The sequence below is a fragment of the Rissa tridactyla genome, chromosome 3 (genome assembly GCF_028500815.1).
Source record: "Rissa tridactyla isolate bRisTri1 chromosome 3, bRisTri1.patW.cur.20221130, whole genome shotgun sequence".
NCBI lineage: Eukaryota > Metazoa > Chordata > Aves > Charadriiformes > Laridae > Rissa > Rissa tridactyla.
Window position 1 is genome coordinate 120,747,857 of NC_071468.1, and position 144,179 is coordinate 120,892,035.

Sequence of the window (144,179 nt, forward strand, 5' to 3'; positions counted from 1 at the left end):
ACCTAACAACTCTCTCCACAGGAGGAATTCAAGCATCCTCCCTTTTACAGCATCTCTAGCCTGCAAAACATTCACTCCATAGATTAACCTGATCTCTTACTCTATGTAATTACTTTAAATCTTCCAGCAGGATGAGAAAAGTGACTTCTGTGCTCAGGCCACTTATTCTTTCAAGTTCAGATTAATCCAGAGTAAAGCATCAGTCAGTAAATAGAAACTAGTAGTTTAAGAAGGAGGAAAAAAAAAAAGCAGAACAGGTTAGGTTTTGTATTAGGTTTTTATTCAGTACAAGAGAATCCTCAGAGCCAACGATACGATTTAGTAAAACTTCCACATGTCATGTTTAAAACTCAAATGCATTTTTGTTCAGTGGGCAGTTAAGACTTCCCCTTCCCTCCAGAGTCCATCTTCCCAGTTGGATCAATAAAAAAATACTCTCTGGCTAATACCAAATTGCATTGAATTTGAGCTTGTGAACAAGAAAACACGTTGCGTGTTACCACGTATCTCGGCACTCTCACTTCAAATTATCAGTTCTTAAAACCATCAAACTTGTAGGAAAAGGATTTGGTAACTGTAGCTCTCTTTTTGGCTTAGCATTTACAATTTGACCTCATGTTCTTTCCTCACTAAAAGATAAGGTGCCACTAAGGCTTTTTAAATCAAGTTTGGGTTTTTTTTTTTTTTATGGCAAGTTACTAGACATGACCATTAATAAGGAATCAAAAGTTTCAATAAAGAGAACATTAGCACTGGTCTTCACCAGACCTTTCCATCTGTACAACTTAGACAACACAGATAACAGATCTTATATCAAAAAATAAATTCTTTTTTTTTTTCCCACTTTAGATTTCCAGGGTTTAAAATAAGAGTTTGGAATCCTTGCATGATGACTGAATTTCAAACTTTCAGTTGTTGCTTTTTAGTCCATAACAGCCTTCAAAAGATAATTATGAGCTGGTACACAGGGCACAACCGCCTTTATTAAAAAAACCACCTTCAGCAGAGTTTACACCTGAAAAACTTTTCACAGAGTTCAGAAGCCGTAATTTTACTACTACAGCCCATTAAACTGAATCCAGGGATTCTCAGATTAAATTGACATCCTTGAGATAAACGACTAGTACCATCCCGACTCCCCAAACGCAGGAACTGTGGAACTAAGTCATCCACAAACACACATCTAGAGATGTCAATCTGCTGAACCACGCACTTTATTGCTCAAAGCAGAAGCTATATGCACCAATTCTTTCCTTACTGACTTCTCTTTCCTTCTCACCAGCTTCTGGTTATATGGCTGGCTGGATCTTCTCTACAGCCTCTGTCCCCAGATTTAAGAACAAAATCAGAATACACTGTCCAAACAGAACTAACTTCTAACTCTCATAAAAAACAATCTTCTTTCCAACACAGGTACAAGAACACTAAAAAAGTCAACATTAATTTAAATTTAATACAAAAAAAACAATTACCATTTACAAATGTTAAAATTCACTTACTCTATCCGGGCTAGTTCATAATTTGGAATTTCACTTCGAAAGTGTTCAAAGGCTTGAATGAAAAATTAAGCATCCTTCTTTTGTTAAGCGTTATCTTCCAGCAGAAAGCCACCTGTTCGCCATTTTGTTATGGAAATATTTTTACAGGAATACTAGTCAGGTAGCACAAACAAGTTAGCAAGATCGGGCTGTACAGTATTTTACACAGATACCGTTAAAGTGCATCAAAGAATGCCATACAGCGCAAGTTCAAACTCTCTTCCTGAAATCACTATTTAGCAAGCGAGGCGAGGCTCCCTACGCGCTATCCAATTAAAGGATCGTCATCGTCGTATTGTAACTGAAGTCGGGAAAATGGTCTCGGGGGAGTTACTCTATTCTTTGAGATTATTATAATGCAGGTGAAAGTAGTCAGTATCATAAAAGCCCCGATAACTATCCCAATAGCTTCTGGGAGATTTATGCACCACTGGTCAGCGAGCAAGCACTTGGTGTTACTGAAAGTGCCATTGTGCGGTCGTGGTGTCAGTCCCAGGATGTGGCACATCATGGGGTAAATATCAACGTTGTTCATTGTGCTCTGCTTGTAACCCCGATGAAAAGCAGGTCCGCGAGCAGCCAGGAATGGATGCATGCTCGGGAGAGCGTTGTCATAGCCATGGTCACCTACTGGAGAAATGCAAAGTTAAGAGTTAACATCACAGTTTGCGTATCAAGTATTCCCCTCCCTCTCTCCCCCCAACACCCAAAAGGCATATATTTTAACCAAAGACTAATGCAGAACATAAAAAGCAGCTGTTGGATGGAACACTTTCAGAGTTCTTCCCTTTTTCCCCAATCCCCAGAAGTCTTTTCCCATACCGGTCTTCAGCCACGGTTCCCAGCCCCCCCCTCCATTCTCTTTTTTCCTTTCGGTCATCAACACTTCCAGTTTTTCCCTTCCCGCTCCTCATGCCAAAGTTGAAAAGGATGTTGCCACTCCACAACGAGTCAGTAGCTGGAATGCAGATTTGTATTTCTCAGATTTTGTAAAGACGTTTCCCCCCTTGCAAAGCAGACACTTTAATTACTTCTTAAAAGCCAAGCACTTTCCCCTTGGTGGTGTTCAGTTCAAGCATGTTGAGTACCCTCAAATCAAGCTTATCAGATCAGGTGCTTCATGTGAAGGGATACCCAAATAGTCAAACTCCCAAAACAGCCAAAGGATCACGCTGCCTGTGACATACATGCAACAAAACGTTGCTGGCTACAAGGTCACCAGTACTTGGACATTTGGTAGGTTTTTAAGAAATACTCTGATTTTTGGTAGAATATAAACAGCTAAAAAGCAGCCATGGTCAAATTTCCTAATAACACGCCTGAAAAATCTGTCCAAGATGCCAAAAATTTCCCATAGCACACGCAGCACAGTATTTGAGTGACTGCATTTAGTTTTGAGGTAATTTCTTATTAACAGTTTAACAAGCTTCCCAAGAACTGTCTCCTTGGCTGCTTCACTCAAGTTTCTAATGCGAAACATCAAGATTCCTCTTGATTAGGTCACACTCACCACTTCAGTATACTTCCAATATTCCTTTTTTGAATGTTTTCCACCATTATGTTCGTTACCACAAAGATACTACTGCACCACATCTTGCTTGTTTGTTGTAACGCAATCCTATGTTTCTTGATTACATTTTTTTTTCCTTCTACTACTTGCTTGTTTTGAACAGAGCCGTTCCAAGTCCCCTCTCCAATGAGGTTTCCTGTCTTTAACCTCTGAGGTAGGAGGCAGGTATGCACTAACAATGCTAGATATAGTGTAGGTATTGACACCCGTGGCTGGTGTCTCCACCATAATTTTGGGTTTTGCCCCTGATGAGCAAGACTGGCAAACTGGTAACAATGGACAAGGAGAAGGCTGAGGTACTCAGCCTTTCTTGCCTCAGTCTTCACGGGCAACCTCTCTCCACACACCTCTTGAGTGTGGGGAGGGGCTGGGGGGAGCAAAAGTTCCTCCCACTGTAAGAGAAGATCAGGTCTGTGACCATCTGAGGAACCTAGACATGCAGAAGTCTATGGGACCTGATGAGATGCATCCTGGAGCCCTAAGACAACTGGCTGGTGTAGTTGCCAAGCCACTCTCCATGATATTTCAAAAGTCATGGCAGTCAGGTGAAGTCCCTGGTGACTGGAAAAAGAGAAACACTGCATCCATTTTTAACAGGGGTAGAAAGGAGGACCCTGGGAACTACCAACCTGTCAGCCTCACCTCTGTGCCTGGGGAGATCATGGAACAGAACCTCCAAGAAGCTCTGATAAGGCATATGGAGGACAGGGAGGTGATTGGAGACAACCAGCAGGGCAAGCTCTGCCTGACCAAGTTAGTGGCCTTCTATGGTGGAGTTACGACTTCAGTGGACAAGGGCAGAGCTACAGACGTCATCTATCTGGACTTCTGTAAGGTCTTTGACACAGTCCCCCACAACATCCTTCTCTCTAAATTGGAGAGATATAGATTTGATGGGCAGACTTTGGTGGATGAGGAATTGGTTGGATGGTCACACCCAGAGGGTAGTGGCCAACAACTCAACGTCCAGATGGAGATCAGTGACAAGTGGTGTCCCTCAGGGGTCCATACTGGGACCGGTACTGTTCAGTACCTTCATCAATAACACAGACAGTAGGATTGCGTGCCCCCTCAGCAAGTTTATGGACAACACCCAGATGAGTGGCGTGGATGACACACCTGGAGGACAGGATGCCATCCAGAGGGACCTGGACAAGCTCAGGAAGTGGGCCCGTGTGAACCTCATGAGGTTCAACAAGGCCAAGTGCAGGGTCCTGCACCTGGGTTGGGGCAACTCCCAATATCAATACAGGCTGGGGGATGAAGGGATTGAGAGCAGCCCTGCCAAGAAGGACTTGGGAGCAATGGTGGATGAAAAGCTGGACACAAGCCAACAACACACGCTCACAGCGCAGATACCCAACCGCACCCTGGGCTGCATCACCAGCAGTGTGGCCAGCAGGTTGAGGGAGATAATTCTGCCCCTCTACTCTGATGAGACCCATCCTGCAAGTGCTGCATCCAGCTCTGGAGCCCTCAGCACAGGAAAGATATTGACCTATTGGGGCAGGTCCAGAGGAGGCCACAAAAACGAACAGAGGGCTGGAGCACCTCTGCTATGAGGACAGGCTGAGAGAGTTGGGGTTGGAGAAGAGAAGGCTCCATGAAGACCTTACTGCAGCCTTCCCGTACCTAAAGGGGGCCTACATGAAAGATTGAGACAAACTTTTTAGCAGGACCTATAGTGATAGGACAAGGGGTAATGGCTCTAAACTAAAAGAGGGAAGATTCAGACTAGATATAAGGAAGAAGTTTTTTTACAATGGGAGTGGTGAGACCTTGGCCCAGGTTGCCCAGAGAGGTGGTAGATGCCCCATCCCTGGAGACATTCAAAGTCAGGTTGGACGGGACTCTGAGCAACCTGATCTAGTTCAAGATGTCCCTGCTTAGGGCAGGGGGGTTGGACTAGATGACCTTTAAAAGGTCCCTTTCCACCCCAACTATTTTATGACTCTATCAGCACACTTGCCAGTCATTGCGCTGCCACTTTGTCCATGATGACAAGTATAATAAATACTTAAATAGCCTTTTAGACTAAACCATCCCCTGCCTGCTTCTGGGAAGCCTTGGCTAGCAAAATTGTTTCAAGAAGTGACTCACCTCAACTCACACAATGCTGTTACTTATAAATATACTCTCATTAACTATTTTTAGCTACATGCAATTGAATCTAACCATAAACAAGAAAGAGACCTCTATTAGAGAGCACGTGTGCTAAGTGTTGTCCATTTGAAGATGATTGTAGCTAATTTCCTCAGGGATTTAAGTGTAAACATATCTTACATTAAAAGTAGTACTTTTGTACAAATATTGAGGAAATTTGAACTTAAATGTGCAAAGGGCAGACAGTAAGAACAACCAAACTGGGTGAAACCAGGAGTTTACACGACCCAGCATCCTGTCTCTGACAGCAGTCACAGCAGGGAGTCTGGGACGTACCCATCAGGGTTAGCCCTGACATCCCAACCAGCCTGGAGATGTTGGCTGCTCAGGAACTTCCTGGGAGTTGGTACCTCTGTATTTAATTTCTGTTGGTGGATTTTTCTTCCATGAATTTGTCCAATCGCTTTCTGAACACACACACATACATACACACACCCAGCCTTCGTCTGCAACCAGAATTATGGGCTGAATTCTCCTATTATGATCATAATGAAATCTATCTGGAATTTCTTCTTTGAGATATATTCTTTCACGTGACTGTTACATTTTTTCAGTAAGTTACACATGCCTCTTTTGTCTGCCAAAAAAACCCTGCATATGAAACACCTGGAAATATATATATACACACACATGTATATGTATGTATGTAATTTGACATTCACAGCATCTAACAGGAAGAAAGTGCATAGCTTAGCAATGCGCTGTGTGAGGTAACATCTGTTTTGTTTTTTATCTTTAAAACACGCTATTTCATGCCCCTACCAGGAAGAACTCTGGCTTCTTTGACCATTATTGTTGTATTCCTATTTTTTAGTATTTCCTCCCATTTATTTTTGCTTCCTAGTATATGTACTGTAACATTAAAATTTGTGTCTTGCATTCTTCAATTTATGCTCCCCTAGATATTTTTTTTATATACAAAAGCCCGCTAAACCACACTCCTGTGGAAGCTTGAGACAGACTGCTAACTTGCCTAAGATAACTCTTAAAAGTGTACCTCAGGCTATTAAGTTGAACATGACAAGGTGTTTCAGCCAACGAAATATTCCCCATCTCTTCCTCATCTGTTAAAACACTCCAGGCTCGGGCTGAGAATATTCTAGAAAATGCTGAGATGTTCCTAAAGATTTACAGTGCCAGGACTCCACTTTCTAGACTAACATCATCCTACAGATGGCTAAAATAAAAACAAGAGTTTACCAACATAAGCCACCAAAAACACAAACGAGGAAAACACACTTACATTTTGAAAGCGATTCGTTTTGTACGATTGTCCAGCCTTCGTCTGCAACCAGAATTATGGGTTGAATTCTCTTATTATGACGATAATGAAATCTGTCTGGAATTTCTTCCTTAAAATATACTTTCATGTGACTGTTGCAGGTTTTCAGTAAGTTGTACACGTCTGTCTTGTCTGCCAAGAGAAAAAACTGCATGTTAAACAGCTGAAAATTATGTCCTATTTACTGCAATGTTGCATATCTGTCATTAAACCTAAAATCCATTTTTTTTCAAAACAATTATTTTTTAAAAGTCACATAGGAAAGGATTTTTTTAATGGCCTTAATGAAATACTACATGTATTGAGTTGGATTTCACAATTCGCTCTCATTTTACATCAGGCATCTCACAACTGTGGTTTTGAGCCTACAATTCAGCTTACCCTCTGGGCTAGCGGGGGAGGAAGGCAAAATTCGAGCAGAGAAATCAAGAGAAAGAAATCACATACCAAAGTAATCAATATTTATTCCAAAGCAGTATTAAATTTTGTTACTGTATAAATGACTCTGTTCATTAGAGTTCCTTCAGTCTGGCCACAGTTACGGACACAGCAGTGTTATGACTTAAGACATGGAGTAACTACTCCAAGATACAAAAATTGAATTCACAGTACGAAAAGTGAAGTTTCATTCACAGAAACAGAACTCGTAAAGCAATCAAAGCTGGGTTTAGATTTTTACTTGGAAGTTTAGACAGTGACAATTTTTACTCTGAATAAACACGAGGGTTTATTTTATGCTCACTGCGAATTACCACCATATAGACCAAGTGAGCAACAAGAGAGCAGGAATACCAAGTACCTGTCCACTTTCTCATGAAGCTGTACCAGGACCATCTCTACCACCCACAGCAATTTGACATAAAACTCTCCTTGGCCCATTGATTACCAAAACAAAGTAATTTCTAAGTAGACAAACATTCTTTAGCTTAATCATTAAATTATGTCAAAGTTCTTCAATATGAACTACACTGGTTTTGCAAAAGATGTGAACAGTCTACCATAGGGTATACTTTTTAGTAGTAAGATAAAAGAGATTTAATTCTGTGTATGACTTAAAAAAATCCCAAAACATACTCTGCCTTGGCAGCACTGCAGCAACTGGACTCTTGTCTATCAGAGTATAATTATTGCGACCGATGCATTCATCCAGGATAATCAGCTTCTTTGCGGAACAGGAGGCCATTCCATGATCGCTTGTTATTATGATGTTAATAGTGTCCCACAAACCGACTGCCTTCAATTTATCAGTAAGGAAACCAATATGATTATCCACTTCTTCTAATACTTTGCGCATGTTCTCAGTGTCCTCTGGTCCATACTTGTGCCCACTTGCATCTGGTTCTTCCCAGTATAAAGTAGCAAAACTGACTACTGGATTAGAGCTGTTCAGCCAGGCAACAATTTTCTCCACTCTCTCCTCAAATGTTACTGAAAAGTTATACTTCATAAAGAACTGAGGGGTAGTATCGTTAATTCTTACATCGGTACCAGGCCACATTGCAGCAGCGCTTGCTCCATTTCTCTGTTGTTGATTTGTTACCCAAATTGGAATTGCCTCATTCCACCAGAAGGGATCCGAATCATTGAACTGTGAAAACTTTTTCTTGGCATCTGCATCATACATGTCATTAGCTACGATGCCATGGCTTTCTTCATATAAACCTGTCACTATGGTATAATGGTTTGGGAAAGTCTTGGTGATAAAAGCATTCGTAACTTGTTTTACAAGCACACCATCCGCAATGAACTCCTGAAGATGAGGAAGTTTATAGGTTTCCAAGTAGTCAGCCCTGAAGCCATCAAAGGACACGAGGAGTAACCTGGATACCGAATGGCCAGTAGCGTGAGCACAACAGGCAACTATTCCAGAAAAAAGTAATGTTAACATCGAGTTCATTGTTGATACTTCAAAGTATTTCCAGCAGGTAATCAGATGCACCTGGAAAATTAAAAAAGATAAGGCATGTAACAAAATAATTGTACTGGAACCAGTTTAACTAGCTATGCATTATGTACATCTTCCTTATAGAGGTTATAGAGGTGCAAAATCACCAGTCTAAACAACCACTGAAGTCAGCAGTGTATTTCCCTACTGCCTTCAGAAGTCTCTCATATATTGTCATACTTTTTCATATATTAAAACAAATAAGCAATGAGATTTTTTTTCATTCCAGACTAAACAAAAGGAAGAATTGTTTTCTCTCTTTTAAGCAATAATTCCATCCTTCTGTGTGTCTTATTACAATTCTACACTCCAAGACAGACAATCAGTATTTTTCCTCATGTTCAAGCACAAGCACCTGAACAACTCTGGGTCCACATTTAAGAGTCCTGTGCAACTCTAAAACCTGCTTACACATCACTGTTCAGGACAGAAGTTTATTTTCTACTGTAATTATAATTTTTCTTTTTGATCCCACCTTTCCTCTTGCAGAGTTTCCACCCTCTCAAGTTGCTGGACGACTTTTGAACCTTTCAGCATTCCTGTTTGCTCATTGCTTACTCTATACGTGGAACTGTAAGGAGTGACTGTCTTCTTTCTAAGCTGTTGTACATCTACCATGACAGTATTTAAACCTGTTCTTTACATACCACGTTTCTCTCTCTCTCTAGAAAGAGTTTAAAAATCATTAGTAACCTTAGCTATGAGGCAAGTATTTCTCACCAAGGAATTCATGACTATTATGAATGCAAGGTATGATTTGTAAGCTTCTCCCCCCCGCCCCCAAACTTATTATGTGTGACAGGTGCACTTTGTTCAAGAAGGTCCAGAATTATTCTATAAGCCTTTAAGAAAAAGGAAGTGAAGCTCCAGATTTCACAAAAGCTTCTGCAATGTTGTTAGAGAGCGTATTTACTTCTCAAGAATGAGAACTAAAATTCTCCCCCAACTCCAGCAAATTTCTCCTTTATCTCACTTGCATAAACTGGAGTGATTCTAGAAGGAACAGCAGGTTATTTTCCTAATTGTAGTGATAACTTCTGGCCCTTCTCAACCCTTTCCGCCAAACCCTGTAAAGCTGTGAGCGTATTATTTTAAAAGCGTAAGTAGCTTTAACATTAGCTAAAGCTATAGCAGTGAGAGGAATTCAAAGCATGGGAAATCATCCCCCACGCAACCAACAGCTGAAACTTCTTCAGAAGATGCAAGTGTTAGAAGAATGGATCGTCAAAGCCAGCATTAAGGTATCTCCTAATACAGAGGACTTGTAACACGCAGCCCCTTTAAAGAAGGGGAAAAATAAAGAAAAAGAGATGAGGAATGGAACAGAGAAACGCCCGTTTCACATTGTCAGGTGCTTCAAAAAGCAGAACCAGAGTTTTTCATAGCGTGTAAGACCTAAGACCACAATAATAGGTCTGAAATACTCCAAAGACGCCAAGCGTGTGTTTTCACACTCTGTATCGCAGCGTTACGGCTCCCGAACCCCTCCACCGGCTTCCCAAGTTGCTCGGTTCGGTCAGCCAAGGAGTTATCCCGGCCCCCAACCCTCACGGCAAGATGCCGCCTCCTCGTTACAAACTCCGTCGGTCGGGCCCGGCTCCCGCGGCGTCGGAGGGGAAACTCAGCGTGCGGAGCCCGAAGCGGCTCCCGGCTCCCCTGCTCGGCCGGGGGGGCTCCGGCAGCTGGCCCCCCCGCCCCTTTCTTCCCCTCACCTGAAAACTGTGGCGGCGGAGGCGCAACCACCCGCCGGTACGAGCCCCAAGGAGCGGGGCGGGGGGGGAAGTCCCGCGGCCCAGCCCCGCTCCCCGCCGCACCGTGAGGGCCCGCTGCTCCGCGGCGATAGAGGTGACCGGCTGCGACTCGGGGGGGGGATCGGGGGGGGGGGGGGAACAACGCGCCTGCGCACCCGCCGCCCGCGCGGCCCCAACCGCCATTCGCGACCGCAACGGCGCGAGCAGCTGCTTTTGGGGGGGGCGGAAGGGGGGGGGAGCGGCGGTAGCGGGGGGAGCTCGGTGGATGCGATTGGCTGGGGGCCCGCTGGCGGAAGCTCCGATTGGTTACACCGGAGAGGGCGGGGCGCTGTCAGATATGGAGGGGCTGGAGGGATCCGGGGTGAGGGATAGCCGAGGGGGAGCCGAGGGGTCTGAGGGGGAGCCGAGGGGAGCCATGGGGGATTGAGGAGAGCGGAGCTGAGGGGAAGTGAGGGAAACCATGGGGGACTGAGGAGAGCGGAGCTGAGGGGAGGTGGGGTGAGGGAGGGCTGTGGGGAGCTAAGGTGAGGGGAAGCTGAGGGAAACTAGGAGAGATTGAGGTGAGAAGAGGTGAGAGGGCTGAGGGGAGGGGGTAGCTGAGGGAAGCAGAGCTTAGGGGAGGCAAGGGAGGGCTGTGGGGAGCTAAGGTGAGGGGAAGCTGAAGAGAGCCATGGGGAAATGAGGGGAGAGGAGCTGAGGGAGGGCTGTGGGAACCCCAGGGGAGCCATGGGGGGCTGAAGGGAGCAGAGCTGGGGGGAGGTGAGTGGAGCTGAGGTGAGGGGGCCTGAGGTGAGGGGAGCTGTAGAGAGCCATGAGGGGCTGAGGTGGGGGGGGGGGGCTGAGGTGCAGGGGGTTGTAGGGAGCCATGGGGGGCTGAGGAGAGCGGGGCTGAGGGGAGCTGTGGGAGGCGGCTCTCACAAGCAGGGAGATGTGGTGGGTTGCAGGGGAGCATGGGTTCTTATGAGAGATGTTTTAGCCCGCTGGACTGGGATGCAGGTGGGTTGCCTTCGAGGTGGGACAGTGAGGCCTGCTGGTAAGAGGTCAGAGCTCGCTTGGGGTACAGGCTGTTTGCTGGGGTGCCCTGCAGCTGCAGAAGGGCACCGTGGTGCGAGGCGAGGCTGTGACAGAGTGTGTTACTGGGCGTTGTCCTGTGTTTCCCCGGGATGCCTGGAACCTGTCTCTGCAGATGTTGCAGCAGCCCCAGGCTGCGGCCTTTGCAAGGCAATGGTGGTTGTCAGCGTGATTACAAACCTGTTCTCCGTGACTCTGGCTCCCTTTCAGTCACATGGCTCTGAAAGTTGACTGTTCGTATTCTTTCCTGCATATGACCTTTTTGTGCTCTCTTGTGACAAGAGTTTACCCTAACACTTAGAATACATGCCCAACACATTGTATGTGTTGTTGAATGTTAAGTACTTTGAATGCCAGTGCTGCTTTTAGAAAAGCAGTATGTCGTATGATGGGTTGAGGTCTGGTGTAAGTCCTGGTGTAGGTTTGCTTCATAAATTAAGGCAAATAGTTCACATTCCCTTGGTTTTCCTTTTTATTATGGGAAGGGATTAGTAATTCTGCAAAACCTGTTAAGTTACTGGTGCTGAATAACAATGAAATCAGCTCTATATAAATAGAGAAAATACATGTCCTTTAATAGCACAGAGCAGAAAACATCACTCCATTTTCAATTTCATCATAAAAACTGAGAAAAGACATGTTTATAGCTTCATGATTGACTTAAGTAGAGGATCTGAATTTCATTCTGTGTATCTGGGTAGCATGTTTATTCTGAATGCTGCATAGATTTGAGCTTGTTTTTTTCTAATGCCTTTCACATATGTATGAGTTTGGCAGGTTGTGCTACCTCTGCATGCCAAGTGTGGAGTGGCTCTAAAGATGTGGTACAGTAGACTGAACAAAGTGACACGCCTCTGATTCACCTTGTTTTATGGAATGTAGCAGGTGTGGCAAAGGAAGCAGTTGTAAAAGAGGAAAGAAAAAATCCAGATAAAATTCTAGATAAGACTTCTTGCAGCTATTCACATGTTACATGTCAAGTTCAAGTCAAGATCTTTTTTTTTCTCTTTTCTCTTTTCTCTTTTCTCTTTTCTCTTTTCTCTTTTCTCTTTTCTCTTTTCTCTTTTTCTCTCTCTTTTTCCTTGGTTACACTAATTCAGCTTTGTAAATGTGCAAGTGACAGTTGATCCTGTGGAGGGGGGACGTGTCCTTTATGAATTACTTTATTATATTTCCTTCAACATATTTATTACACAGAGTGAATTAGATGTCAAGGGAATACATAACAGGTGCAACCTTTTAGCTAATTTCATCAAATTACGATTGAGGTCTTGTTACAAACTTTATGCAGAGATACAGACATATTGTATGCATTAAGGCTCTTTTGCTAACCTAGTTTGGCAACACACTTAACTCAGCTCTTCAGTCCAAAAAGGTGTGAGTAAGCTCTTGTTTACCTTTACCCATGTGCTTTGAAACCTATTTGCTGTATTCAACTATTCATGAGCCCAGCCTAATATGATGTGTCCAATTTGACACATCATAGAGGCAGCATACCATACCAACTCTGGACTTTGAACTGGACTAGCTGACATGTATCACGTATTTAATATAGCTCTTGGTTCCATTTACAGTGTACGTCTACAAGAAATGGGTGAGTTACATGTATACTTACATTAAGAGAAGTAAAACTGGGAACTACCAAGATATTTGCTTTTCCTCACCTTAATCTCTCTGTATTGTATTTCACCCCACAGTTGTCTGTATAGACTGCAGTTCTTCTAAGCATTAGGCTGTACTAAATCCTGCCAGCAGCTGTACAGATTTACTGCTGTAGTAGAATTGAGCATTTGCAGCTCAAAAACCATTACACGTGTGTGTTTGTGTCAGTGGAATTTAGTGAATGACAGGAAGTAAAGGGTAGGCAACTTTAAAATATTCTCAGTGTTTGGCTAGGTTTAGTAAAACACAATTTCTAGATGGAAAGCTATATCCTCCTGTTGGCAGTGTTGTCGAGGGGAAGCAACTCCTTATTTATTCGGATGAAAACTAGATGTTGCACGTGAATAGTTCAGATACTTGTCTTAAGTACTTGCTTAAGAAAAAGCAGGGCATTTTCATTACTTAAAATAACTGAATATTGAAAGAGAAACATTTTCCTGTATTTTTCCAATTTTTTTCCTCAGTTTTATCCATGTGACAGAGATCTCTCTGATTAGTTTTTTATTGTCTTTTTACTGTGTTTTGATGCATTTTTATATAGATAAGATGAATAAAAATAGGAAGACTTTTCATAAAACCATAAAAGGGCTAGGTGACTAACAGCTGTTAAGCTGTATTAGAATTCAAGCTTTTAGTGCCCATTTAATCTGAAGAAGAGACTGTATATGGAGGCTATAAACAAAACAGGGCTTTTAACCGTGCTGTTTTCTCAAACTGTCTATGGAATGATATCCCTAAGGCTGCATGACAGGGTGGTACAGACTAGTGTGGTGTCTCTGACGTCTCTATTTCGGTTACTAGAGCCTCCGCTGTAAACAAGCTTGAAGCCAGGTTGCTGGGCTTTCTAAAGGTGCTTAGTTTCAGAGGCAAACAAGGATGTTGAAATGATGCCAGATTTTAAAGGCAAATAAGAATGTTTTCCTTGGAGCAGTTGGGCGAATAAAAAGTCAATATTTTTTAGGCTGTCAGGTATTCTAATGGAGTTTCCAACCATGGAGTTGGAGAGCAAACCAAACAAAATTTTATAAAAGGAAGTGGAAGACCACAAATAAAAGGGCTTTGAAACATCCAAATCAGGAATAATTGCTTAGGCCCTGCAGCAAGTAAAGCAGGTTTTCAAACATCTGTTGACAGTGATTACTAAAAGTTGTTGATATCATGACAGTTGAGTGTCCTGTGCAAAATAATTTTCTATTGTTTGTCTAGTTCCCAGTGGAGAAGTGTCTGTCTTCTGCAGAGTCAAATTTACTGATGTGTTGGCTTTAAATATGCCATGTATGGAGTCAGTAGCAAAGCGACATCTCAGTAAAGGTGAATCTCCGTTATTACAGTGGAATCCTGAATTCATGAACCAGCCCGTCAAGACTGCAGAACCCAGGTCGGTGTTAGATCAGTAACAAATGGATTTCTGGAGGCACTGACACCTTTATGAAGTGATGTGATGATCAAAGTCTTCCACCAAACTACTGTCTTCTGAAATGGTTTTTCTGTGTGTTTTGTTTTCCTTACTACATCTTAAATGGAATACCGAAACTGCTATAGCTGCGCATGTCAGCTGTTAATATGAAACTGAGCTGAAGCATATGTTTCAGAACATGAACTAACTCCATATGCACACATACAATGCAGATAAAATTGTGAGCATCCCTCTGCAACTTCTTGTCCTTCATAAGGTAGCACTTCACAGCAGCACGGTTCCAGTGATCTTCTTGGGTGTTCAAAGGTCACCATCCAAAGGCTGGAGCAGAACAGGGCCGTACTGAACAGTCTTGTTCCTCCTTCTCGCCAAATCATTCCCATTTTGAAAAATTGTGGTGAACTGCAGATGCTCGTACCTCTAAAAAGTGCTGTTCCTGTTCCTATTATGCAGGTCTGTGAGTGTTAATGGCTGTAGGAATAACAGGGTAGAGGAACCTGAGTGTCTCTGTCTTGTAGAGAGCACAGAGGCAAAATAGAAAAGTACTCTACACGGAGACTTCCTAAAAGATCTGAATGCGGGATAAAGGTCTTCCTCATGTTGTTTAGTGCAAGATCGGCAGTGAATAGAGCATTACTGTTAATGAACTGTGAAGAGATGAGGCGCTGCTAACTCTATAAGTAAAGGCTAAGGCTGGAAACGATGCAAGAAAGTTTGTTTGCAGTTGATTGCATCCAGGTATTTAGTGCAGTCAGGCATGAAAACAGTGGTATGATTTTATCGCAACTCCCCTGTAATATGTCTGTAAACCATCAACAGTCTTTCTCCCAGAGCCCACGGTGTAGTTTTGATAATGTTGCAAAGTTTTGGAAATGTTTGAGCTTTACAAAGAAAAAAAAGTTATTTTTGTAAAACCAGCATCCTGAATGGCCAGGAACATTCATGATTTTTGTATTGAGTGCTCTTAAGTGCAAACGAAGGACCTGAGTCTATGGGATGCTAAGATCCCTCAGTTTCTACTGACGGAATAAATGTATACCAGCATTCAGTTCCAGGTTCAGCTGTTTCCAAGAACTCTGAGTGTTTTAACTATTCAATTTTGCTTCTCTTACGGCTAGAAAAAGATACTTTAGAGAGAGCAACTGAAGGACCTCAATTTGCTTAGATTATGAAGAAAAGATTTACAGGCTCTTTGCTTAAAGCATGCAAGTGTCTTCATGGAGAACAAATAAAACTGAAGGACTCTTTAATTAATTAAAGCACTAAAATCATAGCAATAACCAACCTCCTGAGAAATTCGAATAGAAACAGGTTGCTATTTCTAAACAGGGCTATTAACTACTGAAGCTTCTTGTGGCACTGATGGACGAGTTGAAGTTTCCAATACTATAGAATGGCTGGAAGACATGCAAATTGCTAGCTTTAATAAAGGAGTACCAAAGTAAAAGTCTTATTGTATTGGGAATCTGAATTAAATAGTGTAATGTGGCTTTTTGCCTTTAATTATTAATTTCTGAGAAGATACGAGGTATGCTATTTAGGTTTCTGACATTCTTGTTACTCTTCCTTCTTTCCATCCTTCCCTTCTGCTCTGGAGGTGAGGGATAACTGACTCTAGTAATGCAGGAATTTCTTTACAACCCAGTCTTCTGCTTGACATTTTAAAATAGGTCAAAGCTGGAGGTGCTAATTTCTGTTAGGGCTACAGGGTGAACAGATGCAATTTCAGTAGTAGCTTCAATGGTCTGATTTTAACATACTATTCTAAGCATTTCAGGGCCCTTACTATATTTGCTGTCCTTCACATAAAATCAAGTTGGTCTAAGCAAACACCTTAATTACCAGTAAATGTCTGTGTGTGTGTCTGGGCTACTGAACTGAGCTCTGTGTTATCTCTGTAGAGTAAACCAGGCAATTATCTAGGTTCCTAGTTTGAGTTTTGGTGCCCATTTGTAAGCTTCTAAATGTAGGTGTATTCCAACCTTGCTGTCTAAAAATACACCTGTTTTAGGGAGCTCAGGTGACTGAGTTTTGCAGTAATAAAGACCATCTCCAGAACATACTTAGTCTCCTTCTGACATAATACTTTCCACCTCTTTTTATCACGTATACTGAGATTCCCATCGCTGTCCATTGAACTGTAGAAAGAATCAGTGATTAGCATAATCTAAGTGCTGAACAATAGACAGCTAAACTTAGTGTAAACAAAGTTTCTAAAAATGAGACCTGAGAGATCTTGCTGGTTGACTGAAACTTGTCTTATGTGTACTGACTGGAGTTATGGTCATGTTAATTCTGCTATTTTTTGCTTTAAAAAGAATAAGGTTAGGGTAAAAACAGAAATTCAGTCATGAAGTAAAAAATAAAGCTTGAAAACAAGTTCTGTTGCTCACGTTCTTTGTCTTTATATGAATTTTGCTGCTTATGGTTTATGTGGTTATTTGTATTTCTGCAAAGCAAGTAACCAGTGTTACTGGATGGCTCACATGGGTGCGGGTGGTACATGCAATGGTTAATGACACAACTTGAATTACAGAACTAACGGTAGAAAGTATTGCTATTATTAACTACCGCATTAATTCAACACCTCCTAGATTTGGAAGTAGAGGAATTTAGGGAATGGATGAAGTTGGTGGTCTCTTTTTTTGTAATCTTCCGTTCTTGTGGCTGTGGGGCTGGGACTGTTACTCAGAGGGCTTCATTTTCCAATAGAGAATGGAGCGCAAAGTGGTGCCGAGACTTTTTTCTGCTCTCCTGCCTCATACAACCACTTTCCTCTCACTTCTCTGCAGGAGAGAAGTCCCATTTCACTGGATGAATGTGCACACAGCTGCTCTGCCCCGTTCCTTTGCTGGAGCAGAGCATTTTTGGCTGGAGAATAAGGAGGGAGCAGCACAGGACGCAGGGGGGCAGGCCAGGACACTGGTGTCCTATGTCACAATGTGGATGTCTCAGTTTTCATCTGTTTATCACATAACTTTTGAATTGTGGCACAAAAATTATTTCTGTCTTCCCTGAAGATGAAATGTAAGGGTTGTAAACCAGCGGTGGGTTCACATAATGTGATTTGAAACGCACCCAGTTTTCACCTGGATAAATTCTTAAGTGCAGTCAGGTTTACTCTGGGGCTTTTATCAATCTTGTCACAAGGGGAAGTCTGGATCTTGGAGCTGAATGGTACTTTTCTTGGCTCTTGGAGGAGGGCAGAGGAAAGGAGAACTTGGGTAACTCACATTTCTGACTAATGAAATCCACATCAATCCACGTTTGTTTACTGTTAAACAATACTCGTATGTTACACTCTTATTCCTTATTTTACCTGTGGTATTTTATGCCCTCCAGCAGGTGCTGCTGTATCCTGTTAATATCTTCTTCATGGAGGAAAAAAAAACCCCAGTCATTTGATTTAATATTATGCAACTGGACTTTGCTCTTTGTTTTGCATCATGAATGTGTCTGTGTGCTCTTCTCTTCCTCAAGTTATTTGCCAGCAGAGGGACTAAGGAGGGAATTTTTATGATCCCAGCATATTTAATCCTGCAAGTGCTCTTTGTAAGAAGGGGTTGAAGATCAGTGGGAGTGGGCCATGCTGAGTGCAAGCTGAACAGATGCAGGTAGAAATACATTTGTATTCCTACAAAATGTGAAGAATCACAGAATCACAGAATGGTAGAGGTTGGAAGGCACCTCTGGAGATCATCTAGTCCAACCCCCTGCCACAGCAGGGTCACCCAGAGCAGGTGGCACAGGAACGCGTCCAGGCGGGTTTGGAATGTCTCCAGAGACGGAGACTCCACCACCTCTCTGGGCAGCCTGTGCCAGGGCTCTGCCACCCTCAGGGTAAAGAGGTTCCTCCTCATGTTTAGGTGGAACTTCCTATGCTCAAGTTTGTGCCCGTTACCTCTTGTCCTGTCCCCGGGCACCACTGAGAAGAGCCTGGCCCCATCCTCCTGACACCCACCCTTTCAGTATTGATAAGCGTTGATAAGGTCCCCCCTCAGTCTTCTTTCTTCCAGACTAAGAAGACCCAACTCCCTCAGCCTTTCTTCATAAGAGAGATGTTCTAGTCCTCTAATCATGCAAGATTAAGAAATGCAAGTGTTTTCTTAAAAGTAAAAAATATTAAATAAAAAAATAAAGTTATAAACATTTCTAGTTGGCTCCCTGGTTTTCCCAAACTAAAGTTTCTTGAACTTTAGTAATTTAAGCTCGTGATTTTAAATCAGCCTTATTGTTAGCCTAATAGCTGATCTTGAATGCTGGAAGTTTGCAATAGAGGTTACACAGCACGCACTTCAGAATCGCTTATTTAGGATTTCCATGTGAAGAATTGTGGCTGAGTTACACACGGAAAATGTAAAGAGGAGATGTGCTTCCTTCTGTTTGCTGAGGGACCACTTGTACCAGGCAGGATTTTTTTGTGGGTAGTAATAGCTGAAATTAGGCCTTGATATGGGTTACGCATCCTTGAAGTCCTTGAGTTGCATCAGGCCAGAAATGCGCTCACGAGCTAAGAGATCTCATCGATCTCTGGTACTTACCTGTGTCTTTGTACTGTATTGCAGGCTGTACTGTATTGTAGGGAAATTCTGCTGTGGTGGTTTTCCCCACTGTTACAGTGATTAAACCTGGTTGTGACTATGATTTTGGCACTTCTGTGGTTATCTAGGAGCCTTAGAAGGTGAATCCAAGTTTCATAAGCTGAATTATTGGTTTGCTTTTGATATTTTAACTTTATTAGTAGTCTAAAACGTTCAGTACAAGAATAATGACAGTAAACTACAATCATAAATCTCAGGCAGGCAGCACCTGCTACTCTACCATGTGAAACATCATGTCAATCCTTCTCTCTAACCTTTCTTCTGTGTTTCTTTTAGAAACCCATCCTGGCTGTGGCGGTTAACTCTTGGGAAGCTACAAGGATGGGTCGGGAGGAAAACTCTTCCTTTTTTCCTTTTGCCTCAAACCCAAAAGCTTAGATATAATTAGATTGCAAGAATTCTGATAATAATCTACATAATCCAGATGCAGTAAACATATAGATAAAAAGTCTTTAGTCAGTAAGGTCTGAAGTTCTCATAACTTTGATAAATTAAGATTTTGATCTTTAATGAGTTGCAGCTTCGCTGATTTCTGGAATGTCTCTCTGTGCTAAAGAGGGCAGTTCATTTTATGCTAAAGCTGGAAGTATTAATCTGTTTTAGATTCTGTGTAATTTTGTGTGTGTCTCCATTCTTTAGAGAAAAGGAACTGTGTAGACAAGGTGGCTAATGAGGTTGCTGAAGTCAAGGGGCATTAACCCAAATTTGGAAAAGGGTCTATGTCTTATGACATGGAGATATGTAACCTAAATGTAATTATAAGTAATTGATATATTAAGTGTATGTAATAATAGTTAATGCTTATTCAGTGATTTCTTTTTTTAGACTCCAAGGCAGCTCACAAGACTTTTTACAGTTTTGGCCCCCGTTTATAGATGAGAGGATGAAGTTGCTAAATGTGAAGCGACTTCCTCCTAAAGAGTGTTTGCCTGTCAACATCTCACTTTAGTTGTAGTCTTTTAAGGTACCAGAAGGCAGGCAAAACTCACCAGCCAGCAGTGGCAAAACTGGGAAGTGTTCAAGTCTGATGCCTTTTTCTTGTGGATGTGTCACTTCATAACATATTTTTTTGGTAGTTTTTTATAAATGATCATCATTTGTTGATGATGTTGTAAGTAACCACAGAAACATTGCTGATTGCTTGTACTGTTGAGGCAGTTTTGCCTTGCTTTCCCTTGAAGCTAGGCTTTCGTGTGTTGAAAATATGAGTAAATGGGTGAAGTCTGCATTTCTACCTCTTTACACAAAATGTACATTAGACTTCCAGTAAAACTATTTTTTGCCTCCTAGGAAAGAATGCATATTTTTTACCACAGCTTTCTAGTACTGATAGGTGCTTCAGCTGTTTTTCACTATGCTTGGCCAGGATATATCTGGAAGAACAAAACGTGATTACAGCTCCTAAGATATGGTTACCAGCAGTCAGATCGACAAAGGGGTTAAAAGTGAGACAGCCCTATCTTTTACTTCAGTGGAAGTGTAGTTAGTGATTTAAAGCTCTCCGTAAATGATTGTTGGAGATCTGCCACGGGTAGCAGAGCATTCAGAAAGCATACCACAGACTCTGCTTCCTCCTACAGAGCGTTTGCCTGTCAACATCTCACTTTAATTGTAGTCTTTTAAGGTACCAGAAGGCAGGCAAAACTCACCAGCCAGCAGTCATGGAAGATCAGGTCTTTACCAATGGTTATCAAAATGTTAATGACACCACTGAATATGAGATTACAGACTTTGAGGAAGACAAAGGGGATAATCTTTCTGATCCTGTCCATGAAGATCCAGCATCTCCTTCTTCCATCACTGCTACCCCAGAGAGCGTGGATAGTAGTCAAGAGAGCTCAGAAGATAGCCGTAGGAATTCTGTGGCCTCTCAGCATGGGCCTGATGGGGAGGATGTTTCCCCTTTATCTCACTGTGGTGCTGAAGAAGACCACCCATACCAGGAGATGGATCCGATAAGCCTAGCTCTGGAAGATAAACACGTAGAGGACATGGTGTTTGAGAGCAACATGTATTTTCCTCCGGATATCCAATTGCATCGGAGCCAGAGCATTTCTTCCAACTCTTCAGCTTCCCTCAAGTTCCCCCCTAACAATAACTTCGGAGAAACTGACAACTTTCAGGAAGATTATGAGATTTTCATGTTTGTAAAGGTAAGAGCTTGGGCGCTTCTAAGAATACGGTGGTTTTAAACCCCAAATCAATGTATGTGTCCTCCAAATCAGTAAAATTCAGCTACCTGCTGCTTTGTTCCCAACTCTGCTGCCCGGGTGCTGCAGGAGGCCAATCCATTCACATACCTGTTACATCTTAAGGCGCAGAAAGAGAAGAGTTGTGTTGTGCGGAGATGCCTGGGATTTCTTCACTTCAAGTGGAAGTATGAGTATGGTGGAAGTATTCTGATTTTGCTGCAATTCATATATTCTGCGAATCTCCCTGCTGTTACAGCTAGACTACTACTACTTGAGCTGGTTTAGTTATGCTAGTTCAGCTATCCCTGCATTTCACTGTCTATCGAGTAGCTAACAGCTCAAAAGTTATTAATGCTATGAAGAAAACTAAATATATATTTTCAATAATGGCAATAAATTTTCCATAAATGCTCATCCCTGAAAGAGGTATTTCTTTTATTTCTTTCAATTTTTACATTAATATAGTTCTGTGACAGTTTCTGTGACAGTATTTTTCATTGATTTCAAGTTAGGTATAAATTATGGAGGGGACTTTCACATTTTCACTAACCTTATGAAATATTACTTAAATTTCTGAACCATAAACACCTGTGTTCTTAAATAAACACTATAGTTCCCTTCATGAAAGCTCCTGTATTCAACCTTTCTCAATATTTATTAGGCTGTAGCACAGACCTGACAGTTCCTCCTTTTTAACTACCTAAGAAATAAATTTTCAAGTTCTTGTTTCCCTTGAATAGGACCATACACCATGAGTGTAATACTCCGTAATTTCCACAGAAGTCTTGTGAAGTTTTTCACTTTTCAACATAAATAAGGTTATCAGAATCTGTTCCTCAGTTCCACAGGGGCTTTGAAAGCAGAAAGAGAGATTTTGTTACCACACATAGTGAGAAGTGTTTTCATGGATGTCTGTATTTGGTTAATTTAGTTTATTTGAGCAAGAACACACTATAACCTTTGCGTTGGTGTGAGACGCTGATTATCTTGTATGAGCTAGGGGAGGTCAAATGGCTTGACGGAGTCTCCTAGTACTTCATTTGGTTTCTGTTGTAAATCTTGGAAAATGGAATTAGTTAAAAAATTATCCTACATTTATTTGTAGGATAAAGGAGAACACTTCCGTAAAGGGTCAACATAATCTTGAGATTCTTTTGAATTCATTAAGAGAATTATGATTTAAATATTTTTCCCTTGTTTCATGTCTTCCTGTAGATGAAAAGTTGATGTTATTCCCCCTTCATGTCTCCTTTCTCTATGTGACAATCCTTTGGTATTTTTTGCATAAATGTAGATCGTTTATAAATTAGTGATAAATTAAAAACAAACAAACAAACCAGAAATGGCTATCAGGTTACTTAGTCTCATTCTGCATAAGACAAACCATAAAACTTCAGCTGCTTCTCTTGAATTTCAGTATAACTGCAGCCACTCTTGTAAAAAGGCGGGTATTGTTCAGGGAAGGGAGTATCTGCTAATTGCGGGGTCATGAATCGTTCCGGGTCCATGCGTACTCAGGGGTTTTTGCCATGGATTTCTGTAGAAGTGGGTTATGAGAGCCATGTGTGAGGGCACTTGGCCTTTTTGTTGTTTTCATAGGACTTAACACTGTATGACTCTTTGAAGCGGCGTCTCTCCTGTTTCTGTGACCGGATCATGGTCATTGCTAACAATATGTTAATTATATGGGCAAAGTGAGATCTATGGTGGTGTTTCCAGTTCATATCTCTGCTTGTAGTCCTGCATACATGTTTTAAAAATTGCAGCAATTGAGTATATTTTGTTTGTTAGCAACCTCATGGTGTCAGCAATGCGAGTGTTGTATTTTTGCTTTAAAATCATCTCTCTATATCCCTTATTAGTTCACTTTCCTCCTGTTTCAGAATAATGCTGTCCTCTCTTTCTGTGCATGAAAAGAGAAAATGCATGCAGATGCTCCCATTCAAGCAGAGATGAGGGGGGTAATTTGAATTTCTGAAAAGTGGGAAGAGGGGCATTTTGAAAAGAACTGTCATAGAGAAGGACTGAGGAAGTCCTTTTCCTTGTTTTTGTTGTGCAGAGTAGCCAGTATCCCATAAAGGGGCTTATCAGCTAGAGAGAAGCACAAATTTTGGACTCTATTCACTTGCCAAAACGTAAGTGCCTACTGCCTTTGAGATGTCCTTGAGCCCCAGGACATCCTAACTGGCTGGAAGATGAGAGGTGAGGCTTTCGGGTGATCCATGCTGGGATCCTTCTCCAGCAGGAGCTGGAGGCCTGATGGGCAGAGCACTGGATCCTTCTGTGTGGGTGGCTGAACTGAACTCCTGTGACCGCGTTTTATTGCTTGAGAAATTGATGACATTTCATTTTTGTTTTGTTTTGTTTTCCTTTTCTTTCTGGTATTGAGGTAATAAAGCACTAACTCCATGAAGTGCAGAGCCAGCTTTCCTATCTTTAATTATATAGATAGCAAAAGTCAGACTATAAAATCGAAGGTCATAGAGTAATATATAACAAGAATTGTGAAATACCTGAGGGCTATCACTTCTTGCGCATAGGAACCAAATCTCTCAGCTGTGTCAGTGGCTATTATTTATAGACGATTCCCCTCTCGTATGGTCTCTAGTCCACCTGAGGCCAGCGTTGCTCTGAAATTGGCTTAATCTTCTGTATTTGCTCTTTTCTGCCGGCGTTAACAGTGACAGACCTTTGCTGTGGGACAACAGTGGTAACGACAATTCTGCCACTATTTATTCCTACCTTTATTTGTAGCACTAATGAATCTCTGTCAGTGGCTGGAAACGTGAGTGTCAGACAGAGGTCGCTGCTGACTGAAAACCAGAGAAAGTGGGAAGACTAAATGGTATCTAACTTACGGTCTTAGCCAGAGTGCACAGCCTAGAACAGAAATTTAACTTCATCAGAATACTCTAAGTGCTGTCGCATTGTGACCATAGTTTCAGTCAGACTGGATAATCTTTTCTGTAGTCCATTCTGTGTTACCAGACACCAAAAAAATGTTTAAATCACGTTAACCCATCTTTCACTGATTATCAGTACGTGGTAACTAAGTCATTGTCAGCGGACTATTTGAGAACATGCTGTAAGGTAAAAAATTTCGGCTTTCATCAAGGATTTCCCTGTACCTTTAGTAGCAGAATACAGCATGTACCAACATGGAGATGTTTGTGTGAATTTAGCAAGTCCAGGCTTGTCACAGTCACCTTAATGCCCTCTCAGTCACCTTGTAATTTCTTCAAACAAAAGCCTTTGAAATTTGAACAGAAATATGACTGGCGCACAGGCTGTGTTCCTGCGTGCATGGGACAGCTTGATGTAATTGTAGCTTGTTGCTCAGAGGCCCAACCTTTTCACTTGCCTACTGTATTTCCCTGTTCAGCAGCGTGTTTGTTCTGAAGGTTGAGTTTCTTTGAAAATTTAAACTTTTTGTTTTCTGAAGCTTGAGTTGTGATTTAAAGAATAATCCCTCTATTTTCTTTTCAGAAGAAAATTATTGCCCTTCTGGTTTATTGATGACCTGAGACAGGGTACAGATTATACCCTCTCTATACTCAGTTGTGCCATAGGAACACAGTTCCCAAAAGAAGGAAGGTAATTCTTTACCCCGAGCGATAAACACCTTGTGTTGTGCAAACAATACAAATTTAACACACTGGTTTAGCGTGGTGAACACACATGTTGGATCGCTGCACTGGGGTAACAGAGTTATGGATGCTGGAGAGCACCTCTGGAGATCATCCAGTCCAAGCCCCTTACCCAGAGCGGGATCACCTATAACAGGTTGCTCAGGGCCATGTCTGGTCAGGTTTTGAATATTTCCAAAGATGAAGAATCCAGAGCTTCTCTGTTCAACAATTCCAGTGTCCTACACTCATGCTAAAAATGTGTTTTCGTACGTTTAAATCAGAATTCATATATCTCAATTTGTGCCTGTTGTCTCCTGTCCTTTCACTGGATACCAATGCTTATATTTAAGAATGCTGTTTTAAGAAAGATACTGCTTTTAACTTATCTGCACATGAGAACTTAAACTTTTAGCTGTTTCCATTGGGATTATTGCATCCTTTAGTAAAATTTCTTTAAATCAGTAGCTGGGAAATAAAGGACATTTCTGTTTTTCCTGCAAGATGCTTCCCACTCCCTTGTTTCCAAGTCAGGAAGGTCTGAGGGCTCTAACTTGGTGGCACAACCCTGTGACTCACGAAGTTGAGCTGAACTCCCATGAATGACAGACCATGTTCCTAACAGGGACAGTGAGATTAATTGCTTGTATCACTGCAAAAATCATGCTCCTTCCCATTGAGTTAGTTTTTCTGTTGCTGTATGGAGCATATTGGTATCTGTTGAGAAAGTTTTGTTTAAAAATGTGTATTAATGGTTTAGAACACGACGTTACAGGACATGGCCAATTTTTAGCATGTAGTATTTGAAAAGAGCAGAACCACATGGATGCCCAGTCTTAAATTAGTGGTTATGCCGGTGCATTGCTGAGCAAAACTGAGCATTTTGTAGAAGCAGATGAAACGTGAAAGAGCACCCAGCACAGCTAAACATTTGTAGCTTTCAGTAGGAACTCCTGCAGGGGCTTCAAATAAAGAGATGGATGTCGACGTTAATGAGATCTTAACAGCTTTTCAAATTTTCAGCCACTTATTTCTTACTGCACTCATAGTCTACAGAGTAGAACAACTGTACTTGCAATTTTGGTGGTAGATACTTGCAAGCGTAATTGGGTGTCCAGAGAGCTTTTAGCAATGCAAGCCAGGTAGTCTTTTAATGGACTCCAATCCAGCACGTAAGGCTGGTGTTAAACCCTATCTTTTCCACCGAGGTTTGCAGGTAATAAAAGGAGTTCTGGCTGAAGCCAGGTGGCAGGTGTAACTCTCTATATGTACACAAAATTACAGTAATTTGGCTTTTTATGACATTTTAGCTTTTAAAAATATTTTTTTAGAATAAATCTAATGGAAGTTCGCAAATATTATTTTGGTTTTATGAATAAGATTAGAAAAAGGTTAAATGATTCATAATCCACCTTTAAATAGTGTTAACTGAGCAACTTGAGCAGGGAAAAGATCCAAGAACTATTTTCAGAGTTCTCCGGTCATGGCAGATTTACAGACCAAGATGCAACACGCTGAAGTTAACATATGCACGTCAAGAAATGACTAATGGTCATCATAAAGTATCCTAACGTGATACTTTTTTGATAATTTAAATGTAATTAATGGATGTTTTTCACTGCAAATAGCCTTACTTAAGTTAGTTTACAAGTACGATGATGTATAGAAAGACAAGTCTGGAATATCACGTGATAAGATGTGTCCTCCTGCTCTCAGTCATATCTAGACTATCCCTAACAGGTGCTTCTTTGAAAACATTCAGCGATGTTTTCATCAAGAAGATTTTCCGATTCAGCACTGCTACCAATTTGTCTCTGTCAGTGCTTAATTACTTTCCCGAGACAAATATTTTTCTTTATTAAAACGCCGTTGCTCTGAATTATGCTATTTTTCTCTATAATAAATAGGTCCTTTATGTATTAGAAGACAGATACCAAATTTCCTTCAGTCTTTGATTCCCTAGACTTGAAGAACTTCAGTTCCTGCAGCCTGTCTTCAAGCTTGAGTCATCATTTCTAAACTTTGAGTGGTTTGGTGTGTTGTGGGTTTGGTTTGGTTTGGTTTGTTTTTTTTTTTTGTTTTAGGGGTTTTTTTTGACCTTTTCCAGTTTTTCTCTTGTTAATTTCTAGATTTCTTAAGCTCCAGTTTCCATGTACAGGTAGTGTATTTAGCAGAATACTAAGTAGCAGAATATTAAGAATTACTACAGCAAGTGCCTCTTTAATTCATCATCTGTCCAACTCTCTCGTTGGGATGCTTTATCCGCTGTATTTTTGTTTAGGATTGCAAACTTCATCCTCTAGCCCTGGTATTTTCCCGATAGATGTTCCGGTAAGGGTCTGAACCATTTATTACCCGCCTGTTTGCAAGCAGCTGTAATGCAGTTCTGTCGCACGGTTCGCGCCTGCCGTTTGACTTCAGGTGCATTAGGTTTCTCCGAGTGATGTGGTCAGACTCTGATCACCCCTTACTGAAAACAGTATGGTTTGGAAGTCAGAAAATCGCTCTGATATAAATCCGATGTGGAGCATACTAAAACCAATGCTTTTGCTCTACTAACTCAGAAAACAGAGATACGCCTGTAATATCCCCGCACCATAGTATGCAGATGCAACATGGCTTTATGGCCACCTCCTACACCCTATTATACATAGAAGACTGGTGATCTCTTAAGTCTCAACATATAAACCCAGGAGCTATACAGCCCTTATTTCTGAGGAGGAAAACTGTGTTGTGGGTCTCTTCATAGCTTGATTTATGCTTATCTGAATTACTCTGTGTGCTTGTGTGAAAAGATTAGCGAATGGCAGTTCTCTTACAGATAACATCCAGTTCCTCGACTATCAGTCATGAACAGAACATGTGCTTTAGCAGCAGGGCATAAACAGTTTGCTTAATCTTTTGGATACAAAGGGTAAAAGGTCTTGCTTCTGACCTCTGCTGAGTCTGTGCCTTGCTTGTGCACCTTTTCTGCCTCCAGAAAGGTCCATGAATCAATTTGCAGCTGACACTCCCATGCCACCTTCAGCTTCGGGCTCCAGCAGCGACTGTGGCTGGGTATAGCACAGTAGCGTAGCAACAGCTTCAAAATACGGACTCGTATTGTCTAGGAAATTGTTACTGCACAGTGATTGCGGCAATTGCAAATACAATGTAAATATGTAGGTCATACTGAGGGAAAATTAAGATGGAATTTATTTACTCGTTTCTTTTCCTTGCAATTTTCTTTTTGTGACTCCCTCTTTGATGTTCCGGAAAGAAGACTGTTATCCTAGCCTGGTTTGTTGTTTTCTTTTGAAACATATCAGTTCCTTTTGTTACATTTTAAGAGAGGAAAATGTTTGGATTTGTGGATTGATTACTCTTTTGCTGTCCCTGACAACGTATCTATGTAGCAGTACTGTCAGCTGTTAAATGGTTTCTGTCCAATATAGAGGGGTTTGTATTATTTTTAATTGTTTATTGCAGAAGTACCTAACGAGCAGCTCTGCTGAGACTGATATTTTACATCTGTCTCACAAAATACAAACACAAAGTAATAGATAGTCCCTGCAAAGGAACTGGTAATGATATATGTAAATTATTTTGGAATCTGCAAGAGGAAAGCTGCTTTTCCGCTCTGCTCTTTATTTTCTTAGATGTCAAGGGTTGGATTTGGCTCACCTGACTGTGTCTGTACGTTATTAACTACGTCTCCGCAGGCTATCATCTAGGCTACTTTTGCAGCAAAAAAGGCTATCAGAAATAGTGCAGTGGGATGCTAATTCACATGGCCAAGTGAGCCTCAGCTGCAGGGTGAGGTCAGTTCTTCTGTAGACTCCATTCGTTGAATCAAGGAGGGACCTGCTTCAGTTTTCCAACCATAGGCACCCAGTGCTGGTTTAGATGCCTTAAGTCTCCCCTCCTGGCCTCCAGCTGCCTCTGCAGAAGGCCACGGGTCTCCCATAGGTCCTTTCTCATATATGTTTAAAGATTTCCTCAGCTATCCTAGGGCCTCTCCAGTGCTGCAGGATATCTAGGTTTACGCAACGGAATCAAGCCATAAACTTTCACTGCATACAATGGCACGGTCACCTGAAGTTAAATAAACTGAATGCCACCAGTGACAGTTTAAATACAAAGCCTGGATTACTAGATTAGACTAGGAGCTAATTCTGATAATGGGTATCTGGAAGCAAACTCCAGACTGATGTGTTTTCTTCCCCAAACTATTTCATTTTCCTTTTTCTTTCAGTGTCCACACTCAGCAACAGTTGAAGTGCAACAGTGAGCAAACATTGCGATGTTGATCTGTTCCGTTGACTGGACAGTCTAATTTAATCAGATAAAATCATCCAATAAATCTTAGTATCTTTCCAAGACTGAGAACCAGCACTTTCTTTAACTTCAGTCACCCTTTATCCTTTTCTAAACCCCCACGTGTGGTTCTTTCAACTATGTTAATTTTGTAGTTACTTTTTATTTCAGACATTGTAGTATCTAAAAAGCCAACTGAATTTGCTAGGTTTGGATTCCTAGGTACCAGTTCAAACACAGATGAAGTTTTTAATTGTGGCCAACCGTAACCTAGCCAACAAGAAGCGTGGCCGGCAGGTCGAGGAAGATGATTCTGCCCCTCTACTCTGCTGTGGTGAGACCCCACCTGGAGTCCTGCGTTTAGCTCTGGAGCCCTCAGCACAAGAAGGTTGTGGACCTGTTGGAACGAGCCCAGAGGAGGCCATGAAGATGCTCAGAGGGCTGGAGCCCCTCTGCTGTGAGGACAGGCTGAGAGAGGTGGGGTTATTCAGCCTGGAGAAGAGAAGGCTCCGGGGACACCTTATAGCCACCTTTCAGTAACCTAAAGGGGGCCTACAGGAAAGCTGGAGAGGGACTTTTTACAAGGGCATGTGGTGATAGGTAATAGCTTCAAACTAGAAGAGGGGAGATTTAGATTAGATATCACGAAGAAATTTTTCACTCGGAGGGTGGTGAGCCCCTGTCCCAGGTTGCCCAGAGAAGCTGTGGCTGCCCCATCCCTGGAGGGGTTCAAGGCCAGGCTGGATGGGGCTTGGAGCAGCCTGGTCTGGTGGGAGGTGTCCCCGCCCATGGCAGGGGGGTTGGAACTGGGTGATCTTTAAGGTCCCTTCCAACTCTAACCATTCAGTGATTCTATAAAAGAAAATCTGCTTTGTTTCTTTGGGTCATAAGACCCTGTATTGGAGGGAAAATTTCTACTGTTCTGCAACTGCGTTTATTGGTCTATTAGAAATATTTTCAGCGTTCTCTCATACGCTTTGTGATTGTGGCTGAAAAGGAACACCTGAATATTTTTCCATATCAGTAGCAATTTTTAAATACTCACAACTGCTTCATGGCGAATGTTATGAACCTGTATGAAACCTCCTTCTGTGGGAAAAAAAAACGAGATGGCATAGCAATCTAAAATGAGTTATTGGTTTGTTATCTGCAAGTATGATTTTTATATTTAGACCTCTAGTTGATCCTTTTCATATCAATTAATGATACAATTATTGTTGACTTTTTACTGTTGGTACATCGGTGATAATGTTGCAAGACACCAGCGGCTTTCATGAAGTGATAATGATACAACTAGGAACAGATGAAGTGAATTGGTTAGCGCACAGGTCTGGTTGCAGTACAGGCAAGCAGTGTTTGAAACCAGGATTTGGACTTGCAAGTTAATTGATTGCAAGTTAAGTTGCAGCCTCCCTGTAGTTACCTCAAAGTAGTCTACAAGTGTTAAAGTAAAACTCGAGAACACATCTTCTGAGAGAAAAATGGTATTTTCCTGCTTATATGTTCCTAAAAAATGAGGCACAGAAAGGTAGAAATCTTTCCACACTCACCAAGATGATTTTTTTTTTTTTTTTTTTGGTTCCTGGTAATGTGAAAAAAAATTCATGAGACTGGAGGTGACCTTTTGGGACATGTCACAGATGGCCACATCATATAATACGTAATTCCTGAACTGATCAAGGTCAGTCTAAAAACTAAGTGGCCATTATTATTCATTTTGGAAATCTGCTTCAGAGCGTCACTGCTCTGATGGTTCGACGCCTTACTCTAATTTCCAAATGACATTTATTCATGTGCAGCTAATAAATCCTTGTTCTTGGGCCAGCACGTTCCATTAGCATTCATTCTTTTCATTTAGCGCTTTTTAAAATCAGTTTAGGCTTAGACATCCTCAGATGGTTTTGGGCTAAACCAGGCAATCCTTTTTGTTTCCATTTCTGCCAGTCGTCACAGTAATTCCCTTTGGCACATACCTTCTTTCCGTAAAGGTGCCTTTTTTTTTTTTTTCTTCACTGCTGTATCCTGTCTCAGGTTGGTTCTACTTTTTAGCTAGACTAAACAAGCAGCAAAAAAGATTCTTTTAATAACCTCCCGGTTGAAGATACCTAGGATTGTCTAAGTAAACACATCATTCTATTTGAGGTGAAATGTCCTGATGTAAACACGTTTGACACAGTCAGAAAAAGCCTCCTTAATTTCTTGGTGCCTTTCACAGTTTCTCACTTATCCTGACACTTGTTTTCCTTTCAGCAGCAATAACGTTTTATCTAACACCCTTGTAAGGTTCCCTAGTCTAGTCCCTAGTAAGGTTCCTGCTGTCCCATTGATGTTGAGTGCTCACGGGCACCGGTCCTGAATCTCAAATTCAACAGCTTCGAAGGGCTTCTCTCTGGATCTCAATTGACATTTAGATGGGGTTGTTCACTTGTCTACGTTACTGCCCTTTTGGGAAATTTTAGCATCTGAACCTCAATACTGTATCCCTGCAGCTTAAGGACTGGTTGAGAAGTGAATGGAAGGACTGGAAGCTTTGCATCTGAATATATAGGTATTTCATCTCTCTTCTGACCTCTGCTCACATGTATTTGTACCATTGTTGGATTTATTTTAAAATGTATTTGATTAAAAATCTGGCCAGCAGAAGTGTTTTATACTTGCCCCACATTTATACTTGCTCCATAAATATGCGCATCTTCGTCTGTAACACTGATACTTTGGTGGCCCCTCATTGCAAGAGGGTCTCTCTTAGCCAAAAATGGCATGTGGCTGGTCAGTGGGGTGGCTAAATAACACTCGTAAGTCCTCATTAAACAGGAATAAACAGGAGAAATAATTTAAACTCTTAAATTTTTTTTTTTTCTTAATGTCATTAGAAATTCTTACTAATTTGAACAGAAATTTCCACATAAGTACTAGGCAAAATGATTCAGGAATCCTGAATTTCATAGAGTAGACCTATTGACCCGAGTTTTTTTTTTACTGTCATACTATGATTCAGGCATGGAACGTAACCTTTCTTGTACGTATCATGGGCTTTTTCACAGGCCATCAAGAATGGTTACCCATTAAGAATGAAGGCCCATTAAGAATGAAGACTTCACTCATATCGCAGTTGTTTAAAAGAAAAAAGTTATCCAAGAGCTCAGTGCTGCAGCGTCCCGAATGCTCTGATGCTTAACCATAAAAAGTGTAAAATGCATCCCTAGTGTTTTAGCATATACAAACGTTAATTCATATTTTTCTCAATCATTTGAAATTAATAAAATTATGTTTCTACCTAAATACTTCAGTGGTTTGGGAAAAGGAAGAACAGAAAGTGGGACTTTTTTTAAAAAGCTGATGAACTTTTAGAGAAGAATCGTAGTGTTTAAGTAAGAGGAAGTTCAGCGGAAAACTCTAAAATGCCATCCTTTTGCTTTATGAAGGTAGAGAGCTTAACTAATTTAAATTATCATATAGAGAAATCAGGAATAAATTTAGATGTAAGGTACAAAATTATAAGAAACTAATTGCTATATTTTAATTTCATTATCTAATGTTTTGGTCTCTGTCGTTTTGGGGACTAAAGAAAATTAAACTTGTCAGTTCAGATGAATATGATAAAGGGCTATGGGGCAACTATTTTTAATCGAGCGATTTAATGTGGATGACGGTCAATATGCTGCCTGCTCAGTGGGCCTCGGTGAGATTTCAGGGATATTTCTAAGCAGTAGCATGCTCAGGCTGAAAATGTAAGCTGTGCTGAAATTAATAAGAGTATTGCACTGATTCAGTGCAGACAGGATATTACTCAAGGTACTTTGATGCATACTCTGTACATGCAGTTTGAATCACAGAATCACAGAATGACAGGAGTTGGAAGGCACCTCTGGAGATCATCTAGTCCAACCCCCTGCCAGAGCAGGGTCACCCAGAGCAGGTGGCACAGGAACGCGTCCAGGCGGGTTTGGAATGTCTCTAGAGACGGAGACTCCACCACCTCTCTGGGCAGCCTCTGCCAGTGCTCTGCCACCCTCAGGGTAAAGAGGTTCCTCCTCATGTTTAGGTGGAACTCCCTATGCTCAAGTTTGTGCCCGTTTCCTCTTGTCCTGTCACTGGGCACCACTGAAAAGATCCTGGCCCCATCCTCCTGACACCCACCCTTTAAGTATTGATAAGTGTTGATAAGATCCCCCCTCAGCCGTCTTTTTTTCAGACTGAAGAGACCCAAGTCCCTCAGCCTTTCTTCATAAGAGAGGTGTTCCAGTCCCCTCGTCATCTTTGTAGCCCTTTGCTGCACCCTCTCCAGCAGTTCCCTGTCCTTCTAGAACTGGGGAGCCCAGAACTGGACACAGCACTCCAGGTGAGGCCTCACCAAGGCAGAGTAGAGGGGGAGGATGACCTCGCTCCACCTGCTGGCCACGCAAGATTGGATTTAGGGATCCATCTGTGTAAAATTTATGAAATCTGTTTAAATGTTTGTCTGCCAGAACATTTCTTGAACATTGGTCTGAGCTGCTTGCTTTTCTCTTTTGTTTCCGTGGTGGAACAGAAGCTGAATATGGAGGAGTAATTCTTACTTTGGCTATGAATGGCGGTTCACCGACCTCAGAGACATTCTAGTTTCATTAAATCCCCCAGGACCCAAGATAGACTATCTTAAGGAATTTGCCAAGTCTAAATTTCTTGGAAGTCAGTCATTAAGTTGTAGATGAACTAATGGGGAAATCTGATCACCTGATAAATCTGAGCAGGTACCGTCTGAGAAAAAGCAGTTTTCTCAGCTGGGGCAGTGATTCAGCCACTGCAACGTGTAACAGGTCTGATGCCGTGAAAAGCAACTGCTGGAGGATGGGCAGGATACCCCAGGGCATCTAATGCGGTCCTGGAGGTCTATGTCTGAGCAGCCTAACCCCACCTCAAAGTCTAAAGTTACTACAAGGTTATATTTCTGTGAAAAGTAAATGTAAATGTAAAATGTACTGGACAAAGTTCCAGTACAAAGCATTTGTTATACACCACGTGGCCTATTTTTGAAGAGGCACCAGTCGTTCTTCCCTTTCTGTGGTGAGCACGTGGATATGGAAATAATCAGCAATAAGTAGTTTCTAGTCACATAGTGCATAGTTGCAAGGTGACATAAAAAGGAACACCTTTGTAAAACCCACACAGATTGTTTTTTTTTTTAATAGATATATATATACACATCACACAGCAGGATTGCATAGTTTATTAATCTTTACGAGGCACCTTAAATTTACATATTTTCACCAAATGTAGGCAGGGTGCTTATCTGTTGCATCAGTAACTTCATCGTGGTCTTAACTATTCACGCACTTTGCTGTGCTAGTGCCTTGCCGTGTGTTAATGAGCCCATATAACGAACAGAAGTTCAGAGCAACAAATTCACAGTCATTTGGCTCCTCCCTGTGAGATTGCGGGGAATGAAGTTTGGACCGGAGCGGAGTTTCTTGCAGGCAGCGGGCGCGGATTGGCCCTGCGCACCGCAGCTGATAACAGCTAAAAATAGCAGGGGTATAAAAGCCCAGCGAGAAGCACAGCTGCCCTGGCATTCCCTCCTCCAGCGCCAGCGAGGGAGGAGACGGTCTTCTCCGAGTCCCTGCAAATATGTGGCCAAAGAACATTCTGCTGCTTAATTCCACTTAACAATTAACTTGTCAAATAAAGACACACGCTGGACTGTGTGACTCAAGGGGAAGTAACCAAGCTGTACTTTAAAAGAGAAAAATAAAAGACACAAACTGAAGGCCAGATTTTGGAAGCAGGTTTTCCGAGCAGAGCGTGACAGGTGGACTGGTGGAATGTCTTTGGAAGCACGCCTGCGAGAATACCTGTATTTTTGTGCACAAAAATGTTCTACTTGTGTGTATACTCACCCCATCACCTGCAGAGGGAGGACGCTCTGCGATGATGGAATTCGGAACGCTTGGAAAAACAAATGTGTTTTTACTTGACAATGGTTTGACTAAGCTGGCGCTGAGCAGTTCGGGAGTCTATTCTTAGCCCTGCTGTTGGTTCTGGGCAAACCGTATCACTTCCTTGCGTTCCTGTTCCTTTTCAAGCTCTGCCTCTCCTCTGTTTTAAACTGCAGGCTTTTGGGGGAACAGTGACCTCAGTGGCTGAGTGCATTGGAAGATACGCCTTTGGATGTCTGAAGCACTGTGGATGAATAAAGAAGGCAGACACCTGTGTTGAAGAGCTCCTCTCTTAAAGTCTGGCAAAAGTTAAATTGAATTGAAAATAGGGTGTGATCAGGGAAAGCATTAGGAAGTCTTGAAAATAGGTGGCAGTATCAGCCCTATCAGTAGTAAACTATTCCCTCGTTTATTAATTCCAGTTGTTCTGAGTCCTCCTCTTTGGTTTTATGAAGCTTTGCACTATGAAATTTGTACAGCTGGATTTCCTTTCAGTTTAGCTATATTTTTTTTTCTTGTTTATAATAATGTACTGCAAGGCTTATAATATCCTGCAAGACTGCCAGATGACCTCGCTAACTTGCCTCCAGTTTTGATTCCCTATACTTAATTTTCTGCAAAGGTCACTTACAACAGCTTAGCCATTTTCCCTTTCCTAAGAACATTCAATTACCTTTCAATTTATTTTTTAATTCACACATCTCTCATGGCAAATGAGACGATTGCAGAGGATGTTGGTTTGGTAGTTCTGTAGACCAGAGTTGTCTTTTTCTGGTCAAGAGACCCAGCGTCAGCAGTGGTGGTAGAAACTCCCACGCGGTGGCTTCCACCTAGTCGAGACGCAGAGCTGAGGGGAGTCAATCCTTACAGCGCACCTCACTTCACCCTTCAGAACACTCCGCCTTTCCTCTCTGAAAGTCCACTTTCTGTGTTAACAGAGATAACCTGAGAGGCTGTTATTGACGCCATAGTCTGCAGGGAGATTTAGGCTTTCTCTCAACATCATGAGATACCTTTACATGTATTTATGACTTAGTTTGGCATCAACTCTCACTTGCTGCTTGGCTAGGAATGGGTAGAAATTGCTAATAATGAGTATCTCTGTATCTCATTAGCACTTTTCTAACTGTTGTAGGTCTCCCCGGAAAACCTAGTCCATTTTCCAGAGTTGTATCACAGTTGTCACCAAGGTCAGAGCAGCAAGATTGCAAAGACGATTCTGGGCTTTGACATTTCGGTGATCTATGAGGTTGCTTCCAGGTGTTGCAGCTGGTGACTAAGGGCCCACACCTTCCTCATAAAAGTGATGCCTGCTGCATGCTCTGTGAAAATTTTGTGTTTTCGGGATAAGATGTGAAATTTTTGGAAAATCGTCCATTTAAGAGGAAAAAAAAATCTTACATCTTTCTAGTTGGACTAGTCAGTACTCCCAATTCAGACAGACTTAAACAAGACCCCATCACCATTCAGACTGTGCTCAGAGCTGAATTTCACGCTAAGATTTACTTTCAGTCTTAAGCTAAGCTCTTCTTTAAGAATTGCCACCATCGACTTTCACTTAAGGATGTGGTATGTGGTCCCCGAAGTCCTGAAAATCTGTGCACCAGCAAAAATCTATTAACTTGAAAGTGTAGTTGCAGCAGAGGAGTTCACATCAGTGCTTAACTAACCACATTGCTCTGGTTCATCCTGGTTGTCTGCATTAACTCTACAGTGAACAGGGTCCTCAAGCAAAGAAAAACTAAAATGAGGTATCACCAGGTCAACGACAGGTGCTTCAAGATGTTGAACTCTTACGTTGGAGAAAGAAGGGAAAAAAACCCACCAAACAAGCCACCATTCATTTAATAAAAGCTTGAGGTGATGCACTAAGGAAAGCGAGCTCTTTCACTGGCAAACTTTGCGGAAACTTTATCACAGAAGTACCAAAAGGTGAAATGAAAAATGAATGAGGGCAATTTTCTAAGGAGACTTGAAGAGTTCTATAGTTCACTGTAAGGCTCGAGGTCAGCCAGCTGCGTCAGCCCAGGCGTACGGTGCTGCCATTGAGGAGGCGGACCATGATGTGTGCGGAGGTTAAACTTTGCTGCCATAAAGAGAGATGTAAAGACATCGATCCCTGCTATTTCACACTGAACAAGTGTGGGTTTATCAGGGAGCCAGAAGCCAGAGACCCTCTTCTTAAGCCAAAGAGTACGATGTACGCCACAGAGGATCCTGTAACCCGCTGTGCGGATCCATGCACGGAACCTGCTGTGCAGGTACTTTATGGCTTCATCTGGCCCAGCTAAATGTCACTGATGCCAGCATTGAAACCCAAGGGAACTAGTCTGAGTCACGAGTAATTTCAAACTGAGATGTTGAAGGCTTCATCTTCTAGAAATAATGTGCATCAGAATATAGAAGGTAATTTCTGCTTTCAGCCAAATTGTTTGCTAAACAACAGAGCGAAACACAAATGTATCCAATGAAATCAGCAGCAGCTGTGCATTCTTTGGGCCTTATTTACTGGGGGGAACTGAAACCTTGCCTGACATCTGCATGAGTTGTACCTGCCATTTTGAACACTTTCTGTAAATAATAATTCATACATTGGGACTGGAGCAGTGTGTTGTCTGCTGGTCTTTCGCTTGTGGGATTTCACCCTAGTTTGCATGCACATGCTTCAAATCATAATTAATTTAGACTTCATCTATGACAAGAAGCATACCAAGAAATGAACAGAAATAATCTAAACAGGGACTTGCGCTAAGAACACTTGTAAATTACGACAGGGATATGCGTTGTTCTGCTGCAACCTTGTAAGTAAAATCATTACGTAAAAGTAAAATTTTCGTTCTGTGACAGCAGTGAGTCAACAACGAGGGGTACCTCACGCTTACCTGGTGGTGGTGTTCTGCATAACACGTAACAGTAGGGAGGATTTATTTTGGAAAGCAAGGGCCGAGGAGATCCACATTCCTCCTTTCATCAGCTGCATTACCCACACGGCCCCCAGTTCGGGACAATCTGTAATGCTCTCCATTGTATCCCCTACAATACCACTTTCCAGAGCAGTCTCAGTCCTCTTTAGAAGTATCTATTGTTTTTAATCGAAATGACAGTTTTGGAATGATAGTAAAATATAGGAATAAACCTCTGCCCTCTAGAAGCCTGTCTACTGAATGCAGCATTAGGAGATGATTTTGTGCCTTTTGCGTGCCGCTTCCCTGTGAATGGTTAGCTGTGACTGTCTCCACGCGAGCGCCAAGGTAATTATCCATAATGAAATCCCTCTTCACACTGAACAGCAGCGGGTTTTTCTCTTGAAGTTGTTAATGCTTATTAGTGTTACAGCAAAGTTTGATATTGCGTCCATGCGAAAACATAATTAAATCTAAAAATAATGTCATGCTTTTTGGACAAGAACTTATTTTGCAAAACTCCTGTCTGGGCTGATTCTAGTGATCTACCATTCTGTTAAACAGCTGAGTTTCACCCGGAGACCTTCAGAGCCAAAATAATGCATTTTCATAATAAGGCAAAGGAGAGCTGCTGTAGCTCCTGGCTGCGTAATGGCTTACAGTGTCTGGGGGGTGGATGTAGAGCAATGTGTCTAAAATTTTCCAGTTAAGGGGAGCGCAAAGTTTTCTGACCAAGGTTTTGCCAATCCTATCCCATTTTTTGGGACGTTCAGGCTGTACACCTTGGTGTCTTCTGTTCCATGCTCTTGTGTGGGACAATTTATAAGGAACAAAATCACAGTTCCTCCATCAAACCAACAGGTTTTGAGGCACTGTACGTCTCTGGAGTCGAGGGAGAAGATCTGCTCACCCAAACTTGGCATGAGCCTCATGAGACGAGCTTTGGACATCCTTGGGTGTCTGGTACATCTGGGGAGGGAAACATGCAGTCTGACCCCAAATATCTGAGACAAATCCCTTTTGATTTTTCTGAAGATCAAACAAGAACTTGATACTGACATGTTGTAATTCAAAAGGAAATGAAAATTATTGGATTGGTGGTGGAGTCTCCAACTCTGGAGACATTCCAAACCCGCCTGGATGCGTTCCTGTGCCACCTGCTCTGGGTGACCCTGCTCTGGCAGGGGGTGGGACTAGATGATCTCCAGAGGTCCCTATGATTCTATGATTGATCCCTTGCATCTGTGGCCTTGTTAAATAAATAGCATGTTGAAGCTACTGGCATGCAATGAATGCAGTTCGCAAATTACCAGTAATTCAGAACTGTCCCTAGAAGATGTATTTTCATAACTGATTCAACCATGCTAATTTAGTACCTGGTTACTACTTAGTTGGGTTCTTTTTAGCCAACTAAGCAGTTAAATAATTCCCAGGTAAAGTTAGAGCCCTAAATACCATTTACTGCAGCTGCAGCAAGATTTTATTTCTTCTTTTCATCCATAATGGAAGCTTGTTCACAACATGAAAAACGTTACCTGTGTCGTATCAGACCCGTAATGCCCCCTCTCACAGAATGAGCTGGGTGGCAGCACCAAGTGAACGCCGGGGGACGGATGCACTCCGTGCCCTCATCCTTCTTGGTGACGTGGCGGTCTGCTGGAGAACTCCACGGTAGAATTACATTCTGGATGCTTGGCCTCTGCTTCACCCCCTCGGGACAAATCTTTGCTGGAAGCGAAGCTTGGTTGAGGCTTGTGAAAGCTGATAGTGCGTCAGAGTTCACCTACAATAGAGGTCTTCTGTGGAGATGCGGCGGTTCCTTTTCTGAAGCTGTCCTCTTCTTTTATTAATGGGATGACGTGCTCATGTTCATTTATATATCTCATAAACCTCGAACTATAATGACTTGGCTTATGAAGAGTTCATAATTCAGTGTCTAATGTCCTTGTACGTAACTCAAAGCCTCTGCTACCTCTGACTTGTGAGAAAATGATAGGCCAAAGTAGGCGACTCATTCTTTGCCGTAAAATGAGAGTGTACTAATTATTTATCAGTATCTTACCCTTAATTTGGCTGAAGAAAGAGCTGATTTCATAACACAAAACAGAGCTGTGTAGACAATAATAACCATTGTAGGCAAAAAGGTTCCACCCAGATGTAAGTGATAAGTCAGTTTTATATGACAGCAAAGCAGTAAATGCATGAATAGATTCCTGAAGTAGTGCACACACACACACACACATATATATATTTTTCCTGTTATTCACTGCCTCCTACAATGTTTATCTTAAATCCAGCTTTCAGAATCTATTTTAAACCCCATGGCATTTAAATGAACAAGGACTCTATTTCACTTGGTCTCTTCTAAGGGTTCCATAGGTAGATTGTTGAAAATGGGAGTTTTTTTGAGGCGGGCTGGGTTGTTCTCTCTGTGGATACCTACAAGCACAGCTGGAATACCAGATGTGTGGTATCCACACTACAGCTTCTGCAGCCTCTGAGCACCCTATAGCAAGTCTCGGGGCAGGAAAGAGTGCAAGGTGGTGCCTCATGGGTGAAAGCGGATGGGGAAGGGACCTTCCAGGGGCACTGCTGCCCAGAAGCATCCTGAACAAGATGGGATCTGGCCCCTTCCTACAGTAGTTTGTATCTGGGTCAGGATGGAAATGGCTTCAGGGCATCGTAGCTCCCTTCCTCTGCGTTGCACAGTTTCCCTTCTGCTTTGCTGAGCCTCGGCACAATAATCTTCGTCTTGCAAGCTAATTATAATACACCACCAAACGCAGACAGTAATCGGGAAGGAAGGATTTAAATGTTTTGACGCGTTGAGTCTCTACCGAAATGGCTACATCTAGAGTTTAACTTTCAGAAGCGCAAGGCTCCCACTCCTGAAGTGGGAGATGACACGTGCATAAAAATCAGGCGCTAAAGCCGCAGATTTCTATTACTTGATAATTACGGCAGGATTTGTCTGACCATTAAAATGTCTTTATCTGAGCTTGTTACCCTGGGCTCCCTTTATTACCAGTGGAAAAAAGTAGGCACTTCTAGGGCACATTTTTTCTTTCTAAAATAGACATCTAAATAGGTCACGTGCATCACACCTTGTAAGTACCAATTATCTCGAATGCTGATTTTATTTCAACATTTTGGTTTTGCGTTAGCGGTGGTACCTCCTTACTGTGCTCATCGCTGGCAGAATTTTCTCCTTCCAGAGCTGGTACCTACGCTCCTGCCATAGAAACGGCGCAAAGCGCTTGCCTGTATCAAAACAGCGTTTTCAACGAGGCTGGAGCAACAGGTAACTTCAGTCCAGACGACCCAACTTCCCGTTGTTTCCAGGAGCCCTCATTAAAGGGAAATTACGTCGTTGCGTGGCGTTCTCAAGCAAAACAATTTTTCAGCGAAACCAAAAGCTTACAGTCATGTAGTTGATAATGTATTATTTAGGGATGCATTTTAGAGATACGGTGACTACACTTAGGTTTTGGCCGACTTTTATAACTGTAATATATAATTACAATGCAATGATTCTTTTTCTGCATGTAAGCACGCTTAGCCCATGTCCTTGGAAGTTTGCCTGTAGGCCTAAGAATAACTACACTATAAATGTTTGGTAATTAATGTACCTAGTCCAAAAATTACATGTAAAAATTTGAAATCAAAGGAGTAATAACACTTAATTCTCTTATAGTTAACTTTCCAGTTATTTGAATGAGTGCTAATTAGATCTAAAAACCATAAGCACACTTTTACACTAATTATAATGTTGATTATGTTGTAATTACAGTTGCAACAGCATAATGAGATTTACTCGTTAACCATTTCAGTGCTTCGTGGAGTGCACGGCATCAGCCGATGAGGGAAATTCCTGTAGAGCGTACCCAAAGAGCCACGGAGGTGTTGGCTGCCGCTGCCCTGGACCTGTGTCAAATGCCTACGGGTCACGGGAGGGAATTAAAGATCATCACGAAAGCACACAGCTAAGAGCACTTTCAGGAAAGGCGAGTGTTTGATCATGTCAAAACTCTACCAGAAAGGCCTCTCCCTGTCAGAAGGGGAAGGTAAAACTGCTCGTCCCTGGCGGGGCGAGCTGCGGCGGTCCCGAAACAGGAGGAGACGGCGGGGGGGCAGAGGTGAAGGAAGGGACTTTCCAAGGGCAGGAGGGCATGAAGGTAGCCAGTCCCTCCAGGCAATGATGGCGATGAGGAGGAAGTCCCACCAGACCCCTTTGCCTTTGTCCTCTCTGGCGTCAGCACGCCCTTCCTCCATGCCTTTTAGCTGTGTCAGGCCTTTCTGTCCTGTGCCACCTCTTGCTTAGGGTTGCCTTGTGGTGACCTCTGAGTCACGCAAGGAATGCAGGGCGAAGGAGGGGAGTATAGATGACGACAGTACATCAATAGCAGGCTGAGGCCCTTGGAAGTTTTCTTCCATGCTCCACCCCAGCGTATCGTCTCTTTCTCTGGTCTGCCCTCCACAACCAGCACCCCGAGGGACACGCTGAGAAATTGTGACGGGACCCAAATATTTTATTTTCCCAGGGCCCCGAAGCTCTTGGCTCTCCTGCGTAACCCCGTTCCCCTTCCTCTGCCCCTGAACGCCATCAGGAGTGGTGGCACCATGGGTGCTTTTCTCACCTGAGAGTTTCGGTTTTGGCTTCTGTACCTCCTTGTACCACACGGAGGGGTTTTCACTGAGTAAGAACTCTGCTTTTCTGCACGCTCCTTGCGCCGATGCAACAGCCGATGCACAGGGTGAAGAAATGAGGCTCTTTTTTCCCTACCATTCTTAGCAAGAACAGTTATTAGGGTTTTGAACAGCTAGAAGCAGGACAAACACCCTTCAGAAAAGAGGGAAAAAACATCACTGTTGCTTAAAGCAATGAAACCGGCCCGACGCGGACCTTCCCTCTTCCCCTGTCAGTGATGCTCCCAGCCGTAGAATAAGGGAGGGAACAACAGGAACGCTGAAAACGGGGAAGAGCAGAATTATTTGCTCAGAGGCCGATCCTGCCGTAGGTACCAGGAGCTTGTCTCCTCCCCTGTGAGTTAACCCCACCCTCTTTTTTTATGCTCTGGGCTATTTTGGGCAGGCAGCGAGAACTGCGGCTCTGACAGATGAGGATACTGTACCAGAGCACGGCAGCACTTGTTGCTCTGAAGAACCACCCAGCCGTAACCGGGACTGCTTCTCCGCTGCCTGCCTTTATTTTTAAAAGATCATTATTTCTTTATTAAGCTGCAAACTTGTTTTCTCCGCTGGTTTCAAGCTTTATCATTACAAATGATGTTTTAAAAGCCCTGCGAGAGCTCTTCGGAAGGGAAACTTACCTGCTGTGCAGCTGAAACCACCTTTTGCCATTTAATAGCGGGAGATCGGCCGGTAGCCTTGGGGGTGAAAAATGACAGACTCCGTTCCTCCTAACGGGGAAGGAAGGGACCCTGAAATCGAGCTCTTTGTGAAGGTAAGTGGAAACTGGTGCGACTCTCGGATCAGATCAGCTTCTATTGAATAATCAAACTTTAATTTTCTGGCGCTGAGCGGAAGCGGGGCTTTGACAGCCTTTTATCTCTTGCACACACGTTCACGCTGCTTTCTTCTTCGTGACATTAGAATTAGGTAATGTTGCAGAGGGAGAGTCAGAGTTCCTGTATTTTATTGTTATTTCTCTCCTCGTGAGTTTGTCCTGTTATTCTTAGCCTGCTGCCTGCAACGTGCTGGGTCCTAACTTTAGACTGCCAGGTTTTTCACTAAGAATCCTGACTTCCTTCTCCATTTTTGGGAAGAGAGCATGAAGAGCTGCGGGGTACCATGATTTGGTACCTCAGCAGAGGCTGGCAGGTCTGAAACAGTAACGGATTATAAAACAAAAAGGATTGAGATAAGCTGACAGTCTTCTGATTATTTCCTGCAATACTTTTTTTTTTTTTTTCCTAAAAAAATGAAAACTAAATCGGTTTTTACTCTCAGTTTCCTCAGTCCGAAGCCCATTCTGATTTTATACAAGGGTAACTGAGAACAGAAACTGAAAATATAGAAAGCTAAGTACACCTGCTGTATGGTAGGATTTCAGAATGTTTCAAATTGGGTATGTCTGTTGGTCTTGGGCTGTGATAATCTTGCCATTAAAACCAGCGGCGCAGTTCAAACCCCTTACACGTATAACCTTATTAATAGCAAACTTCGTGCAAACTCTGTCCCAGTGAGGAGCTCAGATTTTTTGATGTTCAGAGCGTGTTGCAAAGCCTCTATGTACATCGGGGCTGGAATCCACTACGGCCATATAAAATGCAGGTGTTTGGTCTGTCTGAGCCTAAACCATCCCCGTAAATCAACAGGATTATTATTAACATGCGGGAGTTACATCGGGGCCTTTGCAAACACAGCACTGAATGATTGGGGAAGCAAATTCCAGCCCCTCCCTTCTGTCAAGTTGAGGGTATATAATTGCTTAGTACTCCCTGGTGGATATTTTGGGCTGTAAGCTGAAATGTCAGCCACATCCACGATGTGTACACATGGCCTCTTCACGCATCTTCCGAAACCAGTCAGTTCAGCTGCAGCCTTTCTGACGGAGCCAGCACCGAGGTCCTTCTCCGTTGCAACCTGATTTTACAAGAATTCCTGGTTCATAACTGCTCAGTAGAGCTTAATGCATTAAAAGGAACCCGTGTGGGTCCATACATCCCAATACCTTTCCTCTACAAGTTGTTTCTACCAAAGTGAGTTTAATGGAGATGTTTGTGGGCTAAAAAACAGCTTAGTGGGATTTTTTGGTGCTCTGTCATCACAAACGCATTCTGGAATGCAAACCTTTAACTACTGATATGTTGTAGTGCCCACATTATTTTAATGAGGCTGATATGGATGTTTGTGATACATGGTTCTTTGACTGCATCAGCTGCTAAAGTGAAGGTCACTGCCCAGATTCAGGGTGTGAAGTTCTGGATCCGTAAGTTACTGGAAAAAATTTGCACTGCATTCAATTGAGCCATGCCATCACCTGAAGATTTATAACTCCAGAAAGAACATTTTTAGTAATGTGACTTCCTGCATAATGCACGTTACAGAATTGTGTAGAGACTCTCACATAAAACTCATAATTTGCAGAGCCGGAGCGAAAGAATTAATCGGTATCTTCCTGGAGACTTCCCATTTAGGTTGAAAAATTACAATTCTTGATGTTTTGGCAAGGTGCCATTAATATAACTTAAAGTCTAAAAAGTCGTCCAGTAAAGCGTGTAACCAGAGTGTTAAATTACACAGCTCAGAAGTTGGAAAATAAATACGAGAAGAACATGAAAAAAGATAGGAGTTAAAAGTTGAAAAATAGGAGCATATAAGAGAAATACGACCAGGTGAAAACTTTGCTGGAGCATGACATTTAGAAGAATAGCGTATGAGTAAGGAGAGATGAAGAGAAAGGGTGATCTAGGAGAGAGTCTGCGAAGGACAAGGCACCTGTTTTGTTGTAAGACTGGAAAGGAGGACTGAAAGGTGGCACCTTCTGGTTGAGTATGAGATGCTGGGCCAAGTGGCACATCTCAATATACTGGTCTACGCTTGAGGAAGGTTCTAATAACAGGTGATGGTGGGGTCAATGAGCGCGTCATCGTTTGATTTTGGTGGCGCTAGTATTTCACCAGAGGGAGAAAGTTCTGCTCTGCATCCTTGAATGAACACAACGGCCAGAAAACGCAGAGATCAGTGAGAAAAATGTAGGGCAGTAGATGGGGCCTGGCGAAAACTGTATCTTCCACAGGCACAAATAAACCAGCAAGGGCTGTTTTTCACCAGCCATAGAGTCTCTAATAAAAGCAGTTTCTGTCTCAGGTTAAAAAAAGAAAGGTGTTACACAATTGCTCTATTTCCTTTTTCTATTTAACAACCAGGAGAGCAGGAGCCTTGGAAAGACAAGTCGAGAGATGATTGTAAACAAAAGGGCTGTGCTGTAACCCAAAGCAGGTCAGATATCTCCTGTGCTGTGCGGACGGGCTGGGCACCACCACCAGGACACAGCTCGCTCGACTGCGATGGCACGGACAGGTTAAGTGGTTATCGCACCTCCTCGTTACCGTCCCCATCGATCTTACTCTTTTTCTAACGGTGCTGTAAACTGCATCTGTGAGGTATTTTTTTTTTTTTTTTGGTGAGCGAGCGTTTGTTCTTGCAAGGTGCTTGATTGAGAGTAAACACACACACACACAGACACCCCCCTCCCCCCCCCAAAATCTGAGGCAGGACACAAGCGGACTGACGGTGAGAACGGGCAGGGATGAAGAGCGGGGAGGTCCGCCAGGGAGGTGGTGCCACCTTAATCAGATCTGCAGTTTGTGTAAGCAGGCCTTTTGTGAACGCTGAGACTCTCCGGCAGCAATTCCCTCTCCAAACTTGTTTGACAAGGAATTGGAAGAGGCTGCCGGAGAAAAAGGCTTGACACGCGGTAGCGTGAGACGCTGGCGACAGCTTCGGGGGAGCGAGCATCGGGAGGTAGCGCTTGCTCTGTGTTTAACCCAGCTTGTTGTAACTCAGGTTCGTGTTAATTCTTTGCGTCCTGGGGAAGCGAAGTGCTTCCGTATAAACGACACCCTGATGGAAGGTATATTTAGCTTTTTCTGGCAGTTTTGCACCTGTATCCTTGAACATAATGACTAAACCGAAATGGTGCTCATTTTGTGTCCAGACTATTAAAATCCATATGGGAGGATCACAGAACTTTTATGGGTTCTTTCTGTTTGCAGCGGAAACAGGTGTTTGGATGTACATTCCTTGCATTTCGACGTTAGAGTGGCGCATAATAGCTAAAAAGTTAATTTGAGGGAGATATATTGTACACATGGAAAACAAAGCATGAGACAAACAAAAACTGAGAGCGCAACTGTGTATGTGCATTGCTCAGGATAAGTGCGGTCTAGAAAGCAAGCAAACCACACAAATGCTCCAATGTATATTTGATTTAAAAAATCATCCTCCTTTAGAAATACTCTGTAACAAGATATATAATAATCCATGTTTGTGACAATCAAAAGACAGTAGTAGGTAGCAGTAGTGGAGTGGCAGTAGGAGAATTGGTGGTAGGGGAATGAGTAGCGAGCTGGCAGACTGCTATTCCTTCAAGGAGTCATTGTGCTATTGAGTGATTAATATTCTGGACTTGTTCATCAGCTCAGGCGTGCAAGAGCTTTTGCCTAAAAAGTGTAAGGCTTTTACTTCACCAGGCGTTCAACCACAGTCGCACCAAACACCCATCTAGAGGAAACGTGAAGGAGCTTGCAAATGCAAGAAGCAAGAGGGACTTCTGAAAGGCCTCGATCTTCCGCACTCACTGACCCTACCTGGCTCGTGTTCCCGTCTGCCGGCCGAAGGCATCAAGGCATAAGATGCACCGAACGCTCTCAGCCCCTTCCGTCCATTAGGAGCTGAGCGTCGTGCACGACCAGGGACAGTGAGGGTGCGTTCGCAATGTCTCAGGGATATGGTACCAGCCAAGGTGAGGTTCAAGGACTGACAGCACCGAGGTAGCTGCAGGACCCCTTGCGGTCAAGTCTCAGAGGATTATCACAAAGAAAAGAGGTTAGTCCTGGTATGCTTGGTCTCCTGGGGCAGCAAGCAAATCTGGAAGGAACCTGTGAGCCCTTTGTCAATGGTTTTATTTCAGAGAGTTTTAGGTGTCTGTTAGGAGTATGTTTAAAAGCTATGGCAAGATTTGGCACCAAACTTACTGTCCCAGAATGAATTGGTCAGTCAGAGAGCCCGGCTGTCCAGGACAAGGCAGCCATCCTGCTGATTTGGTGTGCTCCATCAAAAACCCAGGAGTCGCCACTCTCGGGAGGGTGTAGTTGCCCTTATCCTCACCTTTGGACAGAACTATCCTGGAAATTATCCCAGGGAGGTGCAGGATTTTTATGCCCTCTGGGATTTCTTTTTGTGCATTTTCTGGATTATTTTTTTTAAAAAAGTTATTTCTGCCGAAGGGTGATTTCAAACTAACCCTGGTTTGGATTTGGTGAACTGCTGCAATTCTAGCCTTAAAGGAAGATATAAATAGAAATGTTACTCTAGGTACAAACAATCATTCCCCACTATTAAAGCTTTTGTGGGAGAGTCACTCTGATAAGAAAACTGATTTCACTTTCAGAACTTTAGGGTTATCAAAACCAATAATGGCTTCACAAACCGGGAGAGAGAACTCGACAGGAACCTTTAACCCATTATAACAATACAGTCTCTGTAATTTATGTGATTCGTAGACTGCCCTCGAGAAGTACTATGATGATGAATAGAAATCACCATCAGATCTGGAAGGTACAAAGTCCATTTCTGTTTCTTGAGTCATAATAATTTTACTGGGTATCATGAACTCAGCTTTTGGTTTCCATATAAAATCACTCCTCTGTTGAGCGAAGCTTTCTAGGCAAAGAAGAAATAATAAAGAGAGAAAAGCACAAGGAAGAATAATGGTACTGAAATATCTGGTTCAACCCGTCTGGTGGTCCAAGACTCACAATGACATTTTTTTGGATCCTCGCTCATGAGGTTGGCCAAGCCGTTCACATTTCAAGAGACACTTAGACACCCTACAAAGCAGACATGTACAGTGCGTGCAGTCCCTGATACTTTTCAGCTGTCACCCTGGGCCTTGTCTTTATTATGGATCTTGCATTTTTCCATCCATGCATAGCTGTTGAGCAGATGATGGGCACCACGGTTCACGTCTCTTCCAAACTTATTTTGGTGAGGCAGTGCACGATCAGCAGCCTAAGTAAGTCTCCTCTTCTAGTGTACTGGCTTTGTGCATCGGTATGAAAGTTACCAAACTTACAAGGTTTACTGGTAGTCAGAACACCAGCATATATATACTGGGAGGAAAATAGTTTTACAAGGTTTGTTTAAACAACTATAAACCCATTTCATAAGCTCCGTGCAGGGGGACTCAGGTGTTTCATTGTCATTCTGGCTCAGTTCCTGTCTTGCTCAGTTCTTTTCAAATCAGGAGGGACTCCGTTGAACCCTATACAGTTTATATGTATATAAACTGGGCAGAAGAACGGAGTCAGGCCTCATAAATTTGAATCACACTGTTTAAATAAGAAAATTAATAGTAACCCACTACAGACGCAGTAAAATCAAGGAGATGCTACCTGGACTGACAGTTGCTTCTCTGGACTTATAAAGCATTTTCAATAAAATAATAAAAAAAATAGTTGAGGGGAAAACATCCATCTTGGTAAGATCTAATTTGCTTTAATCTTATCTTGTTAAAAGAAAAGAATTCAATAAATTAACAAATAACTGCCTAGCAAATGTTTTAAATTTACCAGTTGCTTGTTGTAACTTGCGACGAAGCGAGACCAGTGCTTCAGAAGACGCGTTAGCCTGAGTTATACAACCCGGAGTCTCCATGTCTCCAGGTCCGTTTTCTCTCTGAGCATTTGCAGATTTTGTTTTGCGTCAAGACAAGCGCCTCATTGGTGAGACTGTTAGAGATGGGCAGCGAATAGTTTAAGGCGGCCAAATGTATAAAAAGACTTGGCAGGGATATAATTACTAGCCCTGCCACCTTGCACCTAATCTGGAATGCTTTTAGGATTGATTGGGAAACTGGATCGCAAGTTAAGGAGGGATTTTTCATCTGCGTCACCTCCTACCTAAGTTCATGATCTAATCATGAGTTTGTGGCTAAAGGTGAGTGACACCCCTGTCTGCCGTGGTTTGGTTTTTTCCCCTCATATCGATGGCTGTGATTACTTCCATGTTATTGAACTCGATGGCGTCAATATATATATGTTAATTGTGATCATCAGATTAAAAGGAAACATATTCAAATGCTTTGTTGAATGTGCATAATTTTATTTCTTTAAATGCCTTTTGGATCCGAAAGACTTCAGAAACATTCAGGATGGGCCATTCCCATGGCCATAAAGGCCCGTCGGGCTTGTCCTGCTGAGTTCAGTGGCCACAGAGTTAGACTGGCTTAAGTGTATTTGAGATCTTGTTTAAACTCCACCTGCTAATTCCTTCCTTTATTCCAGCTTTTCTAAGCCATGCAGTCAAATCAGGTAAATACAGTGTTTTAATTCTACCATGAAGGACTGGCGATATTCATAATTATTATTGCTTGTACTTAGAAATAGCCGCCGCCGTGCTGTGGGTGCCCTGTGTTTAGCTGCAGATAGCTCTTTTTCCGTCTCTGGCAGCACACGTCTCGTCAGGCTCCAGGTTGTTGTGTCATGGTTCAGCGATGACAGCGAAGCTCCAGTAAGTGTCCCCGGGAAATTTTTATCAGCAATATATGGCTCTGCTGCGGCTATTCCAGAACAGCAAATGTCACGGAGATCGTTTGACACAGCATCCCAAAAATATACAGGGATCCTTTCCAAGAGGGCCAGTAGGAAGTACGTCTGCCTCTGCTCCAAAGTTAAATGTTGGTATCAGTTCACCGGGCTACGTCAGATATATTTTGATGGAAGGCTGTGTAAAGATTGTTTAGGATAACATATTGATCATTACAGCAACAATATTCCTTAGTTCTTGTGTGACACATAATTCTTCAAAATTTGGCAGATACCAGCAAAATAATCCTGGCAATGCTACGAAGGGGTAACGTAAACACTAGAATTCCCATTTTGCAGCTAAGAGCTCTGGTAGTAGATTTTTTCAAAGTACTATTTTTTTAATGTTAAAGGGCTGTGAGTTTGTGTGTTAGTTTTATACGTGAATAAAAGAAGGTCTCAATGATACTTTTATTTTTCCAGCAAAGGCTGAGCCAAAGTCATGGGGAGAGTCAATTGGCATAAGGGAAGGTTTGGTTCTGTGCTGGAATCATACTCTATTCATATCAGTAAATCTTACTCGAAGGAGGAAATCAGAGCAGGTACCTGAAGTGCTGTAGAAGGTACTTTGAAAATAGCTTCAAGTGGTTTATTTGACACAGTGAAGTTTAACGCTGACAAAGTCCAAAGTAGATCCTTATTCCCTTTCCTTCCTTGCCCTTTGCTCTCCTCATTTGCGTGCAGCTCTGTATTGCTGCCATGCAATAAAACTCATCTAGCTGCGATAACAGCGATATATGTGTTCATCTGGAGCTATTTTTGTTGGTCTGATTTTTGTAGGTCTGATGAGTTGAATCGGCATCATGTATTCCCGGTGTGATTTTTTTATATTAGACTTAGGAGTTGGAAGTTATTACAGTGGAACAAAAGTAATTCAAAATGCATTCAGCTGTGTTTTGACGATCCGAAGCCGGCAATTTTATCTGATAATACATAAGGGTAGAACTTTCTGTAACCGATGACATTGACAGCATGTCGTTGCTGTTTGCTACGCAGCTTGATTGCAAAGTTCACACACAAATGTAGAACAGGTCCACCGGATGTTTTCTCTGACTGTGTTAAATTAAATGATTTCTTGTAAATGAATATTATTCTGTCCCGCTCTATAATAATTTCATAACTTATCTTTTAGAGTGTTTATGATTTTACCCTTCTGTATATATCCTTTTTAACGGCGGTGTTTGCTGGCTGAAGTGGGACTTCCATGATGTGACACAGATCCCTCTTCAATTAGCGACCCCGGTGTACCGCAGAAATTGGGTGGCGCGGTATCTTAAGAGAAGTGGTAGAAAAGAGACTGGGAGACGAAGCACCTGAGACGCAGTTCTGTGACGCACCGTAGCAAAGTCTGTGCCACGTTAAAATGCCCCCAGGTGTCGTCAAAATCCAAATCAACATATTTTCTACTCTGCCTGCTCTCAGGTAAAGGCTGTTGGGTGCTTTATTAAGTGTCTGGAGAGGAGGCGGCTCTAGCGCAGAGTTTGTGCGGCCGTGTCGGCACCGCGCTGTGCCCAGCCAGGTAGCAGAGCAGTGGGGGACTCCGTTTGAGCTGCCTCCCACGGCCGCTGAGCCCAAATTCCTTTGTGCTTTGTGCTGTCCACTCTTTCCTTTTTCCTTCTCAGGGTCTTGCATCTTCTGTAGTGCCTTCTGTTTCAACTTCTCTGGGTTTTCTGCTTCTTCTCACAGGCCTCCAGACTCATAAATTTATACCGGTGTCCTAATCTCCATGATTTCTATGTTGGTCCCCAGGGTACCATGGTTCAGATTTTGCCTAAGAGGTATTGTATATCTGGAGCTCGGGTGCTTCTCCAGTTTTTTTCCCGTGTGTCTGATTGATTGCCAAAAGACGTTGAAATAGCTCCTTTATATATATTTCTGGCAACTCTGCAAAAAACTCAGATAAAGCCCTAATTGAAATGTTTTTCAGGAGAGTTACGTTGTGATAACTTATTTATTTATGCACCTGTGGGACAGTAGGAGTCGAACTTCTTCCTGCTATAGCGACTTTGCTTAAATGACAAATGAAGGATGAAGTTGCCCAGATAGCGATAGTTTGCTTGTCTAAATCTTCATTCTTGATAGTCACTAACTTTGTGTGCAGAGCAGATGACAGAAGCCCATGGCGTTCACCTGTATGCGCTTGACGTAAAATGTAATGTTCAAGAACATTCAAAGCCTAATATCAAAGTCAGAAGCCGATTTTCATTTACTTTAAATTCTATAAAACTTGAAATTCGCACATTTAAAACTTGAAAAGATTATATGTGAGAATATATATATTTCTTCCCTTCTTTCATAAGCCAGGCTGTAAAAAAGCCATTTCTTGACTACATTTGTTGCTTCTCTTGCGTTTGTTGGCTTCCTTTGGACTAAGAAAAAAATATGACTCAGTTCACCATTCACCAATGTTTCAGGTTCACGATACTGGGAATGGAGTTTACACACAGAGGAAGTTTGCTTGATTTATGTATGGCTTTAGTCTCCCTTTCTGTTACCCATGAAGATGCCAAAGCAGATACACAATTTTTTAACTTCTTCTGCTAATAAAGACATAGAAGTATAATGCTCTACTGTTTGGAAGCCACAAAGATGCTCTGAGGGCTGGAGCCCCTCTGCTGTGAGGACAGGCTGAGAGACCTGGGGGGGTTCAGCCTGGAGAAGAGAAGGCTCCGCGGAGACCTTAGAGACCTTTCCAGTATCTGAAGAGGGGCTACAAGAAAGCTGGCAAGGGACTTTTTACAAGGGCATGTAGTGACAAGATGAGGGGTAATGGCTTCAAACTGGAAGACAGTAGATTTAGATTAGATATCAGGAAGAAATTTTTCACTCTGAAGGTGGTGAGACACTGGAACAGGTTGCCCAGAGAAGCTGGAGGTGTTCAAGGCCAGGCTGGATGGGGCTTGGAGCAACCTGGGCTGGTGGGAGGTATCCCTCCCCAGAGCAGGGAGGTGGAACTGGGTGATCTTTAAGGTCCCTTCCAACCCGAACCGTTCTGTGATTCTGTGGTTCTATGAAAAGGGCTGGCGTATCACCTCCAAAGAGAGCGTGCTGCTGAAAGCTAGAAGAGGAGTTCAAGGTATGATGAACTAATCCATGTAGGTGTTTGCTTCATCTCAAAAAACATTTGACTGGTAAGCTCCACAACTGTCTGCAATTCAGAAAAGATAGTTTAGCGTAGCTTTTAAATGTTCAGCAGTTGCTCTTTTCTTAAAAAAAACCCACCTTAGTAATAAACCACAGAAGATTGTTACGGTTTGAAGAATCCACAACAATTTTATTGTTGTTTAGACAATTATTCTATCACCCAGTGACCCCTCCCCACCCAGGAAGGGGAATCGAAAAAACAAGGAAACTCAAGGGTTGAAATATAAACACATTTAATAGAATAAGACCAAATAATTAACATTAAGAATACTAGAGAACCAAAGTTGATCCTGATACCAATACAAAATATCCAAGGATTATACACAGCCCATTGTATCAGCAGGAAGCTGTGCACTCCCAGCAGGGGACAGCAAACGTGTCCCAGCTCGGACACCTCGAGCGCTGTGGCTTTGGGAGGAAGGGTCCAGCACCAGGGCAAGGAGTTCTCAGGATTGCAGCCATCATGAACGAGAAAGAAAAAACTCCTCGGCAAACTTTCTGATTTATATTGAATGTGACATTCATGGTATGGAATAATGCTGTTGGCCAGACGGGGTCAAGTGCCCAGGTCTCGCTCCTCCTCATCCCTGCGCCTGGCGAGCTCGAAAACACAGAGACCTTGATACTCTGGCTGTAAAGTATCCTTGATACTCTGCTGTGTACTCAGCACTGGTGAGGCCACACCTCAAGTATTGTGTCCAGTTTTGGGCACCTCAATACGAGAGAGATATCGAGGTGCTGGAGCGAGTGCAGAGGAGGGCAACGAAGCTGGTGAAGGGCCTGGAGAATAAATCTGATGAGGAGCAATTGAAGGAGCTGGGACTCTTTAGTTGGAGGAAGAGGAGGCTGAGGGGAGACCTCATCACTCTCTACAACTACTTGAAAGGACATGGCAGAGAGGTTGGTGCCGGTCTCTTCTCACAGGTAATTCGCGATAGAACAAGAGGGAATGGGTTCAAGCTGCAGCAGGGTAGGTTTAGGCTGGACAGTAGGAAAAAATTCTTCCCAGAAAGAGTCGTCAGACACTGGAATAGGCTGCCCAGGGAGGTGGTGGAGTCACCACCCCTGGATGTGTTTAAGAGTTGTTTAGCTGTGGCGTTAGGGGATATGGTGTAAGGGAGAACTTTGTAGAGTGGGGCTGATGGTTGGGCTCGATGATCCCAAGGGTCTTTTCCAACCTAAATGATTCTGTGATTCTATGATTCTAAAGTAGCTGGCTATAAAGTAAATATTTTCACAAATTCAGATACTCGAGTCTTCTAAAAATGCAGTTTTCCCTAGCATTAGAAGAGAACTTACTACAAAATAAAATTACTGAAAGAGAAATGACTCCTGTGTCGCTCAAACCAGGACAGAGCTCTCTAACGTTCCTGGATGCTGACGACTATTACGTGTCCTTAGAGCCCAGCTCTGCGCAGGAGGTGGTGCAGGCTGCTCCACGCTTTGGCAGCCCCCTACGAACACGATTCTCTTTGCAAAACCCAGTGCCTGAGATAAAAAATACAGAGGCCTTTTTAAAAACAATTCTGAAGCACTCTACAGTCATGGTCAGCACTCTACAGGTGTAGAGGCTGAGAAGCGGTGGCCTTGTGTCAGGAGGTCCAGCAAGGACACCACCCCGGTCCTGTGCTCCCTCCTTTAGGTGTAGCTCTAGTGTTTTATTTTGCTTTTTGTACAGCACTTAGCACCACTGATTCAGCGTTCATGTGCCACACCTGCTTAGTAATTCACAGTAAATATTCCAATAATTAAAACAAAAATTGCGTTAGTCACAACTTTGCTTTTTAATTTTTTTTCCTGTTGCTAGTACTAGGGAGGAGTCAAGGTTTAGATTATCTTTTGGCTGACTATTTCAAATGCACACAGAGCTAACGTGTTATGACACTGGAAAAGATAAAGAGAAGTATATTTTTAAGGCTTAAAATGTACTTAAGACTGCCAGTCTTTCTCATTTACGTAAAAGACCAAGTGTCACTTGACCGCAATATTAAATGCATCTGTAGGGGGCTTTTTAATATAGCGGTGACGAGTATAACAAGAAATATTAACAGTTAAGGTCAGATATTGTCAAGTGAGAAATAAGCTTAATAGTAAGTGTAAAGGTGATTAACCATTGGAATGAACCACCAAAGAGGTCATGCCCTTTCTTCTTCTGCTTCAGGTCACGAGTAGATACGCTTTAATGAAACACGTATAGTTAGACTCAATAAAGGAATAAACAAGCCATAAAATCTACAAAGCAGGAAGGCATTGCAACGGAGAATATCTTGGCAAACCAGAACAGGGCTTGGTTCAAGCACAGAGGAAATCCTGGATTTCCATGTCTCTCAAAGATAGCACAAATGTGATCAGAGCCAGTCTGATGGAAATTATATTCAGAGGTTTCTTGCACGTCTTAACATAGTCCTTGGTGTCCTCGGTGTGATAATGGGATGGGATTAGTTCAGGTAAAATATGTGATTGCTTATCTTTGTCTGGATATGCAAGGGCCAGACTTTGGAAGGGGCTCCAAAGGCTGAAGCAGATGGTGGCTCGGCCGTGGCTCTGAGTGCTGTGTCAGTACGGGTCAGACCTTGAGGCTGAGGTGAAGGAAGAGCTAAATTAGGAGATACAAAGAGCTGAATTCCCTTTGTGTCTGTCGTGGAACCATTGCCTAAGTCATGCCGCATCCCTGTGCCGTGTCTTCGTTTCCTGCGAAACATCTGCACCAAGGCTCATTTTCATCTCTGTGCAGCCCGGTTGCTTCTCCAGCTAAAATTGCGTTCCTTCTTTCCTCGTCACATAGACGGATGGCTGCAAAAGCTACTCAGGCATTGTGGTTTGACTCCTCACAAAATCCTGAGTTAATTCCCAGGTTGGGCAGCTGCTTCTCTGTATCAGTCGCCAGACTTGTCCTCCCTATAACATTTCAACACCCAAATAAACATCCCGAACCTCGCCGCCCGCCGCATTTGCCCGTTGTTGTTTGGGGTGCTGGTGCGTGCCTGTACCTGTGTATTGTCCGAAACGAGTGGAAATCAGAGAAACCGGCCCCGATGGATCGTCGCTATTGTGGCCGGTGTTTTTCTAGATTGTGATTCAATTTGTGTGGGTCAACAGGCACGTTGTGTTACCGCGTTCCTTTTACTTTGCGCTGCTGAATGGGCAACTTCAAACAGATACGAATGGGTATCATGGGAGGAAATGATGTTCTTTCACTGCCCCGTGTTTTGTGATGAGCTATTGCTGCTGATTCAGTGTGCAACTGCAGACCGGTTTCGTTTGTTTATTTTATTTATAGTATTTTTTAAAAAGCTGTTCCTGGATGAAGAGGGGTTGAATCACAGAATATTCTTGCAGGTTATAGGATCTCTCAGAATAGCAGTTCTAGTTGTTTTTCGGTGCCCAGTTCTTTTAAATGTTCAGGACATGCCAAGAGGATCCAGTGCTTCAAACCCCTTCATTTTTATGGCTTTTTTTTCAGACTTCCACAAACATTTGCATGATTTTAATTTTATTTTCTTCTCTGACTGTTGAGTCACACATGCAGTTTGGCAAGGAATGGTAGTTTTGCCTTGATTTACCGAGTTGCCCTTTCTCACTCTGAGATGCTCTAACTTCAGATTTTTGGTTTTGTTTTCTTTTTAATGTTCAGTAACTCTGAGTGCTCTTGTTAAGCTCTAGATTCTGTTCTACGTCTGGGTCTTGCATGAGGTTCAAAAATGATCTGTTGCTTCCTCTGCATTAAGTGCTCACCCTGCTAGAAGATGGAGCCACCAGGATCTCCTCAGAGTGCATGAATGAAATCTGTGGTGGCTTGGTTCACCTCCAAGTACATATTTCTGTAAACACCCCAGAAGTCTTACTTCTCACTGTTCGCTCTGTAAAAAAGGCAGTCGAACATGCACGCGGGAAGATTTGTTTCAGATTGGGAAGTATCTACCTGCCATCCTGGTACGCTGAAACCAGCAGCCCGGTGGTAAGTGTCTATGGTGGGAACACCATTCTCTTACTGGGCTGAGCAGGACCTCTGCCTGGTAGCCTGATAGTTCAATGTTTATCTCAAAAGAGACGATTCTGCAAGAATTCATAATAATAATAATAATTTTAAAAAGTGCTGATTGTAGCCAGCTACTCAGGTCCAACCTTGGAGAGCCTGGGAAGGATGTGACCAGGAGGGGAACTTAGAGGAAGCGTTGTCCCACTCCCCTGACAAAGAGACAAACCTTGAAACAGTGATTTTCTTCTCCGGGGGAAGGAAAAGCCTCTCCTCCCTGACCTTGGCCACCGCTCCCAGCCTTGTCCGCACATGTGGCAGCGCCTTCCAGCAGCTCCCACGGGCCAGAGGGGTTTTTTGTAATTAGCCCCTCCACAACTCTTCCACACTGGGCACCATGGATTTTGTGTTTTGTTTTTTTTTTTTTTAAATAATTTATTTAAAATTTTATTTAAATATTTTATTTATTTAAACATTTATTTAAAATTTATTTAAAGCCATACCCGGGACCTTTGAGAGTGAATGCAGTTCGTAGCAATCGTGTTGTGCCGTGCTGTCAGTCTGAGGGTTTTTGTGTTGACTGATGTTTGGCTATTCATTGGAAGTGTGAATTTATAGGATTTCTCTATATTTGTTAATTTTCAAGAGCCACCTGTGCACTTGGCACTTGACAGCAATAAAAACAATCTGTTTCACAGAACCGTAGAATCATAGAATGTGTTGGGTTGGAAGGTGCCTTTAAAGGTCATCCAGTCCAACCCCCTTTCAGAGAGAATTATAAGTAAATGTAAAAAAATAGCTAATTCTTCAGAGTTTATTCGGGTACTTGAGGGAATTTGGCCTAGCTGTACACAAATCTATATGAAATGTTCAGAAATTCTCTTGCCAAATGCTAATTTCTCAATTACCTCATTAACCTGGATGTTCCAATAAGCTTTTCTCACTGGGTGTCTGCCATATGGAGTTCCAACGGGATTCTGCAGATGGCAGTTGTTCAGGCTTGCGGCTCTCCGTCAGCCTGCAGAATGGAAACTGCTGCCTTCTCTGGGCAGGAGCACAGGGTCAAACAAAAAGCCACCAGAGAAACTCCTCGAACGAAGCAGAGTGAGATTCAGCCTTTCCCTAGATGCGATGGTTACGCCCAGTTACCCGACTAAGAGTGTAGCACCAGAAGGTGTGAATTATAATTGATTAACCGTGCTGGGAAATAGATTAACCATCCCTGTTAACACATCGCACAACAAACTGTAAATACGAAATAGAATAGAAATAATACAGCAATCATATATAATAGAAAAGATAGCAGATAATATATAATAAATATAAACATAACCCAAATATACATTATATAATAATTTAATATAAAATACAAATCTGTAAATATCAAATACATAGAAGTGGTACAGAAGACTAGACGGATTGTAGACTGATATCACGAACTCTCTGTCTAATCCATCTGGAATGAAGTCTAGGTCGGAAGCACAAGCAAAGCATAGAAAGTACGAAGTCCCACTTGCCCTGCTTTAAATATCCAGCTCTGTCAGCCCAAACCTGAGTGTCCAGGTTAAACTGGAGCAAAAAATTTTAGTGAATGTTTTGCTGTAGAACTGACAATAGGAAGAAGGCGCAGATGAGATTTTGTGCCTATTTTGTTGAGCTTGAGAGAGGAAAAAAGGTGTGAGAAAGAATTTGTTTGAAGAGTGCCAACCAGTATTTGTAAGACGTTGCAGCTCAGGAAAGGGTCGTGAAAATGAGGCAACCAGAGGAAAACAGAATAAAGAGCTGACTTACTGAGTAGGGTTGGAGACCGCCTTCAGAGGAGGAGAAGGCGGCACCGGGTTATGAACTTAGAATTAGAGAAACATGGAATGGTTTAGGTTGGAAGGGACCTTAAAGATCCTTAAAGATCACGGGCAGGGACACCTCCCACCAGCCCAGGTTGCTCCAAGCCCTGTCCAACCTGGCCTTGAACCCCTCCAGGGATGGGGCAGCCACAGCTTCTCTGGGCAACTTGTTCCAGTGTCTCACCACCCTCAGAGTGAAAAACTTAATGATAAATGGGTGAGGGGGCTTACAGGGCACGACCCCCGTGTCGCGCTCCATTTCCACCATGTCAAACGGGATTTGTTTAATTTGAATAAGGCAGCTGGGTGACAACGTCAGGGAAATAGAGGGGACAGGCAGGGGAAGGGACGGGAGGTGGCGGCGGATTTTGGAGCTGCTGTCACCAACTTGGTTGGTGAAGCCGGTGAACAGAGTATGTGGCTGAAATGGTGAGGGGCATAATACAAAAAAAAAAATAATCAAGAAAGTGATTTTTTTTGTGAAGGTAAGAAACCAAAAGAGATTTGGGGAGGAGGAGGAGGAGGTTACTGATTGCTTCTGAGACAGGCCTGATACGAAAGGACAGGGTGGAGAAGGGTTTTGATGCACAGCCACGACTGCTGGCCTTCTTGGAGAGTGGTCCCCTTGGAGCGTGAGGGGCCTGGGTGAGAGAGGGACACCGGAGTGATGAGAATGAAAAAAAAAAAAAGATGATATTGGGAATAAAGAGCATGGTCAAGGACCTGAGAAGCAAGAGGACAGTAAAAGGTGGAGAGGTGCTAGAGCACAATTAAGTAAGATTTTGTATAAAGTGAAGAACAGTAAGAATTATTTTAACAAATAGCAGTGAATTAAATAATTAATTTTTTTTTTTTTGGATGCTGGATAACAGGATAAAATGAAATTAGAGGAAATTCAGTCTGAGCATCAAGTCAAAATGTGTTTCGAGAAAATTGTCCAAAAATGTTTCCTGCGGGAAGTTTGTGAAGCGGCGTCACTGGAGCATTGCAAACTCACCCAAGCCGTGTAGACACGGAGATTTAAGAATCATCCTGCCCTGAGACGGCAAGTAGGCAAGAAGTGTGATCCAAACTCCACTCACCGATCCAAGTATTTTATTCTATTTACAACATTTATCATACGTTAGCTGCAGAAGTCTGGACTGTAAAATACTTCTAAACTGTGCTTCTACTAGTACACCCACTTACTCACACTTTCCCGGCAGTTTTTGGAAAGCATCACTGTTTTTTTTTTTTTTCTTGAGCGTTTCATATTGAAAGCAGAAATTGTTTTGCTTTTAGATGAGTCACGAGGAATGTTTGCTTGCTGTTTGCGTGTATGTCTTAGAGTCTTGCTTCTGTTGCAGGTATTTACATTTACGAACTCAGAACTTGCTCTCTGCTTCTTTAATGAAATATTCAGAGAGAGTCGCGTTCCCCTCCTTTGTAGATGGCTATCAGCAAAGACCACCTTGTAGCGTAACACCCCGTTTAAGGGCTAAATTTGACTGTATGTCCGCGTCAATGATCAGATGCACAAATACAGCAGTTTTGGCAGGTAAGAAAATATTGAAGGTGAAAAAATACCCCCTAAACTCTGTAATGATTTCTCTGTGAGTAGCTGGGAACCAGAAGATTTGTTTTTATTGCATTTATATTCGCACGGCAGTCCAAATGCTGGTAATATTCTATCAAGTAAGTAATTATTTTACCGAAGTTATTGTGGGTTACATTGGGAAGTCGTACGGAGGGGCAAAAGTCAACCCAAAGACTAGTTTGAGCTGGGGGGATGTACCGCTCCTTTGCAATGCCGCTCGATCCGCTGTCGGTGGAAGCCATAAACATTCACCGCATCCCGGGAAGAAGCATCTCCCGCAGCCTCCGCAGCGCCGTCAACTTTGGAGGCGCAAAAAGAGGTAGAAAGACCAAGTCGTGCCCACTGCAGGACCACCCCCCCTCCCCCTCTGCCCCGAGAGTTATTTTCACCTTAAATCAATAAAAGCCCCCGGTGGACAGTATTTGTGTGATGTTAAATAAGGTACAAAATGAGGCCACGGAGGGCAGATTATGGCCTGCGCGGGGGTCAGCTGGTGCGGTGGTAAATGCCCTTATCAGCAACACCCCCCCGCTCCCCCCCCCCCCCTTCAGACCTTTATTTGCAGTGCCTGCAAGTGACTCCTCTCTCTTCTAATAGTGCAAATAAAGTCATGGAATTTCAATAAATAATTCAGCCCCGGATCTGATTTCAGGTCCAGCATTAACTTTCAGCACCTGGCTGCAGTTATGATTTGTTAGTCCGATACGCTGCTTAGAGGCATGGAAATTTGGCTGTAATTCCTCAGCATTTGCAGAATATACTGTATGACCAGATTACTCTCCCTGGCTCAGAGGTTTTTAACAGACGTTCAAATTCCAGATGTGCACAGATTTAATTCTTACAAAAAAAACCAACACCTGCCTTCAGGATTCTGTAATAGGAACCGGAGCTCTGCACAGAGCTCGCTTTGGAGAAGCGACTCCTTTATTTGCACCTGATCTCTACTAGAAACAGTAATAATTTGACTGTAATTTACATTGCCCATGACACCTTTTGACAGTGATCTATCTCTCATTTTATTTTCTGCAGCTTCCCTGGGGGAATTAATTTTTTACATATCTAATCGGCTCTCAGGATATAGAATCATCAATATTTGAAGCGATTGTAATTGGTGCTTTGTGAATAGCTAAACCAGATTCGTTCCCAGATTCTTTCTCCAGAGCCCAAAAAACCACTTGTGGTTTTAATCACTTATTAGAAAGAAACCAGTGAATCCAAAATATGACGCTGCTCTCACTGAAGTCGGTGGAATATTTGTCATTAGTGGGAATATTTCATACAAATATTGACTGTTATGGAATTAGATCAAGTGTATTAGAGTATAATCCATGAATAGCTGTGGCACCAAAAGGCCAAAGCCAGAATATGACCCTACAGGCATAGGCTTCCGAAACGTAGGAGCTGCATTCTGTATGTGCAGAGCACGAACAGCCATCCAGTATGAATATGTTGCGGGACAAGTTTATTTATCTTGAAAAAGGATTTGTGGCTTTCTTGTTCAACATCTTTACCTTTTCCTATGAGGTGCACCTCTGTAGCCAAGATACCCAAGCAGCAGCTGATGCTTGAGCATCTTTATTGACTTTTACTAAAATTGTGATGATTCTCTGAGTACTGCTGTGGCCTGACTCCCCAAATCTTGCGACTAAGGTTTCTTCCAGCATTTAAATCCACGTGCAGCAATGCAACTGACAGATAAGAAAAAAAAAATAAATTACATGTGTAAGTGATGGGACAAATTAGCTACCTTTAGCAAAATCCTACAAACGGGATGTTTGTGGTCGACTTCCATGGGAGAACTTCACCCTGCAATGCAAACGCGTACCACTAGAGGGGATTTTACTACCACTCTAGCCTACGTCTCTCCTGAAAAACCTTTCAAAGCATGCGTTCTAGTTCAACCACGAGATGTTTGGCGACGGGCTGAGTGAAATCTATGGTTTGTATTATGCAAAAGGTCAGGAAAGATTATTCTAATTGTCCCTTCTGGCCATTAAACCTATAAGTGAATTCTGGTCCCGTCAAAAGTCACGGGCAAAATTCCCATTGCCTTCGCCGGGGCCAGGCTTCCTCCTGTGCAGGTCATAGGAAAGCAATCGTCTGTGCCACCGAGCGGCTAGCACTGAGGGCAAGAACGGCTTTGTTCTCAGAGTCACTAATACATACTGTTAGGAAGGATTTTAAAACATCCTCTGCAGCCTCTCCGTTCTGCAGCAGGATGAAATAAATCGAGACCAGTTTTACCAACTGTTTTTTTTTTCTTTTGATTTCTTCAAAGCCTCCACCAATGCAGATTACACAACCTCCTTAGAAAGCCTGCTTTGTGTTTCATTAGTCCTATAATTACACGGGATTTTTTTTCCCCTAAAGCTTTATTGTTGCAGATTTAGCAAAATGCTTAATCCTATCCTCTGCGGGCATGAACAACAATGGGTCATCATCCTCTTTGTAGAACAGTCTTCTACATGCTTGAGGACTGTTATGTCATGGTAGAACATCGCATGTACATCGCATTATCTTGTTGCTGTTGCTTGTAGCTGTGTATGCTGATGATTCATATTGTTTGTGATTTACGTAAAACCTCCTTCGCTTCCTCCTCGCAGCCTCACCAGCTGTTCCCCATCCTACATTTGTACATTAGATTTTGTTCTTCTTACATCTTATACCTTGAGCTTTAATTCCCTAAATTCCATTTAAGTGATTTCAGACACTTTTCTCCAACTTCTTAGCATCACTTTGGAGTCTGCTCCTCTCCTGGCAAATACCAATAATGTCTCCATGCTTGTTGCTGTCAGGAGATTTTGTAAGGTTCTGTCTATGCCTTCCTCCATTTTGCTAATGGAAACATTAAATATGACTCATCTCGTTGTAGACCTTAATGGTACCTCTACTTGTTACGTTTTTCTAGACTAACAGAAGACTTGATCATTACTACGCCCTAAGTATTTTTTCAACCACTTATACAAGCACGTTGCAGAGATTTCATACAGGTCCTTCTTTGTTTATGAATATACAGTCTGGAGTTTGTGTTGGAAACCCTACAGAAGTCAGCATCCAGATACCCACCGCTGTGATGGGTAACCTGTCAGAGAAGAAAAATTGATTGATTTAATGTCGTTTCCTCCTGATAAGTGTTTATTGTCTTTTGCTATCAACTTTACATGTCCACATGTGCTTGTGAGCTTACCGCTTAATCATTTATTCCAGTATCTTTCTATATGTTAGGTTTATATATATCTGTCATTTCTTGAGTTCTTGTCTCGTTTCTGGGAAGTCTCGTTAGTAAGGAATCATTGAAGATGGGTCCTCAAAAAGCAAAGCTTTTAAAAGCTGTTGGCTGTGGTTACATCCTGTGGCTCATGTGAGTACGCAGGATCCTGTGCCATGATGCTGGGGAGTGACGGGACCACAATTGCTTTATTAGGTTGGAAGAGGCTCAGGAAGAAGTGTAAAGGATGATTGCTAATTTGTCCATCAAGCCAAGAAAGCATCATATATATTTCCAGTCCACTGTGCCCTGAAGCACACAAGCTTCCCGCATAATCTGCTAACGAGAGCTGTGATGAGAATGGCAGTTTGGGGTTTTGAAGAATTTCAAGATTTTTGCTCTAAATTGCTCTAGAAAACACATTTTAAAACATCCACAGCATTATTGAACAGAAGCTGTGGGTTTTCTGCAAGGAGGGAAACTGAAATAAGTCTCAGTAATTTTGAAAGGAAATTTTGGCTGGTGGGTGGGCTGCCGGGCAGCCAGGAGCCCTGTGAATCCTGGTCGAGCTGCACGTTGGGACCTTGTACTGTTACGGCTTTGCGTGGTCCCAGCACCCTGCCCACCCTCCAGCTGGACTGCGGTGGGGCAGCCGAAGACCAGGACTCCAGGGGTGTTTCCCAGGTGGTATGGCCAAAGCAATTCCAGGTATTTGTCAAATTACAAGCGTGCTCCTCAAAAGAATATTGTTCCGGTGGAGATTTTTTTTTTTTTTAAAGACTTTCATATTAATTTTTAGCCTAGTTGCTCAAGAAGCTCACAGTCGGGGGTACTCCCAAAGCAGATCTAGAAAATTCTTCCTAAGACTTTTGAAAACGGCTATTTTGTCTGGGTGGCTCCTGGCCTGATTTTCCGAGTGTGGAGGGTTGATACTTGTGAAAAGTCAGACGCCTTAGAATTGTCTCACAGGATCTAAAACTGCTATCCACTTAAAAAATGTCAGCCTACGTGTACCAGCCATCCTTTAGCCGGTATTTTGCTGACAGTAAAAGAATCCTTAGAAATCAAAGTCCTGCTACGTGTGGTTTGTCTCTGCGATTCTGCTGACGTTACTTAATGACTCTCGCTCTTCTGGGGGCTTTTCCCTTACACATCATCATGTGAAAGTCAGATTTGGTTTGCAGATATTCTTCACAGCAAAACTTGCTGGAACACGGACTCCTAGAAAAAAAGTGTTTTGTTCCCATCCTTAATTCAGGAATTACTGTATATATTTTGGTGCAGAAAGTTTCATTATATTTCCTACTTCCTTTGATTATTTACTACCAATGTCTCATTAAGTTGAATGCATGCAATGATAACTAAGGGATCTACAAATATAAATGAGAACAAAATAATTTCTCGGTCCAGGGTGTTGGACCGGTCTGTGATTTTCTACTCTGTTGATATTTGTAAAGTCATGGGCCTTTGGGTCTTTAAAGGAAGCTGAAGAGGTGATGAAATAACATGAATCATTTTCACGTGCTGAGTCTATCTACCTGTGACTAGTCTGTCGTTCCCTAAATCCAGACTGTACGTGACCGACTGGAGTTCTCGGGCATCTCGAAGTTTATTTCAAAGCGAAATGTGTTTCCTGCAGAACACATGCAGGGGCCAGTGGCTCTGACAAAGCCCTTGAGGAAAACCAAGACTTATTTGTACGGGCTGATCGGTGTGCAAGTAGCTATTCTGCCACCCAGACCGCAGCTGATGTGGCAGATGAATCTGCTCTGCACCAGGGGCATGGACCAGCTTGAGTCAAGTGATCTTTAACTGGAACCAAGCCATCATGAAAGGATCCCTAGGAAGAAGCTGATCTACACGACTGATCCCTTCCTGCCCATTCTGCCATCCGTGTGAATATAAAAGTTGGAAAATAACGATTTACCAAACCTAAAGAGAAGATTTGTCATGTCTTAACTACTGATGTCAACCTGCAGTTCTGTCTCCTGAAAATCCTGGATGTCTCAAGAGCAGAAACGCATCTCTCCCCAAACTGCAGAGATCCGAGAAGCGCAACGGCAGCTCCTCGGAGCTCCTCAATGCTACTGATGTGCTGCTCAGCCGGTGTGAACCGAGTCTTACAAGCCAGCTCCCTGCAAATTGGCCGGCAGCGCAGACCAAGTTAAGCTTATGTGCATCTATTATATACGTCTGTGTGCGTGCCAAACCTGGACAACATTTTGGCTGGCTCTTGCGGAGCTGGCTAAAGAATTTCACCACTTCCTTTTTTGTTTTGTTACTGCCCTGACAGTCTTTCTAGCAAATGCTCTATTTTTATTTGACATATATGCACATGCTCCATTTCCGTGTGTGTGTGCTTAGGAATATATTCCCGCTCCGCCTTGCCCTGCCTTGGAAGGCTGCTGCTGAGGGTTCCTCCTAGCAAAATGCAATCTCGGAAGAAGTCCAATGAAGTTTAAAATGCTGCACAGCAAATTTATTACTGTTGTTATAGGCCCCCATTCAGGAAAGTATTTAAGTATGTGCTTAAGTCCCATTGAAATTGTCAGGACTTAAGAACACGCTTAAAGTCAAGCATGTACTTCCCCTGAACTGGGATGTATTTCAGCACATGCTTAAATGCTTTCCTGAACCAGAGCCACAGTCAACAAGAGTGTCCTGTGATACACAGGACTTGGGCTACAAGATTTACTTCTTACTTGAGACCTACCAGCGCTGCTCGATGAATATACGCTTCACAGCTTGCCTCTCCGTTGGTGGCACTCCAAATAGCTTACTGGCTTTTACATTTGGACAAGAAGTTGTGAAAGAAACTGGAAAAAAAATGATCCTTACGAAAGCAATACCTTGGCATGTCTGATCTCATGTTGCAGCCAATGATTTTTCCCTACAATGGAGATTTGTGCTATTGTGTGTGTGGTATAATTACTAAGACAGATTTTTTTTTTTTTTTTAATGGCACAATAAATAGGATATTTCCTGGCCTGCTTTGCGTTTTGAATAGGATTTTCACTTCCCCTTTGGGTCCTGAGCGTAAGGAGAGTAAGTGTCAAAAGGCAGGCGCTTTCCCAATTTTAAAACAGAGAGGGTGTAACCATGTGTAATGTGAGTCTCGATTTTGATTGTAGGGATGATGAAATCAAATCCCTCCTTAATCCTTACTGGGAAACATCGAGGTGAGTTAGCCTGCCTGCTTTTGCTGACTTGTTAAAGTCTTTCCGAAAAAGAAATGTGTTTTGGTGTCATCAAAAATATCTTCCTACTTTACCCCAGAGATTAGGAGGCCACGGGACCATTGTGCTCAATACAATGAAAAATGAAAGGAGAAGGAGAATAGATAAAACCAAATATATTATTTTCCTGGAAAAAACACAGTGCTTTCTGATATGCGACTCCTTCCAGCACTGCCGTTTTTAAGCTGGATGCTTAGTCATCATTAATGAGAGTGTATTTCTTTAAACCCGCTATATTTTGGGAATAACTGGAAATGAAATTTGCTTTTTCTTGCTCCCTTAAGGTTAGTTAAAATAACGTACAGTTGTCTGTGTGCATTGCAGTCACTGTGCGTGTACCAGTTGGAGTCTTTTTGGAACAAGTGAGGAAATTTATTCCAGAGTTATTTCATTTACAGCAAAGTAGTAGCTTGAACTTGAGAAGCGCTCCCTGTTCGTGTCGTTCAGCTGTGCTGTGCAGTGGTTGGAGGCTCTCGATACTGCTGCTGCTTTACAAAAATATTTGGCACAAGCTCATAAAGTCATTGAGACTTTTTTTTTTTTCTTCTACCCCCCTGAAACCCTCTTAATTTTGTTCCTTGATTAATGTGGCAGTACATCCCCCCACTTGTGCACACAAATATCTTTAAGGTTTAATTAATTCCTTAAAAAGAGCTGAAATATTTAAGGAGGAGCACCTTATAAATAATAAAGGAGAACATCTTGTTCATTCTTGCCATTGCTCAGATAGAGGCAAGCAGCTGGTATGATGGTGGGGTTTTCCTGATGTGATGATACCGAGTTCCAGGTCAGGACCTTGCATCAGTTAGTGTGAAGGACCTAAACGGCTGGAGGTTAAGTAGAAAAGCGTCTTTTTTTAGTAGCTAAACTAATAAGGGTAGGTTTGTGTGAATCAACAGGAGCAGAAGGGGATGGTTCCAGGATGGAGCAAAATAATTCTCTAGCAATTAGGCCTCCACGGACTCCAGGCTTTTCTATTGCTGGGATCCGCATTCGTCCCACCTAAATTTAGACACTCATCGGATTCAGTCAAAGTAAAAGATGGCCAGATTCATCTTTTGGGAGTGCATCCCTCCCTTGTCCGCAGAGGAGACCTTCCCTTAGGCATCTCAGTTACACTTCAGTGAGACGAGCATTGCCCGGGGAGTCTCACCCAGCAAAGCCTTGAATCTGTTTTACTCTTCCACAGTCACTCTAGGAATTTGCCTTTTCAGGTGAGGTCCTTCTCCATAGGGAACAGGAGGGACTGCTCATCTACAGGGAGAAGGTGGCTCTGAAACCCTTTCACAGCTTTGGGACTTCAAAAACTCTGTTTCCTTCATCCTAGTGCCCACAGAGCCTCAGGTCTATCCCTAGTTGCAATCATTAAATCAGAAATATTCGCTGTTACTGGCAGGGAGAGTGCATATATCATCAACTTGCTCCTTTTTAAAAGTGATCGATGATTTTTGCTGTGCTTCAGGGAGGCTACGTGAGAAAGCTTTTGTGCTCATTTGTGAATAACAGCAGGGATAAATGGTATTTCTCCGGCTTGTCAATTATTTGTTCTTTTCTTGCCATCCACTGTTTGAGTTCTTGATCTTGATGAAGGTATTATTGAATTCCTGCATTTCCGAGCCCTTAACCTTGGACAGATAGATAATAGGCTTGTATTTAGACACTACTGGGGTGCTTTAAGCAAGCTGTTTTTCTTTGAAGCTTAGAGTGACTAAGCCTGGGAAGTTCTCTGTTCTTCCTCATCTCCTCCTGGTAGTTAATAGACTTCACAAGGGATCTCGAGACACTCTGATAAGCCTTTGAAGTTATTACCTACTAAGGTTTTACTCTTTCCGAGTGCTGAACATTGAATTACTGACTGCTGTTAGAAGCGAAGAGAAAGGATTCACAAAACCGACAAAGCCTTGCCTATAATTTCTGCAGAAAAAGAGCTGAATTTAATGGATAAATGGTGTTGCTGGGGAGATTTTGATTCTGTTCCCTCCTCTGTCACCAGTTTGCCTTGTGATTTGTGGTAGCGTTTTCAGTTATGCCAGTCACATGAGATCAAAACCCATGAGTCAGACTCCACCCAAATCATGAGCCTGGCTTCCAGATCCAGGAGCTTTGAACAGAGATCATGCTGTACTTTTTCTTTAGTTTATCTTTCGTTTCTGGAATTTCCTCTGTCTATTCCCAATGTGTCTCTGGCAATTAATGTTTGCCACTCTTTTGAAAGTGTTGGGAAGATATTTTGATGTTTTAGGGCAGTTGGAGGCCTTGTTTGACCTCCACAATTAACTTTATTTTTAATGTCTAAGTGAATCTCATTTCTTTCAGACTGCACATCTTTCTCCCGTCTCCAATGACTTCTGCATCCTTTTAACCTCACATGACCCGTCACTTCTGTGTCTTCATTGCCATTCATCTGCTTTGTTGCCCCAATAATCCTCTCTGGTCTTGAGAGGCTTTTTCACCATTGCCTTGCAGGATGGAGACCGTATAAAAAGATGCAGAACCGGGTAATCCTTAACCTTTGGATGAGAATATATAAGGAAATGGTCTCCCTGAGTCTCTCTCACGAAAAAGGTGAAATTCTTACCTGCAGCACAAGAAGTGGGCGATGAGGACAGGTGGGAGACGGAGACCTGCAGGAGGGCTGGAGCTTTGCATGTTATTGTGAGACAAGACACCTTTGCTAGCAAGGTATTGGCAGGACTTGGAAAATCAGGGTTTTACACTCACTTCGAAGGGAGTCAGGTGAAGAGTGAATCAGACTCGATGGAGTTATAAGCCACAGTAAATCCAGAGGGGGTAAAGATGAGAATCAGCTCTTCTGTCTGCACGCTTTTGCCCTCTAATTCAGTCGTTGGTCTGGTTTTCTTCAAATTTTGGGTTTGTAATATATTGTTTGTAGAACTTAGGTAGCCAGCTCCATTATGAAGGATATGGTTATGATTGAGATGGTGAAAAAGCCAAGGGGAAATTTGGTGTCATATGGCCGTTTTCTCCTATAGCATTTGCCTCTTTTCAGGCAGGGTAAGAACCATTTTCAGGAAGGGTAAGAAGTTAAAAGCTCTTGGCAGTGGTTTAACAAGCCAAAGCCAAAGCAATAAATATGACTTTGCAGTAATTATTGCATTCAACACGGTGGTGCCTGGTATTCCCATGGTAACATTGTCATTGATTTGCCATTAAATTTGCAGAACAGAGCGAAATATTTAATTAATAAAACTAGTTTTGCAAAACTAGGCTATTCGCACCTCAGGCAGACAGAAAAATGCATCTTCTCTGGCTCGTCCTTGTGCCACGCCACTCTTTCACCCATTGTTTGCTGGTTCTTGCATACGCCAGGTGCCAGACATACTGCAGACCTGTCATTTCAGGTAAAGGTGCAGCCAAACTGTACCCCCGCATTCAAATACTTCTAGAGTCTGAGTGTTTGAAACTGAATCTGAACCCAGAGAAAAACTCTTTACATAGCCCTAAACTTTACGGTAGGTTGTCTCCAAGCCTGGCATCCACACTCTCTCCATATTTTGGTGGATGGGAAATCTGGAATTTGTTTTTAAACCCAGAATCGTCAAAAGCTGCGTTCAAGGCATGAGAAGGATTCATGACGCCTACCGGAAAATCTTTCAGCTAAACATTTCCCGTGCGAGGCCTGAACGCGTAGCAACTGGACACATCTCAGAATGTTTCTAGTTGTGCTGTGAATGTTTCACAGAACTGCAATAATTAGGAGCGATTCCTTCTTTAAGACAGAGAAATGCTACCTCACAGCTTGAATATCAATGATAAAATTTATGAGAGCAAACAGAGTAATATAATATTTTCTCCAAAGGAAAAGGGCATGTATTTGCTTAGCTCTTTCATCAGCCGTTTTCGGACACACACTGTGTGCATAAAATACAGTTATGCAACCCATGTGGGTCAACAACAGAAGGTTGGTTGCTTCACCAGGATTATAAGAATCCTTTAAACACAATGGTACCACAAATTAAAATGGAAATCTATCAAAGCCATTATCGTCCTGAAAGCTTTGGCCACAAGGATAATTATTGTGGAGGGATGTTGTCCTTGGACACAGCTTTGGCTCAGTTCTGCTAGTGTTATTTGTATTCCTCTGTGGCTCAAAGTCAGAATTTGCATGGCTAAGGACCATAAATTTTTAGAGGAAAAAATAGGCTGTTTCCTCAATGCTAACACTAGCAGTTTTTTATTGTTTTGTAGTGGTTTGTAGGCAACTCATTAGGTACTAGAGATAGGAACAGACTGAGTGCGGTGGCTGAAATCTGCCGTGAACCTTGGAAGGATTCTGACGGAGATTTTTGTCTGGATCTGGTTGTTTGTGTCTGAGGTTGTTGCTTTACTGGATGTGAACAAGAACGAGTGAATGTCTGGAGTGCTTGGGTTTAAATCTAGATCTGAAAGTCCACATTTTGGATGGTAAAACAGTGAAGCAGATCTTGAGCTGGTAGAAGCTGCAGTCCACAGATTTAAATAGAGGAGAAAACCTGTCCTGAGTTTTGTAGCATGTCCTTGAAGCAGGCAGTCCTGTAGGGACGAGGGTCATGGAAAGAATACACAGTCTCCTGGATGTTGCTTGCCATCGGTGAGGGACACTTCTCCTTTACCCAGAGCTGCCCTCAGGAAAGGCACAAGGTTGCCTTCTCAAGCTCCTGACGAAGGCTGAGCACTGGGCCAACTCCATTCTTGTGTTGATGATAAACTATATTAAATAGCAGGCACTGTCGGTTATTTTTAAACTGGTTATTTTTCTTTCAAAATCCAATTTTCCGTCTTGAGGGAGGTAAGTCACTAACAAGGCTGAAATGTATTTCTCTTCTCTTCCCGTCCCTCAGGCTGGTATAGATGGAGAAAGCATTGGGAACTGCCCCTTCTCCCAGCGGCTCTTCATGATCCTGTGGCTCAAAGGGGTTGTGTTCAACGTCACCACTGTTGACCTGAAAAGGTACAAATTGTTCAGTTTGATTGAAAATAGTTACATGATCCAGTGTTTTCCCTATGGGAAGGCCCCACTGAAGTTCAATCAGATTTGTATCTGGCCTAGAGAGTCTGTGGTGCACAACAAAATTGTTAGGATTCAGGTTTGGGTTTGGGTTTTTGTTTTTTTTTTTTTTTTTTTCACTTGTGGAATGTTTTTATATTAAACAGCGTGCTTGGGGTAGTTTCAAAGTTTTCTAACCACAAACTACAGAAAAAAAGAGCAGGGCAAACAACTGATTTCGTAGGAACTATAAATATCTGTGCAACTACCTGACCATAAAGATTAGGGATTTCATGACTTTTTCTCTCTCTGCAGAAAGCCAGCTGACCTACACAACCTGGCCCCTGGGACCCACCCACCTTTCCTGACTTTTAATGGAGAAGTCAAGACAGATGTTAACAAGATTGAGGAATTTTTGGAAGAGACTCTTGCACCTCCAAAGTAAGAATTTGGGATTTTTTTCAGTCAATATTCCATTTCCTGGGAATGAAAGATGTCCTAAGAGGAGTTCCTAAAAAGCACTCCCTCCTACGATCTTTACTTACAGGAGTAGTATTTATTTATGAAACTTGCTGGCTTCAGTGAGATGACTTCCATGTGTGAAGGTTACTTGTATGACTAATAACTGCAGAATGTTTTCTCTGTACACATTTCAGGATGCCCTTGTATGCAGAATTAAGGAGACCAATACTAGAAAATTTTTGTAGGGGTCTGGTGTCCACATTTTACAAAGCTAAAAATAACTTGGAAGAGATGCCCAGAATTGCCACACGGAATATCTGTGCCAGGAAAAGCATTTTACAGCGAGGTTTCTGAACTGTATGGTATATTAGAAAGGTTGGAAGGGGAACTGATTACAGAGAGGCTCTGGAGGCAGAAGAGTGCTCACTATTCTCGTCAAGAAATGACAAGAGCCCATGACTGGAAGTTATAACCAAACTAATTCAGATGAGAAATAAGGCACAGATTTTTTTCAGTATTGAATGATTAACCATTGGAACAAGCTGCCAAGGAAAGGTTTAGATTCACCAGATATGCCTTAGTTAGTCAAATGTTTTGGACTCAGTACAAGGATAATGGGGGGAAAAAAAAAATTGTTGGCTTCTGATTTGGACCTTAAAATCTATGAATCAATGAAAATTGGCTTGGTTCCTTATGGAGCGTTTTCCCTCCAAGTGAATCAGCAGCTACAGGCCAGTCCTGAGGCAAGGGATCAGATATTTAAATTTTCTATACTCTGGTCCAAGACCACTGAAGTCAGTAGGAGTCGTTAGTTTGTGTTGGTCTTTCAAATCGATGTATTCCTTTGCACCAGATGTCTATAAAAAACAATTCAGAGACTGAAAACTTTATGTTCCTTCAGCTGGGTAATACTAACATGCCTTGCTGTTACATCCTGGAGCGCATTTTCAGCCTAGGGAGTTAGACACGACTGCCATTCATAATAGAGCGAGCTGCCTGCCAGGCTCCCCTGCACCTTCCTGGAAATTTATGCTTCCTTCTGATTTAAGGCCGCTGTATCTTGGATCGTGGTAACATAAAGCATCAGCGCAATTACCTTTGTCGTGAAGCCATCCCTGTGTAACTATGCAAACGCCTGCCTTGACAGACACAGATATTATTAAGAGGGACATGCCAAGCTGTCGTTTTGAGATAAATGACAGCGTTAATTGCGGTTCCTCGTACAGGGCTTTTTTCTTTCCTCTTGTAAATTGTATTTGTAATCATCGCTATGTTGCTGGTAACAAGATGTTGCTCTCCACACTGCCCCTCCCTTTCCAGGTACCCCAAGCTGGCTGCTAAGCACCGGGAATCAAACACTGCTGGAATTGATATCTTTTCCAAATTTTCTGCGTACATCAAAAATACCAAGCAGCAGGATAATGCTGGTGAGTAAGATCGTTACCGAATGCGCCAGGGAGTTTGTGTGCTTAGAAGTGGAATAATTTTGCCATTCTCCCACCGTTTCATTGTAAACTCTGTCCGTACGATATCAGGTACTGCCGCTGATCAGCTTGAGATGGGTGGTTCAGTGGGCTCGATTCACATGGGCACAGCTGGATTAACTACGTCTACGCTAATAAATAAAACAGGCCACAGAGTGTTTAGTAGCCCCTCTACCAACTGCCATGACGCGGCTCCTGTCCATACAGCCCAGCTCCCTCACCAGAAGAGCATTCCATGCTGCTTGCTGGAAGTGGCTGGTGGCCCGCGCTACCCCCTCTACTCTGCTCAGGCACTGCCTAGAGGAGCGCGTGTTGACTGGACCCAAAACTGTGCTAGTACTAAAAATTTAGCAGTGAATGAGTAGGTGAGAGCAACCCATGCCCTGACCCTTTGTAATTTGTGAGAAGTGGCCATCAGACTCTTGGCCCGCTTATCCCATGTTATAGCCGATTTGCTCATATAAACTGAGTTACATCAAGACATTAAACATAAAGTAATGAGCTGAAAGAAGTGGCTTTAAGAAATGTAATTGCACTCTGTAAGCTCCGGACTTTCCCTCACACGTTTGTATGTCAAAAAAAATCCTGCCGCCAGAAGCTGGATGCCGTGCATATTTACACACATCCTACACCGTCTTCCTGATGAAATTGCTTTTCTTCTCCACATTCCTTTCCCCTCAGAGAGGCAAGATTTCAGCTGGCCTAAGCTCCTGTTGCTCCATGAAAGCTAATGGATTTACACTGCCATATCCCTTGAGACGACCTAGTAGAATATTTGCAGTCACTCACTGATGTACATCTTACCTTACATTACCAGTTTCACAGGCAGAGACCTAAGGCGTGTTAAACACCGTGCGCTCATATCGTATCATTCAGAGAAGACTAGATTTTTTTCAAGTTGCAGCTCTGCCACAGATTTCATCTGTGCGATTACATTTCATCGCCTGGGGCTGACCCGTGAGATGAGAATGGGTAAATGATGATTTATATGTCAGATAAAAATCTGCTCCTTAATATTTTTGCATTGTTAACAGAAGGAAATAATTACAGTGCTTCACTTCTCAGGGATAGTAAAAAGTCATTTTTTTTTGTCTACCGCTAATGGGATGCTCAGCTACCCTCTGTAGGAAATTGTAAAAGGAAGATAAATTAAGAGTTAGACTAAATAGATGTTACAGTGAAAATAAAATGTCTTGGCCATTTACAAGGAATTTTTACGGTCTGCTCCACAACTGTAAATCATAAATTCAGCTGTGCTGCCCCTTGCGTTCTGAAACAGCCGCGGGTGTGCGTCCACATCCATAATCCCAACACGTCGCCGCTCGGTGACTCCGCAATATGCAAATCCCTGGACTCATAAGAGCTGGCAGCTCCAGGCAGTAATAAATGGCTGTCCTAAAGGTGTCTGCATCTGGCTGTAACCAGAGCTGGAATTGAAGGTCTGATATCCGCTACTGTGAGACAAGGAATCTAACCCCGCGTAGTGCTCGTGATCAAGTCTCCGCATTTTTGCCAGCGGCGGTGCGATTAACGGGAGCTTTCCCTAGTTCGGCCTAGCAAACTCTTGGTTTAGGGACTCTGGAAAATAAAAGGAAAATGCTTCCCGATGGCAATTAAGCACACCAAGGTTATAAAGAAAATATATGGTGAGCTGCGGGACAGCAACAATCTTTGTTGCCTGTCCTCGCTCCGTTTTGTTAGCTGGTTCGTGCTCCTGTGATATCCAGACACGTTGCAATCTCTGAACGCACGGATGCTCAACTTTCCTCTTTGAAGTAGAGAAAAGCTTTTAGCTTAATTTTTTCCAGCTGGAGTGCTGCAGTGCAAGGAGAATAAAGCAGTGATGAGCAGAGTATAAGTAGTACCTACATGTTCTTTCTGTCACCGGAGTAAAGTACCTGAGGACCTCGGAGTGCTTGGGACTCTCAGTGCAGGCTTACGCCATGCGGGAAGCAGACCTCAATTTCAGCAGAGTAATTGACTTTCAGTTTCCAAGGGCTAAGCAAGAAGAGCTTTTCCCTTATCCCCGGGGACATTTAACCTACTTTCCTATCCAGTTCATCTGAACCTACAGCGGTTATTCTGAAGGCTGCTTTGGGTGGCAGATAATGAGTTAATTAAAAGGTAGCGGTGTTAGTTCTCTTGAGCAGTGGGAAGACTGTGTGCAGAAAGGAAAGGACAGCACCACTGTGTACATGTTTCCTAACGAACCTATTTCTTTTTGATTGGTAATTTTTAAAATGGCGGCACCAATCAAAAAGGGACCTGGGGCTCTATCCCTGATCTGATATTTGTCATTTTGTGGCAGATTCTGATGCATTATCTTTCCTATATAACAGCAGAAGTAGTTGTATGTAGCTCTGTAATAGCAAAAGCATTTTATAAATATAAAATGTAATTACTTAGGAGAAAGTCCCTTTCCCTGTCTCCATATGAGCAGCTGAGATGCAAAAAGAACAGAGGCTGCTGCTTGTGGTTATCTTCAATGGTTCCTGTACACCCCAGCTCTCAGATAAAGGTAACACATGTCTCGTGGTCATCCTCTATATCGGCTCCTAGCTCCAGCTGACTGAAGTGCTGGGATTAATCTGGAAAGCCACACCAGTGACCGGGGACATCAGTTGCACATGATCAACATACCCAAATAGAAAACGACTTGTTAATAAATCCAAAATAGAACGGAGAACGCAGACCGTTATATAAAAAACAATTTTAGTTTAGTTTAGTTGGGAACAGGGGAGTGCTGAATACCAAGTAAGCTAAAGCACCGAATGTCAGGTTGTTTAAATTATGTTCTCTTAACTTGGGAGTCAGGGAGGTGAATTCGTTAATGCGTGGGATATCAGGGTGGGAGTTTGTAGCATCAGCCTATCTCTAGCTGTGAGAAGTGTGGGCTAGGTGTAATTTTGTCTGATGATTCTTCATAGCACACTGGTTTAGCAGACGTCCTGAGGTCTACGTAACGTGAGCTCTCACTACAGCCTGCGGCTGTTACATCTTTGCGGAAAAGTGGCGTGAAGCGATTGGGATAATGAATGAGATTTACGCAGTGTGAGGATACGGGATGTGAGAAATAATAAGAAACTGAAGCACGCCAAAGATAAGCCCAAGCTGGTCTTCCTCCCAGGAGGGTTTACAGCCACGGTCACGCGACAATTTCAGACTTCAAGGGATGCCAGCAGTTGGCCGTGTCGTTGCAACATTCCCTGTCCCGAGAGAGGTGGTGGGGTGGCACTGACAACAGAGTTTGTAGCCTTTTAAGTAGCTAAATGATTTTTATTTTTTTTTCCTGGTAGTGGAAAAATCACTGAAGAAAACAAGATCTGCAATTTCTTGGTTTAGTGTGTGTCCGAATTCTTGCATGTAAATGAATAGACACAACGCTACGTATGTCTGTTTGTTTCTAAGATTGTGATACCCTCTGCTGGCAAATATGTGAACGTATAAAGCAAGCAGCTTTACAATCAGGGCTGAAACATCCCCTTAACAAAATACGTTTCTTTCTATCAAGACAGTTTCCTCTTACAAATGCAACATCGTCAAAAGAGAAGTGTTTCGTAGTAACCTATCGATTTTGACAAAGTTTTCATGGAAAAAAGTCATGTTTTTTCTGGATGAGTTAAAGTTACTTTGAAGTAGAATGCTTTGACATTACAGAGAAAAATAGTATTTTTTTCTGGATTCATGCAGTACTTCATTAGCCACACGCCGTTATGTTTTGTGCCTGGCACAGAAGCAGGTGATAACCTTCTTCTGTAAGTCTGGATGGCAATATGTTATTGATCAGGACTCATTTACTTACCAAAGGTATTTGGCAGCTGGGCTGCCCTGATTTAATAGTTCCCTGAATTTCTGATTCTTTTTTTCCATCTTTGTTTTCCTAACTTTTCTGTCTTATAATATAAAAACGTTGAAAGGTTTGGAACGGGCTGGTGAGGGCTGTAAGCCCAGAAGCAAACATGCTCATGCCATATCAAAGTCCCACCACTTTTAAGCTTCTTGAAAGGGAAGGAATTGATTCCAGATTCCCAGGATGTGGCAAGCTGTGTTTAAAGAAAGTGTGTGCATTTATTATTTCAAGTCAGTTCAATTACAACGGCCTTGATTCCTTCCACCCCCCGTGTCACTCGATAATTTTATAACAGGCCTCTCTGAAGGAGTCATCTCCTCATCACGGGATTAGGTTCGCGTCGGGCCTCAGTAGGACAACTGGGTTATTCGGTCACTGGCCATTGCCACCGGGCTCCACCGCCTGTCCTTGAAATGACAAGTGCTCATTCACACACGAGCAGGGGTCCTTGGGAGAGCGCAGTGGCAGTAGCCTTAAAAATGGTTTCCTGGATGCCCTTGCTCACGTTTTCATGGCCAATTTGAGAGGTTTTGGTTGCTTAGTGATCGTTTGACATCTAGAAGGAGGTCTTGTCTGAGCACAGGGAAGTAAACCAAGATCCTGTGAGTTTACTTTGGTTCCTTTGGTTGATGCTGAGCAAGTCACTCAAATGCTGTGCAGTAACCAGGGTAGCAACAATTTATGTATTCATTGGAGGAGGATGAAAGGTAATTAGCTGGAATGCTGTGTACATATTCCGTATCCTGCTTATTATTTTTTCTTGTGAGACTGTACACTGCAAACCAAGGGGACAACCTATAGTAACCACCCATTAACCGTCCCGCCTAAGCCTGTAAGTTCTTTGGCTCATAGAATGAGCCCTTTGATTTCATTTATGAGTTTAAAAAGTTGTTCTTGAATTGAGTTCTTCGGGGGCACCAGCTCCAGTGTGGGTGGGCGCATTTATTAGTGGTACGGAAGGATATTTCACTGTACGGCTCTTCAGAAGGCGCTGAGCCGGGAGACCACCAACATGATTTCATGCAGAGGAATTTCCAGCCGTCTGACCAGAGGACTCCGCTTGTCTGGTTTGGATTTACATCAAGAGGCCAAAAATAAAAGCGCATTTAAATCATTAGCTTACATGTGATTAAATGCCGTTCACCTCTTTCAGTAGCTACATCACACTTTGCGGTTAAATGCGTGAGGTGGGAAACGTCTCTCTTCATGCGCCGTGTGTGTGAGTATACAGAAGATATGCACACACGCGTATAGGGCTGGAATTAAAACCGGCCTCCATCAGTTTTACGCTGTGGAGTTACTCCTGCTGCGACGAGAGTCAGACCCAGACTGTGGGTACGTGCACGGGCTGGATGGCGAGCTCTGATCCATTCTGGAAGCCACTGCATACCTCCTTAAATAAGCGGAACACCAGTTCGCTCTAAAAACTTAAGTGGAATATTTATAGTAATAACAGCTCTGCCGTGCAGACCCTTCGTGGCACCTGAACCGATGTGCGCAGCCGGGGTAGGAGCTTCTCGATGCTGGGGGTCGGCTCCCCTTGACTGCAGCAGAGCAAGTTAAAAACGCCGCTTGAGTGCCCTTGAGTCGATGGGGACTTTCCTGTGACAGGGACCTTGGATCAGGCTCTAATGGAGGATCAATATTAGTGCTTTACGCTTTCTGCACAGATTTTCGAGGTGCCGTATAAATCTATAGGTATATATATATGTGCGTGTGTGCGCACACGCGCACGCATGTGTCTGTGTATCAACTTGCCATTAAAATTTTTCCTTCTTCCTCTTGAGTTGCAGAATTTCCCTTTCCCACTGCAAAACCCCACACCTGTCCACGGCCCAGCACCAGCTGCAATTTGTCCTGCGCGGTGACAATAGTAAGTTTTCTCTGTCGTGCAACCAGGAAGGACTAGAAATAGCTGTTAAATTGTTTTAGGGAAAAGGACTTGCTGTGTGATGGAACATATCAGGATGACAGATCTTTAACTTTGGCATTTTGAAGCACACACAAAAAAAAAATCTATTTCAGAACATTTTAAACAAGTTTTTATGGCTCCCTCTAAGCTGAGTACTGTTGGGCTCGTGGTAGCTAAAGGGCCTGGCAGCTTTACAAAACCAGCCCTAATATAAAAAATACCCGATCTTTAAAACATATGTAAAATAGCTTTTCTGCAACATTTGTGGCACATAAAGTACCAAATACATGTTGGTGAGTGTGATATAAAGCTTTTATTGCCATTCATTTGGGATGACCCATATAACTCACTCATGATATGTTAATAAAACCGTTCTCCACTCTGTCTCTTTATAAAAACACACATATAAAGACCACTAAAGCAGTGGTGATAGCTGTGTGCTAACTTGTTAAGTCATACCGCAAGTTACATTTATCATCTGTCCTAAATTGCTTTATCTGCTTTCTGCCCGGCAATCAAAGACTGATTCTAAAATACTCAGAAACAGCAGTTTGCAAAATAAGTTTGCCTGAGAAATAACTTTTTGAAACTTCTGCTCAAAATCGTGCTGGCCGGAGGCCCAGGGCCATCAATATTCTCTCTGCTACCAGTGACAGCTTTAAGGACCAATATCTTTTGACCTGCCAAAACTAAGAACTGAAATTTTAGGCCATTGGAAGGAAGGGGTTTTCAGTTTTCTAAAATGATAACAAACCATCATCTGCATCTCGGAAATATGTACCTTTCTAGAGAATACTTCTGAACTTTCCTATCATTTTGGGGCTTTTGTTCTTTTAAAACGTTGCTAATTAAGGTATGAAGATTGCCTGATAGAAATGTGAAAAATACCATTTGAAAGCAATACAAAACTAAAACGAAAACTCTGTGTAAGTCCAAATGTGATCAGATTGCGAGCCCTCCAAGGCAGGGACTTGGTATGCCTGATTAGCACGATTAGATGCAACCATTCTGGGAACAGTTAATATTTACAATTAATGCCTTAGCAGGCATCATTTTCTGACACATTTTCTGAGGTAGCTTTGAAACCATGACACCATAGGGAGGGAGAGAAAAAATGAAGGAATATATATATATATATTTATGTATGTTCAAAACAGAGAATAGGCAAAGCCCTAAAAACCAGTTGACAATATATACTGAAGTCAACAAAGTTGAAGATACGCTCAAATTAAGGCATGTTCTCAAGCTTTTGCTGAATCGGGGCCTATATGCACAGGCCTGGCCTAGACTAAAATACTTGCAAAGGGAACAGTAGTTGGCAGACGCTCTTCTTTAAGAGGGAATTATTTCCCCTGTGTGTTTGAATATTCCTCCAAGTGCTGCTGGCTTTACTGGGATGCTTTGTTCTGCTTCCCAGCCGAGCTCCCATGCTCGCACACAGGAGCAGTAGCACAGCTGGAAGTGGATTAGAGCAATCTGGCGGCAGCAGTCCTGGGAGGAATTAAGCGCCTCGCTGCTGGAATGGGAGGCCTAAATTACATTATTATTTAGAATTGAGTTTTAACTTCATTGCTCTATGGTTTCGCGCTGGTGGGTAACTCCTCTCATTGGAATATGCTTCATGCATCTTAAGTATGTTCCCCACAGCAAAGACTTAGATGAAGTTATGGCCTTATTCAGTAAAGTGTCCAAATCTTATATGAGCAAATGTCCAGATTTAAGCACCCAACTGGTCTTATTGTCCCGATTGTTCACAGGCTTATATTTAGCAATTGTAGACGAAGCTATCACATGATAGAGAGCCCAGTGACTGGCTCCTGGAACTCAGTTTGCAAAACTGTTGATGACTTCAAAGGGAGAAGGATTGGCCTGGAATCTGTTTTTCCCAAAACAGATTTTTATTTTGTTTTATGCATGCAAATGTTCTTCATAAAATAACAGAAGAGAAGAATGAGACATAAATGGAAATCAGAGTTGCTAATTTTCTTTATTAGATCAGATCCCAAATCATTGACCTTTAGCTTGAAAACAGTGCTGGGAATAAGGTGACTAAATGGGAATTGGAGACATAATTCTTTTCTAAATATCCCGATTCTTCTGATGGCAGAAAAAATTTCAGAATTTCACGGAGTCTGAGGCTAGACGGAACTTCGGGTTATTTACTGTGATCTGCAAATCACGTCCCAGTCAATTTTGCTCATTGGGCAAGCATGTTAACATTTCACCCTTTAGAGTATAAGGTTTTTTTGTATCAGAGCAGAGAATAAGAGAAACTGAAGGGTCTTTGATGCACAATGCCCCTCTAAGGGGGGAGTTTACTGGATGAGAGACACCCAGCTGATGGCAATAGCTGGTCCATAATCTGCACTGCAGAGGAAGGGGAATCCTGGTGATTCAGCCAGTCAAAGCTGAAAAAAAAAAAAATTTCCTGGACCTTAACCTGGAATCAGGATGACTCTGAACACGTGAGGAAGGCATCTACTCAACAAGACTTTCTGCACCACTCCAAAGCATTGGTCCAGCTGTTCCTCTCTGTAGCAGAGAATGAGCAGATGGCCATGGATAAGCCCCATAACACAGCTGATTAATGGCATATTGGGAGAGAAGATACTGTGATCTTTGCAAGCATCATAAGTCTTGAAGCACGAGATTTTGTTACAGTCGTTGTCTTAAAGTTTAGTAGCAAATTCTCTGTGACACTGAGGATGGTACAGTCAACCTACCTTGGTCCTTGTGCCAAGACCTAAAAGATGATATTAGGGATTCCAACTGCCATGACCTGCCCACGCGACTCTATCCCCCTCCAGCCCAGTTTCTCCCATTTCTGCCAGAACTGGATTAAGGCCTGCATTTTCTTAGTCTCATTATAAACACCCCAAGAAGTAAGTCCACCTCCACTCTATCCTTGTTTGTTCCTGAAACGGTTCATTGATTTGGCAACATGGAAAGTGAATTTGTCCAACTTCTATTAGACCTTTTCACACCTTTGTCGGCAAGGCTGAAGAGCTCCCTCACACTTCCCAGATGTTTTGTCCATGAGTGAGCATCGGTGCACTCAGCCTTCTTTCCAATAAGCTGAATAAACAGACTCCTCAAACCTGACATTTTGGGGCTTGTTTCCAGTCCTTTAGCACCGTATTATTGTTCTCCTTCAACCTCTTGCTCGAATTTTCAAAGCCTTTTTTAACTGGAGACGCCAGAACTGGGAAAAATGTTCTTAAGAGTTGTTGCAACAGGACTGTTGCAACAGAGGGAATATGACCTCCCTACTGGTGCTTGAAAAATTTTCATACATCCAGTCATAATTATAACTTTATTTTTGCTTCTGCTTCTTTCAGAGAGGTTAGGTTGAGGCATTATCACGATGATCCCTAAGTCATTTCATGGAGCTTGAAACAAAAAATTTCAAAAGCAGAGAAACAATGGAAAAGAATTAAGATGTGAGTCATTTGTAAATCTCATCGTCTCATGTTTTTTTTGTATGTGAGTAACAATTTTTGAACACAAAGGGCAGAAAATACTGGAAACATAAAAATGAAACTATTTGAGACTGAGATTTTCTAAGTGAACTGGGAGATTTGGGAACTCAATAAGCTTTAAAATTTCATTCTCAGGTGCTGCTAGCTAGGCATCACTGCCTTTCCCTCTCCTGTGTCTTCACTCCACCACTGCTGAAGTGGAATTACTTAGTTGAAATCGATGGAGTGCAATTGGGATTATCCTGGTGTAAACAAAAGCAGACTTTATTCCTCTACATGCCTGGGACTGAAAGAAATCAGTATTAAAGATGCAAGCGCCAACGGCCTGTAGAGGAACAATCTTCTTTGCTTAAATATTAGAACACAAGGGGTCCCCACAGCACTGTCACTAAAGCCCAGTTGCGCTCTACCAGAGCTAACTTTATCCTTATTTTAATGCAGAAACATGTAGTTAGTTTTCCTTTGTTAGTCCGAGAATCATCTTGTTTGCTCTTTGCTAGTAAAAGAAAAATTTACAATTTGAGTTAAACACACAGCATCTTAAAAATCAAGATAGAGGCACGATAATCTCATGCTATAAATATGTGGGTTTATGATCTACAGGGCTTGATGGTGGATTTCTTTCAGGTTTCTGATGCAAATCAGCTGCCGCTTGTCTGCAGTTGGTTTAGGGACACCTGCACAAGACTAGCATCGCGGAGGTCAGGATTAGGCCCTTGGGGACGCGCTCTAGAAATGATGCTTGTCGCTTACGTGCTACAGAGTTATGATGATTTGTGAAATGCAAGTTAGGTACTGTTCTTCCTGGGGCACTTGTAGGCCAGTAGTTTTACATTCACCTGTTTCCTGCCCTCAGGGTCACTTGGACTCCTAAGGGACTCGGAAATGAACCCTTCTTTTGGTGTCTTTCTAACACCTGGGTTTTCTGCTTAAAAAAGCAGCATTTGAAGGTTCTCCAACTGCGTTCTTCATGGTAACATTACAAGTATTACATTTATTTCTTGCCTCCACTCTAAAACCAAATAAGAAAAGGGAAGGAAGAAACCTGAGTTTTTAGTCTAAAACAAAGTCAAAAAAACCCAAGTCAAAACAAATTTCCGAGATGCTTGAAAAACATGTGTTTAATTTTCTTTTTAAAGACATTATCGAATCACCTGTTTCACTAGGTTTAATTTGAGAGTAGGACAGATGGTATCACAAAAAAGGATGATACCTCTCTTTTTGCTATATTTACAGTTTTTCCCCCTCAACCTGAAACGTACGTCCATGGCTGGTGCGTTATTGCTTTTACCAATGTAAAGTTTGTGGCTGAAGTGTGCTATTATTCCTTTTTTGTATATGGGAAGTTGGAAAGCAGAGAACTTAACTAAGTTGATGTAGTCAACCGTGAGAAGAAGAGACTCAGGTCTCCTAAATCCAGGTAACCTCTTTAACCCTTGGGTCATCGTGCTCTGGCTTAGGAGAGGGTACCAGAGTAATCAAGGTCTCAGTGAGACTGAGACGTACTTTCTGTGGAATTTTTGAGACAGGTCTGTCAAAATGTCCCAAACTTTTGGGATGAAGCTCTAATTGATCAATCCACATCATCAAGGGTTTGTAGATGGGGTGGGGAAGGAAGGGAAGGGATGAGGGATGATAAGGGAGGGATCATCTCACCTAAGTCTGTCTAAAAGTTATACAGTAGTCTTTCAATAATCCTGGCTTCTTTTATGATCAATGTAGAGGGATATAAATCCATTTCTAAAGGGCAGTTTGATTTATCTGCAAATATGGATCTAAAGCTGGGAGGTGCCTTTCTTTCCTTGCTATCTATAAGGGAGACCTGGACAACTAGGTTTGACTAATTACCTAACACTTAGATGGTTAAAGTTAGACAAGGTGAATCTTATCCATAAGTAAATCAATAGATTTTTTTATGTGTCTGGGTTCCTAAGGTTGCTTTGAGTATTTAAGGACTATATTTCATCTCCGTGTTCCTCTGAGCCCTGGCTGAAGTGCTCCATGGGTCTAGCACCTCCATTTCTCTCACTGGACATACACAGAATATATGTGCCAACACGTATGGAAAATATGTACCTATTTATGCCTGGTTCAGACCATGTCTGAAAGGCAGATTATGACCAAAGTTGTGTCGTTGTTTTCACGTGTGCACCTGTGTCCGTGTGACCTGCCCCACTGCTGGTGTACACTCACCTGAACGCTGACTGGGAGTAAAAATCCCTTTTCAGGTCCCATCTCTGAATGATCTGGAGGGTGAATATGAACCCCCGTCCCCTAGGAGAAACCCCTAACCGGGAAGGTAGCGTTAAGGAATAAGAGGCGCTGTGTACTATATATCTTTTGTGTACACAACTAGGTGTTTGTTGATTCATTAAGTGAGTAGCAACAGACAGATCACAACTTTTCAGCACGGTTGAATGGGCATTTACCTTTATTGTGGGAACATGCTGAAGTCTCTGTTCCAGTGAATATGGAATTATTTATCTAGAGCGAAACATCTTTAATAGGAGAGGTGACTCAGCCCAGAAACTCCCTTTGGCCCAGAGTTAGGCATCTAAATGCCTTGGATGCATGGGAGCATGCAACCTCCGTCCTTCTGCTCTGCATTTCCAATGGCTCTCTTCGTGACTGCCCGCTCATTTGCCTCTCAGTATAGACGCTGCTCAGAGCTGGGGATTTTACAAGGCAGAAACATGCCTGGAGAGGATGTTGCAATGCTCAAGTTGGCAGTGGACTTGCCCTTTGGGGAGTAAGCCCTAATATTTAAGTAACTCTAAAAAAAATGGGAGGTGTTATCCTACATGACTTAGGTGAACTGTGAAATTACATTCAAAGGGTAAGATTTATCTCGCCTAACCTCACCTCCCTGAAAGTCAGGTGTCTAGTCTGAGCTAGTCCTTTAGGCTTCGTCTGTAATCCAGGCAGCGAGAAGGGCATGTGTGGGGTGAGTCACAGCAGTTTAAATCAGGCATCTCAGGCGGTTGGGAGGAATTGCCCTCTGGAGACGCTTGGTACCTCTGAGCGGAGAGGGAACCTACATAACCAGCTTAGACAAGACACCTGACTCTTAGACGGCTAAACAGAAGAAACCAAGGCAGCGCTCAAATCTCAAGGGTTTTATTGAAGTCACGGGGAGGAAGATAAACGGTTCAGTATGTAATACAGCGGCGCGCATATTGCAGTCACAGCTCCTCCATGTGAGAAGGATTAATCCACACAGATTAAAGTTACAATACTCTGTTGAGCCTGCCTGAAAAAAAATGAGCAGGATTGGAGAAAAAAGAGGGTGAAAATATGTATCCTTGGTCTTTAATCGGACTGTCAGACTAGTAGAATGATATTATTTTCTTACCTTAAATTGCTGTTTCTTAGCTGGTTTCCCTCTCCTACCAGAAAACAGTATTGGGTCTCATATAATATCAAACTCTGTGAATCTGGAAGTGATCAGGAAAGGTGGTTTGTTTTTTTAAAGGCAAAATAAATCTCAGATTGTTTGTGTGAGACTGTGAATATTTATGTACTGTTCCCCCTTTTCCCTCATTGCGTATTTCACCAAGTTCATTTGCGTGTGTTACCGGATAAATCTTACAGGAGGGCAGTGGAAGAAAGCAGTAAAAAGGAAAAGCATCAATCAGTGATCCAGGGTAGCAGCAGGAATCGTTGTTCGTTTTTGTACGTGGATCGTTGTTTGTTGAGCTTGCCTGGGCTTGCCAATTAAGAAACTTGCAGTTCTGCCGAGGTCAGTCTCAGGTGGTTTCAGACGATGGCTACAAAAGCCATTACGGTGCTGAGCTCTCGATGACTTCGAAGCCTTGCTGTCGCTGGGCTTTCAGTGGTGTTCACTCGCGAAAAGGGCCACGTATATTTTGCTTTGGCTTGGAGAAAATATTTTGTGACAAAATGTTTATTTCACAAAAACTGCCGTGGGTGGTGTGAGTAAACGGAATTTTGGCAAAATTAGTAAACTAATTATTGGCAAAGGTGCGTTGAATTTGGTGAGTAATGACCTGTTCTGAAAAGTAAAAGTATTTTCTCTTAAACTTTTTGGAACAAAAGGTTATTATCTTTTTAATGTGGAAATGATATGCTAATTTTGAAGACTACCAGCATTTTAGCAGTGATATAAAAATGATTGAATGTCTCAGCATGACTTACTTAACCAACCATCCCAAAACATGGCTTTCTTTTTGTGTTCATGATTGTTTGGAAATCTTATGTTATCTTGCTTTTAGTCTGTTTAAAAGATTGAACGGGTTTTGCTCTTTTTTAACGTAAATCAAATAGGTTTTGTGCGCAATTTGGCCAAAGAATCAATTGTTCTTATTGCTTTTTTTGTGCCCTCCGTGCTTTGCATCGCTTCCCATAACAACTATCAAGTAAAATCCTCATCGTGCAAATGGTTCCACTCAGACACATAAACTAGGAGTCATCTCACCTAATTTTAGCTATTTTAAATTTAGGTAGCCAGTCTGCCTATTCTCAAAAGAGAAAGAGAGAGAGGCTCCTCTGCTGGTAATTCAGCTTTTCCTAGGCTACTATTTTAGGATGGAATGATTTGCCTTCCAGTGGCTCCTTCAGGCCACAGAGATCGGCGTTTACGTGCTTTGTCTGCTTTGCTATTTCTCCTCGTCCCGGCATTAAACAAGGAAGGAAATATTTGGAGTTCAAGGAAGGGGAAGAAGAGTCCTCGTCTGACCTCGGCAAATGCTGTGGGTGTGGGCAGCCTGAATCGGTTTTACTTTTTCCGAACCATTTTTCTTTTACTACTTTCTAGTTACTTTCCATTTTGCTTCAGCCTTATTTGACCCACAGAAAATAGAGATGGAAATGACCGATGAGGCTGGAAGTTTTATGGCTGGTATTATTTAGGAGGTCGGATTAACTGATGATAATAGTGCCTGTCGGCTTTAAAAGCTGCTGAAGAAATCCTAACCCCGCTGAAGTCAAGAGCAAAACTTCCCCGGGCTTCGGTAGGGCCAAAATTTCACCCTGAGTACCTAGTAATGACTCTTTGTCATCTGGCCCTCCCCTTGACTTGCAGGATTGCTCCACGCATTACATTTTCCAATGTTTTGTTCAGTTGTGGTGTAAGTGCTTCAAGACACAAGGATTTCTCTTTGTCCCCTGGAAATAGTTGCACAGGCTAATAGTTTAAGGAAGTTCTTGCCTGAAGAGTTGAGTAACAGAGCCAAAGTCTGTTCTTGGTTGAACTGGAGTAAATATGGAATAGCTTGTTGACAATGCGGAGTTACTCCTCTTTTATGTCAGCGTAACCGAGAGCACAGTTTTGCCAATTGTTAACTTTTGTTACATTATTTGTGTTTCTGTGCATGTCAGGATTTGTTAATCTCACTCTTCAACATCAAGTAACCTTTTGCTGAAAACAGAGCGTCATTGTGAATTAGGTATCATCAGCTAAATTGAACCTCACCCTGTATATTTGACAGATGGTAATACATTCATTAAGTGTTCTGTGGTTGCTTTGAGGTTGAAAAGTGCTATTTTTCTGGCTTCTAACTCAGGATTCTTAAGTAAAGTTGTATAAAAGCATAGTTTTGAAGGGAGAAGGAAAATCACAGAAAGCTCGGGAGGACTTTCTGTCCGTATCGTTGTTTACGGTGGTGGGATGACACAGCAGGACCGTGATTGCTATAAGTTGTCTTTTAGGTAGCCCAGAGTGGAGTAAGTGAAGGGGGAGAGAGACGGTTCCACCACGGATTTTGTATATATACAGGTAGGACTTCTTGGAATTTGAAGTTGTATTACATACAGCACTGTGGAAGCGACACGATGCTGTTGCCTTTGTGCTGTCCAGAAAGACGGTTTCCAGGAGTTCAGGCATTGCAGCTGCTGCACAGCCCTGCAGCTGATGACAGGGCTCCTCTCCCAGAACTGCTCACATTCGGGATCTCTAAATTCATGCTGAAAGTCTGCAGGGTGGGGAAGCAATTGGAGGTAGAAATTTCAAAAGCAGCACAGAGACACATTCTCAGGCGTAGTTCCACTTGGTGTTGTAATATTGAATCCTCCACCCTGCCATTACCGAGACAATCATAGAATCACAGAATCACAGAATCATTCATGTTGGAAGGGACCTTAAAGATCATCCAGTTCCAACCCCCCTGCCATGGGCAGGGACACCTCCCACTAGACCAGGCTGCTCCAAGCCCCATCCAACCTGGCCTTGGCAAGGCTGAGATTAGACATTTCGGGAAAAGTTCTCCACACGGCGGATTTAGGGGTCACCTAAACCAATTGTAGAAGAGAGGACTCCACTGACTACAGAGGAGGCTCAGGGTGTTTAATTCAAACCTAGTCATTTAATGTACTCACTTCAGGGAAGATTAATCCCACTCACTGACTTGCAGTGGAGCCTCAGCTGTTATCAGCAAACACATTGAGTTATTTAATGATGTTTCCAAGAGGATAAGTTGCCGAGGGAATTAGCTGCTTAGCCACTTCTGAAATTCATTGTGGGTAATACGTTCGCAAATGGGGCATTAGTCACTTTTCAGTTAGTCACATCTTTTCAAATGTCTTCATTCAGTCTAGTGCTGTGACTGGTATTCACAAGACCCCTGCCCTGGGAGTGCTTGCTGTCCCCTATGTTCTCAGTGGAGACAATATATAAAGTCATCCAAATTTTCCCAAAAAAGCCACAGCATGGGAGGTTTAGAATTAAATCTTTCTTCTACTGGGTTTGCTCGGTAATACGAACCCAGACAGACTTAGCAAGAGTCCCAAAACCTTCAGAGCTGTAGGATATTCTGAGGAGGTTATTTCTGGGTCTCTGGTCACGTTTTTTCACCTTTCACGTAATGTTCAAATATCAACCAGATAAGAGAGAAATGAGAGAGTTAGTTTTCCTGACTTTTACCTGTGGTGTTAGCCTTCAGCTGTGATCCGCTGAATGTTGAGTCATTTATAGAAAGTGAAACAGTTCAACCGGAGATCTGTGCAGATTACCTGATACCCCACTGGTGGGGGTCTCATCTGGTGGACCTGGGCTAACATCACATTGAAAAGGCATTTCACTTTCCAGGAAAATGCTCTCCCCATGCCACTGGTAAAGTCACAGCACTTCTCCCAGAATTTTTTGTAAGAAATTAAAGACTGACCTGCTTTTGATACCTCTCTCTTCTGGGGGGGTCACAGGTGAATTCAAACATAAATTGGGTTTCCTATCCGTGCCAGCATTATATACTTGGCTCTCTCTGAGATGTTGGGGCTAGAAGCCTCTTGCTTCAATATTTTTTTAGGTTCTTTCATTCATCCTCCTTCTTTGAGCGGGGATTTCCCTGGGGGCCTTCTCAAGGAATCTAAGACTTCAAATCATATAGATAAATCTGAATGTGTCAGGGCACCTAGAAAGTAGGATTTGCAACATGGGGATTTGCATACGGATTTCAAAAAATGCCTTGAAAACAATCAACAGGCTTTAAAAAATCTGATCCTGTGCACCTACACTCCATTTAGATGGCAATTTTAGGATCTTAATTCTCTTCACTTTTCAAAATTCTGTCACTGTTCAGTGGGAAGCTTTTTCATTACTCTTCTATTTTCATGGCTTTTCTCAGAGATTTAGTAGGATCAGAGGAGTTTCGATTAAATGGGGTCATTGGAGTCACAAGTAGCAGTCCAGTTCTTGATTATCAGGATATGACGTGGTCCTGACCGTGTGATGATTTCACTGCGAGATGTCAGGATCCTGTGGGTTCCAGCAGAGCCTGTGAATTGGGTCGCAGATGCGTTGAACCCTGAACATACGCTTATTTCTGGCCTAAAGCTGCTGTATGCAAGTGCCAAGTATGAATCCAGATAGATGTTTTTCCCACTGTCACAAATAGGCTTCACTCCAGGCATTGTTTTTGAGACAGCCATGACGCACTTTGATATATCAGTAAAAGCAAAAAAAAAATCAACCCAACCCTAATAAGTTCCAGAAAAGTTACATAAACACATCCCACCTGATGCTCCTGTCTTCATCCACACACCTAACCGACCCCATGGGCTAGCACGAAGCATCTAACGTAGTACTGATACTGGAAATATTGCACAGATGACTCCGAGAACTACAGATCCTACTGGGTGAAGGGGACACTGGAAAACGCTCAGCGTTAAGCCAGTTCTCTAAAATCTGAATGTGCAAAATTGAATTAAATCACAGTAATTCGATTCCATTGTCTCTAAATGAATTCATTGTAAAGGGACATAGTCTGAGGCTGCTCAAGAGAAGGAGGACTGTCTGTTCAACAGGTGTTATGGGTCAAACCAAAAAGAGATTGCTAAATCTTTTGAGTGTTGCCACATGGGGGTATATTACATGCTATACAGTTATTATCCTTCAGCAGAAGTTGTGCGGCGGAGCACAGCTGCAGACGATTAAAGTCACCACTGCCAGCATCTGACAGCAGAATGTCAGTGTCAAAATTCAATTTGAATTGATTAAATAAGGGATGGCAACACTTTTTGTTTTATGGATGGCAGCACTTCAGTCGCTTTAGATGCTCTGCTTTCAGAAATAAAATTCTTTCCCTCCCTGCTATGTTTGTTGGGGTGTTTTCAGTTGGATCGCAGTCATTTCTCCAGTCAATCAATTAAGCCAGGATTTGCCACTGTGTCTAAGAGTCAGCCACAAAAGGGCTGGTATGGTTCCCTGGTGCTTGGCCAAGAGGCTTCAGTGGGAGCAAGACATCAGGCAGCTTAATCTGACTTCCTCCACTGGCACAAGGTTTAATGGATGTTAGGGCAGCAGAGAAATCATGTTCTGTGGTGTTCAGCTCCCGCTCTCTCCGTGGCCCCGTACGCGCCGCCTTTCTCCCCGTGCCAAGAACACAGGGGCGGCTGACAGCAGAGCCAGCCGAGCTACCTGTGCCAGCAAGCTGCTCTATGCGGGGCGATCGCTGCGGCCTTCTGAAGCCTACGTTGTGCTCCATAAATATATTTATCTCCATAGGCCCTGTAGTGCTACACTGCCTGAGTAACTTGACTCGTTGAGTAGTCTCCCCTAAGTTAAATGGCAGTAAGTTACTCAGAGATACAAGATTTTACAGGATTAGGCCTTCAATGCTGACTCCAGGCCAGATCTGCAGCAGGTATAAATCACTGCAGGTAATTTTCACCAGCTGAAATTCTGGCCCCAAGCCCATGAGTCATGTTGTTATTTTTTCACATTGTAAATTCTTGCTGTTTCTTATTTATATTGCTTTAGCACTTTGGGGCGCTTGTTGGGGGCCAGAACCCCATCGTGCTTGTCACCCTTCAAACAGAGATGCCAAAGATCCTTCTTGCTCCAGAGTGTTTGCAGTTTAAACAATATGCAAACCTCCGTACAGTCATTCAGCTTTCTCTAAGTGCGTTATTACAATCAAGTTTTTCTATTACCCTGCTGGTAAAGCAAAAGAACACAAATTCTGTGCCTGGGGTTCATATTTTTAAGTAAAAAAAATTACATTCTGCTGTATATTATGTCTAAGTGGCATTTTAAGCCTGGAATTCGTTGGAGCCAGCAGCAGTGTGGGACATGGTCTTCAGTAATTGAAGTGAGAGCTCCGCGGTCTCTTCTCCAATGTGATACCTGATTTGAGACATATCAAAAAGAGAATTTGCACCAAAGTTGAACCTGAAGTGAGGAGAATCTTAACAGTGGCTGAATATCTCATCTCTTTTGTGTAGTGTTGTATTTAATTATTGCTATATTACTTCATTTCTGTTTTGGTGTATCTTCCATCTCCGTAGAGCTCTGGTTAGCATCTCTGAAATTATTGCTATTGCCTTTAATTACTCTGGAAGGGGTTTAAAAGTAGTAAGCCTACAACTTTTTAGCGCTGAAGTAATGCTAGAAAATTCCTCTTCATTACGGTCCTACCTGACTGCTTAGAAGAATAACGTAGCGGCGTACAGGGCTCCAATTTACTGTGCGATGACCTCAACAGAGGCCAGAAAAATATCATAGGGTGAATGTGGTTTATTGGTGTATCATACTGTCAAGCTCTTCTTTCCTTCCATGATCCCTTTCACTCAGGGTTTTTTTTGGCTAGTTTACTGTGTGCCCTATTTCTATGGCAGGATGAGCCTTACCCTCAGGCAGGCCTTACTGGACTAGTTTGTCATCAGATTGTGTAGGCATTGAAGCACAAATTAAAAAGAAAGAAATGGTTCTTGGCTATTTTTTTCTAGATACTACCATAACCATTTACAAGGAGTGTTTCTAAATAATTCTTACTCTGCCCTAATCACTTATTCATTGCTTTTTGGCAAAGCCCTTGAAAGAGGCTTGGTGAAGGCTCTGAAGAAGCTGGATGACTATCTGAGAACCCCTCTGCCGGAGGAGATTGATGCAGACAGCACTGAAGAGGAGAAAGTGTCTAAACGCAAGTTTCTGGATGGAGATGACCTGACTCTTGCTGACTGCAACCTTTTGCCCAAACTCCATGTTGTCAAGGTAAAAGATGTCGTGCGATGGTCAAAGAAGACTTATAGAATCACCAAATGGTTTAAGTTGGAAGGGACCTTAAAGATCATCTAGTTCCAACCCCGTGCCATGAGCACGGACACCTCCCACTAGATCAGGATGCTCAAAGAGACCAGGTTGCTCAAATCAGACAATGAAGTGTCCTGCTCTGAGAGCCGTGAGCTAGAGCCAACATGTATTTCAGCAGAGGCATCTTAAGTCCTAGAAGAGCAGAGTTTGAAACACACTTGCTCTTCGGTATTCCTATAGTTTGACTTAAACAACTTTGTATTTAGTACATGGGCAAATTATCCCATCTCTAATTAGTGGCAAAGACAATATTAGGATCTAGGTATCACAATCTCTTTATTTTTACCCTGCTGCAAGTGGCAGTGTATTTCATTTTAATTTGTTCCCATTATTCTTAAGAGAGATGTCAAAACTTTATTCAGTTCCCACTCATTTGTAACTTAAGAGCAACAGTCCATCTTTTTGGGGAATATTTGTTCCAGCTGGTATTTCACACAGAGAAGTTAACAAATCAAAGTCACTGCCGAGGTCCAGGATTTAAGGTGTACAATGGTCGCTGGTATAGTGCAAATGGTGTACATCATCTTGACTTCTTAATGTTGCATTTATTTAATTTATCAGGTTACATGTTTCTTTAGAATAAAGCAAGTACCTGGCAGACCTTGGCAGGCAAGAAGGCCAGGAATTAGGGCCAAGTCATGCATCTAATTTGGTTCTGTGAGCCAAAACATAGACTGAACCTGGAAGCTGACTGCACACATGCAAAAAATAGAAAAAAAAAATAATAAAAAAGTGCATATGTCACCAGGTAAGAAATGTGATAATATCCTCACAGTTCTAGCTCTTTTTTTGGCTCATCTTCATTGGTGACGTTGGAGTCAGACAATGCAGAATGAATGTGTGGCCCCTTACTGGTTCCTGTCTCCCTGTATGAAATGAAAGATGTCAGAAGAGAATTAAAATCTTTCTCAGACAATCATAGCCATAGGATATTGCCTGAAAAGCATTTTACAGATGCAAGAAAGGGGTAAATTATTAAGACTTTTTCATTTGATGGAAGATGTGTGCTGGAAATTGTGAAAATCTTGACTTAAGTTGCCCAGCAGGTTTTATCTTCCCCATGTGTGTGTGAAGCATCACTGAAGGCAAGAATGCTTAATTAAATGCAGTTTAGGACAGGATTTGGACTTGCATATACCAAGTGGATCCTGGTAATAAAAACAAATCACAGTCATTTCTGAGAACATGACTGTCCTAAGAAATCTGAGATGGAAAACGGCTCGCCCATGTGCTTTGAAAATAAAGGGGAACTCTGTGGCACATATGTATGTAATTTATGCCCAGGAACAATTTTATACTGTCAGAAAAATTAGAGATTGGAAGCACCCATTAAATCAGCTAATCCGTCCCTTCCTATCAGCTAGTTCATTCTGTCACCACAGGATTATTCTGTATGGTATATTCTTACAGGAAAACTGAAATATCCCAATCCAGCAAGCTACTTAACCAGCCACCTAGCTTTAAGCACAGATTAGTCCTATTGACTTCAATGGGACTATACAGGTGCTTAAAATTAAGTGTGCACTTAACTGTTTTCCTGAATAAGGGCCTAAGTGTTTTTAGAAAACGAAAATTTCCCTTGATAGACAATTTCCTAGCCTAACAAGTCTTGAAATAACCATTTTCTCCCCCAGTTTATCCTAATACTCCTGTTTCTAATGTCTGCTAAATCATCTTGGTTTCTCAGTCACGGTCCCCATACCGCCCTGAATTTTGCCTTTGCGTGAATACAGATACAGCCTTCCAACAGCTGTGGGTGGTTATATCCTCTGACACCATTGGCCAGGGAAAATGTCTTACATATATTAAGAACAGAAATACAGTATATAAAATATATAACATAATGGTAAATATAAATATTATAAGTAATATGAAAATACGTTTTATGTAATTGTTACTAATGCCTTTCTCTTAAATCTGTCTTGCTTTTTATGATTCAGCTAATCAGCTCTTCCTTAGGTGGCATCTCAGCTTTAAATGGGGTACTTAAGACTGGTAAAACCCACCGAAAAATAATATGGTAAAATTAATGAACTTCATGTACCAGAAAAGTCATAATTTGGTGACAGTAGCCAGGCCATTGATTCAGAGTGTCCTTAGGCCAAGTAGCATCCTTGCAAGATAGGGGACAACCAGCAGTCACTTTTCAGGCTTTTCTATTCTAAGTCCCTGAGTGTCCAAACATTTCTCTCCTCCGCTATTAATTATATGACAAGAACATGTAAGAAGCTCTCTAAAAAGGAATGTGGAACGATATATCACCAGCGAGATTTTTCCCTCTTTTATCTTTGGTTTAGATCGTGGCAAAGAAATACCGCAACTTTGAGTTCCCGACAGAGATGACGGGGCTGTGGCGGTACCTGAAGAACGCGTATGCCAGGGATGAATTCACCAACACCTGTGCGGCAGACAAAGAAATTGAGCAAGCCTACGCGGACGTGGCCAAGCGGCTCAGCAAGTCCTAACTGACCTCAGCAGCGGCTCAGTATCCCCTTTTGCAGACTCTTCTCCCTGTTGCCTTAAGACATACTTTGTCATTACGCTATCTGGTTGGCATCCCTATGACTTCACCTTTTCAAGTGTATCGGTCAGGGACAAATCTGCTTCTCCCTGGAGAAAAGAGAAGGCAGCTCCGGTGTGGGGGATGGAGACCCTTTGAAATCCGAACGTAAGATCTGGCTCAACTAGTATCATTCGCAATCAGTATTGGAAATGAATCCACTTCACTAATTTCTTGTTTCATGTTCGGGGTATATCGCCACCTGTATTCTTTGCAGTTTTAAAAATAGAAACCTAGTTGAAATTTCAAGTAAGAGAGTTGGGAACACCCAGACCTGAGTCTTCTGTAGGTTATTTCAAGGACGCTTTTTCCCCCGGTGCTGTTGAGATCCTTGAGGCAGAGCAAAATATGTGAGAGAGAGAGGGGAAAAAAAGGAGTTTGACCCAAAAGGAGAAATGCTTTTAGCAGTTATATTTTAAAAAAACTCTCTGAATGCATATTCTGTCTTAGCAGGCCCAAGAGTTTATAGGGTATTTATTTTTAACTTGGCGCAAGAGGGGGAAGCCTGAGTGAATATGTCAGACTTGCAGATGCTACTTTGCATAAAATTTGCATGATGCTGTTGGATACGAATGTTTAAAGTGCAAGAGAGTGAATGAGCAATTGAGCAGGCAGCCCTTGGAAGAGTGCTAAAGAGTGCTAGTGCTAAAATGGCCAGTGGGTCCGCGGGTTGGTAGAGACACACAGGCGTAGCAATAACGGGGGGCAGCACATTGACTCCGGTGACGAGAGAAGGAACTGGCACAGCCAACCAAACCGCATCGGATATTGTTGTCTTGACTGTGGGGTTGCCAGTTCCTTTACATTTGCTATCTCGGGAAACTGGGCTAGGCAGGAGAAAGCTGTCGCTGCGCACGAATTCCAGGCAGGGGAAGCGCTTTCTTCACGTTGGGCTCCAGGTGGGTCGCTTTCAAGCCCTCATCGTCTCACCCCAGGAGAAGTTTGCTCTGAGAGCCTCAAAGAGGGAAGGTTAAAACGGAGAGAGGCACATTTCCATCCAGAAATTTGGCAAATATGCTAGCAGAAATCCACGCATGATGCCTTAGTCCCGCTCATCCAGGGTTTACCGATCCAGGTTACGTGATTCTGAATTAGGATTGTTTTCTAAAACTGATTATTTTGGTCTGTCTGTAGCATCTGCCTGCCACAGTCTGCTTTATGCTAGTGATTATTTGCACGTTACAGTAGCAAAGTCAGAATGACAGCTTTTTTGCATGAAAATCACATGCCCCGATATGTACAACAGCGCACATGGCTCTTGATTTTCACTTTGGGGGGGGGGGGGTGTGGGGATTTATTCTTGTTTTCAAAGATAAAATAAAGCTGAGCTGTAACCCGATGTGGCTCCCCTTCTGACCAGAGCGGCTAGAGCTGCACTGATTCGAGGGGAACCCCAAGCTGCTGAGCTGTGACCGAGGGGACCCTCGTGGCAGGCTCGTTTGCAGCCAGAGAGCTGGAGAACTGGAGACCACATCAACAGCCGGCCTCTGCCGTGTGATGCCGATGACAATCTGAAGCCATCTTGTTGCTTTGGTGGGGTTATTCCGCTTTTCACACTAACGCAGCTGGGAGCAGAACGTTGCTCGTCGACTGTGAAGACGGTTTGTGGTGGGCTATTGTTTTGCATGCAATGGTCAATTTGTTCTGAACTTTCCCAAACCTTGGAAGGAAATCCGTGAACTCCCAAGCCTTCCCCTAGAACGGGCTATTTTAACAATGGCTAGACTGGAGGGCAGAGGCTCACACTCTTTAAAATATTGCTGAGAAATCAGCTGGCTCCGAGAACACTAATAGCAGCCAGAAAAATCTAATGAGATTAGAAGTGTCTGCGCAAGCACATGTGGCTTGTTAAAAACATTTCTTCATGACATTGGAATTATTTGTGATTATTCTTTTTTTTTTTTTTAAATTAAGACATTTATTTATTTATTTATTTTAATTGACTCGGTCCTTTCCGTCTGTCTTTCTGGTTTTGTTTTCACTCAGCGCGCTGGTCAAGATGGCTCTGTCTGTTTACGAAAGTGTTATTAGCGATGCTCTGCAAATCCGTTTCTAGTGAAAAAATCTATCTGATGAATGGTCACTGGGATTTTTTTTTTTTACTTTCAGTATGATTTGGGTGGGAGCACGCCAATCAACAGAATCTACATTTTCTCAGTTGCCTTTTTCCAGATTTGTACCTCAATTAGTGGCTTTGCTTCGTCACAGCCGCAGTGAATCTTTGAATAAAGACGCAGGGGCAGATGCAGATTCTTGCTCTGTGCTCCTTGTGTTTAGCTCCTCAAAGAAGATTGTCCAAACGTTCAGCAGATCTCAGGCAGGGTGAGTGAAAACCAGTTCAGGGTCTGTCCTGGTTTCTTCTGTCGCTGTGAATCTTCACCAATTTGCTGGATCCCGTGGTTCTGAAATGTTCTCGTATGTCTTACTTCAGTTTTGCTAGAAGAGGGCCAAAACACAGCTGATCTCAGCGCCTTCAAAGTGCATCTGTTTTTAAAAAATGATGTTTAAAAATGGTTGGGCTTATACCAAAAAGAAAACGAGCTTTTTGCGAGATAATTTGCCTGTTTTTAGAGTGTTTTTAGGATTTCGTTAGAAAACCTGAAAATCCCCAAGTTACCTTACTTTTAATTAATAATAAAAAAAACCCCTTAAATATCTTCATTTTTCTGATAATGCCTCCAAAAAATCTAGATGCAATGTATTGATGGATATGAGAAAGATGATGTGGAAAATTAAATAGTTTTCAGTTATCGTGCCTGTTCTGTGTGAATTCAAATCTCGCTCTGCATCCCAACTTGGCGTCTTACTCATAGCCCTATTATAGGCTGATCCAAGATTATGGACAGGTTCAGGCATTCCCTGACCTTTGTTTGGGTTTGAAATCCAAGCTCGTGTTTTCAGCTCTGTAACTTTCGCTCACCTTTGTGCTTTTTGGCTTTAGCCGTAGTCAGAAGCAGGAAATACTGGAAATCCTACGTAGAAAAGTGTTTTGCTAAGATTTTGAGCTCAGTTCTCCAGACTCAGGATCCATCACCAGTGAGATTTTGAAGGGCTCCAGACTCCTTTAGGCAGGGTATTTTTGGTGACCTTCCATTGTATTTAGAATTATAAGTAATAAATATTAATCATACAGGATTGTATATCTCCATTGGCAAGGCAGCATTTCTGAAAAAAATCTAAGTGACAAGACAGACATTGCAGATTTACAATAACTTTGTTCATAAATTTTTTGCAAGATGTAAAGAAAGACGTAGTGCAGAGGGGGAAGAAGCCAACAATGTGGATTTAATCATCTACATTTCAGAAATGCAGACCAAATGTCTGTAAAGATGTCCATTTCATCCAAACATTTCTTAGATATTTATTTCAAAGCTCCCTGTTTGGTCAATCCAACACTCCATTCATATTGGAGCTAATATTGATTTTTCTTCTATTAGCAGTGGTATGGGAGTGCTAGAGGATCCCAAATATTCGTTTCTCTTATTTTCTCTTAGACTATTTGAATTGCCAAGAGGTCATCTTGCTGTACAGGTAGGACTAAGGAAGTGTCTGTTTGAAGACTATTTAAAAGAGAGCTTCTAACGAACATTAATTTTTTTTTTTTTCCCAATAAAAAGAATCATGTAGTGATAGTGAACTTTATCAGGACTAGTGCGGAATAGAGAGCTACAGGTTACCAGCTCTTCCATATTTGCATCAGCTGAAAAGCCCCTGCCACAGAGGAATGACAGCCGATATCACAGAGAAACCAGACGTCTTTGTTTCCTACGGGAAATCTCGGCTGAATTGCACATAGCGTTTATTTTGAATATGTTTTTATTTTATTTGAACCCCTAGCCACCTTGCCTCCTCTCCCGCCCCTGCTCCAAGTCGCCTCCAAGTTAGCCGTACCCGTTCTGCCGTTTCCTCGGCGCTAAGTAGCAGGGTGCTCGTGGATGGGCGCACGGGGAAGCGTGTTGTAGCGTAACCCATCCGTCTGGTGGGGTGGAGCTAAGAAGGCCCCCTGTCTGCATCGACTGACTTCGGCTAATTAGCCGAGGTTAAAGTATTGCAAAAATTTAGGCAGTGGAAATCCCACTTACGCAAAGCCCCGGAAACACATGGAAACATTCACTTTCTAAAATAAGTTGTTGTTTTAAAGAAAAAAGTAGCCCCGACGTCGTGTGTCCTCCTTCATGTGTATTCTTTTAAGCATCAGGAAGTTTGCATTTGTTTATTGTTCTGGTAGATGTACTCATTCTGCTTGGATTGCTTTTGATATTAAGAAACATATTTCCAGTCAGATTGCGCCTTTCTGCTGCATCTTTCATCTCTTCATTAATTTTGATGTCTGCAATGACCAGCAGTTCCAGAGGAGGCGGGAAAGCTGCGAGGCTCGTACTTGTTGAGAAGTTGAAGGAGGTAATGATTTTTTTGGAGAAAACAGTATTAAAAGCATTTTTTTTTAAAAAAACGTGTCTTTTCATCTGGGATGCTTTAACCAAGAGTGATAGACTGTTTAGTCTGGACTGTGATTTTCAGCCCAGACCTGAGCAAGCCACCACGCGTAAGGCGGCTCTGCCTAGGGATTTCCCCAGGAATACGTAGAGGTGTTCCCTCTGAGACACAGAATTTCCCATTTCCATGGTCAGAAGGGATCCGCTGGGTTGTATTGGCTCTGAACTATGCGAGCCCAGTAGCTCAGCCCTAGGCAGTGAAAATAGGGGTCATGTTCCCTTCTCTGCCCTTCTAGTCACGTGCAGGGAAAACAGAAAGCATTCCTCTGTTTTGTTTCCTTGCCTCACATCCCAAACAACACTCCGGCCCTAGGAAAGCACAGAAACCCCGTCCAATGCTAGTTTTCAAAGCTTGATCGGTCTGTGCTTTAATGTTTGACCTAAAGGTCTGAAGAGCCCCGTGTACCTCCTCGGGCACTCACCATGCAGCGTTACGGGATCTCAGAGACCGCGGCAATCACGTTATTCCCCTGTTGCCTCAAATCATTCCCCTTTCACCATTTATTGGAGAGCTGCTAAAGCTGCAAATCCTCCCGAGGCTGCTCTTGAATGTGGTGTGTTTTGAGCCGTGCTCATCAGCTAACCGGCTCTGAAGGATGCCATTGTCGCAGCTCAGCGGGTCGTGCCTCCGCTGCCAAAGGGACGACCCAGCGCCCGTCGCAGTGGCAGCGCCGGGGTGGGAAAGGCTGAAGCTGCTCAGCCGGCGATGGTGCAACCACGATGAAAGGTTTCAGTGCCACCTTTTCTGCAGCCCGTCTCTCTAGCTGAAGTGTGTTAGCAGCTCAGCTGGGGCCGTGATCCAGCGCTAATGAGCGTTTCTAGCTTGCAGCATGCGAATAGAGACTACTCATGTGTTTAATGTTAAACATGTGCTCGCCTGCTTGCCTGGATAGGGGCCTAAAAGTCATGACAGAAAAGCCTATATTAATGAAGAGTATTATTATTCTCTTTCCTTTGAAATCTGGTGGCAGAATTCCCAGTGGGGGAATTCCCAATAGGAATTCCCAGTAGAGCCCAAGGCTGCATAAGCACGAAGACGTTTCAGGCGTGAAGATGTCCTGAGAGAACAGAAAACGCTCGAGGAGAAAAGGAAGCAGCGGTTGATATATAGGGTCTTATTACAGAAGGAGGACACCAGTTCTGTCCCGGTGGCAACTGGAGGGACACCACCAGTGCTGCCGGGCTCCGTCCTGGTTTATCACGGGGAGGTTCAGAGCTGGGACCAGGCCACGCTGGCAGTGTAATGCCAAGGCATGTTCTGCTCTACCTCCAGCCGCACTCCCTATGGTGGTATCCTGCAGTACAGCGATGCCTCCATTGCGTCTGCCTCACTCTTATTATGAAGTGGCTTGTCTGAAGAAAACGAAGAAGGGTGGGGGAATTTTTATTATTATTTTTTTTTTTATATATGTATACATGGAGTAAAACCCATCCAACTATGCTTTAGTGGTTCTCAACATGATACTGTCAATTCTCACCACAGGGTGGAATTTGTTGGTGGAAATTAAATTAAATTAAATTAAACCAGAAAAGCTTGTCTGTTGCTAATGGGTACTACTGGGAGCCCTAAAAGCAGTTTGCAGTGTAGAACCATAGTAGGAGTGAACATCCCTTAATTCCCAGCATCACTTGGGTTGCACAGGGTCATTTCAGCCTATTCTGCTGCACTGCTGAGCAGTTGCTCTTTCCCTGTCTCCCTAGGTCTATAAACTCTGAAGAATTTGGGAAATGGCTACAGGCACCACATTAATCTTTTTCACTTCCCCCCCCCCCCCCCTTCATTAAACTAACTACTTTAGTTTGGAAGTAAGCAATAAGTAAATAGAATTTGCAAACAGCAGATTTCTCTACTTCTTCATTAAGGAAGTTTTTAAGAGCTTTCAGGAAATGAGACGTTATCCCCAGCTTTGGGAATAAACTATAGTATAAAATATATATATATAAGTGTGATTTTAAGCAAGAAGACTACAGTTTGTTTTAAGGAGCGTGCTTAGGACTAAACAAACAGGGTACTCCAGAAATTGCAATAGGGATTTAAGATTAAGTTCCAATCTCTGTTTTGTTTTGTTTGGGTTTTTTTAATTACTGATTGTATAGCATAGAAACTATATATATATATATTCACTTTATTTAACTGCATTATTTAATTCCATAATGCTGTAAAGCATGTTGGGGTGGAAGGTGGCGTAAAGAAGAAAACTTTTCCTCTTGAAACGGCATTATTGTTTCTGTACCTTTGATTTTGTTCCCACTGGAATAAACAAGAGCCGCACCGTTTTGTTGCGTAGAAGCAGGATCTCAACTTCACAGGCCCAGATAGTTTGGCAGTCTCTTTGGAGGATGGGCTAATTTGCTGTTTAGCAATCCGACTCTTGCAATGGGCATTTCGGAAGGCATCCAGGACCGTCGTCGCCGGGTGAAGGGATAGCGTCGCTTGCGAAGGACCACAGCGAATCCCCTGCTGTTGTACAATGAGATTAAGCCATCATGGGATGCGGACTGGCTAACCCCGAAACAGACACATTTGCCTGCAGCGCAGCCGCTAAATTGGTCTGACATCAGGAACCGCAGCGTAAGAGCTTGGCCTCAGAAGTGAGCCAAAGCAGCAGCATCTTTGTCACCAGTCATTTTCTATTTATAACGACACAGATCTATTTTATAATCACGGCGAGGCACAACAGGAGTGGGCTTTGTTCTGCCTAAATCGCGTTTCTCGTGCGGGTGCATTTAAACACAGCCCTTGGCCCCTCGCCGCACACCACACACACCCAAGGCCGGCAATTCTGGCACAACAATGCACACCCTGTCGTGCTTGAATGCTCAAAGGCTCCTGCGCTGAAGCAATAAACTCCTGCTAAATGGCTTAAAAATGTTGCCTTAAGTGTGCTGAGCTGCCACCCTGCCTCACTTCTCGTTTCCAATGCCATTTTTGCGTCTACGCCTGGGGTTTCAAATAAACCAGGAGTATATTGCATTGTTTAGTGCTGGAAATTACTGGGCATAATTAACCACAATAAATTGGGGTGAAAAACCCCAAACTCCCACCCAACCTTCTTTCCTAGCGCAAAACTGACTGCTCGTGCACATGACTGCGTTTTCAGAGGCTGCGAATCCGTTCCCAACAGCTGCTTGGTTTGGTGTCCGGAGAACGGGTCCTCGCCTGTGCAAATCCTCACAGCTATTATGGTAACCCCCTTTTTTTTTTCTTTAAGAAAAAAAAAAAATAATTGAAGGGTCCCGCTCTGTATCGCCTAGAAATTTGTGATCTAGCAATCGCCAGATTTATTTTTGTAGCCTGACTGTTTTCAGTTCTAAAGCCTGAAGATCAAAACCAAGTTGCAGACTGAGATTTGGGGGTGAATGGAAATGCTTTTGTTTCCTAAAAACCCTCTGCTTTTCAAATCCTAACTCATCTGGGGCACAGTCCTGGTTACTTTGAGGGGAGTCTGAGGTTGAAAGATGGAAGGGGAGCGCGCTGCACGTGCTGCTGTCCTTCCACCGAGAGAGGGTAGTGGGAACCGATCAGGAAGCCCAAAGAGGTATATGGACATGTTTTCCATCTTCAGTGTGAAAGAAACCTGTACGGAGACCTGAATGGCCCTGCGCTTACCTCCACTCGCTTAAAACTTGCAATGACATTAAAAAGCAAAATTTGGGATGCGAACAATGACATGACAATCAGGCACGGTACCTCTTCAGGGCATTACGCAGGCAAAAAATAACTCATTTGAAAGGACGCTCAAATTTTTAGGTTGCTGGCCCAGACCCGAGTTCAGGACTGGATTTTCTCCTCCAGTATGTCATTAAGCTCGGAAACACCTAATGGCTGTTGGGCTTGTCACCACCTGATCTGCTGGGGCAGAAGCAAAATCAGGAACTCATAAGGAGAGAGCAGGACTGATCTTTAAACACAGACCTGGCAAGCTTCAAAGAAAAGTCATTTGTTTGTAAACAACTATTTTATAGTAGTTGACAGTGAAAGGTAACTGCGCATCTCGGGGTCTCCATCAGATAAGAAAGAAAGACAGGATAAATCCCTTCGCATACTTGTGATTTTCAGTTGAGGCACATACTCTGTTAACTGTAACCTTTTTGGGGTAGGAACGATGTATTTCTTCTCCATATGTGCAGCTCCTACCACAACAGGAGCCTGATTAGAGCCTTTGTGTACTGCTCTAACCCTCGTAATATATAATAATAGGAATAATATAAATAAAAACTCATTGCAGTTCACCTTTAATATTATGATTTTGTGGCTATACTCTGTCAAACTGTGAATAAAATCAATGTCCTTGTTGTATTATAGGTAGCATATTTTATTACTGAAGAAAGAGTTAAATTTAATTTTTAAAAGCAAAAAAGTATCTGGTCATTGTTTGATTTTAAGCTTTTGGATAAATAAGCGAACATTTATTTCATATCCTTCAAATGAGTATGTGTTAAACGAAGAAATCCACCTTCCTGAATTGGAGCTGTTTATAATCTTATATTCCAAGAGTGATTAACATCTGATAATTGGAATAAAAGTGGTTTATTTTCTCATTAGGTTATTCCTGAACTTCTGTTTAATTTCTTATTTTCTTTTTTTTAAAACAGGCAACATTCCCCTGGCTGTAAGAAAAAACGTGCGCTCACAGCTTGAGTGCAGCTATACTCATCACTGGATCTAAAAGGTGATTTAATGGGAAAAAAGGCAAAGACAGCAAGGACAAGTAAGCTACGTCTGTGGTAGAAGAAGAAACATGGCCAGGGTATAACTCACGCACCGTCCCCCAGGCGTTGGTGCCGTATGGTTAGCGCAGCTGGCGGCACCGTGTTGGCCAGGACTAGAGAACGCTCTCCAAGGGCAGTGTCCAAGCGCAGCACGCAGGGTGTTAGAACCGGCGGGGTTATAATACGGGTCTATTAAATAATGGATGGGGTGAAATGGGGAATGATTATTCAGTATTTCTCAGGTTACGGGTTACTTGTTCCTAATGAAATAATCAAACAGCAAGTTTAAAGCCAACAGAAAGAAGTACCTTTTTACACAATGTATAATTAAACTTTGGAGCCCTTTACTGGAGGATGCTGTGCAGATCAAAATTAATATAGAGTTCAAATATGAAGATGGTAACTTCACGAAGAACAGATCCATTACAGTTGTTAAATATGAAAGTCTGGATGCAATTTCCATGTCAAGAGGTCCCTAAATACGAGGGCTGGGAGAGGGTCCAGAGAGAAGTAGGTTTCCAGTTGCCTTGTTTCTTATGTTGCTTCTGCTGCAAGAGCTGAGACACAGCTGAGGTAGGGCCAGGTGGCTTGGCTTCAGGACGGCCTTTCTGATACTGTGATACACAAATATGAAGTATTGTAAATTTTATTCCAACACAAAACTTTGAATTTAACTTCTCCAAAGCAAACCACTTCCAGAGAGGCATTCGAGACAGAGGCTCTGAGCCCTTCTCACAGCAAACGTCAGGGAATCACCATCCATCTGAAATAACAAGAGTTCATCCTTGTCCAACAGCTGCAACCGGAGAGGTATGAGTAAGATTTCTCCCACTTTCCATGTCAACTTTTTTTCTGGTCACCAAAGACCTTGCCTTTAGGGTCTAGTACCATGTCTCTCTTGATGTGATGTGTGATATAAAACTGAGAATTTGTTTCAAGTTTTTCAAACCCAAGCTGGTAAGTGTCAACCTAGGTGTCAGTTCTGCTTTAACTAATGCTGAAATATTCAGTTGTGAAAAACTGTATGAGTCCAGGGCCTTGGCTCACTGCTTTTGGACTAAGCCCTTAATGTGCAAGCACTGAGGCACACCTTCATAGCAGACGTGGTCTTTGCCTTTCTCTTTGATTGTGACAGCATGGAGGAAAACCAAGGCAAAACTCACCATCAAGCATATCAAAGAATGAGTAAATAAGGTAGTGCAATCCCATTTTCCCCTAATTTGTAACCAGTCCTGAACGGAAGCATAGCTTTGCTGTTTGGTCACTCAACTGCATGAGGGCTGACCGTGGCCAGCACTGCGATGGGTGGTTGGTACCACTGCTGTGCTTTTTCTCGTAGGAACCCAACACCTTGCTCGGGTCCGTCATGTCACCGCGTTGCCAGAACCACATGCACGAGACTGCGCCATCCCGATGAGCGCCTCTGAGTGCGGCCAGCACTGAGTGCTTCAAAGGATGGTGCCAGGAGCTCCGGCACTTGGGGTTTGTCATACTGACCAGACACAAATCGTGTTCCACCCCGGTGGTGGTTTTTCAGTGTTTATTTCATTAAAAATAGTTAGCTGTAGCTCTGGCTTCTCATTATACAGACAAACCTGACACTGGTCTCAGGCTCTCCGGACGCTGGTCTAGGTGATGTTTTACGGAGTGATTGCATCAGATCCATGAGGCACTGTGTAAAATAAAAGATTTCTGTGCGTGAGTGAGTGTGATTGCAGACCTGAATGATGAAAAATGGGGTGAGTAACAACCTGTATCACTCATCATTTTTCCTGTCTTTATTTTATCATTCCTTATGCATCTGCTCTGAACAAGGCAAAGCTTTTCCCCTTCCACAGCCCTGTCTCTACGCTGCTGGTCATTTTTTTGGTCATTCGGTTTCTGAAGGATCTCTTCTACCCAGCTAATCGCTCTATCTGACGGGGATTTGTACTGCTGTCTCTCCCTGCTTGCCACGTGAAAAATAGAGTCCTTAGCGGGCTCCACGGAGCTGCTGGCACCTCTTCCTTCAGGGATGGGGTTGGGGGGGAGCTTTGTCGAGGAGGGTTTAGTTTGGGTTTTCTTTTTTATCTCAGTACCTGCTGTAACACTCTACACATCCTGCTAGACATGCTGCAATCAGCCCAGTCTGCGCCAGGCAAGAGTTTAGACATTTCAGGTGTCATCCATCCTTCATATCTCGTGCATGCCCTTCCTTTCATGAGCCCGGCAGATGCCTTTAATTGCCAGGCACTGCTCTTGGCTTTCCAAGAAGTAGCGGAGGAACTATGGAGTCCCTCTGGCGAAGGATGAAACAAAGGGGCCCAGCAGTGTTATGACATTTTCTTGCACTGAATTGGCTTTGGGAAGAATGGGCTCTTTCCTCCCGTTAGATAAGCACAGAAATGTTAAGCAGATGCTTGCAAAACATCAAACAAATATATACTTTAAAAAAAAAAAATAAATATAGGCTATACCCACATGCCCCATAATCTGGCCAATATTCAGCCACCGCTAACGGCGTCTAGCCTTTCTCTGGTGAAGCCTGGAGGAAAAGGGGAAAGCCGCAGTCTAGTCAGGACTGCAACTGGCTCCGCCAGCGCCATCGTCCCAGGGCTGGACGTGGCCACGCCAGGGGCTGGTGGACAGTCTCCAATCTGCCCGGTTCTTCAGCAACTAGAGGGAAACACAGCCCTTCTCTCCCCTGTGTTGTGTGTACACTCCAGGGGCTTTAATCTCTTTAAGTTTCTCCTTAAATCAGCATTGCGGAATGCGAAGGGGAATTTCATGCCATGGGGAAGAAGGTGCAGCAGTCTGGAAAGCCTAAATTACCAAAAACAAAAAGAAAAGGTGTTTTCTCTAGTGCTTAAGTAACCCTTATGCTCCTGATTCCTAGAGCAGAGATAATAGGGGGATTTCTTCTAGTTCCCTGGCATACGAGAGCCACAGGTTTTGGGAAAAGCTGGATGGAAGTATATTCATTGAGAAACCTGAGGAAAAATTTACTGTAAGTCCCCCTTCCTTCAACCCTTTGTTGAAACAATGTTAACGAACGTTACTGGTGCCAAAGGGAAGGACTTTTAAAAACCTGCTGGAGTTCAGGTCACCCATGCAATCCTCATTCACCTCCTCGTCGGGGTGGGCTGTGATACCAGCTGTCATCGGCTCGTGGACCACATCCTGCCCCGATCCTGCCCCGTTCGGCGCCCTGAGCAGGTGATGCGATGTGTGGTGCTGGGCCTTCTTTATTCCTTCTTACTCAGCCTGTTAGGAAGCTCTTTAAAATAGCCGTGGTATCATCCGCTTCCTACAGCAGGGTTGTTTGCAACTGCTGCACAAACATTCGTTACATCACTCCCTGTATCCTTACGGAGGTCAGGATGGTGTCTCACAGTGTGGGAACCCAGACTGAGAACTTCAGATAAGAGTTTTCTCTTCACTTCAGATGCTCGGTTTCACCTATTTAAGACATGATTTTCCACAGTACGTTGCACTGCACAGCAATTCCAGGGTACCAATAAAGCCGGTGTGCTGGGAAAACTCCCAGTCTCTGGGACTGGCACAAAATGGCTCTTGTCCATGCTGCTTTTACCCTCCTAAACTGGATGGCTGCCTGAAATCTGCTTATTAGAAACAGGCTCTGGACAAATGAACTTCCAAATGATGCTGGGGACAGATTAGTTTGGGAGGGTGCTAGGTGGCCTGAGCCAAGAGGGATCTCACAGTCCAGACGTACTTACATATATATATATGGTGTATATATATGTATACACATTAAGTAGTAAAGGCAGGTCTTTGGGGTACTTCCCTACTGCTTTCACGTGCAGCTGGGAGTGCTCAGAGCTCCTGCGCCTCATCCGTTGCCACCTTGGGTTCCAGTGCCACCATAAAAAGCAGCAAATTTGTCTCAGTTGAAGAGTATTTGGTCTTTCCTAAGTTCGGAGTGTTTGACTTTGCAAGTATCGTAGTGTCTCAGTGCAGTTTTCCTTTGTATTTGTTTTGTGTGTGTGTATATAGAATCATAGAATCATCGAATGTGTTGGGCTGGAAGGGACCTTTAAAGGTCATCTGGTCCAACCCCCCTGCAGTCAGCAGGGACATCTTCAACTAGAACCGATTGCTCAGAGCCTCATCCAGCCTGGCCTTGAATGTATGTATGTATGCACACATATGTACATCTATTTATACACATGTATGTGTACAGCTGTGGTAGCATCCTTCCCTCCCAGCAGCGTTTTGGTTCCGGGTATCTGCAGTGATCACGGAAAATCAGTGCAGCTGGTATTTGAGCTGTATCAGGCGACTGGCTGGCTTTTGCACCGCGTCTCCGCTGAAGCCCGAGTCAAACCCGAGTCCTTGGAAGGTTATTTATCTCACGGCAGCCAGAGTCGTGCTGCCATGCCCCTTCGGCCGGGAAAATTCGCTACCCCTTGCCACGGGGCGTGATTCCCCAGGGAGAGCCCCGTGGGTGTCAGAGCCCGTCGGGTGCCGTGCTCTGCATCCAGCCGGAGCAGCACTCATATTTATGGTGTATGGGCTTAAATCTTTATTCATAAAGCAGCAGCTTTAGCTTTTCATTGTCAACGTGGATGTTGAACTAATCAGAAAGGGGAGCAGGGGAAGGGTGGGGACCGGAAAAGAGGAGTTTGTGGGAACATAACAATGTTAAAGAAAAAACTCTGCTTGCTGTCAGTTAAGTCTCTCCATTAGTTACCTCTACCATTATGGATTCACTTTAAGATCCAGACTTCAATATACATAACTTTAAATCACTAACATCCTTCATGGCTCTGTGATTTGCTGGTTCCATATGTAGCCTCTTGGCCCATCGCGTTGGCACAGGTTCAACTCCTGTTCTTCCTTTGGGTTACGGTTTCCTTGCTTTGATGGGGGGATCGGGAGGGGAAGAAGAAGAGGAAAAGAGCAAGAAAGGGATGATGAGATAGAAGGACAAGCGATGGGGGGGAGGGAAAGTATGGGAGGACAAGAACGGAGCAGAAGAAAAACTAGAATTAATATCAATGGAAAGAAACAGCTTAAAATGAATAGGAAGACGCAAAGAAACAGTGTGGGAAAAGCGGAAAGGGGAAACCAATGAGAGATGCTGTCATGAGCAGCCGTCCTCATCCCGCTGCTTGTGGCAGCGCTGAGATACTGAGGAGCGGGAGGAGAGGGCTGATACAGCCTCTCCCGAGCGCCTGAAATGGCAGCGCCATGCTGCTGCTCGTCCCCACGCCAACAGGCTCAGTCCCCGCCTGAACTTTATAATTAAGCTCACTGAGATTTTTGCTTGGGGTCTGGGCTGACAGCTGTATTGAATTTTGGTTTATTGTGTGATTTATCAGGGCCGTCGATGGGCGTTTAGATGATTTAGTGCTGCAAAAATACCTTGGAATGCAACGCGCAGCAATATCTGCATTATTAATAACAATAATAATAAAGATAAATGTCCCTCCCCAGAGCTTTCGATGGCCGTGCCACTCAATTTAACATTTTAACAGTGGCATGTGGCCTCTCCATGGCACCTGGTAACGTCTGATGGATTCGAGCAGGCAAAGAAAAGGTTATTTGTCAAACGCTCAGCCTCAACTGTACGGTATTTTGAAAGCTCCAGGTCAGAGCAGCCTGAGCCGCATTCCTGTCCCTGACATCCAGCGAGGCTGAACTTTGTCATGTTATTAAGCTGTCAGCAGCGCTGGGGCGTTATTTAGATTTCTGGTGGGAACTCCTTGCACATGCTTGGGGTGCTCTAGTGGGATTATATCAACACCATTGTAAAACACACACAAATGAGCTGTGCTGTAATTACCACATGAAGACCTCGCTTGGCTGGGTTAATCAGCAGAGAATGGAAATACCAGATAAACACAAATGGGCCACCAGGACGTTTATTCCAGTGGCAACAATGCCATTGTTCCCTACTAGACCAGCCTGATTCTGGGGCTCCTCTGGCAGCCAAACCACCGGCTGCTGAGCATCTGTGCCATGCACCGAGGAGCAACGTGGGGCTCTGCTTCCTCCCCTGCGCCGGGGTCCCACAGGCATGACCAGCAGGACCGGGGCTGGGAAGATGCAGAGGGACCACGGGATTTAGGTGATGTGATGTTGGCTGATGTATTAAAAAAAAAAAAATCAAAAAGAAAAATGTTTTCTCTACATCCTTGCACTAGTTCCACTCAAAGATTTGCTTTGCAGGAGACGCTTGTGCCCCCCCAGGTAGGACAGAGGCTGGTTTCTGTGCCCCCCTCCCCGTGATGCTCTCTGAAGGGGCAATTATGGCTTTATCAGTTCCAGCTGCCTGTTGGAAAGGGAACGCTTGGGAAAAGCGGCTGTCTGGGGAGCTTTGTTCTGTTGGTTGCCATTCACGAAATCCCATTTTAACGTGCTTTTACCGTTCGCTTTTCGGGGACAGACACAACCCGATTTAGGTGATTTAAATTGACTGCACTGCCGCATAGCCACAAGCCGCTGTGACCAAGGGGGACCATGGTGGCACCAACCACCCTGGGCAGTGCAGAGGGCTGAGATCCTCCTTCACAAATCCTCCTTTCTCTGCCCAGTACCTCAGGCTTGTTTTATCTCCATAGCACCTGGGGACCGTAACTAACGCCACGGACGGTGGTTTGCTAAGCAAACTACTGAGCTGCTGGAAAATGTCCTTGTCTCAGGTGTTTGCTACAACCTCCACAACTCTGTCCATGGACAAGGGGTTGCCTGAGCACTCCTTAAGTCAACGATGGCGTCTACCTCAAGCAGTTGGGATGAGCAGTGAGGATGGTTGTGCGCAAGCCTGCCTAGCTCTGCCAGGGGGAGATGGCAGAGCACTTGGTTAATTCCATCCTTGCAAAACTACAGGGAGCCATAAGGGATGGTGATAAATAGTGAATGGGTGACACCAGCATCGTTTGGCACAGCAAGCTTTGAAAGAAGTTTTCCACACTGACATCCTATTAGAGTAATGTAGCAGTATAACAATGAAAACATGTAACAATCTATGTCAATAATACAATAAGTGCTTGAAGTGACTGTGCTACTCCCACGAATTTGCACTCCAAATGGGACAAAGATGTCTTGCTGGAGACTCCATTTGCAGACATAGGATTGTCCAAAGGTGTTCACTCATCACTCAGATGGCCAGGTTAGTAGTTCAGTCCTCATCTCCTGGACAGTAATGGAGGAGGAGAGAGGGTCGACTAGATGATCTTTAAAGATCCTTTCCAACCCAAATTATTCTATGATTCTGTGAAGCACCAGACCATGAGTACCTTCCCATTCCTGGCATAAACAGAGGAGCTCGCAGGAAGGTTTCCTCATCTGTGGAAAGGAAGGGGAGAGGAAAAGGATGGTGCTGAGTTGCAAGAGAAACCTAGAGACAGTGGTCTGGGGAGAAAAAGCCAGAGCCAAAAAAAAAAATGGTGTTTCCTCAGGGCCTTTTTTCCATCTGCTGGGTCTATGGAAAAGTATAGCCAGACCATGCTCTGAAAATCTCCTCTCTGAGTCACCAGGTGTCTCTGTCTTCCCTCTTTTTGTGACAATGTAGGACACCAGAAACTGAATAACCATGATAATTTCATTGCTATTTCTTCCTCCCTGCTCTGTTTGCAACATCTATCCATGCCGTGCCCCATGTTAGCTCTTGACTTCCCATCTCATGTTGTAGGAGGTTGAGGTCCACCATGCTCAACATTAGGGCTAAAAATGGAATTGATAAATAATACTGACCAACAAACCCTTATCTCCTCAGTGCCACCACCACTACAGCAGACAAAGGAATGGACATCACAGATCTGCTCCTCTCCTGCCTTTATCCACTCCTTAGTGAGACCCATGAAATCCTGATGTCTCTCAGGAGCCCCCTGAGAGCTGTGAGGGTGGCTCATCACCCGCAGGGACCCGGTCAGGAACCTCTTGCAGTGCTTGGGGTCCCAGGGGCAGAATTAATTTTTACCATCAGTTTTGGAAAATTTGAATGCACAGCTCAGATCTTCAGCGTGTGACTCCTCCGTTAGGGGCTCTTTTGAGCAATGTCTATCCCAGATGAAAAACATTTTTCAGCCAAAAGGAAATTCTCATTAAAAAATGTAATCTAGTAAAAATTTTCCATATAAAATTGCTGGTTTGGACACTCACTCAAAAACCCCACCAAAGCAATTAATCTTCATTAAGTAACCAGGATACCAAAGTTAAATAACTCATCTAAAGTCAGTATTTGGAAATGGAATTATATTTTTAAGTAACATGGCAGCTCGAGAGGAGTCGTTCATTCCAGTGCACTGAAATGGGCAACTTTTGGCTGACAGTCGCTGTGACCTCGTGTTCCCCCGTCCTGCTTTACTCATTTACTGTCCTCTGACACGTGGGCTGGGTGAACACCTTCGTTCATGTGTGCTGTGGCACATAAAACAGGGGAGCCACAACTTTATGACCGATGAAATACAAATGGTGAGAAGGAATAAATGTGTTATGCCTCAGTCTCCAGGGTGGGTGCACGCAGCCCCCGGCTTCTTTTCTGGCCAGATACAGCTTGGATGGGATCTTTTGTTTCTTTGACTCCCACTTGAAAAAATCCATAGTCACATACTTATCCTTAAATCCAGGGTTGAAGTCAAGGGGATTATATGGTCTGTTGATCTGGGATAGAGTTTAGCGTGTGCTTGAAGACATGCTCATTGGCTCTACAGAACGGGAGCATTTCCACAGAGTTTAAAGAGAGAGGGGTTGATTCAAAAAAAAAAAGAAAGCTAAGAAAAGGGAGAAGGTCAATGTCACCGGATGGGGGTGACACAGCAAGGGAAGCACCTTCACATGGCTCCGTCCTCTGAACAGCACTGATCAGCACCTCTAAAAGTCAGTTCTTCTTTAAAGTGTCTGCATCCAGGCGCTAAAAACTAGTGAGGAATCAATCATTAGGGATACCTGGAACATAAAGATACGTAGGCACTATGGAATAACGAAGACTTATGCAGCGACGAATTGTTCGCTATGTAACCCACGCTTTCCTTGTGGTTTTATGAAATGTCCAAACCACAGCATGTCTTAAGCAGGAAAATAAGAAAATAAACACCTTTGCTCCCACTAGGTTTGGGCATTGCATGTTTCGTATTCTGCAGTACCAAGATTTCTTGCCGTGGTACTTGCTTTCTCTTTGCCATCAGCCAGGATCTTCTGCAGGTTCCGAAGAAAAGGCATTGTATATTATTTTCCTGATAGCTGCGAAACCAGGGTAGTTCAGAGAAAACGTAGCACTCACTTGAAAAAGAGGGTCAAAAGTGTTCCCCTGCAAAAGGGAAAGTGTGACATTTGAAAGATTATTCTTCCTGGGACTCAAGGTTTTTACCAGTGATCTGCATCTGTAGCCTTTCCCAAAACACTCTATCATCAAATGATTCAATGTCATCATCAAAGAATTTTTGGCTACTGACTTTCCTTTAATAATAGTTGAGAAGTTTAATGAAAGGAAAGATCTGCATAGATTTCTTCCTAAATTGGATGAAATCCTGCCTTTTTTCCTTTTTTTTTTCTTTTTTCTTTTTTGGTAATATTTCTGCTCAGAGAAAATTACAGCCTCTGGTGCCAGCGATGTGCTCTGTATGTTTTGTTTGTTACAGTGGTTTTAACTGGAACCACGGGTGAGGGAGTATCATTATAAAATTCTTGATACCCCTGATATATTTGTGCAAACATAGTTGTGGGCACAAAAGGCAGCGGTGGAGATGACATTTTCAAAGTGTTTTCTCCTTATTTTAAGCATCTGCTCAGCCACTCAAGCGCGGTACATGCCCACATGCTCTCTAGGCAGCGAGAAACCAAGGTCCTGGTTCAGACTGGACATCTGACCTCGGGTCTCCAGCCCCAGCTGAGCTGAAGCTGGGTTTCTGCAGCTGCTTCTCCAGCTGAGCCATGGCTTGGTGGTGGTACCCGGGCAGTCAGCCCCTTCCCGGTGTTTGCCATCGCTGCGTCAGAAGCATCGTGAGGAGCTGTGTGGCTTCTCACAGGAGGACAGCCTGGAGTTGTACAAACCAGGACTGACTGCAGTTTGTAGTGAAAAACTCCCAGGCACGTAGGTTACACACGTGCGGTGGCTGAGGGGAACAAGTGGTTGCCCCAGCTTTGTGAAGTGCAAGTGTTGGGTCCCAGAGAGCTACGAATTCATGCCGTGCCTGCAGTATACATGAAGATGAGCTCTGGAAATCAGGCCTGCTGGTGTTCTCTTTGCAGTTCTCTGTATTTCTTTATTTACTATTTTCTAGCACTGGATTGCTGCTGACTCCTTGTAGGACTGCAAGAGTTGACAGCTGTGGGGGAGATAAACAAGGAACCATTTAAAATGCAAGGGGACAGGTTTTCTAAAGAGCCAGGAGTTGGATTTCTTCCATTTGGTGTCTAGAGGCTGGGCCAGATTTTCCAATGAATTCAGCCAGCAGCACTGGGTGTCTCCTACCGGGACTCTGGTACCCCATTCTCCAAAAATCTTCACTGAAAAAGACATTAAACCCTCTTAGAAACCTGGCTGCTGCGAAACACAGATCTGCTTGTTTGTCTATATTACTTTCAACCGTGAGGATCTATTGGCTGATGGCGATGCAGAGGAGGAGGGAGCTGAGGTTTTTATTTATCTTCAGGAAGTGCTGTATCGGTAAGGGCTGCGTGTTGCCTCTGCAGAGCCCAGAGGATCTCAGTGTGACCCTGCAAAGTCAGGGGCTCACACCAAACCCTTCAGGTGGGCTTGTCCTCATCTAACTTTGGCCACCTCAGACCAAGGTGTCTCTGCCACCAGTGATGTGAGATGAGCACCTCCACAAAGCTGTTTACCTTGCTGGTTGTAGACAAGTCTCTTAGGTTGGGAGGAAACACCTTCTTTTCCGGGGGACCATCTCAGACTACACATTCAGCTTTAGAATGGGTGAAGTGAGAATAATCTCATGTGGAGATGAACAGGGCTACAGGTGGCCTGAACTGAAGCACTGGTCTTGCATGCTTTGCTGGACTGGGCGATCAGCAGCTGCTATAACCAGCCCCCAAGATTATCTGCAGTTACATTCACTGAACCACTCCTCTGAAAAGGACAAACTCTGTTCCAGCCCTGGAAAGGCTCCTCTCCTTGCAGTGCCACAGGTCAGCGGTTAGGAGATCTATAATTGAGAACACACTCGTACCTCCAACAGTAGAGGTAGCTGCCAGCAAAATGTGATGAGCAAGAAGCAAACCGGGCAAGATCTGCAGACATCCCCCACTGGAGCCAGGGTAAAAGCTCATATTGACATCTCAGCACATCAGGGCTGAGCCAGACGAGGGCTGTGAAGAGACAGCCCGTGTGCCGTAAGGTTGTGTTGGTCTACAACCGAGGAGGGGAATATTCTGTAGCCTATAAGATCCCTGCTGGGTAGCACAAAGACAAATTTCTCTTTCATCAGCACAACTGGAATTAATCTGGATTTGTTCTAGTGCAAAGCCAGAAACAAATTCACTCTGTATGTTTTCCCTTCTCTCTGCTTCCCCAACTCCCTTAAAAGTGAGTTCTGAAGAAGTGACAACTTGAGGTCCAGGTGCTGGGAGTGTTTGTGGAACATTTATATGACAGGGTCATCATCTGAGACAGAGAAGAGGAGACGGGAGGAAGGAACAAATCTCTGAAGAAAGGAAGGAAATCAATAAAAGACCAGTTACTCGACCCTGGCATGAATTTAGAATAAATAAGGAAGTAAATACCTTGTTGACTCGAGGCATCTTGTTAGGAGGGGCTCTGAAAGCAAAATGGGAATGGAGAATGCAGTGTTTGGTTTTGACTACTTCGGTTGATCCATGGCTTTATGTTGCTGCTGCTGCTATTGAGTTTTTTCGACCAGAGACACCGTGTCTTCACCTATGCTGATAGATTATACAGTGCCAAGGAGCATTTTCAGATGCAGCCCCTCGGTTGTCTCTGCTGTTGAATTGCCTGAATTTTCCCCAGCATGCTTCTGGCCTGGTCCCAACAGGGCCCAGCTGTGAGCTGTGAGCTAGCAGAGAATGGGGACCTTTCCCGGTATCACTTCAGGTGCAGCTGCCCAATTTTGGGAGAGTATTTAGCAGTATGGACATGGACATCCAGCGAAGAGTTGCTCCCATGTTTAATGTACTGGTGTAGGTGCAGTCTGTGTGTTTATGGTCAAAATAAAGTAAAATATCTAAATATATAGCCATCATAAACAACCAGAGGCATATTTCTGGAAGGTGTTAGGGTAGGAATTCATTGAACACCTGAGCACCAGGGTCCTGCCCCTCCACTGGGCTGGCTCTACTGCGTGTCCGACCCCAGTGTGAGCTCAGTCACTTCAGTAAAATGGCAGGAAATGGCACACTTTCACCCTTTTTGTTATTGGATACATCTTTTGTCCCTTTAACATGCTGAATTAGCTCAGCAAAGGGTCAAGGAAGAAGGCCTGGGGCAAGAGCTGCAAGGTTGGGGCAGGAGAGGGATTGGGGATCCAGCACCAACGTAATGGGAGGGATCTCCAAGGGTCTCAGTGAGACCTGAGCCCGGACCATGAATATCCCACTGATGCTGGTGAGATCACGCACACAGGCTTACATACCTTCCCCACCTGGGACTCCCCACTCGGCAGGTTCATTTTGTTGTGTGTTGCCTTTTCTCTTTCCTCTCACGGCCTATAAAGTATTCCCATCTCCCCTTTCTCTTCTCTGTTGCATCTTGGCTCGTGTTTTCATAGGGAACACATGTATTTCTTGAATGTGCAGTCTTTCACATATGTTGCTTATGCCAAGTATGAGCCCATTCTGTATCAGAAGCAGTCATTTATAGGGTGGGGAGTAGTCAAAAGCTTACTATTAATAGTAACTCCTGGCACTTGGCAGTGAGCGTTCAAAATCTTCGAATGCTGAGAACATATAATTCATTGCAACAGCCTCAGACTAGCCCTCATGAAGAAATCAAGTTCTAGTACAAGACAAAAGACCTATTCTGAGGTTGCATCCTATTTATTTTAAATGATTTTCTCTTCCAAAAGTCCAATTATGAAAAAAAGATAGGAAAAATGCCTGTTTTAAGTAGTCTCATATCTGTTCCTTATCACAATGAGGGTAGGGAAAGATCAGCGCTTCCCATCAGAAGGGACCAATTCAACAAAATAATATGAGAGGGGGAAAAACAAAAAACAAAACATAACAAAATGAGTCAACCCAACATGTAGGCATTGTTCAACAGAAAAACACAGGAATGAACAAAGCCAGGAAAATCACTAGAAAGTTAAAAAAGGCTGGAAAAAGATGGTTAAAAATCAAAGGAAAAACAAGAAAATAGTTTTCTTTTCCCTTTCGAGCAACCCTCAGTCAATGCTTTTGCGGACCTTTACTCATTCGGGGCATTCTTGAAGACTAAAATTGGACTTACATGCATATTTACTAATATGGTGTATTACTTCTGGTTTAGAATTTCCTGAATAAACAGGACTGGTTAGTTTTACTGTACTACCTTGGATGAGTAACACTTCAGGACATATTAATGCTCTTTTAAGGGCAAGGGAACTGAGGCACAGAGAGACATTAATAACACAAGTACTAGAACACAGAATATTTAGAGTTTATCTCCAGCTTCTTCACTACTGAGTTATCCATGGGACAATACCACCTACTTAAATTTAGGCTGTGTTTAAAGACACATCCTGTAAATGGAAGTAGATCAAAAATCACTGGTCTCCTGTTGTGCACAGGTGTTAAGGATTTGACTACTGGCAGAAGCCGAACAAGTTTACTTAAACTAGTACAACTGCGCACAGTGGGAACAGCAAAACAGTTGCTTCCATAATCCATTCAGTTGGAAAAGAGGTATTTTTCTTTGCCTGAGATTTAATGGAAAATAAATATTCTTCTAGATTGTTTTTTTTTTTTTTTAAATGGAAATGCGAACAACATCAAAGGTGTCAGCCAGTCCAAATGTGGAGAAAAAGCTTAGGGGTCTTGGTGGCTTAGGAAGCCCAAAATATCATTCAGAGTCTTTCGCTGTCACTTGTAGATCTTACTCTACCCAGGTTAATAGTTCCTACCACACCAGGTATGTTTGCCTGGTTTTTATGAAATAAATTCATTTAATGAACTTAGTGCATTTACAAGATGGACTCTCCGAAGGAAGGCTGTACGTTTTGATTTTCTCTGTGTGTTTTGAGAGAAACAAGAACCATAAACTGATGTTTTTGCTGGGAACAAATGCCCTGGCCCCATACACTACCTCATGTCCCCCCTCTCTGCTTCTGCTGTTCCCATGTGTGGTCACTTACTTTGGCAGGTACAATAATGCTCCATGTACTAGTTTGGGTACAATAAGCTCTCATTTTGAATGGCCCTTTAGAAGCCCGTTCCTGATATACAATTGCAAGGGCTTTCCGGTTTCCTCTGTGTGTTGTATCTGTAAAAGTTTTTCTTCAGGGTACATCTTTGCTGGAAGCAGTTCTTTCAAAGACTGCTTTCTTCTTGTAGAAAAGAAGCATTTCCTTGGCAAGATTTGAGTTAAAAGGGATTTTTTTTTTGCCCTGCTGGTACCGGGGAGTTGATTGGAATAAACCTGTTCTGCCTTCAAAGCCAAACCACATGGTAAAGAGAGCAGCACGGGGAGGCAGGAGTTTGACAAACAGCATTGGTGGAATTGGCAGTGATGGGTCCAGGCGCAATCGTTCCCAGGTGCCCACCCTGCCTCTCTGTTGGGGGTCACCACCCTGCTTTTCTGCTCACGGTCTGGTGTCCTCACACAAGCCCACCTCCACCAGCAGCATCAGTTCATACATGGGGATGCAGCAGAGCTGAGGAGGTAGAAAGATCATTACACACTAGCTGCTAGGTGGAGGCTAAGGTGGAGGTGATACAGACCACAGGAGGTGGCATTCCCACTGGCATATCTCTTGGAGCCCTAGTTTTCAAGCTCTTTCTACGTGCCTTTACAACTTGTAGCAGTGACAAGGGTCAACACATGCATGAATCGTTCATTCAGGTCAGGAGGACATAGCCGTACTCCATGAAAGCATGCTGATTGCCTCTTGGCCATTAAGTCACAGAATCATAGAATGTGTTGGGTTGGAAGGGACCTCTGAAAGCCATCTAGCCCAACCCCCCTGCAGTCAGCAGGGACATCTTCAACTAGATCTGGTTGCTCAGAGCCTCATCAAGCCTGGCCTTGAATGTCTCCAGGGATGGGGCCTCCACCACCTCTCTGGGCAACCTGGGCCAGTGTCTCACCACCCTCAGTGTAAAGAACTTCTTCCTAATGTCTAATCTAAACCCACCCAGCTCTAGTTTAAAACCATTGCCCCTCGTCCTATCGCTATATGCCCTTGCAAACAGCCCCTCCCCAGCTTTCCTGTAGGCCCCCTTCAGGTACTGGAAGGCTGCTATAAGGTCTCCCCGGAGCCTTCTCTTCTCCAGGCTGAACAACACCAACTCTCTCAGCCTGTCTTCATAGCAGAGGTGCTCCAGCCCTCGGATCATCCTCGTGGCCCTCAAAATGGGGCAGTAAAGCTATCTATGAATGTCCTAACAATTTGTCTCAGATCCTTGATGGATCCGGAGCAGCAGAGATTCATACAGTCCATGCCCACCCACTCTCCTCTCAGCAACTCCATATTCATACCCCTCAAAAAAGTGGGGAATTGAAAAATTAGGGAGGTGTGTTGCCTCCAGAGAGAACGCGCGATGTTCTAGCAATGCCTAGCGCCTGTGGTTCTGGCACCAGCGGAGCTGACTGCTGCACTTTCGCCAGCGGATCACTCAAGGCAATGGAGAATTCAATTCAGGGAGAATTCAGGGAAATTGCTGTTTTAATGACAGGGCAGGAGTTTTCACCCACCTCTTTCACCCTAGCCTGAACGCTACAGAGAGTAGTTATCTGTATGAACTGGCTTCCTCAGCCAGTCTGAGTCATTTTTCTGTGTCTTAAGTTTTAAGGGATTTTTTGTGGCTACACATTGACTCTGGTTTTGTCCCTGGCATCCCTACAGGAAATTCAGCTCCGCAGTTTTGGTGTCAGACTCAGCAAAACAGCCCTAGACCGAGTGGGAAGAGTTAGACCCTCTGGGAGAACAGAGACAGCGTGCAGAGGCAGGGTGAGGAGAGGTTGCCCCGTTGCCCTTGTTATTCTAGTTTTGTGGATAACCAGAAGGTTACAGCCTTCAGCACTTCTGCCAGTCAGAGCTATTTTTAATTAAAAATAAAGCCAGGAAGTTTTTAATATGGGCAAACCAATAACGGGTTGTGTCACTGGCAAGTTCTAAAAATTATACTGCTGAGTCTTAAAAGACAAAATTATGTTGCCTACTTTCTTTTTCTTTTTTTAATTTTTTTTAGGTTTCTTAAATTTCTTTTTTAGTTTCAGCCATGGGCCCAAAGATTAAAAAGTGCTTTTCTTGCTAGAGACATCTACCTATGTACTTGTGCAGAAGCTGACAGCGCAATGTGGGACACTGGTACAACGCAGACTTTCACGTATAACCTGAGAAGGGTATGGTCAGCAGTATGTTCTACACTAAGTGACATTGCCCTGTGATTATAGCGCATTTGTATCTTGCTTTGCCCTCCAAAAGCCGATATCACAATATAAACAATTATATCCAATATATCCAATATATCAATAAACAATTAGAAACAATATACCACAATATAAAACAAGATGTCACACAATGTATGTCGTAGCCCATCAGTGATCAAATATGAATTAACTGGAAGAAGCGTAAGGAATCAGCTCAATAGAAAGCAAAAATGCGTGTGATGAAAGAAATGATGTATTTGGCTGGAAGGAGGTTACTAGATCGGTTTTTTTCAAGAATTATGCTTGTCATTAACCATTTCTTAAGAATGAGCATATTTAATATGGTCATTAGTCACTCTAGCACAAAAGGCTGTTGAGATGTGCTGATGGCACAAAGAGAAGGACTTGGGTATCATGCAGGGAGAACTGGTGTCCTGAGGGTGAGAAAAGCAGAAATAGGATGATATTAAATAGAGCAAAACAGAAGGATTTCACTTTAGAATTAATAATGGCAATTTTTGTTGGAATATCAGAGCCATCAACTGGAAGCAACTGAGATGGGAAAGGCATTAGTTTATTAACTGCTAACACATTTATTTGGAGCCACCAATGTAATGGAACCAGAATAACACAAAAGTCTTCCCAGGATGGAAGATGTTCCCAGCCAGGAAGATGTTTTAACACTGTCGCAAAAGATCTGCAATATTGCCTCCTTGCTGGGTACCCATTGACGCGTGGACAAGCCTGAGGAAGTCGACCCTGTGAGAGCAGACGAAGGGGTACCACCAAGTGGGCTGGGCTGGGGTGCAGAAGCAGCCTTACCACAGTGGCAGCAAACTTTCCTCAGGCCAAATTCTCTTTCGGCTGACATGTGACAGGATCTGAAGTGCCCCCCACAGAGCTGTGAAAACAACTCTCCTTGTAGGCTCCTCTCCATTAACACCTTTTACTGGAAATGCAGCAGCACCTTGCCAGTGCCGCTGCCCTACAGTTGTCCACTCTGATGTGCCAGCAACCTCCTCTGAAACATTTGACACCACTCACGCTCAGAGACGTGACCGTGGTAAGATGAGCAGTTATTTCCAGTTTGGCAGCCTGGCAATTTTTGTTTCCCTGGGAACTGGCAACTGCCCACATACACTCAGCCACTGTGTAGGAATCCATAATTAATGTCACATTTGCTCTACCATCAGTCTAGACACATTTGTCTAAACTATTGTTTTTAAAAAAGAAATAAAAATATAAAAAATGTCAATCCCCAACAGACAGGGAGTAGAGAGCAAATAAAGCCTGGCAGGCTCTTTTGCGTTTGATCACTTTTGCTACATTCCTAGTTGTCTTCTGAAAGGGCCTGGCTCAGATTTGCAAAAAAATTATTTCGTTTATCTGTTTATGCAGTTGTCCTGCATTAGTTGGCATTGCACAAAAGAAATGCTGTTAGAGTTAAATAAAGTAGCTGCCGTGTTTAGGGCTTAGCAGAGCTATGCTGTATGTTACTTGGGCACCTTTTGCTGTTGTGTTGTTCGGATGTAATTTTCCTGCAAATGTCCAGCAGCATTCAGAAATAGTTTCACTTATTTCTGAAGTTTAGTCATTTGGGAAGTGCCATGCTGAAGGAATAACATTACAGAGGCTTTTGGATACGAAGTATATCATTAAACACTCAGAAGAAAGCACAGGGAAAATTTCAATTCGTAGGATCCTGATTTGATATCTTGCTAAAGTTAGGATTTGTTCTTTAAAAATGCCGTTAAAGATGACCGTATATACACATATACATATATATACCATATATACATTGTTTTATAACAAAAAAGATAAATCACTTTTCTTTCTCTTTCCTTCTTTCCTTCGTTCCTTCTTTCCTTCGTTCCTTCATTCCTTCTTACCTTCGTTCCTTCATTCCTTCTTACCTTCATTCCTTCTTTTTATTTCTTTCTCTCTCTTGCCTCCCCTTCTTCTCTCTCTTTCTCATTCTCTTTCTCCCGTCTCATTGAATTTCAGTCCTCTAAATCTATGTGAGTAGCTTAAATCACTCATCTAGGGTTCCTTAGAACTTAACACAGTATGCCATCCCACCCATTATTTTACAGTTGTCTCTTAGGGTGGAATAAGGAACACTGTGAGGTTCCCACTCCCCTCCATCATTTATACAGGGAATCCAGGCAAGTAACTTAGATGTCACCTTAATTCATAACTTCAGGTGTTTATAGATGTAGATATCTACCTGTGAACTAGTTGCCTTGTCTCCCATTATAGTTAAAATCTTATTGGTACGGTTAGTGGAACCTTGGACAAAGATCCTCTGACCAGATGTAGGTGTCTACAGCAAGATGAACCTCAGTCTAGATGTCACTGGCTACTGGGAATAAACCTCCACTGACTAAAACAGGGGGCTGGATGCCCAGCACACATGTAAACGCCTCCTGAAAGCACTTTGGGCATGATTCATCCCAGCCTTCATGTCTAACTTATAAATAAAACGTTTAGGTGAGGGATCCCTACTGTAATACTCATCTGTAAGCTACCAAGTCGCTCTGGAGAAATGACCAACTCTCACTGTTGTAACTGTCTACCAAACTTCACCTAATCTGCAGAAGTTGCCTGCAGTGAATTTTTTCTTGAGATGGATGAGGTAGAATGACCTCAAACACATTCTTTAGAGATCATATCTACCTATTTATAACATTTCAAAGTTCTTATCAACATGATATCACCACAAAAGCCTTTTAACTGGAGACAGAGAAGAGCTGGCTTTTGGTTTTAATGCATCCAAGCATTTATGCCCACCCTCATTCCCATAGTTTCTGAGCATTTAACAAAGGATGCCAACAGTGTACTGTGATAGTCTGTGTATTTACTTTCTCCAATTTTTAGTTTCTCTGATAAGAAATGTAGCTCTGGAAAGCTCTCCACACAGCTCTCCTAACTATACTCGTGCACATACGTGGTAAAATTATTGGATTCAAGGAGGAAAATACACCAACATCAAGTTCCTTGCAAAAACCCATCTTGAAGTGCAAATCATGTAAAATTAGGGTGAAATCTATCATAAGCAAAGCTTGTGCACACTTTCTCTGACCAATTTTTTTTTTTTTTTTTTTAATTTTGTGGTTTGGTGGCAGCCTTTCTGTAATTCTGTCTGGGTGCATGGGATTTTACAAAATTAGTGATTGTAAGAGAAATTTTAATGAATGGGGAGGTGAAGGAAGAAAAGTCAGAAAAGAGAGTTAACGGCAAGAAGCGCAGTGTGCAGAGAGAATGATTTCCTGATGCGAGTAGCCTAGACCACACCAAAAAATGAGGCTCAGGTGGACTCAATTAAGTTTTCCCTGTTAAAGTGGACATTTTAACGAGAACAGTGATTCACTTCTGTTCAAAATTTATATTTTGACTCAAGAGCTCAGAAGATTTCTTTAAGGACTCTTTGTAGACTTCAGGGGAATTTGGGGGGAAAAATCACCCTTCGTGTGGGCTCAGTTTTGTATAACTGTCGCAAGCAAGTGTTCGACATCCCTTTCATACCATCTCTCCAAGAACAAAGCTTGGGGAGCGTGCTGGAAGGCCAGGGTGTATCTTCTAAAGCTCAGTACTGGCCTACAAATGCACACAACTTTCATCCTGGCATTTAAACATCTCCCCACTCTTCTACCTCGTGCACACACGTGTGCGCTGGGCGCCCCTTCCCTTCCCCTGAGTGAACAACAGCAAGGAAACAATGACCTGCAAGTCGGTCGAGGAATGAGACGTACAATTAGCAGTGAAATAAAAAACAGCTGGTGCAACTGAATAGCTGTTATTCTGAGCACATGAACCTGAAAAGATACTGTTTATTTTATAAGACAAACAAAATTTCCCTCCTGTTTGATCTAGGAGAGCATCTGCCATCGGGAGCCGTCCATTTTCATTTCGTCTTTCTGGTGCCAGGGCCAACTGTGCAGAGTTATAAACAAAGAGCAGAAAGTATCACTTTCCTTGTTAATTTGACAGTAAACAGTACTAATTTGACTGTGCAGCCGTTTATTGATACCACCTCCCCAACAATTTAATATACAAAACAGTAGCCAGTGTGCTGGGACTGCACTGTTTATAGAATTCAAGGAGCCAGAGTGGCCACAATCTCTTGTTGTAAAGCGGACATCAGGAGGTACTGAGATTTGTGTCTTTTGCCTTGCGCCGGGGCAAGTTATGGAAATGCGTTACTGACATCAAGATGAGCAGTTTTTTCTTCACTGGTGTCTTCAAGATGCTGTTTCCAGAACCATTTCTGATTAGTCTTTCTCTGATTTCTGTGAGGTCAATGAGAGCATTACCATCTACTTCTGTAGCGTCTGCTCAACTAGCTTGCAGAATCTTGATGCTGAAAATAGGTCTTATGTGTTTAATTACACGACATGCTTAGTACTAAAATAGATGAAATGCTGTATTGTGTAAAATAGTGACTGGCAATATCTGTGCTGAAGAAAATGAAGCTGGCTTTGAAGTTGCTCCAATGTTGTTGTGAGATAAAAATGGAGGAGAGGGATCATGCAGAGGCACATTGATTTGCTTATATAAACATATACATCTGGGTTGGTAGGAGCCAGACTGCAGTCTTTGCCATCAGCTCCTAGGATGAATGCCCTTAGGCCATCCATCATTAAGGGACCATGAAGACAACCCCTTCTATCATGGGTTGTTTCCTTTCTAAATGCCTTCTGTTTAATAATGTCCTTTTGGCAGGATTTTAATCTTGTGTTGAGGTGCTGAATCTTCTGCTCCATACTGTATTCACGGGTTTCTCATCTGAAATCTAATAAAATAGTGGCATTAGGCTTGCAATAAGCAAATGCCTTCTCTTAGGTTTTCAACATTACTCCAAGGATTTATTACTTTACATTTCACACCTGCCGGGTTCAAAGGGTTGTCTCAAAGCTGCTGAGAGGTCAATTTAGGAGCCAGCGCTATCCTAGCTACTACTACTCCATGGTACTTTATCTGCATTACCGTACCACGTTCCTGACCCTAGCAACTCATAATCCACTCGACATGCTCTTACGTACTAGTAAAAGCTGAGTGCTCTTTGCAGCTTCTCTTCTGTTTTTTTTTTTTTAAGGGTAAAAATAAGAGAATCACAGAAAGATTTGTAGTTCCACAGAGGACAAATAATGGTGAATGATTGTACTTTCTCCCCTTGGTCCAGTCTGGTGAGGGACATTAGTCATTACTCCCAGTTATGCTTGTAATCTGTGGACTTGGGCGGAAGATATGGATCATGTAGGAGAATAAGTCGTTACTCCCATGAGATTTCACAAGGTCAAGCTCTGCAGGTTTCGTTCAGATGACAGGGATAGTGAATGGGGCAGAGGTGTCTGAAAGAAGCAGTTGGCTTCTAATTCTGTGCCTTACCTACTGGTTTTGAAGATATGAATGGATCAAACTGGATTAAGAGGGCAGTCTTGGGTATAACGTTTTGGTTCCAGTCATCGACAGCAATGATTCTGGGGCTCGTAGTTCTCTCCGGCCATCTCTCTTCCCTAGTAAAGTAAGCAAGATGTTTATGTGCATAAACCCGCAAAAACTTTTCTTTTGATATGTAGGTGAGCTTTTGCCATTGGTTTATTGGCAACCTTTCCAGGGCAGAAATCCTCCAACGAGTTGTGTTGTTATAATATCTTCTTGATAATGGGTGTTTTGGTCCTTGAAGACTGTGGAGAAAGGACAGGGGGATCACAGTGGATTGTGCCAGGGCTCGACTGTCATGACAGGCTGGCAGGGCAGAAGAAGTGTGTCTTGGAGAAAGCAAGGAAGCTGCAAGTGGCCATTTGTGTTCTAGGAGAAGACCCAGGCTGCTGGCTCTGCTTGGGATGTGTGGGTAGGTCAAGGCTCACTTTTCTGTCAGCAGCAGTGGCCATATTAACCACAGGGCCAAGGTGCCACCAAAGGGCATGCTGGGAAGGTGGCTGGTCTTGCAGAAAGGCATGTTGGGAGGGTGAGACTGACACCGAGGATGCCTTTCCATCATAGTGGTGGAGGCTGAAGAAGTTCTCTCCAGCCAAGGGTAACTTCCACCTTTTTTTGTTTATGCTTGTGGCTTTAGCCTGGAACTACCAGATGCTGGCAGAGATCTTCAGCCTCCCTGGGGCAGTAAGGGAGAAATTCTACAGAGGTGCCGTCTTGCTGGTTTTAGTTCCCCAAGAATAACGTAGACATGGCCTTTTTTTGTGTGTCACATAGCCCTGTGACACACAGCCAGGATGTAAAGTGTTCTGCAGAAAAGCTGATGTCCCCATCCAAAGAATACTCAACCTACACTGATGACATGCAAAAGAAGGCAACATGGGCTGCCATATTGGAGAAGTGAGCATGATAAAAACAAAGTTAAGACTTTCTTTGCCCAATTTGTATGCATTTTAATAAGAGCTTTTTGCTTTTTCTTTTCTCTTCTCTTACCTATTTTGTAAATGCTTCCTTGGAGTGATGACTGATGCTGTATCAGCCTTTTGGATGAAGGATTGTTTTAAAGATTGTAATGAATGCTTGGAAGAATTCATACCACTTGATTATGCCAAGTTTTGATTGGATCACTCTAACTTGGCAGACATGGTGATATCAACTTTGATATTTTTTTAAATCACTGTTGCCCAATTTTCAAAGTCAACAGTTTGATAATTAAAAATATATGTATGGTTTTCATTGGGCTGAAAGGGAATTTAAGTGTATGCACAATGCATAGTGTGCGTCGATGTTTTAAGGTGTAGCAGAGAGAGTGAGCTGAAAACTGCTTGCCACTAAATACACAGAACTCAGAAGAACAGTATGGGTGTACCAGCAGAAATACTGTGACTCCATTTGCTTTGAGATTTTTTGAAGAAATTGAAAGAAAAAGAAAAAAGTATTCAGTGTCCGTATTTTCCACCCAAAATATAAATAAAGAGCCAAGTATTTGAAATAACATCCTGACACTTTTCTTGATTCTCACTGCGTGCAAAATCAAGAACTGCACAAATCTGATCTGTGGTGGTCATGGATGCCTCATGACAGCTGGGATGTTCCTGAGTTCTGTTGGGTCAGGATATTAAAATATCACCCCTTGTGATACAGCTGAAGAACGCTGCCAGTTCTCAGGATGGTGGCATGTTTGCAAACAAGTAGGGATGTACCTCATATTATATACACCCTGAACATGATTGAAATAGCAATTTAAAATCTACAAGCTCTGCTGAGAATGGTTCTTCCAAGTGAGCCTGAAAGATGTCTTCTCCTCACTGAATTCAGCCATACATATCTTAGCTGGAAAATGTACTTCTCTCCTCTTCTGGGTTTGTACTTCAGTGGCACCGATTGTAGCTGTGCCCAGTGATGGATCCTGTGTCTGACTGGATCCTGAAGTGGCATCATTGAGTTAATTTTGTGGTTTTTTTTTTTTGTTTTCCTTACATGATACCACAACTTCAACAAGGAAGCTTATGTCTGAAAGGCAGAGTGTCGTCTACAGCCAGACGCTTGCTCCATACTGCTTACTCGCTCTTTCGTACCACTTTGCATATTGTTTCGTACCTGCAGGGCTGAGGTGAGGGGCAGTAGCAGGAAAGCTAAGGAGTGGTTGTAGCAGTGGTCTGGTAGTGCATCTGACTAAATCAGTTGTGGAGCCCAATTAATAATAGCAAGCCTAAAAGAGTGGTCTAGCACTTCTCTTAAGCAGTTGCAGAGCAGCCCTTGCACGTCCCTTTCCACTCATTTTTTCTTCTGTGTACATTGGCCTGTCTGTTGGCTCCAGATATGAAGACCAGAGCTTGGACTTGGTGAACCTGCCTTGGGTTTGGGTCTCTCTCCAAGCTTTCATAGGAGCCAAGACCTGTTGAGCATTTACATGACCAAGGTCTTAAAGATCTTTGCAAATGATAAATTACATACTTTTCAATACTTTTCTTTTGTTGTCTTGGCCTCAGAACACAGTTTTCAGGTTTCTTGAGTTCCTGTAGACGGCAACTGCAGGAGAGTTGTCCCTAACTCTAAATTAACATCTAAACTGTGAGATTTAAGCTCAGGGAGCCAGGAACAGGAAGGGTCCTCCGAGTTGAAACTAATTGGATCCATGCTCCGATATCCGTGCCTGTTTCCAAAAGGGTATAATGATTCCAGCCAGACTGTTTGCTCAGTGTCAGTCTGAATTTAACTTCATGCTACTTCGCTTTATTTTAATTTGACATTATTTTCATGTTTATTTTACCTAATAAGTGAATCATTTAACTATAAAAGACTCATTTTGGGGGGTTAAGGGTGGAATCTGGAATGGGTGAAGCTTGGAATAACCACTGACCTGCTCGATTATGCTGGAGTAGGGCATGAGCAATGATGGCACGTCAGGGAAGCAAGCCAGACACATAGGGGTGAGCAGGCCTGCCATTCTCCCTTCCCCGTCATTGGAAATGTCAGTAGTCCTGTTTGAAGGACAGATGTGGTTCGGTTTGTCATAAAGACACCCTGAAGTCTCCACCAATCAGAATGTATTGATGTTATTGTTGAATTACACTTTGAAGAATGGATTTTAAGAGAGAGCACCATTCCACTCAATCTGCAATATCTTGATATAAACGAAATATGAGACTTTAAAGGTGGCTACTGATTAAACCTCACCTGAGGGGTACACAGTTGGTGATACAAAAAGTACACTATGAAATTGGGACAAACTCTTTCTGAAAACTGGGCACTTTCATCATTTCTCAGACGATTTTCCAAAGTAAGTTGTCAGTTGAATTTGAGATTCTTTAACAGTGAATTGAGTTTTTCCTGATATGAGCTGTTCTGAAGGTATAATTTAGTAAGAGACATGTTAATGTTTCCTGACTTCAAGGGAATTTGCTTCCTTTGTTGTCAGTTGAGGTGGGATTCATCTTGTATAACTTTAGAAAGCCACAGTGAGGATATCTAGGATATCTGAATCTAGAATATCCTGGGATATCCTCATCGAGGATGGTCACCCTGGCGTCTTCTATAAGCAAAGGAAAGAAATAGGATCCCTTGGAGATTGATTCGTCTAGCTTATTTTTGTAATCTATATTTGAAAATATATATCATGACTTTAAAATGCATCTCTCCTTATTGACTATTGAGAGAGCTGGGGTTGTTCAACTGGGAGGAGAGAAGGCTCCAGGGAGACCTTATTGTGGCCTTTCAATATATAAAGAGGGCTTATAAGAAATGTGGAGAAAGACATTTTACCAGAGCCTGTAGTGACAGGAGAAGGGTTAACAGTTTTAAACTGAAAGAGGGTAGATTTAGACTGGACATAAGGAAGAATTTTTTTATGATGCGGGTGGTGAGACACTGGAAGAGGTTGCCCAGGGAAGTTGTGAATGCCCCATCATTGGAAGTGTTCAAGATCAAGCTGGATGGGGCTTTGAGCAATCTAATCTAGTGGAAGATGTCCCAGCCCATGGCAGAGGGGTTGGTCTGGATAATCTTTGAAGGTCCCTTCCAACCTGAACCATTCCATGATTCTATGATTCTGTGACTATAAAGAGAGTCAAGAGTGACTATTTCTATACTTTTTATATATTTTAAGTCTATATTTTAGTCTATAGGTCTATATTTTAAGTGTATACGTGTGGTCAGGTGAACTTGGACCTTGTGGTCTAAAACTGAAAACTTTGAAATAATGTGGTCTGACCCACTGTACATAACAGACTGTTACAGTTTACTTCATTAACCCTGTCCTGGGTCACATCTTGCCTGGCCAAAGCATAAATTTAACGTATCTACTCATATTTTCCAGAAAAGCATCTGTTGCTGGTCTGAAGGTCTTGTGCACAGTCTGCATTACTTATTTCTAGAGCTGTACTTATGTCTGTATCTGCTAAACCATCTTTGGTTTCACTGGGGTGAGGTTACTGAATGATCCAAATCACTCGGTACTGAGGCTCTGTCTTCATTTATTATTTAGCCACCTGGAAAAGTTTGCCTAATCTGAAAATTTTATGAGCAGCAATTTTTATACTTGTTTTCAGAACAATGATCAAAGCACTGAATGACATGACACATTATACCAATCCCTGTAGGAGCCCAGTGGATGCACCATATTCAGAACTAATTTCCTGTTGACATTCCTATTTCTGAGATCTGTTAGTTAATCATTTCTTAATCCATTTAACACATGTGCTATTGAGACTGTGCAGTGCTCATGGTTGAAGGAGCTTGGCGGCACAGTCAGTTGACCTTACAAAAGCCTATATACCTCATATATCTCAAAAGATATTATTATAGATCAAATGTGTTGTTTCAAAAGAAAATCGGGTTAATTTGAACTTACTGAGTGGCCCCAATTACACCTTATTTCTAAATTCTTTACTTATTGAATCGCTTTTCTGCATTCCTTTAATTTTGCCATGAATTGAAATCACATCAGTCTCAGCTTTCTGGTTAGCTATCTGCATCATCTCACTTTTCTGCCTTGAAAACTTGCACATCAGTCTTGATCTTATTTCTGTAATTCTCCTGAATTTCTATGGTTATTAACAATTGGTATCATCTCACCAAAATCTCTTTCAGGTAGTTCTTAGGTGCAAATTACCAAGATTTGTGGAATTAAAAATAGTTCGTTCCGCATAGATAGCCGGAGTATGTTTCTTGAGGGCAGTTAGGCTGGAAGCCAGACTCTCTCCGGACCTGCAGACCAGTGTCACCTGAGTTCAAGAACCTCTTTATATGGGCTTCATGCAGGTGTTGGCTGAAACATATGATTACACATGAATTGCTGTTAGCAATAGGCAGCACTTCTTATAGCGAAAAAAGTTGATGCAAGGTTAATATATTTGAGGAATGACTGACCGTAAGATTTTACCATCTGAAAAAAGCCCTGAACAAAAAGACCACTGACCTGCAAAAATCCATACCTTGACCATCCTTCTCCCCTTATCCATACCCCTCAAGCAATGAACACTGAAATCCTTTTGTAGGCCAAATAATAGAAGGGCAAATCCTGCCCTCATTAATAGCAATTCAAAGCCACAGAAGCCGTTAGGATTGGAACAGTCCAGCTAACTGCTACTTTTAGCCCAATGGTGACGCTTTGCTGCTTATGCAAAATCTCATCAGTGGTATTTTGAACAACCAAAACCAAGTGTGACTGAATTAAGGGAAGGATGGTGTTGTGGTCAAGGCACATAGGATACATAAACTCAGTTTATGGTCATCTGATAGTCTTCCTGCTTGACCATGGGTAAGTAGCACTGTAAGGGTAATGTAGTAATGGATGGTACACGGGGGTTTTAGCTGGCTCTGAATCATATTTTAGTTGAGACAATGAGCATACAAATGAGCTCATTTTCATTCTACAAGTATAACAGTTGCGCAAAGTACAGAGATTAAAGAAATAAAGGATAAAAAGCATTAGAGCACAAGCCATGATGTCTTTTCAGTACATGATAGCTGAGTAATAAATAATTGATGAACATTTAGTCATTCATAGAATATCATTCTTACAAAGATTTTATTTTACATTTTACCTTAATATTAATAGAAAATTACTATCTTAAAGGAACAAAATGATTTTGCTCCAAGGTCCATTCTGTTGAGCCATAATACAGCCATATAATTGCCTTTCTGTTAAGCAGCGATACTTTCTTATTGACAGGGAAATAAGGCTTTGTGCAATCAGACAACCTGTAACAAATAAACTGAGTTAGACAGATTTGTCTAAAGTTGTCTTGGACTCTCACCCTCTCTCCACCACAGTAATCTGATCCCGCAAACTTTCACAATGAGTTTTTGGCAGTTGCTCCCCTAGGGTCCATGACTCTTCCGATAAAATCCTAGACACTGATCGGAAAAAAACCTTCAAAGCTAGAGAGAGAGAGCACATTATTACAGTGGTTGACATAATGACATCTCGAGGAAGACATTACCACTCAAAAATTGACCATGGCGGTGTGGTGAGCACTGTGGCTTCTCCTGATTTTAAAGCTCAACATGGTAGTTAACAGATGACAATACCCACTTCCTTAGGCCTTACTGAATTTACTTACTGGGCTTCTTGAAAGTCATCTTCTCCACCACACAACTGACCAAAAAGAAAACCTCCACAGAAAAAAAGTCATTAGCATCTGTACTATGGAGTCAAATGTGCGCATGTTTATTTCGGCCTTTGATGTGTGTGAAGGAGTGCTGACTCCAGATTTTGTAAATGTAGTATAATGTGTCCCTAGATATTTTTTATGTAGTTCTTGAACACATATGAGATCTGTTATCAAAGAAAAGCGTACCTCTGCTTGTGCCGGTCTACCTATTTAGGAGCGTTTATCTATTTGTCTGTCTGTCTTGCTGTTCTTCAGTCTCTCCATCCAGGGAATCATTAAATGCCCACAAGCATAATTTGACACCAGATGTTTTTCTGCTGTGTGTTGAGCAGCTGTAACTGAGAATGTCTAGGGGAGAAGGATGGGATTAGGTGAAGTGTCAGAAGTAGGAAAGAGACTGGGAAAAGTCAGAGGGGGAGAGGAAGAAGGAATCAGCCCTGGTTTTGTGCCCATTGCAGCCTGGATGGCTCCCAGCATTTCTATTGCTCATTATTCCTTTGAAGTCAGTAAATGTCTGTGAAAATTACTGGTGAAGTTTTCTCACCTTTACCTAGCTCTGGTAGAAGATGACAGTTTACTCCTGTGCTGCTTTCTCTTTTAGCTTTAATAGTGGTTGGTCCATAGTCTGCATCAATAAAGTCCAGCCCTTCCCCTAACCCAGGTGGATGCCAGCATGATGGCACCTGATGAACCGTGGAGAGGGAAGGGACAGTGGGGCTTTTTTTGAGACCTAGGCTATTACGTTTAAAAATAAATAAAGAATCCAACCCACCTGAAAAAACATTTTATAGTTGCAGAATCAAGCATTTAAAAGCTGATAAACGCCAGAATTAAGGATGTCAATCAACTTCAAAACATTGCCTTTTGGCATTGTAAATTATGATACAGTCTTCGGTTATCTCATCACATACGTTTTTTTCCTCAAGGCTCCTGTCTATTAATGCACATGTAACAACGAGGAGCAGAAAAAAGAAATGGAAGAGTTGCCTATTAAGTTTGCATCAAATGAAGCAGAGCTGAGTGAAAAAAATGGAACTGCAAAAAAAGGAGCTAATAGCTGCAAAAGGGAAGTTAAACCACTAATTTTGAGATCGTAAATTTTTAACAATTATTGTAGTGCCTTCTTCATCTCTGTATCTGGGGAAGTGTTGACTCAGATTATAACCAGTCATCTAAGCAGTCATCACTTTGATGAAGTGGTTCCTCCGAGGCATTGCAGATTCTACCTGGTTGTGAAACCATAGATTCAACCTTCACCCCCATACAAATTTAGAAAATGTATGGAGAGACGTACTAGGATTGCTATTGCATCTTCACTGTTTTGACTGAAACAATATTGATAAATGATTAAATATTTCCAAGATTTTGCCCAGGAAAATGAAGAGTCCTCTTAGTTTCTGTAATCTCATTCATTCCTCTCTTGCTGGTAGAAAATGCAATTAAAAAGCAAAGCTGTGTGGTTACACATGCAAGTCATGTACATATGCAGTCTTCCTGACCTGTGACAAGGAAAGGACATTCATGGTAGAGCTGATGGTCTTTGTCCAAGCTCTGCAGAAGGGGACTCAAATCAAAGATCACCTCAGCAAAAGTTCTACAGCATCCCTTCAGTCTCTTTGTACCATCATTGAAGGACCTTCAGTCTCACCATTAGCAGCAAGGAGGTGAAACATGATTACGTTTGTATCTACCCCAAACTGGCCTTAAACCCATCCCACCATAAGAGGTATAAGAAGAGGCCTGAGACTGGTGGACAAATTCATCTGTTATGGCAGCAGATATAGACCAGTCATTGACAAAGAGACGTGGTATTTAGCCCCCATGTCTATACACTGTGCTATTGTAATTCCTCCTCTCCTTGTGTGGATCTGAATTTCAGACACCCAAGTATTATCAGTTACAGATAGCTTGGGTACTCTGACCAGATTCTGGGTCTGAATTTGTAAGACTGGGGCTGTGTCCTGCACCAACCTCCTCAGCTCTGAAACTGCCTGATCAGTTCTCCTCTGTGTCAGACACATTGCTGGGATGGGTGATGCTGGCGTGCCCAAGCAGGCCTGCTTAGGGCATCCAGGAGGATGTCTGAGACCAAAATGTCTGAGACTCAGGACAAGGTGAGTCTCTCCTTGTAAGTCATGGAACCATAGAACCATAGAATTGTTAGGGTTGGAAGGGACCTTAAAGATCAACTAGTTCCAACCCCCCTGCCATAGGCAGGGACACCTCCCACTAGATGAGGTTGCTCAGAGCCCCATCCAGCCTGGCCTTAAAAAATTGCAGGGATGGGGCTTCCACCACCTCTCTGGGCAACCTGTTCCAGTGTCTCACCAACCTCATGGTGAAGAACTTCTTCCTAACGTCCAGTCTGAATCATCCCATCTCTAGTTTTAATCCATTCCCTCTAGTCCTACCATTACCCGACATCCTAAAAAGTCCCTCACCAACTTTCTTGTAGGCCCCCTTAAGATACTGGTAGGCCGCTATAAGGTCTCCTCGGAGCCTTCTTTTCTCCAGACTGAACAACCCCAACTCTCTCAGTCTATCCTCATAGGAGAGGTGCTCCAGCCCTCTGATCATCCTCATGGCCCTTCTCTGGACACGTTCCAGCACGTCCATATCTCTCTTGTAGTAGGAGCTCCAGAACTGGATGCAGTACTCCAGGTGGGGTCTCATGAGAGTGGAGTAGAGTGGGACAATCACCTCCCTCCACCTGCTGGCCACGCTTCTCCTGGTGCAGCCTAGGATACGATTGGCTTTCTGGGCTGCTAGTGCACACTGACGGCTTCATGTTGAGCCTCTCGTCCACCAGGACCCCCAAGTCCTTTTCTTCAGGGCTGCTCTCAAGCCAGTCACTGCCCAGCCTATATCAGTGCTTGGGATTGCCCCGTCCATCTGACGAATATTAGTAGAGGACAGAAAAAAAGAGTTAGGAGTAAAACATCTGGGTACAAACCAGCCCTGATGCTACTGCTACTACTGAAAATGGTAGACAGGCCGTAACGATCCTGGTGGCTGTCTCATCATGCCTGCGTTCAGGGGACGAGAGATAGGAGGAAAATTACACAGAGAAGCGTAAAGTCTGTTTTTTAAGAACATTTTGATGCCTGCTTGTAATCTTACTGGTGCTTTTCTGATGTAGTTTTATGTGTGTGCATGTGACATCTCAGAATTAGTGGAATATAAGCCTGGAAGTCTGGAAAAGACATTGAAGACAAGGCTGAACATCATCCATGTTGTTCTGGACACATTTGCATGTTCTAAATAACATCTTGCGATGATAAACTCAAATTCCCAAGAGGTACATTGTCTTAGCTTTGAAAAATTTGTCCTCTTACCAAACCTAAGTTCTTCTTGTTGAATTTTAAGCTCATTACTTCTTGTTTCTCTTCCCTTGCTCTTTGTGTGCACCTTGTGTGTCTAAGCCCATAAAAATTCTGAACTATCCAAAGCAGAGTTTTGAGTCCCTCTGTCTCCCAAAGGAAATTTTAACTTCAGTTATCTATTACTGTCTAGGAAGACATGGTTAAAGGAATAGGATTTTCAGTTTGACCTTTGAGTATTTATTTTTTTTAACCCTGGTTTTCTTGGTTTGAGCCAGCTCTAGAGGACGCTCTGGTATTCTGCAGCTCTGGAGGAGCTTGTCCTCTCTGGCATCTCAAAGAACGGCCACCCACAGCACAGTGAAGAGTTGCTCCTGTGGTGAGGGAACTGTGCTTTAGTCCTCTCCCATTTACCAGGGGTAATTTCTGAACACCCTCTTTCACCAGGGATCTCAACAGGCAAGTCTTTCTCACACAGTGCCCAAAATAAAAGCTTTTGTCTTTGCAATTAGAAAGGACTTCAGACATTAACTACTTCTTGTGGGGAGAGATCCTTGCCCAGAAAACTGCTGTAGTGAAATTCAAAGTGAATATCCAGCACCTACCGCCCTCTGTCACAACTACGTATAATAATTGTGTTCAATATAATGAGAATTTCCATATTCTCTGAGAAATTTCTAATATGTCCATCTCACAGACAGCTGTTTTCAGTTCTGTCTGCTATCTCCATTTCTAAAAATGCTTTTCTATTGCTTGAGGGGTTTTCATTTTTTTCATTTTCCATCTAATAACATTACTGAAAAGTGATGTGAAATAGATAAATCCGTCAGTTTCCTCTTTCATTCTCAGACTCACACACATACAAACCAGAGGCTGCGCGTGAGGTGCAGGAGGCAGAAAAAAAAATCAGAAAATTCAGGCAAATTCCTTTTTACTTCTGCAGTGAATGAAAACTGAGGGTCCTGAAGTACCAGAGACAAGACTTGCGAAGACAGCATGCTGCCGCCAAGAACAGGCTGTCTTTTGTGGCTCCTTACACTTCCTAGACCACAAGAGAGCCTGGAGACAGGAATCCACCACTAAGGCTTTGAAAAAGCTGCAATAGGTTATTGAGCAACAGGATTCATGAAATTCTCCTTGGTGTCCTGCTTGTGGTGTCTCCCAGCTTTGCAACCCATAGAAAAATGGCAGTTTTGGACTGCATTTTTACCTAGTATATTGTATATTTTCACACTAGACAGTCTGATGTCTGTGTTAACCCAGACACAAATTAGCTGGGAAAAAAATGTATATTCCATACATATGCATGTACACACACCTCTACGCTTCAAGAGCTTTAGGTCATAAAGCCAAACAAGAAATTAAGAAAAGCCACAGTTCAGGTAGCCTTTGCAACCTCAGATTTCCTTCCATGTGCAGAAGGTCCATGGCAACCTCTCAAATGAAATGATCACTCCCTGTCTCATCCAAACAGTCTTGGTCTGAGCTGGTGCTCGGGATCAGTAGCCTTGGGGGTGAACAAGAAGCGTAGGGACCAGGATCTGCCCTGTGGTGGTATCGTAACCCATGTGAGGAGGTGGGAAAGTGGAGTAAGGGACTACAGGGGGAGAAAAGGGTGGTGTAAGAGGCCCCATCTGCTTTCTTGCTGTGATTTCCACTCTTGGTGCTGCGCACACTTGGGCTTATATCTCCCCTGTAATTAGAATTATTTCTTTTCTTCCAGCTGACAGCACGTAAAGCTTGCACAGAAAGCTCATTTTTCTTTTAAAAACTATATAAATTGCCGACTCCAGTAATAGTGGGAAAAGCCTTAACAGACAACCCCAGCAGCAACAGCAGGGTCAAACCCCATATTTGAGGGGCTGGCTTTTCCCCTGCCCTGCTTATACCCATCTCCCACCTGGCCGCAGGGTTGCCCATCTCCCTCCCCAGCAGCCTCCCTCATGCTGCTCGACTCCAGCAGGAGGAGCAATGGGAGCACAGGAGAGGCATCCCCCATCTCCCAGCTCCCCCAGCATTACCAGCGCCCCTTCCACAGCCAAGAGCAGCAAATTATCTGGAAACTCATATTTGGCTCAAGGCTGGAGGAAACTCCAAAGCTGTTAAACTTGAAAAAAAAAAAAAACCAAAAAAACTCTCTGTGGAGTGTGCGCGACCTCAGAGTTCCCAAAGGCTCATTTCGTAAGATAATTTCACCGGGTAATTTCACTGGAGAAGGTTTTCGCAGGAAAAGGCATGTCTCTGACATTAGGGTAAGCCCCTTGCTGAATTCCAAATCTCTGCTCCGGAGAAGACGGATAGTAGAATATTTTAATGAAACACCTATTTGGGTTTTGTTGTGTTTTATACTGTAGAAAAAGTGTTGTGTTTTTTTTTTTTTTTTTCTTGGGCTCTGTTTTGGAAACAGGTGAACAGCATTTGTAAAATTTCAGCCCAAATGGTTAAATTTACAAAGTTATGAAGAGCTATAAAAAGAGTGTCATAGTGGGAAGAAGTACAGGCTTCCTTTAGTGTAGGCCAGGATATGAAAGTCATGTATATGCTGTAGGAGAGTGTCCTATGAATAATGGTGCAGAGCTAAGGGTTCATGCTGTTCTTCTGTGGGTGAGGGTCCGTGCACTTGCCATCATCTTCCCAGTGCTATCACAGAGGTATGTGCCACACCAAGCGGTGTTAAAGGAGGGGTAGAGTTTCCTTAATCTCGTCTCCTCCCCAATGGTAAGTGTATTCCTGCCTAGATGCTGGTGTACACTTAAAAGAGGATTGGAAGGATTTAGAGATGCAGCACAGGTCAGGCTTTTTGCTATTTAGTAGCGTCAGGAACAAGGATTTGGGGCAAACTTAGGGAATACAGCTGATGGTGCCTTGGAGGCATTTCCAAGGTTATGCGGGAGGTAAGGCAGGGATTTGGATTTCATAGGAGCTTAGAGGGATAGTGAGGACAAGTTAAGCACCCAAGACCTTTCGTGGCTCTTGCCCTTCCTGTCTGATCTCCACTAATCCCCCAACAGCTGTGTGATGAAGGATATTGTTAAAAATGAGACATTTGAACTGGAAACCACTTCTAACAAAGCCAAAAGAAAGGTCTTGAAAATCTCTAGAGGAAGTCAAGGTGTCAGACAGTAGGCACAAACACTGGTGTAGTCCTCCCGGGTTTCCAGTGATCCATTTCAAAGGTGGAGCAGCGCCATGGAGATGACATGTCCACCCGCAAACTTGGCACCGAGAGATCTGTGCATCCGTGATGGAGGGTGATCCAAAGTGCACGGCTCTCACCCTTTAGCAAGTCCACTCCGGTACACTGCTAATTACCTAGGTGGCCACAGAGACAGAGGGCAGCTGGTCATAAATTACCCTGAGATTCCTGAGGCTGGAAGGGGCTGACGGGGCTGAGGTTGAAGTGCTCCACGCTGTGACTCTTCTGCTCTGCTCCATGGGGAAAATAGTGAGACCGGCTTGGTACAAGCCACTGTGAAATGGCAGGACATTCTTGTGGTTGGCTCCATTATAATTTGCCTTGGAAATATTTTGGATATCTCTCTTCTTCATTGGGCAGGGGAGGAGGAAGTGTTTGAACCTTTAAACCCAGTACTTCTGGCGCTGTTCCTACTTACTGCTATGTGAGAGGGTGAAGGCAACACTTGAGCTTACAGAAAGAGTATCACAGAATCACAGAATCTTCATGGTTGGAAACGACCCTTAAGATCATCAAGTCCAACCAAACAACCTACAGTCTCTGCCCTTCAGAGCATGCCCTGAAGTGCCACATCTAGACGTTAACACATCTAGAGTATCTAAAGTATCTAGAGCATCTAGAGCATCTAGAGTAGAGCTGGTTGAGTGTTTCATATCTGCTAATTGCTTTTGTAATTTATCTGTCTATGTGTTGTGTTTTCCTATTCCACTGTCTCCAAAGAGCAATGGTTCTTGGGACAGTTGGATGGTTTAGAAAAGGCAAATTGACCTCACAAGTGATATTGCTGCATTCAGAAAGCTGCCCTCCTTTCTTTTCACCTGTTTTTCTCACAGGGCTTTGGAAGTAAACCAATATTCCGATAACAATAAATTGGTTTTTTTACCAATCAGCGTGAGTCCTTCATAGAGACATATCATGCATACGATATTGAAAGGGCATTATGGTAGAAAAAGACATGAATTCAGAATCTGCTGGTCCAAAATGTGGACAGACCAAGAAAGCAGTCTGGTGTGCAGGGCATGCAAAACTCGGACTGTGATTCCTAATACCAGAAATTTCACTTTGTGCCTCAAATTATTATCCTATAAACTAGAGTTAATTATACTTGTCAGCTTTGTAGAATACTTTGAGGATTATTGGCAAAAATGGCCATCTAGGAAAAAAGCGTTATTAATATTATTAGCACTGATGACACAAAGTTAAGCTGTTCCAATTTTACCCAACAGCCAAACACACGCTCCAGTTTTACAAATTACAGCGTAGACTATCCAATTTCACGAGCACACTTGCCACTCGGTGCCACAGCTTTGTACCTCTGGCTGCACAGTCAAGGTGAACAGAGTATAATCGCCATAGAATTTATGTCAATTTTGTGGAAATGTTATGATTATTCACAGCTGAGACTTCAAAGACATCTTAAATCACTGGATATGCAGAGTTTCCCATCATGAGCCTCACGAGATCTACCTGCTGCACTTGCCACTGAGCCTGGAAATCTGCCCACCAAGCTGAAACCCAGGCCCACATGGGGAGCCCAGCTCCTCTGGCTATGGGAGCGAGCCTGGGACAGCAATAGTCACCTTTTCTTCCACTAATGGGCTCCAAAGTGACATTTTGTGGGTCCGTGCAAAGAGATGGACAGGGGATGGTCCATAGCCAAAGTACAAAAAATGGAGGCTCCTCATATAGGTTACTTTCTCTAATATTACACTTCATTCAATAATCAAAACGAGCATAGATCTCAAAAAGCTGGAAAACTAACCTCAGTTAAACTTCTGCACTCAAACTCAGCCTGTGTCAGGTGCATTTTACTGCAAATATTAGATGACATTTGTCATTTTTAGATTAGATGAGATTTGCACTAGCAGCCCAGAAAGCCGAGTGTATCCTGGGCTGCATCAGGAGAAGCGTGGCCAGCAGGTGGAGGGAGGTGATTGTCCCATTCTACTCCACTCTCATGAGACCCCACCTGGAGTACTGTGTCCAGTTCTGGAGCCCCTACTACAAGACAGATACGGACATGCTGGAACGTGTCCAAAAAAGGGCCACGAGGATGCTCAGAGGGCTGGAGCACCTCTCCTATGAGGATAGACTGAGAGAGTTGGGGTTGTTCAGTCTGGAGAAAAGAAGGCTCCAAGGACACCTTAGAGTGGCCTACCAGTATCTTAAGGGGGCCTACAAGAGAGCTGGTGAGGGACTTTTTAGGATGTTGGGTAATGGCAGGACTAGAGGGAATGGATTAAAACTAGAGATGGGATGATTCAGACTGGACGTTAGGAAGAAGTTCTTCACCATGTGGGTGGTGAGACACTGGAACAGGTTGCCCAGAGAGGTGGTGGAAGCCCCATCCCTGGAATTTTTTAAGGCCAGGCTGGATGGGGCTCTGAGCACCCTGATCTAGTGGGAGGTGTCCCTGCCCATGGCAGAGGGGTTGGAACTAGTTGATCTTTAAGGTCCCTTCCAACCCTAACAATTCTATGGTTCTATGGTTCCATGACTTACAAGGAGAGACTCACCTTGTCCTAAGAGTCCATATTTTGGTCTCAGACATCCTCCTGGATGCCCTAAGCAGGCCTGCTTGGGCACGCCAGCATCACCCATCCCAGCAATGTGTCTGACACAGAGGAGAACTGATCAGGCAGTTTCAGAGCTGAGGAGGTTGGTGCAGGACACAGCCCCAGTCTTTCTGTACAGAACTACAAATTCAGACCCAGAATCTGGTCAGAGTACCCAAGCTACGATGGAGCAACTTTTCCTTAAAATTCTGTCCAATCATGGGGCTGATTCAAAATCCACCTCATCGGGCGTAGGAACATATGGTCAAAAGAAATCCCCCAATGCTTTTGATGGATGCCAATAAGCACTCACCTGGTCTCTACTGCCTGGACATGGCGTGGTGTCCCCCATAAGCAGTGCAGACAGGGACACATTGGGGTTTTGGGGAACGAGGGAGAAGAAGACATTAGCTACGCCGTGCCATTTGCCCTCAAGACCAGAGAAAGGGGCCTGACTCCATTTAATTTGTTATTATAAATATAGTTGTTTTGGATGGGAGCCTTTGGCCTATCTGGTAACTTGCATCTTTAAATAGCCATTTCTACACTGGGAAAATTGGCAAACAGTTAACTGAGTAACTGAAAACAAGACAGAAAATTTGTCTCTCATGTAGATGTAAGCCATGCTTTTGGAACCAGAAGTATCACAGTTAAAAACTAGTCAGTCACCTTCCCTAGAGTAACTAAAATTTCTGCACACACACTCTTGAAGTTGGCCGACAAAGGTTTTTGTTAGTTTGTCTGCAGAACTGAGAGTTTTCATAATTATTTCTATTAAAAGCTGAGAAAAAAAACCCTCATCTATTGATTGCAATCGGTATCTACAGGG

The 144,179-nt window shown here is 43.0% G+C and overlaps 2 protein-coding genes across 4 annotated transcripts; one reads left to right on the forward strand and one right to left on the reverse strand.

Moving 5' to 3' along the window:
• Nucleotides 1–258: 258 nt before the first annotated feature.
• Nucleotides 259–10,365, reverse strand: ENPP4 (ectonucleotide pyrophosphatase/phosphodiesterase 4). Of its 2 annotated transcripts, none has more exons than XM_054196379.1 (4): nucleotides 10,211–10,365; nucleotides 7,628–8,492; nucleotides 6,515–6,685; nucleotides 259–2,168 (listed from the first exon to the last, which is right to left on the reverse strand). In XM_054196379.1, the coding sequence occupies exons 2-4, from the start codon at nucleotides 8,448–8,450 to the stop codon at nucleotides 1,804–1,806; spliced, it is 1,359 nt and encodes a 452-aa protein (XP_054052354.1). In that variant the 5' UTR covers nucleotides 8,451–8,492; nucleotides 10,211–10,365; the 3' UTR covers nucleotides 259–1,803. The 2 variants fall into 2 exon arrangements, with proteins under 2 accessions (XP_054052354.1, XP_054052353.1); XM_054196378.1 differs by having other exon boundaries at nucleotides 259–2,165; nucleotides 10,211–10,342.
• A 9,904-nt stretch (nucleotides 10,366–20,269) lies between these two features.
• CLIC5 (chloride intracellular channel 5) lies at nucleotides 20,270–105,566 on the forward strand. 2 transcript variants are annotated; one of them, XM_054196345.1, is made up of 6 exons: nucleotides 20,270–21,153; nucleotides 72,090–72,199; nucleotides 72,551–72,676; nucleotides 74,018–74,124; nucleotides 93,685–93,866; nucleotides 96,263–105,566. In XM_054196345.1, the coding sequence occupies exons 1-6, from the start codon at nucleotides 20,662–20,664 to the stop codon at nucleotides 96,428–96,430; spliced, it is 1,185 nt and encodes a 394-aa protein (XP_054052320.1). In that variant the 5' UTR covers nucleotides 20,270–20,661; the 3' UTR covers nucleotides 96,431–105,566. The 2 variants fall into 2 exon arrangements, with proteins under 2 accessions (XP_054052320.1, XP_054052321.1); XM_054196346.1 differs by lacking the exon at nucleotides 20,270–21,153 and adding an exon at nucleotides 43,052–43,396.
• Nucleotides 105,567–144,179: the final 38,613 nt, after the last annotated feature.

Coding starts and splice junctions, on each gene's coding strand:
- ENPP4 (XM_054196379.1), bottom strand. CDS start 8,450: ATGAACTCGATGTTAACATTACTTTTTTCTGGAATAGTTGCCTGTTGT. Junction 6,686..7,627: donor TGCAGTGCTGCCAAGGCAGA/GTATGTTTTGGG, acceptor TTCTCTTGGCAG/ACAAGACAGACGTGTACAAC. Junction 2,169..6,514: donor AAACGAATCGCTTTCAAAAT/GTAAGTGTGTTT, acceptor GCATTTCTCCAG/TAGGTGACCATGGCTATGAC.
- CLIC5 (XM_054196345.1), top strand. CDS start 20,662: ATGGAAGATCAGGTCTTTACCAATGGTTATCAAAATGTTAATGACACC. Junction 21,154..72,089: donor AGATTTTCATGTTTGTAAAG/GTAAGAGCTTGG, acceptor CCCGTCCCTCAG/GCTGGTATAGATGGAGAAAG. Junction 93,867..96,262: donor CCAAACTCCATGTTGTCAAG/GTAAAAGATGTC, acceptor TCTTTGGTTTAG/ATCGTGGCAAAGAAATACCG.